Raw genomic sequence first — 110,866 nt, 5'->3', positions numbered from 1 at the left:
CCAACTAAAATGCTGCTTTCTACAGGAAGGCTTTCCCAAGCCCTCTTACTTCTAGTGTCTTCTCTCTCTTATTGCAATTTTTCTTTTGTTTTTGTATGTTTGCTTGCTTGCTCTCTCTCCTTTTAAATGGTAAATTGCTTGAGGGCGGGAACTGTCTTTTGTCTTTATTTCTATCCTCAGGTTTTTTGTGTGTGTTTTTTTTAATGTTTTTCATGATTCCATGATTCATGTTTTCTCCCTCCTCTGATCTTTCCCCCCTCTAAGAGTTGACAAGCAATTCCACTAGGTTATTCATATATACATATATTATCCCTCAAACCCATTTCCATATTATTCATTTTTGTAAAAGAGCAATCCTTTAAAACCAAAATCCCAAATTACCTACCAATATAAACAATTTATAAATCACAGGTTTTCTTCTGCATGTCTATTCCCACAGTTCTTTCTCTGGATGTGATATCCTCACTTTTTAGCACAATGCTTGGTACAAGCTTCATAAATGCTTATTGACCAATTGACTGATTTGATATTATTTATTTATTTTAGGATATTTTTCTATGGTTACATGATTCATGTTCTTTCCCTTCTCTCCTCCCTTCCCACTCCTGGAGCCAATGAGCAATTCCACTAGGTTTTGCATGTATCATTGATAAAGACCTATTTCCATATTATTAATGTTTGCAAGAGTGATTGTTTAGAGTCTACATCCCCAATCATGTTCCCATCAAACCATGTGATCAAGGAGTTGTTTTTCTTCTGTGTTTCTACTCCCATAAATATTTCTCTGAATATGGATAGCATTCTTTCTCATAAGTCCCTCAGAATTATCCTGGATCATTGCATTGCTGCTAGTAGAGAAGTCTATTACATTCAATTATGCCATAATGTATCAGTCTTTGTGTACAATGTTCTCCTCGTTCTGCTCCTTTCACTCTGAATTCCTGGAGGTCATTCTAGTTCACATGGAATTCCTTCAGTTCATTATTCCTTTTTGCACAATGGTATTCCATCACCAACAGATACCACAATTTACAATTTGTTCAGCTATTCCCCAATTGTTGGACACCTCCTCATTTTCCAATTTTTTGCCACCATAAAGAACGCAGCTATCAATATTTTTGTGCAGGTCTTTTTCCTTATGATCTCTTTGAGGTATAAACCCAGCAGTGGTATGACTGGATCAAAGGACAGGCAGTCTTTTAAAGCCCTTTGGGCATAGTTCTAAATTATCAACCAGAACAGTTGGATCAATTCACAACTCCACCAGCAATGCAATAGTGTCCCAATTTTGCCACATGCCCACCAACATTTATTATTTTCCTTTGCTGTCATATTGGCCAATCTGCTAGGTGTGAGTTGGTACCTGAGTGTTGTTTTGATTTGCATTTCTCTAATTATAAGAGATTTAGAATACTTTTAGATGTGCTTATTGATAGTTTTTATTTCTTCATCTGAAAATTGCCTATTTATGTCACTTATCCATTTTATCATTTGGAAAACGGCTTGATTTTTTTGTACAATGGATTTAGTTCCTCATAAATTTGAGAAATTAGATATTTTTCAGAGGTTTTTGTTACGCAGATTTTTTTCCCAATTTGTTACTTCCCTTCTAATTTTGATTCCATTGGTCTTGTTTGGACAAAAACTTTTTAATTTAATGTAATCAAAATTATTTATTTTACATTTTGTAATTTTTTTCTACCTCTTGCTTGGTCTTGAAATCTTTCCTTTCCCATAGATCTGACAGATATACTAGTCTATGTTCACCTAATTGACTTATAGTTTCCTTCTTTATATTTAAGTCATTTAGCCATTCTGAATTTATCTTGGTGTAGGGTGTGAGATGTTGATCTAAACCTAATATCTCCCATACTGTTTTCCAATTTTCCCAGCAGATTTTTTCAAATAGTGTTTTTTTTTGTCCCCAAAGCTGGGATCTTTGGGTTTATTGTACACTATCTTGCTGAGGACATTTACCCCAAGTCTATTCCACTGATCCTCCTTTCTGTCTCTTAGCCAGTACTATATTATTTTGATGGCCACTGCTTTATAGGTTTACAGTTTAAGATCTGGTACTGCTAGGCCCCTATCCTTCACCTATTTTTTTTTCACTAGTCCCCTTGATATTCTTGATCTTTTGTTCTTCCAAATGAACTTTGTTATATATATTTTTCTAATTCAGTAAAAATGTTTCTTGGTAGTTTGATAAGTATGACTCTAAATAAGTAAATTAATTTGGGTAGTGTGATAATTAAAATGGCTCTAGCTTAACCCAGGACCACCCAGAGGTCTGTTTCCTTTGCACATGTCTGTTGTAGGTCATATTCTCAAATAATTAAATCTTGATCTATGCTACAGCCCTTCCTAAATCCTGTTAGACCAAGTAGGGTGGAGATTGTAAGTTCCAAGACCTGGTTCTGTCATTCCAAGTATCTCTATTGTATCAATTCTAAAATCAATCATTACTCAAAGAACTTCCTGTTCTATGCTTAAACATAGCTCAAAGCCCTTTCCATTGTTTAGCATTGTTTCTGTCCTAAAGTAGTCTTAAGTAGGGAGGAGAAGGATCCTCCCATGCCAAGGGGTTTCACATTCCAATAGAGTTCTTACTATCAGTAGGAAATTTTTTCCAAGTATGAAATTTCCCAATGGTGAAATTTCCAACATTCATAAGTCTAAGAAATTTTCAGGTTTACAATAGGATTGTCATTTTTATTATATAGCTTGTCCTACCCATGAGCAATTAATATTTTTCCAGTTATTAGATCTAGTTTTAATTATGTGGAAAGTGTTTTTTAGTTTTGTTCATATAATTCCTGTGTTTGCCTTGGCAAATAGATTACTAAATATTTTAAATTGTCTAGGGTGATTTTAAATAGAATTTCTCTTTCTAACTCTTGTTTCTGAGTCATGTTGGAAATATATAGAAATGCTCATGATTTATGTGGGTTCATTTTTGTATTCTGCAACTTTGCTAAAGTTATTGATTATTTCCACTAACTTTTTAGTTGATTCTCTAGGATTCTTTAAGTAGACCATCATAACATCTGCAAAGAGTGAGAGTTTAGTATCCTCATTGCACACTTTAATCTCTTAAATTCCTTTTTCTTCTCTAATTGCTACTGCTAGCATTTCTAGTACAATGTTAAATAATAGAGGTGATAATGGGCATCCTTGCTTCACTCCTGATCTTATTGGGAAGGCTTCTAAATTATCCCCATTGCAGATGAAGCTTGCTGATAGTTTTAAATATATACTTTTTATTATTTTTAGGAAAAGTCCATCTATTCCTGTACTTTCTAATGTTTTCAATAGGAATGAGTGTTGTATTTTGTCAAAGGCTTTATCTGCATTGATTGAGATAGCTATGTGATTTTTGTTGGTCTGCTTGTTGATATGGTCAATTATGTGAATATTTTTCCTAATAATAATAATAAATTAAACCATCCTTGCATTCCTGGTATAAATTCCACCTGATCTAAATGAATAACTCACGTGATCATTTGTTGGAGTCTTTTTGCTAGTATTCTATTTAAGACTTTTGCATCTATGTTTATTAAGGAGATTGGTCTATAGTTTTCTTTCTCTGTTTTTAGGCTGCCTGGCTTTGGAAACAGTGATATATTTTTGTCATAAAAGGAATTTGGTAAAACTCATTTGCTTATTTTGTCAAATAGTTTGTATAGTATTGGGATTATTGGGATTAGTTGTTCATTAAATGTTTTATATAATTCACTTGTTAATCCATCTGGCCCTGGGTATTTTTTCTTAGGAAGTTTACTAATGGCTTATTCAATATCTTTTTCTGAGATGGGATTATTTAAGTATTCTATTTCCTATTTTGTTAATCTATGCAATTTATATATTTGTAGATATTCACCCATTTCACCTAGATTGTCATATTTATTGCCATGTAGTTGGGCAAAATAGTTCTTAATTATCTTAATTTCCTCTTCATTAGAGATAAACCCTTTTCATCTTTGATACTGTTAATTTTATTTTCTTCTTTCCTTGTTTAGACTAGATTGACAAGTACTTTATCTATTTTATTTGTTTTTTCAAATACCAGTTCCTAGTCTTATTTATTAGTTCAATAGTTCTTTTACTTTCAATTTTATTAATTTCTCCTTTGATTTTTATGATTTCAAATTTTGTTTTTATTGGGGGATTTTTAATTTGTTCTCTTTATAGTTTTTTAAGTCATATGCCCAATTCATTGACCTCTCCCCTCTCTAACTTGTTGATATATGCACTCAGGGATATAAATTTTCCCCTGAGTTCTGCTTTGGATGTATCCCATAGATTTTGATAAGTTGTTTCCTCATTGTCATTCTCTTCAATGAAATCAGTAATTGTTTCTTTGATTTGTTCTTTAACCAACCAGTTTTGAAGAATTAGATTATTTAGTTTCTAATTAATTTTAAATCTGCCTTTCTACAAGCCCTTATTGATTATGATTTTTATTGCAGTGTGGTCTAAAAAATTGCATTTATTATTTCTGCTTTCCTACATTTGCTTGCAATACTTTTATGACCTAGTACATGGTTAATCTTTGAATATGTGCTATATGCTCCTGAAAAGAAGGTCTATTTGTTTTTATCCGTATTTACTTTTCTCCAGATATCTATTAGCTCCAATTTTCCCAACATTTCATTTACTTCTCTTACTTCTTTCTTATTTATTTTTTTGGTTCAATTTATCTAGTTCTAATAGAGGAAGGATAAGGTCCCCTACTAGTATGCTTTTACTATCTATTTCCTCTTTAAGCTTCTTTAGTTTCTCCTTTAGAAACCTGAATGCTGTACCATTTGGTGCATATATGTTGAGTATTGATATTTCTTAGTTATTTATACTATCTTTCATGAAGATGTAATTACCTTCCTTATCTCTTTTAATGAGATCTATTTTTGCTTTAGCTTTGTCTGAGATCACAATTGCTACTCCTGCCTTCTTTGTCTCAGTTGCAGCCCATTAAATTCTGTTGCACTCTCTTAACTTTACCCTATGTATATCTTCTTGCCCCAAGTTTGTTTCTTGTAGACAACATAGGGTAGGATTCTGGTTTTTCATCCATTCTTCTATCTGCTTCCTTTTTATTGGTGTTCATCCCATTAACATTCACAGTTATGATTACTGTCTGTGTATTTCCCTCCATTTTGACTTCCTCCTCAGATTCTGCCTTTTCTCTTATCCCTCTTACCCTCTCCTCCAACTTTTCTTGTTTAGTCACTTTCCCCCCATTTCTCCTCCCTAATATTACTCCCCTTCCCAGTACCTCCACTCTTATTGATTCCCCCTTACTACAGTGCTTTTTAAACTATTCCCCACCTTCTCCCTCCCTTGTATTGCTCCTCTCCCCACCAGTCTGTTTATTACCCTTCTCTATAGGGCACAATACAATTCTCTGCCCCAATGGATCTGATTGTTCTTCCCTCTCTGAGTCAATTTCAATGCCAGTCTCCAACCTCTTTCATCCTTCCATTGTATTGGTCTTCCACTCCTCCCCCATGTGCTTCTTTATGAAATCTAAATTTACCCCATTTTGTCTCTTTTCCCATTTCTCTTAGTATTATTCTCTTTTTTACCCCTAGTTTTATATATATTTTGACATTTTATCCTATAATTTGTCACTGTTGCTTCTTACTGATTTGATAAATATTGAAAGATTTAGGAAATATATACTGTGAAGAGTGCTAATTTAGAGTCAAAGACCTAGAAATGGGAGGTTTTGGTTTCAAATTTGGCCTCAGACACTTCCTAGCTGTGTGACCCTGGGCAAGTCATTTAACCCCCATTGCCTATCCCTTACCACTCTTCTGACTTAGAACCAATACACAGTATTGATTCTAAGGTGAAAGGTAAGGTTAAAAATAATTAGAGGTAGAAGACATTGGCTCAAATCTAGGCTCTGCTCCATGATTCCCATATTACCTCCCAAAGGTCACCTGAATTCTTAAGGCCTCCATTTCCTCATCAAGGAAATTAGGCCATTAAACTAGATGATCTCTACATTCTTTTCAAGATCTAGACACCACGATGATGGAATCAGCCTCATTAGGTTATATATAGACAATGACAAAGGAGTGCCACCTTCTGTCTGTTTGCTGTGGCCACTTGACCCTCAGGGCTTCAGTTTCCTCATCTAGAATGAAAGGACCAGATGGCCTCAAAGGACCTTTCCAAATTCTCTCTGTGATTGGGACCATGGGCAAGATCACAGGACACTCACCTGGGTCTTTCTTTTTCACTTATAAAATGATGATGTTGGACTGGATTTCTCTAGAGTTCCTTTTATCTCTGACATTCTATGAAAAGAAGGAGAAGGAAGGAGGAGGAGGTGGAGGAGAAGCAGAGGAAGAAGAAGAAGAAGAGGAGGACAAAGAAAGAGAACAAGAGGAGGAAGAGGAGAAGAGGAAGAAGTGGAGGAGGAGAGGAGAAGGAGATGGAGGAGGGGGGAAGGAGGAGGGGGAGAAAGAGGAAAGAGAAGAAATAGAAGAAGGAAGAGGAGGAAGAGGAAGAAGAAGAAAAACATTTACCCAGCCCTTTCAGGTTTACCAAGTACTTCAATATATTTTCTTACATGATCCTTACAACAATATTGGGAGGTATGAGATATCTCTTTTTTACAGATGATGAAACTGAGTCACAGAGAGATTGCAGAGGGTTGCATGATTAGTAAGTATCTGAGGCAGGATTTGAACTCAAGCCTCTCCCTTACTCCAAATTTCACACTCTCACCTCCTGGCCACATTCCCTTTCAGCTCTAGCATTTTTATGTTGTAAAGGTCTCTCCTATTTCTCCAGACTAACATTCTGTCTTCTAAGGTCTCTTTCATCCCTACTATTCTATACTGTAAGGTCTTTTTCAGCTCTGCAAACTCTATTCTATAAAGATCCTTCTAGTCCTAACACTGCCTGTTCGGAGGTCCCTCCCTTCCAAGTCAAACATTCTATTAATAATTAAATAGGTTACTAAGGGAGGAGGGGTGGAGAGGGAGAGCGTGAATCCAGTGTCCCATACTTCCCCTCAGCCCTTGCTGTGTCCTCGGCTTAAACCTTGGTTTAATCAGAGGGCTCAAACATAAATCCTGTATTTGGCTCATAGAAAGCATTTGTAAAACCAGGCCCAGCCTCGAATGACAGCTGTTACAAGGCTTTAAGCCATCCAGATCAGAGCGTGTCTTCTGATGAAGAGAGAAACACAAGCAGCCAGAGACAAATAAATGGAGGGGAAAGGGGCACAAGCAGGCAAAAACAGAGGAGCTCAAGAGCTCCAAACACAACTGATTTCCATACGGCAGCCCTTGGCTGACCTGCCACAGGCAAATACCAGCCTAACACCGCTGTTAGTTCTTGCTTTCCCCTTTCCCTCGACAATCTAACCCATCTGAAACCAAAGAGGGGCCATTAAACCATCTAGCGATGAAAGGAACAAATGTTCTCTGATTTAGGAGAAACACAGAGACCCCACTGATCTGACCCGCTGCCCCTCCAGCTTGAAAAAGAGGTCCATGTTGATTACTAAGAAGGACTGACATTTCCATCCTTCCCCCAAGTCGTCCAAGCCTTTTCTTCACCTGATAGGTGCTGTCAGACCTAGGCCCACTTGCCTTCTGGTGTCAATAAGCTAATTTTTATAAATCCTCACCTTCCATCTTGTAACCAATACTATGTATTGGTTCTAAGTTAGAAGAGTGGTAAAGGGCAAGCAATGAGGCTTAAGTGACTTGCCCAGGGACACATAGCTGGGAAGTGTCTGAGGCCAGATTTGAACCCAAGACCTCCCATCTCTAGGCCTGACTCTCAATCCACTGAGCCACCCAGCTACTTCCCGCCCAATAAGCTAATTAATTAATCAGATAGGTGGTATAATAGATAGAATGATGGAGGTATATCAGATACTTACTCTCTGTGTAAGCCCAGGAAAATCCCTTCATCTCCCTGAGAGTTTCCTCATCTGCAAAATGAGAATAACCTATGCAATAATGATTTAATAGCATTTTATAGAATTATATATTACATTGACATATAATATATAATAACAGCATTATTAGGGTCAAGCAAGATAACCTCTATAATAATGCCTTTATAAATGATAGATTTCTGGACACAAGGTGGCTATTGCCTGTGGCCACCAGCCAGTGGCTTCCACATAGAGTGGTCAGTGTGCCTGTTTAACCTTCCCTAAATGTTTTTTTAACCCTTATCTTCTGTCTTGTATTGGTTCCAAGGCAGAAGAGCAGTAAGGCGAGGCAATTGCGGTCACCTAGCTAGGAAATAAGTGTCTGAGGCCAGATCTGAACCTAGGACCTGGCTCACTATCCATTGAAACCCCTAGCTGCCCTCTTCCCTCAATGTTAATCTGACTAAATAGGCATAATCTGCTCTCCCTTCCTCTGTTTTTCATTTCACTGAGAAGAATCTTCCCAGATGAGACACTCACTCCAGCGAGTCAGGTGTGCACCTTCTCGGTAAATTATCCTCTTAGAGAGTTTCACAGAACCCTGAGAGATTAAGCGATTTGCCCACAACACCCAGTGAGTATGTGTCAGATCCAGGTCAGCCTTTTAATAAGCAAACTCTCTATCCACCATCTCTCAGCTGCCTCCCCATTTTAGAGGTCAGAAAGAGAGGGAAGTGGAAATAGGACACGTATTGTGTTAGCTGGTTTTGGGGTGAGTTTTTTTGACCACATATATTATAATTAAGTTAGCAGCAAATTTATGTGATCAACAAGTTAAAATAAAGACGTGTCTGACTGAATTTACTAAGAAAAATATAAACAACTTTATCTTAAAAAATAGTAAAAATTAAGGGTAGCTGGGTGGTTCAGTGAATAGATAGCCAGGTCTTGAGACAGTAAATCCTGGGTTCAAATTTGACCTCAGACACTTCCTGGCTGTGTGACCCTGGGCAAATCACTTAACCCCCATTGCCTAGCCCTTACCTTTCTTTTGCCTTGGAATCAATACTTGGAATTGATCCTAAGACAGAAAGTGAGGGTTTAAGTCTCTCATCCCCACTCTCAAGGGCTCTTCTCTGCTTTGGAAGTCTCCCCTTCTCATTCACAGGCAACCAATCTTATTTTTAGTTTGATATGATTTTTTTTGGAAGGGTTACTCTAATGCAGTGGTTCTCAACCTTTCTAATGCCCTGACCCCGCAATACAGTTCCTCATGTTGCAGTGACCCCAAACCAAAAAATTGTTTTGGTGGCTACTTCAAAACTGTAATTTTGCTACAGTTATGATTCGGAATGTAAATACCTGATATGCATTATGTATTCTCATTGCTACAAATTGAGAGGTTGAAAACCGATGCTCTGATGCCAATATAACAAGACAAAACAATACTGTAAAGATACTTTCAGATACAAAGCAGCAATGAAACTGATACAAAGGGTTGAGTCGGCTTCTTGCCTTCCTCACTTCTAGCCTCCCACCCCTCATACACATACCTCCTCCAGTAATAGATGAGAGAAAAAGGAAAGGGTAGACATTGTGGATTTGGGAACTCTCTGAGGTTAACTTGGCAAACATTGTGCACAAACGTGGCTGGGATAGGTGGGATGCTGGAGGCTGGCAAAGACACTGGAATGATTTGTCATTTCCTTCTCTGGCTCATTATAGAGATACGAAAAATGAGGCAAATAGGGTTAAATGACTTGACCAGGGACACACAGCTAGTAAGTCTGAGGACAGATTTGAACTCTTGAAAAGGAGTCTTCCCGAATCCACGCCTGGTATTGTATCCACTATGCCACTTAGCTGCCCTATGAAGGCTTGAGCCAATGGCAATGAAGAAGAGAAACCCAAACTTCTCAGGGAATCACTAAAATCCAGAGGGGCAGATCTAACTGATCTGGCTCTAGGAGAGTAAGCCAGAGTATACTTACAAACATGTAACATGAGCAAAGTTGTTGTTTGGTCATTTCAGTCATGCCCAATTCTTCATGACTCCATTTGGGTATTCTTAGCGAAGATACTGGAGCAGTTTGCTATTTCCTTCTCCGGTAGATTAAAGCAAACAGAATTAAGTGTCTTGGCCAGGGTCACACAGCTAGTAAGTGTTTGGGATCAGATTTGAACTCACAAAGAGTAGGTTTTCTGAGCCCTGGCCAGGCACTCACTCTATCCATTGTGCCACCTACCTGCTCTAAGCAAAGTGATCCTGAGTGCATTTAAGGATGAAACTGAAAGGAGAACAGCAAATAAGACCTGTGTGTGTGTGTGTGTGTGTGTGTGTTCAATGGAAAAAAATATGTGAGGATCTTTTCACAACAATCTCTTTTCTCAATCAGTTCTACCAGAATCCCCATTTGGAATCTAAAATTATAGGCCCAATGTTATACATAAACAAGTAGAAACTGAACTCAGGACACAGTCACAGAATTAATACTGGAAGAATAAAATGAACAGAAAGGTGAAATGTGAAAGTGGCCGGGACACTAGTGGATGGGATTATATAGATATGAAGAAAAATAAGCTAAACATATACTAGATTTGTGATTTAATTTGTGTACTGTCTTCTTTTTATTTGTATATTACATGGGAATGCTTGTTTAATTTTGTAAAATTTGGAAGAAAAAAAAATCACATATGAACATTAAAAAAGGAAGTAGGAAAAACTGATTTGAGGGAAGTGACATGAAAGTAAAGTAAAATTTCTCCTTTTAAGAAAAAATATCTCAGCTAAAATTAATTCACCTTTATTAGGGTAAACATTCCAGAGATAGAGAGAATAGAAAGTTTCTCATAATCCACATTCTTCCACAAAATCAACATCTTAATTTTGTACCAAAAAGAACAAGGAATACAATTGGGCCACAGAGTCCTTATTTCTGGGGGTGGGAAGGCGGGAAGGACAATAAAAATAATGATGGGGAGGATAACTAATATTCATATCGTACTTTAAAACTTGGCGGTTGCTTTATATATCCACACACACATTCCAAAGAAGAAAAAGAAATTGAACTCTAGAAAAAGAAAATGAGGTCAGCTCCATATACACAGAAGAGAGTTTATATCTGGAGGTGACACAATTTGGATAGCACTTAAGGTATTGATTCTCAAGGTGGCTGAAGAAAGGTCCTTTGGGGAAGTACTTTGGGGAAGACTTACAAAAATGACAGATTCCACCGCCACCAACAAAGAAGCACCCAAGACAACATTAGTAACTACCAACAAAGGGTACGCTGGTCAATGTTATCTGACTCTCTGAAAACTTGTGACATTTGTTAGGTTGAATTCGAATTACTAATATTCCCTCATCACCTTCTTAAGTTAGGTAATCAGCAAAATAATAAATCACGTCTTGCCAAAGCCTTGAGAGTGTTTGCCAAACTGTGGCTCACACTGAAAAATGAACAATTAGCTCTTGTGAGCTGGCATGAGTTGGCCCCATAGTTCACACGCCCTTGCCACTGACCCTTATTCCTGCTTCCCCATCTCAACAAAATCCTTATGAGAATAACCAATACACAAACTGAGGACATCTTTGATACCCTTGGTAAAGCATGGAAGCAGAGCAGGCTTTCATAAATAGTATTCCACAGTAGATCACATCTTGGAGTTTTCTCACTGAGAATACTTTCAGTTTATCCTGTTTACATCTTAATTGTACAGTTGTCTGAATGTCATCTCCACTATTAGACTGAGATTTCCTTGAGAGAAAGGCCTACTCTTGCCTTTGTTTGTTTTTCCCAGGACTTATCATAATGCCTAACACATAGTAGGCCCTTACTAAATGCTAAGTTGACTGTTTGCATCAAGCCTTTGAATAATGGAACTCCTTTAATGAGATGAATTTTTTTCTTTTGTCCATCTATTTTATTTTTTTTAATTTATCTATTGAGAATTTTTTTCTAATTTTCTAATAATAGAAAATAGAATTTTCTAATTCTAATTTAGAATATTTTTCCATGGTTACATATTTCATGTTCTTTCCCTCCCCTCCTCCTACTCCCCCCCCCCCCCCAGCCAAGGAGCAATTCCACTGGGTTTTACATGTGTCATTGATCAAGATCTATTTCCATATTATTATTTGCAATTCAGTGATAATTCAGAGCCTATATCTCCAATCATATCCCATTGAATCATATGATCAAGCAAATGTTTTTCTTCTGTGTTTCTGTTCCCACGGTTCTTTCTCTGGATGTGGATAGCATTCTTTCTCATAACTAACTTTTATGTAGTACTTAAAGGTTTGAAGAATGCTTGGCATATTATATAATTTGACCCTATAACAACTCTATGAGGAAGGTGTCATTATTACCCCCATTTTACAGATGAGAATATTGAGTATAACAGTGCTTCCGTGACTTGCCCAGTATCACATAGCTATTAAGTGCTTGAAGCAGGCTTTGGTCTGGGGACTTCCTGTTTCTGTGTCAGTTAGTAAATAAACATTTATTGAGTGCCTACTATGTGCCAGGCACTGGACTAACAGTGGAGGGTAACCAAAAAGGCAAGATAATTCTTTTTCTCAAAGAATTCTCAGTCTAATAAGATAATATGCAAACAACTATATTCCAATAAGCTATGTATCAGATACATTGGAAATAAAGAACAGAGGGAAGGTACTAGAATTATAATTGACTGGGAAAGGCTTACCTTTGGAAGTGGGACTTTACCTCAGATTTAAAGGAAGCCAGGAGGTGGGGATGAGGAGGGAGAGCATTCCTGGCATGGAAGACAGCCAGAGAAAATGTAGGGAGCCAAGAGAAAGTATCACAATCAAGGAACAGTAAGGTCACTTTCACCGGATAGGGGTGTATGTGTGTGAGAGAGAGGAGAGGGAAGGAGATAGGAAGAGAAAGAGAGTGTATGAGTGTGAGAGAGGGGAGGAGTGTCTCTGTGTATGTGTGTGAGAGAGGAGTATGAATGTGGATGTGTGTGAGTGAAAGAGAGAGGGAGAGACAGATGGAGAGAGACATACAGAGACAGAGAATGAATAGTGGAATCTTAACAGTAAGAAGGAAATTAGGGAGAGTAGGGTTTTGATTTTTGCTTTTTAGACAGTGAGGAAAGCAAGTTGGATTTCTTAGGATAAATTGTCCAGTTTCTATAATGACCTCAGTTTTCCCTGAACTACTCTAGGTGGACCTGACCTGAATGTCGAAGGATGGAGGATCCTGAGACAGGGATTAGGGAAAAGTTCTTTTTAGGCATTATGATGTGTAGGAATTCATTAAAGCAGAAGACAGTATGTTGGCCTAGGATACTATTTAGTACTTGTGCAGCAAACAGGAGCTCCTAAAATAAGCCTGAATGGTATGTTGGGAATTGGTCTAAAGAGCATCTTCATTATCAGGCTAGTTTGTATTTCTATGCTAGTCAATAAGGAAAACCAGTAACTACTCACTCAATGGAGTCCTCACTAAGCTCTTGACCTACAAGGAATACATGTGATTATACCTTTTAAGAAGGCAGTGTGGGAACAGTGGCAAGACTTCTGGATCTGAAGAAAACCCAGCCTCAACAATAGAGCCTTCTGACATCTCTTTCCTAAAGTACAGATCTGATGGTGTCACTCCCATACTCAATGAACCCCAATGGCTTCCTATTACCACTAGGATCAATGCTAGTCTTGTCTTGGAAGTTGACAAGCTTCAAGTATTTAGCACTAGGCAAAAATTCCAAATATAAGTTCTTCCTTTTGGCATCTAAAGTTTTTTATTCCCAACCCCAAGATACCTTCATAGCTTTAATATTCCTCTTCAAGAGTACTCTGGGATACCCAAGCAGACCTTCTCATTATTCCTTACACAGAGCCCCTTATCTCCCACCTTTACATCTTCACACTGCCTCTCCTTTGCCATGTCTCTTAGAATTCCTAGATTCTTTCAAGTCTCAGCTGAATTGCCACCTTTCCTTGATCTCCCCAGCTGCTCATACCTCTATCCCAGACATCCAAAATGTTTTCTGTGGCAAACTAAACTGTAAGCATGTCATGGGCAAGAACTAATTATCGTCTATTTCCAGTGCATGTGACACAATAGGTGTTTAATAAATGCTTCTTGCATGGTGGATTCTATGGCCTTCCAGGTCACTCTTTCTGTATTTCTTTCCTCCAAGTTGAGAGTTGGATTCCTACATCTCCCTGCTTAAATTCCATCTTCCCATCAATGTTATTTCCATCTCTCCCACATAGCCCTTATCTATGTCCATTGACTTATATTTGCTCTATATTCTATTCCTGTCCAGCACACTCTCTGGCACCTTCTAACCCAGATTCCTAATTTTCATTGTGTCTTAAAGTCCTTCAAGACCCCATATCATAAGATGAAATTTAGACTTCTGCTGGTGCTCGGGAAGCAGAACTTGTGGAAAGATAGAGGCAAGCTTTGGCTTGGTATGAGGTACACCTCTAGAGATGTCACAAAGAAGTAAAGTCTTCCATCACTAAAGGCTGAATTATCATCAGCAGCATAGACAATTTCTGACACCGTATCCAATTCAGGTTCTATTCACATTTAGATTTCGTATCTAAAAAAAAAACCAGAATATCAGATGGACAAACTTTTAGAAAAGTTTGGATTTTTAGATCTCAAATTTTTCTCATTCCCCAAACTCACTTTTCTTCATGGTTATCCTTTCCTACTGATTATAACAAATAACTGCACACCATTTTGTCTTACCATAGGTCATTCATCTCACCAACCTGATTTATATAAATCTGGGAAATGCCTCCACTTGCAATTTTTTCAATCTGTACAATGTTTAACACCACATATATTTTATATGCATGTGGTTGTTATAAGTACATGTGAATACATACATATTTGCATGTACATATGGCTACAAATTTTATTTTCACAAAGGGGCATTGTCTTGCCTCAGAAGAAAGTCATTGTGTATACCTCAGTATGAGTTGGGAATTTTGGGTTCTGTTCTCAGGGGGTATTTATATTTCTAGTCTTCTATCTAACTAAGAAGCATGTTTCTGTTAGAAAAGTTGAATTGGGGGAAAAGCTCAGTGGATTGAATCACACCTAGAGACAGGAAGTCCTAGGTTCAAATCTGACCTCAGACACACTTCCTAGGCAAGTCACTTAACCCCCATTGCCTAAAAAAAAAAAAAAAGTTGAATTGGTTATTGGAGATGGGGGAAAAGTAGGCAAATTTTTTTGCGTAAGAACACTGGGCAAATGACCTTGGGCTTACTGCAGAGCCACTCATTTAGGACATTCGAGCAACAAGCCCACTCTTTTCTGTCCCTTCAAGGGTACTTTGTGGATTAGGAAAGAAAAAACACTTGGGGAACCGGTGAACTGCCAATTACTATAACCTAAGTGACCAATAGACCAATACCCATGGTCCATCCACCATCACCCCACAGAGACCAATATAGAAAGCAAAAATAAAGACACAAGGAACTGCAAAGTTACAAATTTATTGGTTTGGAAATAAATACAAATATCTCATTAAGAAACCTTTCTGGATAGACTTGACACCCTACTGTCCACCACTGGTTCTCAGTCACTCCTGCTTCCTCAACAACTCTTCTGCCCAATGACCATGTGAAGCCTCCAAAGGATGGAGGCTCTGGCAAGTGACGTCTCCCCAGGCGGGTCATCCTCTAAAAATATACTTTCTACCAACTCTGAAGTGCCTGGGTATCAAATGGCCAGGTCCCACAGGCTGAATTGCAATTAACATCATTCCAAAAGGAAAATTCATAGTTAGCTAAAAGCATAGGTCCAAAAGCCAGCAGTCCACAAAAAGACCATCATAATTGGTTGTTCTGTTTGGCAATGCTTTCTCCAAAAAGGTGGAGGGAGAGTCAACTGAAAAAAATGCAGGATATTTCAGAATCTTGCATCTTACAGGTCCCATCACTCCCCCATCCCACCCCCACCCATAAGGATTCTCTCCGCCCATCTTTTGACCAAAAGCCCTCTTTACAGGAAATGATTTCTAAACAAGTTAACAAGATTAAGCCAAAGTCAAAATGCACAACTATCTTCTTATAGGTAAGATCACCAATCTAACACTTATTCTTTACAATAGAATTGAGAGGTAAATTCATTTGAGGATATAAGATTCCAGAGTGTTATTTTTTCCCCCCAGCAAGGAATGGGGATAGGGGGAGTTTAACCAAATTGATGCTAGAATACTCCTTTAAGGAACTGCAGAGGACTGCATTCTGATCGATGTGAAGAGCCCAACAACTCTTCATCCTTCTCCCCCACATTTTTTAGGCATGGTTAGAGTACTACAACCATTAGGCACCTAGGCCACAGAAAGATTATGCACAACAACTCTTACCCATTATTCATATAAATGAAATTAAAATCATAGATTCAGCTGGAAGGGGCTTGGAAGCATGAAATTGAAAAATAATGAGCATCAGTGTTAGAAGGATCTTTAGAAGATCATTATTTCACAGATGAGGAAACTGAGGGCCAGAGAGGAGAAACACGTCAGTCTGTATCATGAAACTCTTCCCTATGAAATTGCCAAGGAATGAAGATTCCTTTTAAGTAAGGTGGGAATCAAAGAAAAAAGGAAGGTTCCCTCACCATATTTTAAGGAAAGGTATGGTAAGGCCAAAAATCCCACAAAAGTGAAATGTCAAAAGCCCGTCAATAGTTTTCATCATGTTTAAAGCCTTGTGTTTACATTGACTATTTTGATCAAATGTTAATGGCCTCAGGAAGAAAATGGGTTTTATGCTTCAAAATTAAAAGGCTTATAAATGCACAATGTAATTTTAAAGTATCTACAGTTATGATAGTTTAAGTTTGAAAAAAAAAAACCCAAAAACCTGCCAGCGTAAATGTGAGCTTTATCATTTACCCTCATCAAAGAAAAAAAAACCACTCACAATGCACTGGACTCTCCCTCCCTACATCCAAATAGTGTTGCTTATTATTACAAACGGGGTCAGTTTTTCCTTTTTCTGCAAAGTTAGTAGACAGGCCTGTACCTTTGACCAAAGGCCAATATGACTATTGCTAATCAGGCCAGCCTAAGGGTTTGTTTTTTACAAAGAGGTTTTTCTCTTCTATCTTTTTTTTTTTTTGGGGGGGGGGTTGCCTCTCTTCAAGACTGATGTGAGAGAACACAGCAGCAATCAGAACTTTGTGAACAATTTAATCAAGAGACCTTGCTTTAAATTGGTCCCCATTTTTCCACACCCCCAACCCCTCCAACATTGAAATGACTCTTCCCTCAATCCACCTCCCTCTGTTCTCACCAGAGCTCACCCTCAAAAATAAGCTTTGGATTAATACCAAGTTATGTGCAGTGTGATATAGGAGGGGTGGGATGTGGGGCTGGGGGAGGAGGGAAAGGAGGCAGCTACTTAAACCCAAGTTCAGATCAGAGCCAGGAGGGAGAAGCTGGGCTCCAAGGGGCTCCCTTGTCTAACAGGAGACTTCCATGGACTTGAGCCCGCTATTGTCCCCAGAGCTCCCGGAGTTGGGAGTGATCTCGAGGCGGGTGTCCGTGTGGGAGCGGCTGCGGGTCCCCTCACTGGTATGTGAGCGGCTGCGGGTCCCCTCACTGGTGTGCGAGCGGCTGCGGTTCCCTTCCAAGGAGGTGACACTGGAGCCAGAGGCTGTGCGGGACCTCATAAGGCGTGTCATGCTGGCAGAGGGCACTGAGAAGAGAGAAGAGATTTAAGGGGGGGGGCAATCATGGTGGAATCTTGCTAAAAAGAACTCAATCCCTCTGGTCCAACTCTCCATCTTGCCAAAAAAGGATCAGAGAGTCGAGAAAGGAATTCTATGCTGTCATCAAGCTCTTTAAAAATTCTAGTGTTTCCTTACTGCCTCCAGGATCAAATATATCCAGGATATAAAACCCAGTTTGGTGCTCAAAGCCCTCTGGAACCTACCATCCACTTTCCAGGCTTTTTACATCTTGTTCACCACCATATATTCTTTGATTTGGCAACACAGGTCTCCTTTGTCATTCTATGAACAAGACATTTCATTTTTTGGCTCTGCACACTTTCTCTGGGTGTCCCAAGCCTAGAATGCTTCAATTCCCACTAAAACCTCAACTTCTACAAGCCATCCCTAATCACTCTTAATCTAAAATTTTGATCATTATTTCCCATTTGCTCTATCCATCGCTTGTCTGTAGATATTGGTCCACAAGTTGACTTTTCCTTTTGGTTGTGAGTGCCTAGAGTCTTTTTGTCTTCATAGCTCCAAGACAAGCCTCCTCATCCTACCAGTAACAGTCAAATAGCCTACTAGGTGCATGATAGGTATGCAATGTTTGTGAAAGGAACAAACAGATTAAATCAATTTGATGTGCAGATAGATTGGGTGTCACCATCCATTGCACAGTAGGGGAATATGCCACCATACTTGTATGCACATTATTGGGATAAACCATTATTGGGGTTTGTGCCCTGTCTCCATGACTTCTTCCCGCCCCTCTTTGGGATCATGCAAAAAAAGTGGGAATAAGTAGATTTCAAGACTTCTGCTTTTCCTTCTCTCCATTCATAACAGTTAGCCAAGACTCCCGAGAAAAATCCTGGATATTCTGTGAAGTGCCTGACTCAGCTTTCTCTATTCCTCCCCAACTAAGGGCATACATTTATTTGGGGGAGAAAAATAGAAGAAAGCCTAGACTTGGCACCAGTTCCAAGACAAGGTAAAGAAACATGAGAGGCTTGGTGGGTTCTGGTTATCTCACTGGCCAGTAAGTGATGTTGGAGGTTCCAATATTTAACTCAAAAGGCACAATACACATGCAATCTTTTGAGAGTGATGGGAGAAGGGCTAAATACACGAGGAATAATGGCATCCTCTGTATAGAGTTGTTGGGAGAACCCATGAGATAGAATATGTGTAGCATGCTTTGTAGACCTTAACTTACACTAGGAATGGACATTTTGTAACTGATAGCCATTTAATACAAGGCATTCCACAAGGTTCAGGATAGCTTTAAAGCACTAAGGCTTAAACTAGCTCTAAAACCATACTAAGACTTTTGGGACACCTGTATCCATAGATATGCATGTGCCACCACAAGCATATATATAGGCATGGATCGTCTATACCCTTATGTGCACATGTGAGTATATATGCATACACACACATATGTAGATATTTATGTATGTCTATATATCTGCATGTAAAAATTTATGAATAGATCTCTATAGAAAATATAAATATATTTATAAAATTATTTAAATTTTACACATAATGTATAAATATATTTATAAATCTGTTTAAATTTTATATAATATATGAATATATTCATGAATCTATATAAAGATTTGTACATTGGAGTTGGAGAAGGAAATGGCAACTGTTCCAGCATCTCTGCCAAAGTACAACTGAAAAATGACTGAACAACAAAAAGATATGAAAGCATTAGTGAATATACATGAATTCAAATTCATTCATTCGGTAGATATTTAGCACACAAATTGTGCAGTGGATCAAGAAGCCCCGAGTTCAAATCCAGCCTCAGACATTTAATCGCTGTGCAAGTAACTTCACTAAAATTGGGGATAATAACAGCACCTACGTCACAGATAATATTTATAAAGTGCTTAGCACAGTGCCTGACTCACAATAATAGCCTTAAACAAATGCTTTTCCCCTTCCCTCCTCTGCCTACATATAAAAGGCAGAACCAGGCAACAGCAAGAATTCTGGACTTGGATATCAGATGGCATGAACTCTACTCCCAGCTTTGCCACTCACAATATATCTAACTTTGGAGTTAAGTCACTTGGTTTCTCTGTCCCTCTCAAAATTTTCCTAAAGCTTTGCAAAATCCTCTAAAGATACAAAGAGGACTATAATGCCATCTTTTCCCTCAGAGCTTTCAGTGGAACGTGAATATAATATCAGGGAGTTTATAATATAAAAGAGTCTTGTTATTAAGTGCTCAAATATCCTCTTTCCATCAAAAAAATTAAAAAAAAAAATCACACCTTCCCTTGAATTTCTCACTCCCCCACAAGCTCTTTTATCTCTCCTCTACTCCCTCACAAAAATTCAACCAGAAAAGTGCTATCTCTGGGGTACCTAAGGAGGCAGAAGATTGGACTGGTTGACCTCTGACATCTCTTTCATCACAAGATTTTTCAGAATGTGGCCCATGACTAGCCACCACTGACACAGCCCTAAATAGAGAATCCAGGAAATCATCGCATCATCTTGGGCATGAGCCTACATTTCAGAACTGGCCCATGGGTATGTTTGTCCTGGCCGAAGAACAAACTTTAGCCTCAGCAAGAGAGACTGGCAAATTCATACGTTTTGCTTCTGTTTACGTTCTTTTTTTCAAATCAAATAGTTACACAAAGGCCTTCTGCCTCATGATGGGTCAAAAGCAAATAATCATAGATTCTATTTTTATGGCACTTTGTGGTTTTCAAAGTGATTTTATATATTCTTTCTGGCATTTTATACCAGAAAACTAAACATTTTCATTAACTTGGGGCTTGTCTGAAACACCCCTGAGAAGAGAAACCTTAGCCAATACATAATTCATGAGTTGATTCTTACCTCCTAGAGGTTAGCCAGTATTAAGGCTTTGGTTATTTTTCAGTCATTTCAGACTCTTCATGACCCCATCTGCGGTTTTCTTGGCAGAGATACTGGGGTGGTTTGCCATTTCTTTCTCCAGCTAGTTTTACAGATAAGGAAACTGAGGCAAATTAGGGGTTACACAACTATTAAGTATCTGAGGCCAGATCTGAACTCAGGAGGATGAGCCTCCTGATTCCAGTTCCAGTGTCCTAGCTGCCCTGTCTTTAGTTTTAAGATAAGTAGACCATAGGAGAGGATGAATTAAATAGGCATCACATGGCTTAGATGTGTTGGAAACACATAGCATGTGGAAAAAGGAGAACCGTCTCTCAGGGCATAGGCAAGTTCATCTGACCTTCCTATCCTGCTCCCCGAGAATGGAGATAAATTTGTACTATCTGACTCACAGGGGTGTTGGGAGGATCATCTTTTTTTCACAGACAGTAAAAAAGTGCTATAGAAATAGGAGTCACCTGTGCATAATCTTATCAATGACTCCCCTTCTCAAGGAGGGAAGGAAGAGAGAGAGAATTTTGAATTTTAAAAAACTGAATGTTAAAAACTGTTTTTTACCTAGAATTGGAAAATGTCTGCTTTAAAAGCAAGGTACCCTCCATTATCCAACAGGTAAGACTGGGGACTTTACTGTGGCATAACTGGCCCAATTCTACTGGAATGTATTATTTAAGAAAGTAGGCACTGGCTTTAGAAGGTTCTGTGCCAATGACCAACTGGAAAGTATGTTTTGCATGACGATCAAGTATAATCCAGATCAAATTGTTTACCATCCCTGAGGGGGGAAGGAAGAGAGGGAAGGAGACAAATTTGGATTTTGAAGATTTTTATGACATATAATTGGGAAAATAAAATATCTTTGACAATAGCTGATAAATGCTGTGTTAATGGGAGAGCAAAGGCCAAGGAGGTTGGAATCCCCACAAACCACAGCATTGCCCATCTTATTGACCACTTTGGGATAGCTACAAGCAAGCAGAGATGAGCAAATAACTCCATCTGCTTTAGGGTATTTCCAAATTCTACCCTAAGGGCCACTGACCTTCCCCTCTGCTCCCCAAACCTAGATGAGGGACACTCAGACCCTTTTTCTGCTTTGGGAAACAAGCATAGCATATACTTACTGTATCCCATTCCCTGCACAAAGTACTTGAAAGCCTCTGCAAGCTTGGCAGGCTGCAAGAGAGAGGGGGGAGAAGAAAGCTTTGGTCAGGTGGTTCACTTCTCCAACCTGGAAACTGAAGCTCTGAGCCTCTACTGGGCCTAATGGTTCCCGGGAATTGGTGGTATAAAATGTAAAAGTGGAGAAAAATGAGGGAAGAGGGTCTTATGGTGCCTTTTCTCAAACCCAAGGGAGTAAGATCTACATTGGAAGCCCAGGATTGTAGACAAAGTGATGGATCTGAATTCAGAAAGATCAATTCAAGTCCTGCCTCAGTCACAGGCTAGCTGGACAAATCATGTATACGTAGTACACTGTATGGGCCTTAGTTTCCTTTTCTGTAAAAAGAAGGGTTTGGATGACCTCCAAAGTCCCTTCTAGATCTAAAATGTACAATAATACATGATCCATGATGGCGACTCCTGCTACGCCATTTGCTGGCTTTGTGACTTTGGGTTAAGCCATTTCCCCTTTCTGAGGCTCAGTTTCTCCAAATGTAAAATGAGCAGAATAGAAGAACCCTAAGGGGCAGTCCAGCTCTGCTTGACCTTCTTTAGAAATTTTAAGGAGTGTGGCAAATTTCTGAAGCAAATTGATTCCTTTTCCTCCTTGCCACCCTAATGTTTTCATGGTCTCCAAAATGCCAATACAGTTATTTAGGGAAATTACATAGCTAATTGTGCCTTACACAATAAAATGTTATGGAGAAGTATTTGTTTTAGGAATTAAGGGCATGAAATAAAATATTTGATTAGATCTCTTTCTCCTTTCAAACAATGGGGCTGGTTATCCCTTGCCACACAGGACTGTGAGGGCTTAAGGGCAACTCTTCACAGGGACAGCTGTGGGCAGGCTGCATCAGGAACTTGCCAACATGGGTAACTGGTGGGTATTTAACATGTCTGGCAGCTTAAGCCTAAGCAGGTTTCTGTTTACAAAGCCATCTGTTCCTTTTGGGGTTTGGCAAGCCAAACTGTCTTCTAGGTACTCCCATCTCTCAAAATGAAACTTCAAAGAAGATGAATCACGTAAAGGACACGACGGTTGTTTTTTGGGAGTGAGTTTTTTTTTTAAGTGAAAAATAAGTAAAAATGGGGTGTAGGAAAGTTAATAGTGTAGAAATGTAGAACTTGGGCTGGAAGGGACCTCCATTTTTAGGGAGTTGTTTTCTTATCGTTAGAATGAAAGCATTAGACTAGATTTTGGATGGAAAGGAAGGGAGGGAGGTCAAATCAACAAGCACTTATTGAATGTCTTCCATATTTGGAGCACTATAAAGTAGAAAGAAAATAAAGAAAAAATGGAACAAAGGGTGGAGAAAGGAGATGGAGTAGAAGAATGAAAGGGGGAGATGAGAAAATGAAAGAGAAGAATGTGGGACTGGGGAGGAGAGTGGGAAGGTGAGGAAAGGGGGAAAAAAAAGAAAGTTGAAATTAGGGATGAGATTAATGAAAAACAATTTCACTAAATGAGTTAAATATTTTGTGCTGGTGGAGAGCTCTCCCTGGCAATCTTTGTGTGTTGTGAAAATGCTGTGGGCATTTACCACAGCTAAGGGCTTGAATGCTGAAATCCAACAAACTATGGGGGATGATGGGGTGGTGGAAGGAGAAGGGGAAAATGTGGGCAGACTTGTTGCAAAACTGTTCTCTGGAACATGCCCTGATGATTTTCTAAAGCTACAGCAAGGCTTGAATACTGTAAGCAGCAAGATCCCACTTCCCAGTATTGCAATGTAAAATAAATAAATATTACTGTTTAGAGCATCAATTATAATCAAATATTACCTGAGAAATTTGTGGCAGGCCTCCACAGTCCGCCATCTAGAAAGAGGGAAAAAAAATTCAGGTTAGGAGGAGAAATAAGCACTTTACAGAATTCCATAGGAAATCCCAGAAGTCCCAGAAGCCAGCAATGTCAGAAAATGGATCCCTGTGGTTCACTCTCCTATCTGCACCCCAACTGGTCATCTTGACCATCTACTTACTGCATCCTGACCCACTACTTACTATCTTCAAAGCTGTCCTCTTTAGATAGCACTAATCAAAGGAAGCTTTTCCTTAGTTTGATGTCCCTCAAAACTTTCATCCATTGTAATTCAGAGTCTGTCTCCCTTCTTCACTTCATTGTCTTCAAATCTAGTTTTCAGGGCAGCTAGATGGCTCCGTGGATAGAACCAGACCTGGGTTAAAATACAGCCTCAGATATTTCCTAAGCTGTGTGTTCCTGGTTAAGTCACTTAACCCTGATTGCCTAGCTCCTGCCACCCTTGCATTTTAGAAAGGATACTAAGATAGATGATAAGGTTTGTCTTTTAAATCTAGTTTTTGTTCAAAATATCCTTCATAAGACTTTTCTGTGAACCACTGGTTTCTTCTCTATTCCCTGGAAATCACCTTGTATTGACATTTTGCATATAATGTTAAGCATGAATGTTATTTTTTAATGAATAAATAGCTTTCTGATGATAGGTGCTGTCGCCTTTTTTTCTGTTTCCCTCATGCCTAGCAAAGTCCCACCAAAGGCACTTAATAAATGCTATGTGGTATGGTGGAGAGGATAGGAGGGCTGGAATCAGGAAAACTCGAACTTTGTGAGTTTAAATCTGGCCTCAGACACTTATTAGCTATGTGACCCTAGGTAAGTCACTTAAACTAGCTTGCCTCGGTTTCCTTATCTGTAAAATAGGCTGGAGAAGGCAATGGCAAACTATTCTTATTAGTTTTGGCCAAGAAAATCCCAAATAGGGTTCCAAAGCATCAAATATGACTGAAAACAATTAAAACAACAGAATCAATAAACCCAGCATTAGAAAATGCAACTGTGACAACCTAAAATTCTACATTGTAGAATAAGGTTGTCCTGATGCCCCTCAGTGCTAGTGCCCTCCTTCTGCTGATTATTTCCTGTTGTTTAGTTTTATTTGTATGTGGCTGTCTGCAAGCTATTTCCCCTAGAAGACTGTGAGCTCATAAGAGCCAGGGATATCTTTTCTTTTCATCTACATCACTTAGCACAGTGCCTGGCACTTAAGAAAAACTTGTGACTGACCTGGGCAAATATATCTAACTATAAAATGCTAGTTATTATTGCTCTTCCTGACTTTATAGGGTTGTTGAATGGGTAAAATGTGATAAAAGACACAAAAACACTTGGTAAAGGGGAAGAACATCACACTAGGCAAAGAAGACTTCTGGAATAACAGAGAGAACACTTAACTAGATGGAAGTCATGAGACAGAGGAGTTTGAGTCTCAGCTCCTCCACCTGCTTTAAATAAATAAGAATAATCCTTACTTTTTTCCCTTAGAGTTCCTTGGTTCCAAGGCAGAAGAGCAGTGAGAGCTAGGAAATTGGGGTTGAGGGAACTGTTCAGTCACACAGCTAGGAATTAAGATAAGCTAGATTTGAACCCAGGATGTTTCATCTCCAGGTCTTGCACTATATCCACTAAGCCACCTAGCTGACCCTATTTTTTAAAGTGAATCTTTAAAAAGAAACTTGTGTTTGTGGGTTGTTCCATCCTTGCTCAAGAGAGCTGTCTAGATCAATTCACTTCATCACACTTATATGCCAGGCCTGTGACAAGCACTAATCACTGATAGATGGCTACAGAGAGTGAATGAATGAACCTCTTAAAACTAGCTTAAAAAGTCAGGCATCTTGGATTCCAGTCTCAGTTATCTCCAACAGACAGTGGGACTGTCATCTTGCCCTCTCTGGGGTTTGAAAACAATGATAAAAAAAAAAGATGACCTCTTGGAATTCCAGCTTTGGAAGCTTTGGAAGACTCCTACTTAGGGTACCCTGATCCTTCCCTCATTGAGCAAACTCAAAGACTTCTTGAGAGAGGAAAGGAGGCAGGGACCTGTGGGACCTCCTCTCTCTTCTTCTCATGGAACTAGCTCTTTCCCAAGCCCAGGTCTGCCTCCTAATAGTGACCCACCAGAAACAGATTATTTATCACCAATTCATTGTGTTACATCTATTATGAAGCAATAGCAAATTAAATCCAATAGCCTTTGGTCAGCTCTTAATCTGGCCTCAGGCTAGCTTTTAAAATCCATTATGGAATACATTCCCAAACAGACAGTCTGCAGAGCCTTGGCTGGACTCCAGGAGCTGAGCTTGCCCTTCAATGAATGGCCTTGAGAGTCAAAGGCTCTCTGGCCTCTTGGCTCCTGGGCCAGCAGGTGTCCCTCTCTGTGGAAGATACCCTGAACAAATAACCCCCCTCCTTAAATGGGCTATGCTGGTTTAGACAGCTCATGTACCATATCTGTGTGTCCATCTCTACGGAGATAAATCATATAGGGCATATAGGCAGGAAGAGCTGACCTATGGACAAGTCAGGAAACCAGTTTTGCCTCAGTTTCCCCATCTATAAAATGGGAATAAAAATGACCTCTTGTTGTGATGATCAAATGAAACAATAATCAATAGCACAGTGCCTGGCACATAGTAGATGCTATATAAATGTTAGCTATTATTAGTTGTCATTCTGGAGGATATCTAATAAAGAGGAGCTCAAAGAAAGAAGAAATATGTCTTCCCGTGAAGTGGCCTTTTTCTGTGAAAAAGATATGGAAGAGCATGGGACAAAAATGAGAAGGCGTGGTGGCCATGAGTACTAGTACATGACTAGATTCACTGAACAAGGTCATTCTTATTAGAATGCATACTACTTACAGGCAAGGATCACTTTGTCTTTCTATCCTCAGGACCCTATACAGTACTTGACACAATGTGTGTGGACTGAATGAGTGATTGGCAACAACACTCTCCCATTATTCTTTGATCTAGACTGGGGCTCAATCTCCCTTGGATTCCCTAGAGAACTTGCATTTACCTAATAAATTAATCTCTTTCTTCTACCCGCTCCATATCTGCCTCTGGACTTCACTAACAGCTTGATTAGGAATTCTCTAAAGTCCTGAAACTATCTCACTCTGGAGTATCCATCCACCATGTTGGTACCATTCACCCACTAGTGATTTCCTTCCTGCAGTTACATTTTGGGGACAGACCCAGTTCCTTCTCTTCCTGGCTCTGTTTCTGGTTCTGCGGCCATGATTCTCCAACTCTCCACAGAGACTTTATCAGCTCCCTTTTATATATGGTTTTCCCTCACTAGAATGAAGCTCGTTGAGGGCGAGAAATATCTTTTTCCACATGCAGGAATATACTATGTATGTAAAAAGAAATAAAAACTTCCTACCTGTCTTTCTTTCCCTCCTTTTCCCCCTCCCCCCCAAAATGCCCATTCTTTTACCAAATTACCTTTAGGAGGGTGGTCTTGGTTGGATCCAGTTTAGAGTTGCACTCCACCTGTGAAACACAGAAGGAAAGAGTTATCTCTGCTTTCCTAGAAATGCCACTCCTACAGTCACAGCTTTAAAAAGGAAAATCTAAATTCATGTTCTCAGTTTCTTTCTAAACATATTGGGTGGGAAAACAGGGTGGCTAAGTAGATAGAGCCAGGGCTGGAATCCAGAGGATGTGGTTCAAATTTGTCCTTGGATGTTTCCTGGCTATGTGACCCCAGGCAAGTCACTAACCCCAATTGCCTAGCCTTTACTACTCTTCTGTCTTAAAAATCAATACTTAGTATTGATTCTTAGATAGGAAGTAGGGGTTAAAAAATTATATGTGTATTAGGCAAATTATTTCCCATCTCTGGGCTTGATACATAAAATGAAGTGAATTAAGTAGAATCCCCCTCATCTCTAAAATTCTATAGAATAATCAACTTATGAATTAGAAAAGATAATTTTTCACTTTCTTACTTGGGTATGTGTTTTGGTTTTAGAAGACTATTCACTTACAAAAGTGAATATGGAAATGTTTTGCATGATAATATGTGTATAATAATGCAGACTGAATTCCTTGCCAGCTCCAGGAAGGGGCGGGCAAGAGGAAGGGAGACAATTTGTATCATAAAACTTATGTGGAAATGTATTACATGGAAAAAATTGGAAATTTGGAAAAAATTAATTGGAATCAATTGGAAAAAAATTAAAAACTGAAAAAGGATTGGAAAGAATGTTAGAAACACCTAGGTCAAATCCTACCCCCACCCAATGTTGGGGACTCTTCTATAAGAACCCCTACAAATTATCATACAGTCTCTCTATAAACAGCTTAAGTGACTGGGAGATCACTTTCCAGCAGACCATAATGCTTCCAGTCCTACTTATGATGAAATTGATCCATTTGTACGGACAAAATCTACCCTCCCAATAATGTCCATCCACCAATTTTGGTTCTGCACTGTGGAACTACATTCTTTTTCCTTTTTCTCAATGATACCCATTTCACAGACTTTCTGAATTGTAAAAGAGACCCAAGAGACACCTGAAGGGGTTATTTCTCCCCTTCAACATCCCCTAACAAATGGTTGGCCAGACTCATATCCCATTGAGTTTTTGCTGTTAGTCCTCTAGGCTAAACATTCCTTCCAACATTTCCAGTTCTTCAGCTGTTCCAAATGGTACCTATCCTGAGTATTTGTCTCTGAAAATAATCCAATTTGTCTGTGTTGTTACTAAAATGGGGGCTCCTGAGCTCCACATGATACATTTCACCATCATATAAGCAGCTCAGAGGCTTTCCACCTCTCATTCTAGCCCCATCTTTTTGTTTATAAAATCTGAGATCACAATTGGCTTTTGTAGTAGCTGTAAGCTGTCAAAAATCATTTATTAAATCCCTTATTATATGCCAAGCACTAGGGATACAAAGATGGAAGAATCAATTCCTACTCTCAGGGAGATTGGAGCAAAAACAGAACTTTGCCCCCAACTTCAGTCTTTCCTTCATGTTATGGCATAATTATTGCTCCTTTTGACCCTAAATGTTCAGTGTATTTCATTATCCATGTATGTGCATATTTGAATTTTAGGTGATGTTGAAAACAAAATAATTTATCTCAAATTGACAAATAAAACAGTGCAAATCATATAAGATATGGCAAAGTATTATTCTTCATGTTATAAAATTTAAATTTGAAGGAGACAATGAAAGTCAAAGTACCATAAACTGACTTTTCTTTGAAACAAAGTTCTGATGTGTAGCATGTCCAAAAAGCTTTAATGACTTAAAATTGTACTAACACTTTTGGAGCACCATATATAAAGGTCAAGAGATTAATACTTTTTAGTAGAAGGATCCAGGACTAGCTCAACAATCTTCAATTCTATTCCTGGCCATGGAGTGTGAGTCTCTTACAGGGCCACATTCTATATACACACTTTTTTCCCCAACCTACCTAGTCCCCTCATCAGAATCCTAGTAGAGTCAGAGAGACTGAACCCCACCTACTGGGCATCCTTCATAATCACCATTTCCTCAATTGACCTGGCAAGAGAGTCAAGTCTCCCTGGCTCTGGCTGTGTCACCCAAAAGTTCAATAAGCCATTCTGAGGCCCAAGATGCAAAATGGCAATCGTACTCATTAAAAACTAATTGATGAAAAGCAGCCAGGAAGATGCAGAGGAAAGAGACAGAGGGCCCTGTTGCCAAGCAACAGAAGCCTTGAGAGGAAGGGCCATCCCTGTCAAACAGGGCAGTAAACAAAGATGCCAGCTGGTTTTCTGAGTTAAGGCTGAGATGACATTTAGGTGAAGTCACTCGGGAGCCTGGTGGGGGTGGCATGAGGGAGGGGGTATCAGGGGCAGACTGGATGAGCAGCTCCAGATGGATAGCTAAAAGGAAGGAGTCTACTTTAATAGCCAAACTCAAGATTTTGGCTCTTTCTCCACCCACCCTGGATAGGGGGTAGCTGGCAGAGTTCTGTGGCTTTGATGACTGCCAAAAGATGACACATACTGTGGGACCCGCCTTGGAGCAATTAAAAAACAACCCAAACTCCAAAACAACTTTGGAAAGGAGCAGAGGATCCTGGGCAGAGCTACCTAGAAGAAGGGCAGAATCTGCTCTCTCCTAGAGACTGGCCAAACCCCAACTATCAATGAACATTTTATTTATCAAATGCTGGAAAAGAATAAGAGAACCTGGCAAGAGCCCAAGATTCAGAGTCAGAGGACCTAAGTTCAAACCTCAGCTCTGCCACTTCATGTAACATAGAAACTCAGACCTGGAATTATGACAAGAAAGTGGGCATGCTAGGTTTTGACCTCCAAAAAGGGAAGAACCTATGACCTAAATAATTTAACACCAGTATGTGTTTTCCCTGGCTGTCCCCCAATGTTTTGAATGCTCACTCCCTCCTCATCTTTGCCTGCTGGCTTCAAGTCCCAGCTAAAATCCCGCCTTCTACAGGAAGCCTTTTCTAATCCCCCTTAAAACTAGTGCATTCCCTTGCCTGATTCTCTCCATTTAGCTAGTATAGTATCTTGATACATAGTTGTTTGCATGTTGTCTCCTCCATTAGAATGTTAGCTCGAAACTGTTATTACATGTAATAAAAATCTTAAATTAAATTAAAAAATAAAAATAAAATCTTAGAAAAGAGAATGCCTTGAGGTCTCCTGACCTTGGTCAGGAGAGACTGTCTTTTGCCTTTCTTTGAATCCCTAAGGTTTAGCCCAGTGCCTAACCTAGAGGATACACTAAATAAATGCTTATTGGCTTAACTTATTGGTACATAGTAGATCCTTTATAAATACTTACTGACCAACTCTCTGGGTTCCTTTAACCATTCTTCATATGGGGCCCATTCCCCCTTCACCAGGGCATGAACACATTGTATTCTCATTTTTCATATTCTGATTCTGGGCCTCCATTTTTTATCTCTCAAAATAAGGAAGATGAATTCAGTGAACTCTTGAATCTATGATCTTGCAGGGGAAGCCCTGGGTTCCCCAAAGCTGATCATTAGAATTCTAGCCCTTTATCAGAGAGGGAAAAGGAGAGGCTTCTTTTTGCTTAACTATATATATATATATATCCACTATAGAGGGCCACAGAGACCAGTCCCTTCTGGTCCCCTTCTCAGAGAGACAGCTTCCTCGACAGCAGGCTCCCCAGCTGGCCCCTACATAAAACACCTTCAGTGACACCCACCACAACTCTCCAGAGTTGGCCAATTCTGCATGGGGCTGTTCCAATCACTAGAGAGTATTTCCTCATGCTGGGTCCAAATCTGCCTCCCTAAAACTCCCACCCACAATGCAAAAGCAAATAGAACTGGGAGAATAATTTACATTATAACCATAATTATGTAATGGAAAACAAGATGAAAAAACCCTCAATGCAATGATCTATGTGATTTCGGAGGATGGCTGGCAAAGCACATTTGCTGCCTCTTGGCAGAGGGTGGACTACACGAGTGGACCAAGGCATACTCCGGCACTTATGGATAATGTGTCGATTTGTTAACTTATTCCTTTGTTACAAGGGAAAGAGGAGATTGCCACTGGGATGTGACAAGAGTGACTTTTTTTTAAAAAAACCTTACTTTTTGTCTGTGAGGTAGAAAAGCAATAAGGGATAGGCATTGAAGATTAAATGACTTGCCCAGGGGTCACATAGCTAGGAATGTCTGAGGTCACATTTCAACCCAAGTCCTCTTGGCTCTAAGTCTGGAGCTCTATCCACCGACATGGGTAATTTTTTTTTTTAAGAGCATCAATAAAACAGTCCATCAAATAATCCTATTTTGCCCTCAGGAATCAAACAGATTAAATCTATTCTTCAAAAACAAATTCAAATATACCCTCTAAGTAGCATTTTTCCCCTTTAGATTAAGCAACTTTTGTTTCTTGTATTCCCTCCTCCCTGGGCATGATTTTTAGTTCCTCCATTCCCCTCTAAACCTCTCCAGGCTTATCTCTGCCCAGGCTGTACCCGGAACTCATCACAATACTCCAGATGTGGTCTGATAAAGGCTGAGAACAACAGGATTCTCACCTCCCTCTTTACAGACCCTGTTCCTCCTCTTTATGGTCTAGAGCTTTTAAAGGAAAGAGAAAAAATACTTATAGGAAAATACAAATTGGCTTAATGTTTTTTTTTTTAAATAGTGGCACATTACACCTACTCTTTCTTCATCTTCCAGATCTTTCCAACACTCTAGATGATAACACTCTTACTCTATAGCAGTGCTATAATTACAGAAAACTGAGCATTACGTACGTACCACAGCATCCACCGCAGGTGAATTGTCTCCAACCACTAACAATGCAGGGCACCTAGGTATGATCAGAGAGAAGGAAATAATATCAGTCAAAAAGGACCAGCAGTAAGAAACACCAGACTCCTCTCTTTGTATATTCTATCTCTCCTTACAAGCCAACCTCATTTCCTTTTTATCATTCCTTCAAATACTTATTGTTCTCTTTTTTTTCTCTTCACCCTCTTCTGCCCATCAAAATCTACCCCTAGGAAAAGTAAATTTAGAAATCTTTTACACTTTAGCATGAATATAATTTCAGAGGACTTTACCAGGGACATCTTCATTTTGAGTTTTCTAGTAATGGAATATGAGGTTTTGTCTTATCGAAACAAAACGAATTTACCCAAAGAGATCAAAGAAAGATAAAGACGAAACTCAAGAGATTTTTAAAAATGTATGAAAATATATGCATATCTATTTTTATTTCTACAAAAATATTTATAGCAGCTCTTTCTGTTTGTGGTAGTAAAGAACTAGAAAATGAGGGGATGGCTTTCATTTGGAAAACGGTGGAACAAGTTGTAGTCTACGATTGTGATGGAAAGATTGTGCTATAAGAAACGATGAGCAAGATGGGAAGATTTATATGAATTGATGCAGAGAAACAGTGAGCAGAACCAGGAGAACACTGTACACAATAATAGCAATATTGTAACAGTGATCAACTCTGACAGGCTCAGCTACTCTAATCAATACAATCCAAGTCCGTTTCTGAAGAACTCATGATGAAAAATGCTTTCGATCTCAGAGAATAGATGCAGTCTGAATGCAGATCAAAGCATACTTATACTTCATTTTTGTCTTTCTTTCTTCCCTGTCTGTTCTTTTTTACAATATAACTAGAGTGGTAATATGTTTTACATGACTGCACATGTATAATATATTTCAAAGTGTTTACCTTCTCAAGGAAAGGGAAGGAGAGGGAGAGGGAATTATAGAACTCAAAAATTATGAAAAATAAATGTAAAAAAAAAAGATGAAGTAGATTTAATATATTCAAATCTGGAAGCTAGGTCGTCTAGGCAACCCTGTAAAAATTTACCAAGTAGACAACTAAGTGTAAGTCCAGCCCAGTACCTATGTGTGTACAGAAGGAATTAATACCTCCCTGGTGGGCACTGTTCTGTTAGGATTAGCTCCAGAAAAAGCCAGTTTTATCCTACACCATCTTGGCAGGTTGGAACTTTTCTGTCATTTGCTGTTTTGACCCTAAGGGGATGATTTCCCTCTTCTGGGCTACTTTTTTCAATAATAACATGAACAGAACGGATAATTTATGTATAAAGAGGTTTACAAATGTCATTTTGGAAGGGAGATCAAGAATTCTAGGCAAGGTTCAGTTTGCAAACAGACATAGGAAAAGACAGCCACTTACTGTAGAGTGACAGCATTGGTTCCTGGGAGAGGACGCTCTATTTCTAGATCCCGGCGACTGTGGAAATAAGCCAAAGTAATTAACAGATGCTGCCTCCCTGGGGCAGGAGAAAGATCAATGGCATGAAGGACCTGGGAGCCAACCTCCTCCTCCCTTACCCTTTAGGATGACCTGTCCCACTCAATATGCCACAAACCAATCAACCTGGGGGTAGGGTACCAGACCCCAGAGCCTTCTTGGCTCCACTAAGCTATGTGGAAACATGTCTGGGGAAAACCAGGGGCTGCCAAGAGACCAAGGTATGGAAGCTTCCTAGGAAACTAAGAGAATTATTTCTTAGCTGCTTCACCCAACGTTTTATAAGGAGAGAATACTTTCTCTCCTTATGTGATAGCCTTGGATGGAAGGTAGGAGGAAAAATTAAAGATGATATTGGTTTTGAAGTTCTGTCTAAACAGAATGAGGAGAAGGAGGTTGATGCTCATGATGCTCTTCCCTTTCCTACTACAAAGTCACCCTAGACCAAAAGGGTGGGGACAGGGAAGAAATGACCATTTTTAACATCTGATAAGCAAACTTCAGGTCATGGGCTTCAATGTCCCCAAAGGGCTAGATGATCTCTAAGGTTCTATTCCCACTCTAAAATTTTCTGTTCTAAGATGCCTTCTGAATCTGACATTTTGTACATAACATTCTAAGATCTTTACTATCTCTAATTTTCTAAGTTCAAAGGTACTTTCCAACACTGAAAGTCTTGAGATGGCTCTTAGTGCTAATTAATATTCCATGCCCAAAGGGTCCTTCTAATTCTAACATTGAGCCTAACATTTTATATTCATAGGCATTTCCCTTCTCCAACATTCCAGAGTCTAACATTCTGTGTCCTATTTATTAGGTCTCTTCTATCTCTAACAGTCTATATTCTCAGGTCTTTCAGCTCCAATAGTTTAGGATCTAACATTTTATATTTAATCTCTTCTAGCTCCCACATTTTAGGTTCTAACATTTTCTGTTCACATTTTTCTTAAAGCTCTAAAATTTTAGGTTCTCACATTCTCTTCCAGCTCCAGCATTCAAGGTTCAACATTCTAGGTCCATTGATCTTTTCTTTTCTGGCTCTAACATTCTAGGTTCTAATATTTTGTATTTATATCTCTCTTCCAGTTCTAATACTCCAGGTTCTAATCTTCTCTGTCTAATGTAGGACACACTTAATAAGGTATCTTCCAGCTTCAACCCTGTAGGTTCTACCATGTTATATTCACAGGTCTCTTCTAGTTCTAACATTCTATGTTCCACAGTCTGTTCTAGCTCTTGATATTCCATGGCTCAGAGATTTAACATTAAAACTATTCACTCCAGGTGGGCAAATATTTTCTAAGGTCTTTTATATTCTCCTCTGCCTTGGGCACACTGCAGATATTGAATGAATCTATCTCATGAGCAAGAGATCAATCCTAACAACAAAGACAAGTAGGCATTATCCTATATATTTAGAGCTGTTGGGAACCTCAAGGCACATCAGGGCGTACTGCCTTATTTTCTAATGAGAAAACTGAAGGTCAATGAGAGGAAACAACTTAATCAAGATCACAAAGCCAGTTTACCTGTTGTAGGAATTAATGAAGAGATGGAGATTGCTTGGGTTCATGTCATTGATGATGTGATGGCGGTAAGTATGTACCACCTCTATGTTGTTCTGCATTTCTTCCTGTAATTAAGAGAAGGGAATGAGTGGAAAAATAATGATGAATTCTTTTTCTAACAGACTATACCAACAGGAAAAATGGGAATAGACAGCCATAGTCAAGTTTGGCCCAGATAGGAAAAGGTGCCAAGGCATGGTTTGCCTGGGATACTAAAATGGTGGTCCAAGTGGAATGGGTGCTAGATTTGGAGTCAAAATCCCATTCAAAGCCTCACAGTGAAATTGCCTAGCCACTGGGAAAAGTCACTATGTCTCTAAGCCTTGGCTTCCTCATCTGTAAAATGGGTATGATAATATCCTTAACACTGACTTTCCTAGTGGAATTTGGGGAGGAAAGCATTTTGTAAACATTAAGGGACTATTTTGGAGCTAGAAGAGACTTTGGGAATCATCCAGTCCAAATTCCAGGCCCAGAAAAGGAAAGTGATACAAATAATTATAGACAGAATCAGGGATAACCTTCAGAACTTTTGATTCCTGGCTCAGTCCTCTTTCCACTGTACTCAACTCTGCCTTCTCTGCTTAAAAGCCAACAGCACTACTGGAGCACAACACTTTTAAGTAACTGAGCAGAGGGCAGGGGAGGAGCATTCCAATCCACACTAAGATTAACCCCAAACTGGCATAAACCCAGTTTCTTCCTTGTTTCTTCTTGTTGATGTTGGGGTTGGGCCATTCACTGGCCAAACAAGGGCTCAGAACTGCATCCCTTTGGATTGGGGGGGCCCTAGGGATATCGGGCATGGGGTTGGAAGTATACTTAATCAGGAACATCCAGGGTTAGAGAAGGGGAAGGCAGAGACACTCATCATACTGAGCTAGTGCTGTTGTCAAAATAGAGTCTGGGATTACTTAAGGAGGGGGAAAAAGGTCAAACAACTACAAAAACCACTAGAAGAATTAGCCTGCGAGTAATCCTCTGGTTATTTTAGATCAAAACCAAGTGGCAGAAATTGGTGGCCAAGGAGTAGGCTGTATGTGGGGACCCCTCAGCTCATAGTTTGGATAAATGGTCTCATATTATGATTGACAGCCAACAACAAGGCTTCATAATCTGAGATACATCTGCAAGGCTTTCCCAACAATCAAAGCTTCCCCACAACAGAATGGGCTGCCTCAGAAAAGGAATGAGGTCCCTGTCAACAGAGATTCTGAAGGAGAATCTGAGCGATCACTAAAATCATGTGGGACATGCAGCCTGGTGAGAAACAAGATCACTTATCAAGCACATGGTCCAAGGGATGACTGTTGGGCAGAGAAGACTCCTGAGGTCTCTTCCAAATAAAATTTTATAGAAAAAGCATGCAAAAGCATGCAAAGAAATGCATGCTTTTGAGTAGGTTTTCTAGGTCTCTGAAAATCCAAATTCTATTAACCCTAAAAAAAGAGGCTTCTGTTCTCTTCTGTTCTCAGTAAAAAATTAAAAAATTAAGAGATGAGTTACTTTCAATGAGACAGAAATACAGATACCAAGGTTGGCACTCAAGATGGGGAAAAGGGGGATTCTCCCTCTCTTCCCCTTCAGAATATAAAACCTGAGTGATGTGAGAATTTATTTTTAACATACTGTATTAATTCTATATTAGGGAGAATTTCTGAGTCAGATTTTGGGTCTGGCTCCATCCAGTCTATAGATTTTTGCATTCTCTTGGGAATGCAGTCCATTCACAGAATCTGGGTAATAGGAAGGTTTTGCAATGGTTCTTTTCTGGTATACATGACCTATCCACCTGTGGAGGTGAGGAACCGTGGATAGCTTGATGGATCACCTCTTAATTCACTATCCACCAATTAGAAATATCTTGGGATGTTCAAGAGCAGGGCTGAATAACAAGTTCCTCAAAACCTACTTATTAAGCTGCCTGACCCAGCTTCAGGTCCCTGGTCATTCAAAAGGGCCATGTCTCTTTATCAGTTACGGTGCTGGCCTAACTAATATAAACAAGATATAATCAATAAACTTAAAATCTTACCCAAAAATTCAATCTAGAGATAATTTTTATCCTAATAACAGCAAGGTCTCAATAGCCAGTTAAAATTCTAAACTCACTTACTGGCAAAATAATTTGCACATCAGTATTAAAACTCTTACCTTCTGTCTTAGAATAGATACTAAGTATTGGTTCTAAGTTAAAGAGTGTAAGTGCTAAGCAACTGAGATTAAGTAAATTGCTTGGAGTCAGAGAGCTAAGAAGTGTCTGAGGCCATATTTGAATCTTGGAACTCTCCTCTACAGATTTGGCTCTCCATCAGTATGGACATGGGGATCCACAGGAATGGAATAGTGCATATAATGTCAGGTTTTTTTTCAGGCTATTGCCAGGGAATTTTTTTTTGTTCTCTCTTTTAATAAATCATTATCTAAGAAATAGCTCTATGAGAGGGCTGAAGAGAGATTTGGAGGGAAATCTAGGTGTCTAAAAAGATATCAATAAAGATCTACATAAAAAAACAAACAAAAATAGGTGTGAGAAGGCTGATACTCACACTTGAAAGTCACACCTATGAGCCAGCATCTGTAGAAATATAGCTTACTTCTGTAGTGGTTACCCTCCTGAAGTCTACTTGTGGCAAAATCATACTATGTGGATGCAAGGGAGAGATGAATATTCTCCTTGGACCCCAAAGGGCCTGAGCTGGAGTCACACTTTCTCTGCATGTGGCTGCTGGGCTCTGAGAGGTGTAATTTGTCCTTTGGTAGATTTGAACCTGGAGATCAGGGTTGGGGCTGGGTCCTAAGAATGTAAGAGTTGACTAAATGACTCACCTTACCAAACAGATGAGACACCACCATATCAGGAAGAGCCTGGGTCCACCCAGAGATCTAAATGGGATAAATCAAATCAAAAACAACAAAATGACAAGAGAGCCAAGTCACTGAACTGTTTGAACCTTCTGACCCAGTGATCATGGAGGTCATGAAAGAAAGGTTGTTTTACTAGTAAAACAATCATAACACTCTATGGCAGAAAAAAACAAAAAAACAAACTAGAAATAAAGGGGAAGATCTATTGATGGGGAAATAACCTCAACAGATTGTAGAATGTGAATGTGATAGAATGCTATCATTTTGTTTTGTTTTGTTTTTTTAAACAATGACTAAAAGGAATTCTGGGCAGCGTATATGAATGGGTAGAGAACAACAAAAGAAACCAAGAGAATTAATTGTACATCACCGAAAGCAGCTAAACTCAAATTAATGATAATGAACAATCTTGGTTCCCTCCCCTTGGTAGTGGTGGGCAACTATAAGTATAATAGATATTATTTAACCTATTGCATGTGACTATTAGTTAGGTTTTACCTAACTTTTTCCTTATTACAAAAGAAAACTGACTTTTTATTATTGAAACACTTACCTTCTGTCTTAGTATTGATCTAAGACAGAAGATGGGCAAGGGATAGGCAATCAAAGTTATGGGACTTGGCCAGGATCACACAGCTATCTGAATTAGAGAAAGTCTCTGAGGTGCTATGAAGCACCCCCAAACTAATTAAGTTGCAGGGTTCTTTCCACTACACAATACTGGACTGGACATGGCCACAGTGATGTAATTCTGGAGGCCATCCTATCCAATCCCTTCCTGAACACCAACCAATTCTTCTTCAACATTCCCAAGTCATTCTTCTTCTAGTCCCTGCACCCCTGCCTGGGTGCGTGAGGGACAACACAGATGAATTCAGGGTCGCAATTGCATTAAGCCTTGCCTGTGAGATGACTTCACTGGCTTCATGTCACTTGATAGCCACCCCAAGTTTGGCAAAAACACATTTTCAAAATGAAAAATCAGAACTACTCCCAGACTGAAAGGCTGTGCTGTATATCCCATTTCATCTGGAACAATTTATTCTCTCCTTGGCAAAGATGAGAGATCCTTCCAAAAAAATATATTTTTTTAAAAACCAATAAATATCTAGCTAAGAGTTGCACGGGTCAGTGCCGGCCCAGAGGGCCCCTTGTTGCCTCGGGAAGGGGCCAGTCTCATAGATCGGTGCTGTCTGAGGCTATTCCCACCCACATTTGCAGAGAGTTCCCAGCTCTGGGGCTGCACAGGCCAAGGAAAATGCTTTTTTGCAGGAATAAAACAGAGCTCAAGGCGCTGCTTCCTATCAGGGTAGAATGCAGCTCCCCGCCTACAGATCTCCTTACAGAAAATACACTCCACATTTCCAAAGCCATGTTTCTTTACCTTGGTCGCTGCCCAGTCCATCCACCCTTCAGCGCAAGGGTTCACATTGATGAGGACGAGTCCTTCCACCATCTCTGGGTGGTTTAGCTACAATGGAAGGCAATCGAGTCAGCCAAGCAGAATCACTGATTTATAGCTGGAAGAGTCCCACATTTAAAGGCTAGAAGATACAAATTTCAAATCCTTGCTCTGCTAACTATGGCTACTACCTGGGTAATATCGAAGTCGCCTCTCTAGATCTATTTTCTCATCTGAAAAAAATCAGTTCATCTGATGTCCCCTTTTATTTATAAAGCCTACGATCTCATTTATCATACAGCCACCAAGGGTCAGAGATGGCATTTGGACCCAAGGCTAGGTATTACTTTCTCATTTTATTACAATATATTTATTGCCTACCCAAACAATGGCAGAATGTTAGAGCTAGAAGGCAATCTCAGTGGCCATCCGAATCATGTCATACCCCAAATGAACCCTCACTCTATCAAAGCTAGCCAGTGTTAGTTTGAAGATGTCCAAATGAGGGAGCATTCATAGTCCCAGCAGATTTGGAGGCTTCCACCTGCTCCTGAGAAGGATTGCTAAGCAGAGATCCTAGATAGAGACTGCTCATCTTTTTTCTTTTCTACTTTAGCCTGTAAATCCAACCCCTACACACACACACACACACACACACACACACACACACACACACACACACACACACACACACACAAAAAGCCATTTAGTTCAATATGGAGCCCATGGCCCTGCTCCTATTGGACTCAAATTGGAAACTGAGCAGAGAACTCAGAAATCTTGCTGGCTAAAGCCAAGGGGGATGCATTTCATCTTTAAACAAGATTCAGTTGTTACAGAAAGAGTCACCCCGCCCACTGGAAGTAGGGCATGACAGGATAACGGTCTATCTGTGGTCTAATGTCACTGAATGAGCTCAAACTCTTCAGAGGCTGGGAGACTTACAGCAAATCGAGTTAAGATGTACGCCCCGGCTCCAGTTCCCATTCCAATCACGCTTTTCAGTCTGGGGAAAGGAAAAAGTGCCCCCAATGAGAGTGAGAACACCAGCTGTTAAATGGGACCCAGAAACCCACCCATAATCAAAGCCCCGTTTCTGCTCCAGTTACCTGCCCCCTTCTGATGAGGTCAGATTTATTTCGAGTTGACAGCTAGCTCAACAGCCACAATGATGTACTATCAAAATAGCAAAACCCTCTCCTCGCCCCCAAACAAATTACTGCTTTGTAACCAGACAGGGGAGCATGACCTCTCCATCATGAGGGCTTCCTTCATGCCCTTCTTTCCCTGCCTCCCAAGTCTGATATTTACTGGAATGACTATCACAACATAGCATCTTCCCATTCGGGAAACTTGGACTTTGCCCTTGCCAGCTTTCCTATTTTCCTGCCACCCCTCTCCCCCCCTCCCTTTCTGAGGAAAGGACTGTGACAGAAACGATGCAAAGATAGCTCTTCCTGAACAGCATTTCTTTAGGATGGAAAATAAGAAAAGAGAAGAAAAGTAAAATAGGAGGGCAGATACATCAAGGGATTTACACTCAAAGGACAAATATGCAGAAGGTATGGGGTGTGAAGGCTAGATGTCAGGAAGGTTCCTTTAAGTCCTTTCTGTTCTTCCAGTTTATCTGCCTTGTAATGGCTTCATTTTCATTCCTACTGAGTCTTGAATCAATATGGTCAGGTCTTTCAATCATTTTTTTGCTTTTGCCTTCCTTTCAACCCCTCTTGCCCTCCTGGCATGTTGCAATGCCTAGTGCAAAGCAGGCACTTTGCTTTGGTTAATTGACTGGACACCTCTTGCTTTTCTATAATCTCCACTCCTATGCTCTGAGGTGTCTGGATCCAAAGGAACTTACCCAAACTGTTGGAGAATTCCAGGAATCATTTCAGCCAGTTGATCCATAGAGGGATACATGTACCTATGGAAAGAATTAGGTCCTCTAATTACAAAGCCCAGGCACCCAGATTCACCCCAACTGGACTGTTTTTTTATCTATAAAATGAGCAACTTGAACATGTTTCCTAAGGTCTCTTGTACCTCTAAGACTTTGATCCTGATCTTAACTATCCGTATGCAGAACCAGAAAAATCAAGAAATCAAAGTCTTTCTTCAAAAGTTAGCATCGGTCAGTGTGGACCTTGGCCATATGGGGTCGTAAATAGAAGTCTTACCTCCAATAATGAAGGTTTTCCCTTATATTCTACAAAATTCCTTGGTCTATCAGTTTTGTTCTTGCCTTTGGGGATTAAGTAGTTCTTTGGATGGGGTAGGACTTTTATTATATGTTAATTTTATTAAAATCAAGAGGTTGATGTAAGAGCTAAAAAAAAATCTTAGGCTGTGGCATGTCAAGGCTAGCAGATCTCAGTTTTTTTGGGGGCTTAGAACACATTTATATTCTTAAAATTGAAGACCTCTCTGAAGAGTTTTTGTTTTAAGGGTATTACTTCTATACATACTTATCATATTAGAAATTAAAACAGCTTATTATCATGAAAATAGTTACTAGTGGGGCTGCTAGATGGCCTGCATACTTACTCAGGCCATTCTCCCAATCCCCTCACATTACCAGAAGAAATTACAAATCTGGAATCAAAGAATGTTGTCCATCCTTCAACCACTTACCCCACTGGAAAGGATGCTGCCCCATCCTGCTGCCCAGGGGCATCCACATGGCAGACAGCAAAATGCTGAGTGATCTCCTGCATGTCCTCTGAATTGAAGAGAGGGTTGTAGCAGGTTTTGTCTGCAGAATGGAAAGAGAAAAGAAGAGGAGAGACAAAATGAATTCATGTCATCTGAGGGGTGCTTTTCTTCTTGTTCAGACTATGTAAAATGAGTCTGAGACATATTCATATTTCCTTTTTATTCTTTCCCCCACTCATTTAATTTATAACAACTGAATCACAGAAATCAAAGCCATGGGGAAAGAAGGCCTTAGAAAGAATCCAATCTAGCCCCTACTTGAGTAATTTTGCATAATCTCTAGAATTGGGAACATGCATGCCCTCTTAGCACATAGTCAGTACTTTTAAAATGTCCATTTTATGCATTTCCTCAAAGGCTTTATTTGAAGGGAATTCACCATTTGAAAGCAGTTTATTCAAATGCTGGACAACTCCAATTATTAGGAAATTCTTCCTTGAATTCAGCCAAATCTGCCTTAAAAATTCTAAATTTCCACTAACCAGACCCAGATCTGCTCTCTCAAATCAATATTTGATCCCTCTTCCAAATGGCACCACTAAGATATTAAGAGCCAATAATGAGAGCTAACAATTACACACAAAGTTTTCAAGTAGGATTTTACTATTGATATTCTCTCATTTAGTCCTCACAACTATCTCAGGAAATAAATATTCCATTTACAGATGGGGAAACTGTGGCTGAGAGAAATTATAATGGACTTGCTGGGGTCAAAAGAGTATCTGATATGGGACTCAAAGTCAAGTCCCCAAAGCCCAGTATCCTATTGATTGCCCCCAGTAGTTAGTGGAAGATCAAGATCCTCCATGTTTCTTCATCTTCCAATTCAACAGGCAATAGATTTGGAAACTAGGCTCATCCAAGGGGCAAATCCAGTCTGTCACAGTTTAGTTCAAATCTGGCCTCAGATACTTCCTAGCTGGGTGACCCCCACTGAGCAAGTCACTCAAACCCCCATTGCCTAGCCCTACCACTCTTCTGCCTTGGAACCAATAAACAGTATTGAGTTTAAGAATCAAGAAGGAAAGGGTTTAAAATATAAAAAGAAGTCATGTTAGGCAAAAAGAAGCTCCAGCAGATGGAAAGGCTTTGAAGATGGCCCCAATGACAGACTGTGCTTCTATGTTTGGAAAACCAGCCTAGGTGAGAAGTCCACTCATCAGAAGGGCAGCCATCTGAGGGTGATGTGTTGTTTTTTGTTGGGTTTTTTTTTTATTTTCTCCCCAACCACACTAAAGAGGGTCGTTGTCTAAAATGATGTAAAGAGAATCCACACCAAAGAAATCACGGATCCCAGAAGTATGATAATTCAATTAATGAGAATATTCCATTTCTCACTACCAATGAGGTTCTGGCATACAAGGCCTTCACAAAGTGATTCCAAATTACTTTTCTAACATATACATATCTTACTACCTTTCTCACATACTGGTTGTTTCCCCAACTCCTTCCTGCCCCCTTGACCTCTCCTTCCCATCATCCCATAAATCTATGCCTTTTGAAAGCTTAACAATCCTATAAAAGAAGTGCCACCCCTTCCTTGAAGTCTTTCCTGATTCTCTAACCCAAGGACCACCCAACTCTAGCTTCTAGGGGACCCATGAAAAGATTTTTTGAGATCTGTGAGCTTGGAGAGGGAAACAATCACATCTTTATTTTACAAATATCTAACTGAGGTTTAACACTTCCTTTAAATATTTTTCTTCATTCTGAGCAGAGGGTCTAGCTTTACCAGACTGGGCTCCATGGCATGAAATGGATAGTAAGAACCCCCACCATAACCAGAAATGCCTATTGCACTCCCCCTTATATCAGCAACTTGTAGACTAGGGCTGGGGGCCTGTGCCTGTAGTCTAGTGTAAAATAGGGGCAACTAGGCAGCTCAGTGCACATATTCTTGATTTCAAATCTGGCCTCAGACACTAACTTAACCTTCTGCCTCATTTTCCACATGTGTAAAATGAGCTGAAGAAGGAAATGGCAAACCACTTAAGTGCCTGTCAAGAAATCAGGGTAACAAAGAGTCATAAATGACTGAAATGGGTAAACAAAATTGATTAATCTAACGTTAGAAAATAACAAACTACTTCAGAATCTTTGTCAAGAAAACTCTAAAAGGGGACAATCATGTCTGAATAATTGAATAACAAATGGTATAATGGAAAAAAGACTAGATTTGGTTTATCATCCCAGCTAGCCTTCATGTTTGCTAGATGATCCTTAAGCTCAAATTTCTTTGGACTTCATTTTCCTCATTTCTGAGATGGGGATAGTTGTATTGCCCCAATAAGATTATTGTGTGGCAACAAGGGAGGTTAGTTAAAGCAACATTACAAATGGTGATTATATTTTATTATTAATAAGTTATCTATTGAGTTGCATTTGAACCCCAGCAGAAGACAGAGGGTTTATTGTACTCCCAATATGGCGACCATGCAGTATGAAACAGACAATTCAATACAGAATACCAGGAACTCTAAGCCACACCATCTGTGACACTGCTATTCTAAGAAGATCAGATTTAGAAAGAAGGCTCGGCAGCAGAGTAAACACCGAGACTTCCTCTTATTCCACTCTCCTTAGTGAGGAGGTACACATAAATAAGAAAGAGTCCTCAGATTCTCAGAATCACAGAATCTCTTAAGAGTTGAGTTGAAAGGGTCCTCAGTGGTCATCTAATCTAACCCCCACAAGAACATGAAGAAGCCCGCCCCCCCAACCTTCACAACATCTCTGACCATCTTGTGGACAGCTCTTGTTAAAAAAAAAATGGTGTTCTTGAAATCAAGCCCAATCTGCCTCCTTGCAATTCTGAACCCACTATTCCAAGTTCAAGAAAAGCAACAAAATTAATCTTTCTTCCCCAAAACAGCCCTTTAAAAATTTTGAAAGCAGGCTTATAATGCTTTCATTTTACTTCTTTTTCTCTAGACTAAATATCCTCAGTTTCTTTTACTTATTCTCATGACAGGATCGAGTCCCCTCATCATTCTGATTGCCCTTTCTAGCTCATCAGTATCCTTCCTAAAGATCAGTGTCCAGAGAGAAATAAAGACATTCAACAGGGTCATAGGATTTACAGCCAGAATGAATCCTAAGGATGATTAGTTGTTAATTTTATAGATAAGAAATTTGAGACTCATGGTACAACAAGAAACATAAACTAAAACTCTTAAAAACTATCTCCAGAGATTGATTTTGGGATAAGAATATAAATGTATTGATTAGATCAGGTTTATTGGTTAGGTCAGCTTCACAACTGATATTTAAGTGATAGATCTGTCTCCACAATCAGATGCAACCTGAGCTAGGTCAGGAAACCTAATTAATAAGATTTTTATGAGCTCATCATCCAGCTCCAACCTTGACCTTCCCCAAGACATCTTTTATTGGTGATAAAAGAGCTGGTCCATCGATCTATCCACCTCTCCCCATCCCCACAGGTGGTCAGGTCAGATAACACTGGAAAAAAATCTTTATCTCCTCTTCATTAACCAAATTCTGCTAAAAAGGGATTCCTTGGGAATCCCAAAGACAAAGAAAATACAAAAAAAGCAGCAGACTCAGTGGTATCTCTGACCCAGATCTCAGACAAAAGAATACACAGTAATTATCCCTAATATAGAGGAATTAATATAGTATATGAAAAATAAATTCTCACAACTCAAACCTCTTAATGGATACCAAATCAATGGCTTCCCCCACCCTCCCATATCCCATTGCCTCTCCTATAGCTTGCTCTCACCAGAGTAGTCGATCATCTCTCAACACAGGCTAACATCTTTCCTGTTCTCTAAGAGACTAGCTGGGCAACTTACGATTCATGCCAATGTCATGATACGTGAGGATGACAGGACGGTTTCCTTTCGGCGTTCCACATACGGTGACATGGACAGAACCATGTAAAGTCTCAATGTCCTGTTCCTGTGGGAAGAGCACAGAAAATACTTTTCACTAAGAGTTCATATATCTCCACTTACTCTTGGACCAGGTAGTTTGGGCTGCTGTTAGCTGAGTCCTAAGAAAAATTTCCTACATTCTTTGCCCACACAAAGAACAAATAGAAATCTATTCTTTGCCCAAGGGACTCAGTTTTTCTCACTGTGCAAAACGGTAACAATTGTGATCAATGCCATGTATCCCACCCAATTGAGTCACCCACAATCTTCCAGTGTCATCACCCTCTGCCTTTCCAGGCCAGAGCTTCATCTCAGAACCAGCCTTGGGTCTTACCTCCAGCACAGGATCATAGATCTAGAGCTGGGAAAGACCTTAGGGTCATGTAGTCAAGTCCCCTCATTTTATGGATAAGGACACTAAGGCTCCAAGAGATGAACTTATTCCCTCTTCATCTTCACCTCTCTCTGGGATCTTTGGTTTCTCTCAAAGCTCAATGCAAGAACCATTTCTCCCATGCAGGTCTTCATTGCCTTCTCTTAGCACTTATTGGCACCCTTCCCCCCATTATTTTATATTTATTTGGTATAATGAGAGTGTGTGTGTGTGTGTGTGTGTGTGTGTGTGTGTGTGTGTGTGTGTGTGTGTGTGTGTGTGTGTGTGTTCCTCGATGGCAAGCACTGTTTCCTTTTTATCTTTGAATGCCAGAGATTTAATACACGTTTCCTGAATGATTCATTCATTGCTCAGTCACACAGGTGATTGCATAGTTGGGCTGTAAGTCTAAGTCTTTTCATTCTAGATTCAACACCACGCCATGTTGGGGACTAGATTTCATGTCTTCTGACAGTTAAGTCTACCACTCATTCTACCATACCATACTGCCTTGAACCATCATCATCATCATCAGTAACAATTTTGTGTTTCTAATCTTAGATTGCTCAGTCAAGACAGTGGTTTCTACCATACCAATTGTACCAATATTACATCTTTCTGATCCTTAGGTTTATTAGGATCAGGTTGACTATCCTTCCTCCCTAAACAATTTATTAGTAAATCAGAATTACTACTTGCTAGGCACTGCTAAGCACTGAGGATACAAAGACAGGCAAATACATTATCCCTTCAAATCCAGCCTCAGAACCTTCCTAGCTGGGTGATCCTGAGACAGTCACTTAATCCCACTACCTAGCCCTTACAGCTCTTTGACCTCAGAACCAATACACAGTGTTGATTCTAAGAGAGAAGGAATGGTCCTTGCCCTCCTGGAGCTTACATTCAAATAGGGGAGACAGCATGCCAAGAGTTATGGGCAATACAAGGTAAGTAGAGTGCATTGGAGATCACTGAGAGAGAAGGCACTGGCTTGACTGATGGATCAGGCAGCCACTTATGGGGGACCCACCACCCAAGCCACACTGTCAATTTCTAGGCTGGACCCAGCACACCCTGTCATGGTTCTGAGCCAGATGCTGGCACAATGGGCTCAGTGTTGGATCATGATACTCTTCATTGTTTCCTGACTTCCAAGAACCCTCCCTCCTGCAGATGTGTAGGCTATCTCCATCCAAAAATAGAACACAAAGCCACACCAAAGAGGATTTTTTTTTAACTCTAGAGGGTATGGCTCCAACCTTAGTAAAAAGAACCAATGTGGTTTGGTTTCTTAACTTTACAATGGAGATCTCAAATGACATGATCACTATGGTCCTCTTTTGATTCTAACCCAATTTAATTCCAACATTTATTAAGTATATACTGAGTAGTAAATGCCCTGGGCCAGATGCTAAGGCTACAGAAACCAAAAAAATTTTCCTTATTCTAAAACTTAACTTATTGTGGGGAAGGGAGTTAACAATATGTACACAGGTGAGTTACTATGTAGAAGGGCCAACAAGGTGGCTCAATAGATTGATTCAAGCCTAGAGACAGGAGGTTCCGGGTTCAACTCTAGTCACAGACACCTCCTAGCAGTGTGACCCTGGACAAGTCACTGAACCTCCATTGCCTAACCCTTACTAGTCTTCTACCTTGGAACCAATACACAATATTGAATCTAAGACAGAAAGTAAGGGTTTAAAAATTTTCAAAAGAGGAAGGCAATACCAGAAAAGATTTCCCTCAGGAGATTGAACTTAACCTAAGAAGGCTGAAAAGGGGACTGTATTCTGAGAGGGGGAGCAGGATCCAGCAGTGCCTTCAAGATCAAACTCAGGGGGAACAGCCCTATAGCACTAAAAACAATTCCTCCTTACACATGCCTTAACCACATGTTCCCTACTCATATTCATGACCCCTTGAGTGTCTACTCTCTCCATCAAAACTGGACAAACTTGTGGGAAGGCATGTCCCAAGTTTATGTGGGACATAGTCTACTGCTAATTTCTTGTGCCATTTTTAGTAAATGCCTTTGCTTTGAGTTAATCGTGTTCTTTGGCTGAATACTAAAAGGTAAGCATCACCAGTGGGGTGATAATTAGGAATTGAGATTTTAAGTGTATATTATCTTGAGACCCAAGTTCAAATCTGGCCTCAAATACTTCCCAGCTGTGTGACCCTGGGCAAGTCACTTTACCCCAACTGCCTGGCCCTTATTGCTTTTTTTTTTCCCCTCAGAACCATTACTCAGTATCGATTCTAAGACAGAAGGTAAGATTTTTTTTCCCCCAAGTTATTACCTTGAACCATAAGTCATCTGATGACCATAAGTCATCTGAACTCTGGGGAGCCTCAAGGAAACATTCTACCTATATATGTACATAGTATCACTCTTATGACTAGATGGTAAGCTCTTCAAGGGTAAGGTAGAGACTCATTTTTGTCTCTTTATCCTCTAGCACCCACCACACATTAGGAATGTGCTGACTGTTGAATGACCAATCATCCTCCTGAAAATCAGGGCTAAGAACCATTTGCAAAGACATGGGCATATAGCTGCATCCAAAACTCAACCCTGAGAGCTGACCATAGACTCAATCATGAAGAATTCATTCACATTTGGGAGGAAGAGAAAGAAATCAGAGTCAAAACACACTCCTTTGTCCAAGTCTACAAAGGAAAAGTAGGTTTGACAGAATCCTTCTCCCAACCTCCACAACCAAAGAGTAGACCCAAAGGAACAGAGGATGATAAGTCCAGTAGGATCCTTGTTTTTGAGACCTTAGATTTTAGGCATGTTGGCAAAGCTGATAACACTCCATTCAATTTTTCTTTTGTTTCATCCTGGTGTCAAGGTGACAAGTGGAATCCAATTAATTTCAAAAATTGAAACTACAGCACTTAGTTTATAATGCATTTTCTTTGAGTTGGGAGAGGTGGATATCATTCCACTTTAAGGGCATAAAACTTTCCATAATGCAATCAAAATTATAATCAGTAAGGATTCATGGAAAGGCAAATTAAAAACCAATCAGAAACTACATAGTCTAACTCTTCAAAACGGGTGAGTCAAAGAACAAATCATAGAAACCGGCACTGATTTCATTAAAGAGAATGATAATGAGGAGACAACACAGCAAAATTTACAGGACACAGCCAAATCATTCCCACTTAATAAGTAAGGAAGATTGAGAGGCATTACAAGGGTCCCAAAGATAATCTTGACTCTGACTTTTATATAGATCTTCTGACATCCTGTACTCATGATCATCTCTCCTGCTGGGGCACCTTTTGTCCTCCAGTGATCATCAACTACTATTATTCAAGAAGCAAACCCCTCACCCCATAAGGGAGGAGAGAACAGCACAAAAGATTTAGAGAAACTCAGAACTAGGGAGGGAGTCTGGCACTGGGAAAATGAGATGGGACCACAGATCTTCATTCTAGTTTTGGGAGAACTTGAACAAGTCACTTTACTTCTTAGAGTCTGTTTCTTCTGACAATTAAGGGGACTCAGTACTAGATCCCTAAGATATTCCAATTAGACGTATGACAGGATAATTCCAAAGGTAGAAATTTAATTGTCTTATTTAACTCCTTTGTAAAATCCTGGAAATGAAGTTTAGAGAAAAGAGAAAAACATATATATCCTTTTCTATCCTTTCCCCACCTCCAGGAAAGAAAAAGAAACTTGTATAAATAAGGGGTCATAAAAAATAAAAAAGTCATGGGGCCAGAGGAAAGTGTCTCTTCCTTCAATAAGGAATCACAGATTCAGTCAGACCTGGGATCTGAAAGACAAATTCCCACATGACCAGTCGATTGTTAAGAACTAACAAGGGTCAGGATCCAGCTCCCCCTGAGCCCATGATGCCACACTGCCTTTCTACAGTCCTATGTACTTGACCAGTATCCTACTTAGGGAAATAATTAGAATGTAAGCTCTTTGGGGGCTCTGCCTTTGTATCCCCAATGCCTAGGCTCAGTGTCTTGCTCTGTTGGTTTTCAATAAAGATTTGTTAAACTGAGTCAAATCACTTATTCCCCACCACCTGCCCCAAAGTCTCTTATTCATACTATGGCTATATTAATGGTCCCCATAAAAAGTTCCAAAAAAAGCCCCATAAAAAGATGAGTATCACTAAAGTAGCAATGTGGCAAGGTAGATAAAGAGAGCTAGACCCAGAAATAAGAATTGGTTCAGTTGTTTCTTTCATGCCCAACTCTTCATGACCCCATTTGGGAGACAAGAAAATTCCTGGGTCCAAATTTTGATTCAGACACTTAAGTCATATAGCCCAGAGCAAGTCATTTAAATGTCAGTCTGCCTCAGTCTGTTCAAATGTAAAATGGGGATTACAGTACTTACCCCTCCTAGGGATTCAAGGATCAAATGAAATAATATTTGTAAAGCACTTTGCAAACTTTTAAAGCACCATCTAAATTCTTGGGTTCCTAGAATTGTCAAAGCCTTATAAAAGGTTTCTGGTATGGTAAGAGGATCTTTTATGGAAGCTATGGAAACACAGGAACAAAAGTGGCATAGGATGAGAAGGGACAATGAATTGAACATTGTAGGAAAACTAGGGCAATAAGGAGGCAAAGTCAATAGAGCACCAGGCCTGGCATCAAGAAGTCTTCGGGGGTTCAAATCAAGCCTCAGACACTTATTAGCTGTGTGACCCTAAACAAGTCACTTAACCCCTGTTTACCTCAGTTTCCTCATCTATAAAATGAACAGAAGGAAATGGCATACCACTCCAGTATCTTTGGCAAGAAAACCCCAGATGGGGTCACAAAGAATCAGCCACATTTAAAATGACAACAAATCTAAATTTCAGCTCCTAAAATACCATCTATTATGTGAGTAACATTAGATTATCTTGAATATTTCCTCTTTCTGCTCTAGGATTTTGTGATTCTATACAACAAAAAGGAACAACTCTCTCAAACCAAAAGCAAGCAAATAGAGCAATTTTCAAAGAAAAACCCTATAACTTCCAGACTCAGTTTTCTCATTTGAAAAATGGAGATCATATATTACACTACCCACCTCCCAGGGTTGGCATTAGAGCAACACAATATTGACAAAGCACATTTAAAATCTTGAAGGGCTATAAACATGCTGTTTATTCTTTGAGAAATTCTAGCTATTCTTTAAAGTCCTCAACAGTTTGATTTCACATCATTTTGCCTTCTTAATTACACTGCCTTCTCCATATAAAGTAAAACTAATTTTGGTCTATCCTTAGAAGATATTCTATGGCATCCTACCTTCTCATTTTTACTTATTCTGCCTTTCCCTATGAATTAAAAAAACAAGAACATTTATTAAATGTTAACCCTGTTTGGAGCACTATCCTAGGTCCTGGGGAATACAACTATAAACTATAGAACAGCCCCTGCCCTTGATGGATTTTTGTTCAATTACAAAAAGTCTTGGACTCTCCCAGTTAAATGCTATTTTTGCTATTCAAGAGCCATCTCCAAATTCAATTCCTAGGGCAGGGATAACTTAACTTCTTCCCCCTTCTCTCCCCAATGTAGCCTGGTGAAAAGTATGGTCCTCTTCTCCAAAAGATGTTTTTAAATGCATATAATAAAATGCATGGGATTACAAAGGAAACCACAGAGGTAGCAGAATTTTCTTGAAGATCACAGACCAAAAGTTAAGAGTCTGCATTCCAAAGAAAATCTTCCTTTATCTTGAATTAAAAATAATCTTTTCCTTTCCCCAATTGGTACTCACTCATGTCCTTGTGTTTATTTTGTGTCGGAATTATGTGTATATTGACTTGGCTCTTTAACTAAACATTCGGCTCTTTGCAGCCAGGGAAGGACCCCATCTAAGACATCGATTTCTGAAGTGCTTGGGACAATGGCCTCATATATACGAGAGACTTCATAAATGTCCACAGAATGCTGCTTGACAAGCTCCTCTGTATGAAGTAGCGAGTTCCTCATGACTAGGTCTTTGAGTGAACCAGCCCCTGACAGCTAGGAATTTCGTAGAAGGGTTCTTTTTTTAGGTACTAGAAATAATCTCAAGGCTTCTTCCCCGTTCTCATATACTGTGGCTCTCAGCAGTGTGCAGTAAACTTTTCACTGTGTTCTCATACTCATTATCCCAAGTGAAGCCTCATAATAGATAATAATAGGAGGCATACACTTTGTAGTTCCTAAGCTGTACAAGTATAAAAGCTAAAAACATCCCTATTCAAATAAAGGGAGTCTCAACAATGACAACCCGCCCCCCCCCCTCCCATTTACCAAAGAAAAACAACCCACATAAGCCCAGCAGCCTGGAGTATCAATGCTGGCTCCCATGAAGGGCCCCTGCCTCCTGCTCCAAAACTATCTGCACCAGACCCCTCTAATAGGGAGGCTTCCCAAACTTCCTATGACCTCTAGCCTCATGCATCCGTCCAGTCAATTCCCAAGAGCCGCCTTTCGCTGGCCAGAAGGCATGTCTGCATCCAGGCTACTATGAGGGTGGCTGGGAAATAAAGACAGAATTTCCTTTTCTGTCATTTCACCCCATGGCCGGCTCAGCCCTCATGGCCCCTAAGGAAAACTGGCCACAAAAACCCCACAAAGTCTGTGGTCAACTGGAGCACTTGAAAACATTGGCTGTTCTGTTAAATTTGTAGGGGGTGGAGCATGGGACTGAGAAGGGAGGATGTGGAATGAGGAGTGAGGGCCAGAGTAAAATTTCCCTTTTGCAAAACAAATCCCCAAAATAAAACTTAAAAAATAAAAAAAAAAAAGTCCACACTCATCTGAAGAGATTCTAAATCACTCTTTCCTCCATCAGGTTTACTTAAAAACTCCTCCAACAAAAGCAAAGGGTCTCTTTCTGCCACCACCATGGTGGCTACTCCTGGGGGATCTTAGAGTAAAAGTCTGCTTACTGGGAAGGAATTGTTGGACCAATCTTGATGCCAGGCTGCTCTCTTGCCTGGCTCTAGCCACCATGCCAAAATGAATGCCCATCAGACCTTTCACACCGGAAGTACCCTCTGCTCTTGCAGCTGCCTCCTCTTTCTCCTCTCACTGTCTGGTTCTTCCCAGAACCGCTATTTTAAAGTGGATTTCCAGGTCAGCCATGTCCACATTGATCTCCAGATGCTCTCTACCATGTCCCCCTCTTAGAATTTTTTAGCTTTCTTTGATGAGCTAGCTGTCTTCTGTTATTAGAATGTAAGCTCCTTCAGGGCAGGGGAATTATTTTTTCTATTTGTATTCTCAACACTTAGTGTAATACTTGGTACAAAGTAAGTGCTTAATACATGCTCAATGACTTGATTCTTTTCTAGGATAGCACATATACACACACACAAAGAAGGTGACAACAATTAAACAGGATCTCAGTCTATTGGATAGAAAGTAATCTCTCCCCTTCACCCCTCCCCATCTCAGTCTCTGCAAATGCCAAACAAATCAGGTTTGGAAGACATAGGTATTGCCAATAGTGGAGGACAAGTATAGTGGGAAAATCAAACCAGGCCTCTAAATCAGTGTTATTTCATAATAATAATGTTAATATTTAATAATATTAAACATGTTATTGTTTAATGTTTTCCTTGCCTCATATTTTTTAGAAGCCAACAAGCCATAGGAAAGTAGCCTTTCCTAAGGACTTGATAAACAGAAGATTTCATGAATTATGTACATTAAATCCGCTTCTGACATACATTGTCCTAGATAATGCTCATCCTTTATTAATGTATCACTAAGGTCTCTTCTAGTTCTGTGACCTGATATTTCTGTGACTGTGATTTCACATGTTGTCAATATCCCCATCAACACAGAACACATCCCTTTGACCCCATAAACACAGATCACAACACAGAACACATCCTTTTTCTGTTGCCATCAATACGACAGACAGCCCCCATTCTCCCATTCTGGAGTAGACAGGACTTCTAAGTCATTCTCATAAAAATGTTGTCACTGTTGGCCAACTTCTTGTTCTAAGACTCGCCAAATGTAACTAGGCTGTGTCCCCAGATGACACACAAATATGCAATTCCTTGGATATAATCTTGAGAACCCAAGCTCACTTTAATGCCACCATGAGGCACTGGGATTCAGAGTGTTCTAATAGGGAATAAACATCCTAATAGGTAAATAAATTATTTTAATGAAGCAATGAACAGGGCTGTTGCCCAAAAATGAGGAGAATGGGAAGCAAATCACAAAGAGATCCCTAACTAAGCAAGGTCAGATGGGAATCTCTACTAAATTTCAACATATTTAAATTGTAATAGATGATATTTGAGGGTGTATATTTGATGCTATACTAGATAACTAATGGATCAGTAGTTTTCTTTTTACCTAACCTCCTCCCTTTTGTACCTCCCTCTCTTCAGAAGCCTTTCAGCCTCATCTCCCCCCTTCTTCAGTCTCCTTCAAGTCATTCAGTGTGAGCTGTGAGGTTTCAATGAAATAGTTCTTTATCTTCTTTGTCAACGAAGGGGTTTATTTGGGGAAGACAGGACAAGAGTGGAGGATAAGTTAAGAGGGTTAGAGGTTTCCCTATTATCTACAGTGGATCTTAGGTTGGAGGATATTGAGAGAAATGGCAATTCAGTCACTAGCATGAAACAGCCAGTCAAAGAGAGATATAAGGACTATTGTCCTTCTGCCTTCAAATCAGCCAGGTCACCTCCAACTTGATTATCCCAAGTCCCAGAGATAAACTCAGCTTCTTCCTTCAGGTCAGCCAGAAAGTCCAAAAGCCTTCAAATCCAGTCAAGCAGTTGGCTCTTTCCTCCAAATGTTTCCCAGTCACATTCCAAATGGAATCTTCCTTTGATTGACAGATGACCCATCTCCAGCTTCTGTCCTTTGCATGCATGACTCTTCCAGAAAATTCAACCAATTGTCTTTGTCTGCCAGTGTCTTTTTGGACCATTATCATCTAAGAATGTATTGGGTTCTATGTTACCTGCTGTATCTTCAACCAAATCATGGATATGCATGTTGAACATCAAGGATAAGGACAGATCTTTGGGGTTCACTTGGATTTTCCCTCCAGGTAAACATTGATCCATTAACAATTATTCTTTGGGTTCAGTCAATCAATTCATTTTTAATCAAGTCACGACTTGTTCACCAAGTATTTTAGGGTCTTTTCTAGGTCTAACATTCAACATTCTTCAGCAGGTCCTATATAAATATTGTTCCATTGGTCATTTTCCAGTCATGTCTGTGATTCTGTGGTCTCTAAGCTTGTTACTGCCTCTGAGATTCTCTGAAGTGGGATAAATCACACAGACAGAAATCTGGAATTCCCAAACACAAAGACTATAATATAGCAAATGATGACTTAATGCTAATTGGTTATATCCCTTTGTAGTTCTGAGAAAGCTGGAGTTCTCAAAAATACTGGAAGAAGTGACTCATTGTTACCTGGCCAAATGTTTCACATCCTTCCTTGGGCCTTTTCTAGTTTGGGGTTCTGAACAAGAGTCAAGGGGTAGGGCTTGGGGAGTGGAGAGGCCCTTGGCTTCCAGGTACTACTTGAAACATGTCTTCTTGAACCTCTGTAGGCTGACCTTTCTCCTCATTCAGCTACCTTTCCTCTGGAGAGCACAAAAGTATGATTCTCCCCAGGCAACTCCTTCTAGCTTTTTCTCTCTGTATCTATTTTTCACTTATTATATCCCCAAACAGAGAAACAGTACAGTCCTGTCAAGGTCCCTTCCTATCCTACTATTTTTTATTGTTTTTCAGCTTTCAGCCATTTCAGTTGTGTCTGAATCTTCATGACTCCATTTGGGTTTTCTTGATACAGACAGTACAGATACTGGAGTCCTTTGCCATTTCCTTCTCCAGCTCATTTTACAGATAAAGAAACTAAAGCAAGCAGGGTTAAGTAACTCCCCGAAAGTCACATAGCCAGTAAGTGCCTGAGGCCAGATATGAACTCAGGAAAATGATCCTTCCTGACTTCAAACCCTAAAGTCTACTAACTGCCCCTGTATAAATGTTAGTTATTGGGGGCAGCTTGATGACTCAACAAATTGAAAGCCAGGCCCAAAGACAAGAAGTTCGGGGTTCAAATATGGCCTCAAACACTTCATAGCTGCATGATCCTGAGCAAGTCACTTAACCCCCATTGCTTACCCTTACCACTCTTCTGCCTTAGAACCAATATTTTGTACTGATACTAAGACAGAAAGTAAAGATTTAAAATTATATCTATATATCTGTATCTATAGCTATATCTATATAAGTAAAAATCTTGCATGTTTCTTTTGTGTTTTCCATGAAGAAAAGAGGCCTAAAGACATCTGGGGCCATCGTGGGCTTAAGAATTCATAATTTTAAAATATCAAAGAAAAAGGAAATGAGATGTCCTTTCTAGATTCTTCTGGGGAAGAAAAGCATATGATTAATCCCATGGTTCGATGGGGATATGATTGGGATTTTGACTTTAAAGGATCATTCTAGTGCAAAGAATAATATGAAAATAGATTTTGAACAATGATACATGTATAACCCACAGTGGAATTCCTCTTCAGCTGGGGAGGAATGGGGGGGAGGGAAGATGAAAGAGAAAGAACATGAATCTAACCATGAAAAAATATTCTAAATAACGAAATTAATTGTTAAAAATTCATTTGAGGAAGACTTTAAAAAGGCTTCTTGCCTTGACCTGCCTTGCCTGGGTAGACAGTTGGAAGCATCTTGTTTCACTTCTTAGGAGAAGGGCCTCAGCAGAGGGGGAAGAGAAAGTTGATAAATAAGCCTCGGCGTCCAGCCTGGCTCCTTGGAGCTGCAGAGCTGCTGGCCTGGGAGTGCAGGGAGCTATGAGGAACTAATGAATGTCACAGGAGAAATCTTCAACAGAGTAAAGGATGACTCAAGGAGATGATATCCAAGAGGACTACAGGCTGTGCTAACTCCTTAACAGCCCGAGGCTGTGCCAAGCCCCACTGCTGCTGAGCAATCACAGGGTCCCAGGTCCCAGGGGTCTCGGGGACCCAGCCAACTGGCAGTTTTTCTCGGATGATGGATTCAATCATATAAATGTTCCAGGCAGGGCTAGAACAACTCTCACTGTACCTACCGCCCTCGCCTAATGACCACGACCAAACCCATTGACGCAGAGGCCGCCTTTAAGTTTTTGGCAAAGTTCAGTGACTTTCCTTTAAGTGGGAGAGGAAAGGGAAGATAGCAGGGCAGAAAATGGGCAAGCGATGGACAAAAGGATCCCCATCCCTTTCCCTCTCGTTGATTTGGATAGCTCAAGAGTTCATATCCCACGCATGGGTGGTACAGTAGATAGAGCTAAGACTTAAGTCTGACTCTGTGAGATTCCTGGGCAGGCCACTTCACCTCTCTGCCTCAGTTTCCTTTCAGCGTAAAATGGGAATAATAGTAGCCTCACCCTCGCAAGGCTGTTTTGAGCTTAAAAATAAGATTATTGGCTTTAATTTTAAATTTAAAATTAAAAATAAGATTATTATGGTGGTTGGCACTTAGTAGGCACTTAATAAATTTAATCTCCTTCGTTAGCATTATTCTTCCTTTTTTCACTGCTTTTTTTATAAAATGGAGTTAGAGAGATGATCCCCCAAAGGATCCTTCCCAGGTTAAATCCTAGCATCTAGGCGATATCCTGTAAAGAGACCCTGGAAACCATTCACGACTACTGATGAAGTTTCATCCCTGCCCCTCAGCTAGTTCCCATTGGGACTAACTCTGGGATCCACTTTGGGGTTTTCTGGGCAGATACTAGAGGGGTTTGTCATGTCCTTCTCCAGATCATTTTATAAACTAGGAAACTGAGGCAAACAGGATTAAATGACTTGCCCAGGGTCACACCACTAGTAAGTGTCTGAGGTTACATTTGAACTCGGGTCTTCCTAACTTCACCCAGCTGCCTCTCAGTAGTGGGGTGGTAAACTACAGGTGAGGAGACATGTTTCCAGACAGTCAATGTAATGATCTGTTTAATAAGTAAGGATTCTTTTTTTTTTTTAAACCCTTACCTTCTGTCTTGGAATCAATACTGTGTATTGGTTCAAAGACAGAAGAGAAGTAAGGGCTAAGCAATGGAGGTCAAGTGACTTGCCCAGGGTCACACAGCTGGGAAGTGTCTGAGGCCAGATTTGAACCTAGGACCTCCCATCTCTAGGCCTGGCTCTCAATCCACTGAGCTACCCAGCTGTCCCCAAGTAAGGATTCTTAATGGGGGACAAGAGGGCACCTAGATTGAGAAGTGTTTAAAAAGATTCATTAATAAAACATATTTAAGGTATAGTGTAAAGGGAATTAGCAAATCCAGGCCCTTCTCTTTCAGGCCCAAAAAAGCTGTGCAATTCATGTCAAAAGTCAATGTGGAAAAAGGTCTGCAACTGGGCTCAAATCGCACCTCCATCCCCTATTACCTCTGGATTTGGGGAAGACATTTAGCCTCAGTTTCCTCATTTGAAAAAGAGTGAAGTCACTGGACACGATGACCACTGGGTCCCTCTTAGCTCAAAATCTTATAAACTGACCAAACTTCCCACCTTACTAAGTGGCCACAAAGCCCAGGCTCTGAAATCTGGCTGCATCCAGGGTTCACTTTTACTGTCACATTTCCAGCCACCCCACACCCCCAGTGCTCTCCCTCCCCATTTCTTCATCTACAAAATGGGGGGGCATTAGAGGCTCGTTAAGGGGCTTCCTGGCAACATCCCTCAAAATGGGTTTCTGAAGATGCTAGACTGGCTGATTGATTTAATCAAGGCTGGCAAAACAGAAGAAGTATGAATGAGACTGTGCTGTCCTGGGATGATGGAATTTGGGAAGCAAGAAAGGATATACAATATGAAACTTCACTCTTCTAGGGAGGAAAAAAAACAAGTGGTTTCCTTCTTCCACACACATCTTGGGAAAAGGCTGAGGATGCCATCTATCTCTGTAGTTCCTTGAAGCCTCCCCCTGAGGCCATCTTATTTCCCAAGAGGTGGACAGAGATCACTGGGAGATTTCCAGATACTTCCTTAAAGTTCTGAAATGTTGGAGTTAGAGAGAAGAGACACGCTGAAACTGTATTGAGAAGGCAGATCTCTTCTTCACTCCTGCTGATACTAGTGATTCCCCCATAGTTGCACCTCCATTCCCCACCCCCTAAAAGTGTTCTAAATCTGAATAAAATTACAACCTTTCCCCTTGCGCTTCAGGTCTGACTGCATTCCTTTAAAGCCAACTAAGGGCCCCTGGGGAAGTGAGATTGCAGATAAGCATCCCACAAGTCTCACCGAGGAGCCTGTGTCCATCGCTAAGGTCAAGGCAGGGCCAGTCACCTGTGCTGACCTAGTTCTTCTAGAGAATATCCTTTGTGTTAAGAAAAACCACAGCTCAGAGCCTACCTCTTAACAGATAGGTGATGGACTCAAGATGCAAAGTAAGATTTTCAGATGCCGCTCATTTGTTCTTACAAAGGCTTTGTTTTTCTCCCCAATAGGAAGGAAAGAGAGGTAGGAGGAAGAGTATGTAATAGGTAGAAATCGGTAGAAAAAGAAATAAGTCACTGGGTCATCTTTTTTAAAAAGATAAAAAATTTTAAAAAGATAAAACCTAAGAATCACTGCCATTTTTTAAATGGAGATAACAGAAGGCACATCAGAAAAGAAACAGTCAATTAGGATAGCTTTGAAAACTAGATTAAATTTATTATAGACTTTAAAAGAAAAATATTGTATATAATCATGATTTTACATTTCATTTGTAATAATTTGTTTCTATTCTGTCAATATTATCTGGCAATTAATCTTAGAATAAAAATGACTAAATTTTTAAAGTATCTAGGATCAAACGAGTGCTAGGAAAAGACCCCAATGGGCATCCCTTTTTTTTTTTTTAAACCCTTACCTTCCATTTTGGAGTCAATACTGCGTATTGGTTCCAAGGCAGAAGAGTGGTAAAGGCTAGGCAATGGGGGTGAAGTGATTTGCCCAGGGTCACACAGCTGGGAAGTGTCTGAAGCCAGATTTGAACCTAGGATCTCCCATCTCTGGGCTTGGCTCTCAATCTATTGAATTACCCAGTTGCCCCTGGGCATCCTTCTAATTCACCAGGTCTGATGCCACACATGGAAAAGCATCACAAAATGTTAGTGCCAGAAGAGTCCTTAGAAATCAGCTAGTCTCAATGGGGAAAACCTGGCTGCTCTTAGCAATGCTGTGATGCAAATCCTGAGAAAATCCTGAAAGACTTAGGACCAGGGAAAGAACTGTTGGAGTCGTCTTTCACATCCGTGTATTTAGGATTTTAAGTTGGGATTTTGGTTATGAATGAGTGTGCTATTACAACAATGATCAATACGGAAAGGTGTTTTATGATAATAAAATAAAATTATAAAAAAGAAATCAGTCCAAAACATTCATTTTAGAGAAAAAGGAAGCCAAGACCAGGAAGATCCAAGTCACCCAGCCAATGAAGTAGCCAAGCCAGCTCTTTCCATTTCCCTATGATGTCTCCACCAAGTTATACCCCAGATACTTCAAAACAGGAGAAACAAATCAGCATTCAGGAACAGACCACTGCCCAGCTGATATTCATTAACAAAAGAGCCATCACTTGCCCTAAGTGACAATCATTTTCATGTTCATCCCCAAGTGGCTTCATAGTGATACAGGGATATTTATTCAAATTCCTTTTAAGGCTGCAAGTTGTACAAGGGGTGGTGGCATGTATGCCTGTGTTCGCTACTATTTAGATGAAGTAGACAGCGTGTGGGATCAGAGCCCTGAGAAGATCTAACCCCAGACACTTATTTGTCATGAGCAAGTCCTTTCATCTCAGTTTCCTCATCTGAAAAATGAGGATAATAATTGTGTTGTTTTGAAGATCAAATGAGATCACTTGTAAAGCTTTTAGCACAGTGCCTAACCCATAGTAAATGGTTTTACTATAAATGGGGTTTTTTTTGTGTGTGTTTTTTTTTTCTTACTAGGGAGGTGAGTCTAGTAGGACCCTGGCTCTCTATCCCATCAAGTCCCCTAGCTGTCATTTTCCTCATTTTTGTTTATTATTTTTTTAAACAAAGGGCTAAAAAACTGAGGCTCTGGGGTCACACTGTAACCATGGCTGAATTTAAGGCTATTTTAACATGGTAGCCTTCTTCTGATTTGTGCTTCTGGCCTGGAGAGATAACCAGTGTTTCTGAAAGCTCCTTGATGACAAGGATTATCTGTTTTTGAATTTGCAGCACGGCATAGTTTGTGGAACATAGTAAGGAATTAATAAGTGTTTATCTGTCTGTCTTTCTATCATCTACCTATCCATCTATTCTCCCTAGAGCCATATGCATAGAAAGTAAGCATATTGAAGGCAACAAGGTGGCTAAGTAGATAGAAAGCCAGGCCTAGAAAAAAAGAGGTCCTGGGTTCAAATTTGACTTCAGATACTTCCTAGCTGTGTGACCCTGGGCAAGTCACTTAACTCCATTGCCTAGCCCTTACCACTCTTCTGCCTTGGAATCAATATATAGTATTGATTCTAAGACGGAAGGGTTTTAAAAAAATAATAAGTATATGTTGAATGAATGAATTAAAAAAATCTGAAATCTGTATCTTTTCTTCAACTGGTCCTGCCCGCTCATCCCTTTCTACTGCCCTGGTCTCATAAACATGTGAAAGAAAGCCAATTCTGCACACAGCTTGTTCTTGGAGGCGAGTCCTAGGGAACCATCCCAGCACAGAGGGGGAAAGAGAGATTTCCACTCTGGGCCAAACAAATCCAGAACATGTTTCACTCTAGATCAATTTTCTGTAGGGTTGCCAAGAATAAAGACCATCCAGCCACGTTCTCCTGCTAGGAAAAAACCCTGAACTGAAGCATTTTTGTGCCTTTCCTTCAGCACTCAGCCTTTTGAGCCATCTAAAAAGTATTCTCGACTTTAGGATGTTTTCCCCATTTTGCTTCAAGACCTAGAGAAAGACTTCAATTTCTTAGGACAATATTCAAAACATTTTTCTGCCCTGGGTGGGGAAGTAAGCTTAGTTTGATTTCTCCCCTGCCTGCAGGGGTTTTGAATAGTGTTCAATTTCAAAGAAAGGGAAAGAAAAAAGGGGGGGGGGGGGGAAGGAGATGACATTTCTACTTGCCTGAACATCGAACTCTTGCAGGAGGCCACTGATAGTCTGAAAAGAGATAATCATAGTCAGTTTTCTCCAAAAACACCAGCCACAGAAGGAAATCAGTGGCTCAGGAGGTCCTGGGTTCCAAATCTGGCCTTAGATACCTGGGAGAGTCATTTAACCCTGCCACCCCCCCAATACCTAGCCTGTACCACTCTTCTGCCTTGGAACCAATATACAATATTAATTTTAAGACAGAAGGGAAGGTGTTTTTTTTTCATCAAACAAAAAATTATTAAAAACAAACACATGAACAGAAATGCACAGGAGTGAAGCTGGAACCTCTCAAAAGAGGGTCTAGTTTGGGATATCCATGCCTCCAGAAGTTCTACTAGCAATTAAATATGGATATTAAAAAATATCCATTTTTTAAAAGTTTCAATTCTAAGATAGAAGAGTAGCAAGAACGAGGCCCTTATCTTCTGGGAAAACATCTACCCATTACATTCACATGGAATTCATTCTTTTTGGGTTTCCAAAATGTCAGTCGTCCTCTTTCCCAGGTCAATGTCTAACATTGTCTGTTACAAGTACCAGAAACGGACCCTGATGCAGCTTCCCCTATCAGGGGAGACCATGAGCACCACATCCAGAATGCTAAGGGGCTGTGTGAGGACCCCTCCAGCTAAAATTACCCTAAAGTTACTGGTTTTTTATCTTCCTACCCCCTTCCACAATCTGAGGATTCCCTCAATGAAGGCCAAAGGAATGCTACACCAAAGGGTGGCTACATCTGATGCTGGTTGACACAGAGTCAGCCCTTTTCCCCCACCTCCTTCTGAATGGAGGAAGGTCCAAGTGGCACAAACATTTCACTGGATGAAGGAAAACAACTGACTTCCACTGGTGATCCAGTAGGGCTCCTGGCCATTCATGGAATTCCTGGATACCTAAATGGTATCTGTTCAAAGTGTTGTTTTCAGGCACAAAGCCAAATAACTATTTACACAGCACCTACTATGTGCCAAGCTGTATAATTTGTTTTTTAAACAAATATTATCTCCTGTGCTTGTGGATGACTAAGAGATGTCATACTCTGCTAACTGCTCATGTGCTTTAAATGCACACAACTCTGAACAGAATCCCTCATATCAGCCAGCACATCGGCACAGCTATTTCTCTGGGAATGATTTTTACAAAGCCCTGAGGGAAGTGATTATTTGGAGGAAAAAACAAAATCTACACTCTGGGAATGGGGCCTCAGTTGGGAGAACCAGGGTGAAGAAAAATGAAGTTATTTTTTTTTAATTCAACTTCTGCCAAAATTTAAAATAGCTTTCTACCAAGAGTGCCCTATGACACTATTTGGGAGATTAGGCTAGTGGCAAAAATTATTACCCTTCAAATGGCTGCATCTCGTGATGAAGGAATGAGTCAGGTCTTTGCCAAAAGGCAGACTTTAATTCTTTTTAGAATGTTGGGGAATGGGCACAATTGGGAAGAATAGAATCTACTGTGATAAATCGAAGGAAGCAGCTTCCCTTTAAAGCCATTAAATCTCTCCCATTCCAAGTGTAACCCAAACAGGACAAGATTCTGAGGTATGTTTATTTCATCCCCAATATTCACTTTTAATTGTACTAGGACCCTTGGATGGAGTTGCAATGCATCATTCTCATACTTCATGAGATTAGTGACTTTAAGGCACTAAGCTAGGGAGTCTGAGGCACCATCTTTGGCCCTGGGGCTGAGTGAATAATTGGTTCCAACAGAGATGATCTACTCTAAGGAAAAGCGCAAAGCTCATCGTCAGATTGTGTTTGGAACCTCCAAAAAGGAAGAGGATCTAGTTTGGGATAGCTGTGACCAAGAAATTCTCCTAATACACCATTTTAAAAATCCCTTATCTTCTGTCTTGGTATTCAATTCTAAGAAAGAAAAGTAGCAAGGATGCAAAATACTTCAACGAGGTGCAACAGGGACTGAAGTAGGAAAAAAAAATTTATTGGGCTGGGAGGTTGGGGTAAATGAAAATCTGCATTTGGGTTTACAAAATCAACTGTGGAAATAAGTTCTGGATGCCACAGTTCTAAGAAGGGACACTGATAAGCTGGTTTCCCAAAAGGAAAGCAACCAGGATGGTGAGGGGACTAGGCAAGAGATCATGCCTCACAAGGATGAACTAAAGAACTCAGGGTGTTCTGCTTGGTCAAAGGAAGATTTCTGTGGGGCATGAGGTTACTTCCAAATATCCAAAGGCCTGCCACCTGGAAGAGGGATTAGACTCATTCTCTTTGGTCCCAGATGATAGAAGTAGAAGGAAATCATGAGGCAGATCTCCATTCAACAGAAGGTAAAACTCCTAGAAATTGTTCAATTGGCAGCAAAAGGGAGAAAGGTAAAACTGGACAATTGATTTATTACTGGGGATGCTGCAGAGGCAATTTATGCTTTGGGTAGGAGTTGAACTAGATCTCTGAGCCTCTTTCCAGCTGAGCAGTTCTATAATACTTTTGAGGTCAGTTATACAGGACACTATTAATTATCACTGTCCTCTAACTAGTAGTGCTGGGCAACAAGGAAAAAAATGAATAAAAAATACTTCCTCAAAGACTTGGCTAGATTAAAAATGGTACTCTAGAAGTCACTTTTCTATAGAACTCAAAAAATAAAGGCTAATTAACAAATGAAAATATACTTTCTCTGAACTTCATTACCCAATTCTCTCTATTTCTCACACAGGATATCTTGAGTTTTCTGAAAGCTAAGAGTTTAGGACACTTATTCCTCTTACCTCCTCTCTCTCCACCAGAGGCTTCACCTCCGCAAGATCCACATCCTGAAGGTCTCGAGACATGGTCCCAGACTGTTACCTGAAAAGAAATGAAAACCCAAGGTGGGAGGGTTAGCAATGCTTGCCCAAGACTTTTATCCCTCACTCCCTGCCCAAAAAGGGGCAGCTAGGTGGTGTGGGAGTTAGGGAGACTCCTTCCTGAATTTAAATCTGACCGTGTGACTCTGGGCAAGTCACTGAAGCCCACTGAAGCCCATTTGTCTCAATCTGTCATGTGTAAAGTGAACTGGAGAAGGAAATGGGAAACCATTCTAGGATCTCTGCCAAGAAAATCCAAACCAGGGTTAATGAAGAATCACACACTAATGAAAGGACCAAACAATAATAACTTCCTTCTCTTACTGGGTTCTTGTGATGATTGATGGGATTTTTGCCAACAATCCCTCCATAGAAAATTAAGACTACTGAGGAAAGTGACCTAATTGAAGACTCTGTAATTCCAATCCCACCATACTCCCCCACTCAAGTGACAGGACAGGGCCAGCAAATTAGGATCCAAAAATCCATTAGACTGAGAGATAGGAAGGAAGTGTGAGCCCTGGTTCTAGCTCATTAAAGCCAGGCAATTCTCTCCCTGTGGGAAAATACCCTGAACTTAGATGGAGTCAGGATTTGGGGTCAACTCAAAGCAGCCGGGCTACTTGCTAATAAACATGTGCCCGGAAGGCAAGTCCTCAATCTCTTCAGCCACTGACTTCCTTATTTATAAAATGAGAGGGTTGGATTCGAAGATCTGTAAGGGTCGCTTCCAGCTCTCAATCTATGCTTCTGTTACCTGCAATATGAAAGGTCTGGACTAAATGATCTTGGTCCCCCCCAACTCTGACATTCTGTGAATCTACAATGCATTCAAGGTGCCCATTGTTAACTCATAATGTGGAAATTTTTGTGGGCTGGATGAGAGGGAGACAAGGGAAGACCAGTGTAGGAAGAGGTCCCCCCCCAATATTATTTCTCATACTTGTATTGCACTGTACACTTATCCCAAAGAACTTTCATTCAAGATCACTCAACTGAACTCTAGAACTAATAGAACATGGTGCATTGAGGCGGCTTAGTGGATTGAGAGCCAGCCCTGAAGATGGGAGGTCCTGGGTTCAAATCTAGATTCAGACACTTTCTAGCTGTATGACCTGGACAAGTTATATAAAACCTCCATTGCCCAGTCCTTACAGCTCTTCTGCCTTAGAACCAATATTAATTCTAAGATGGAAGGTCACAGTTTGAAAAAAAAAAACTAATTTAAGATAGCTAGATGGGGCAATGCAGAGAGGACCTGGAATCAGGAAAACTAAACTTTGGCCTTGGGTACTTAATAAGCTGTGTGATCCTGGGCAGGTCACTTAAACTGGTTTGCCTCCTTTTTCTCATTTATAAAACGAGCCAGAGAAGGAAATGGCAAACCTAAGCAGTATCTATGCCAAGATAACTGCCAGAGTTGGACACAGCTGAAAAATATAAGATAAGCAGACTTACTCATATAAATACCATCTCCCTGAAAAGCCATAACCTCCCCGTGGGCAGGCAGGTCCTGCTAAGTCTGTACCTGACACGGGGCTCTGCAAATATTCAAAGGATCACAGCTTCTGAGCTGGAAGGAACATTAGAGATAATCTAGGCCAACTCTCTTTATTTTTACAAAATGAGAAACTGAGGCCCAGAAAGGCTAAGCATCTTGCTATAGTCATATATACCTTTATGTACTTAAGACTTTCTTCCAGTAACCTGGAGATCCCAATCTATCACTCTGACCAGTATTGCATGAATGAATGAATGAAACAAACCTTAGAGAATATAGGAACATGAAGTCCAAAAGAGATGTATAAATGTCATTAAAATATTCCACCCAAATCCTGACGTTCCCTGCTTCTTTCCCACTCTCAAAGCTTTCAGTGTTTTTTCTACCAGACTTTGTTCTTAGGGAATTAACTGATCTCTATGACACAATTAGGTCTAAACCTTTGTTTTGGAGGGCCCAATTTGACACTTGAGTGGGATGTGCCGTATACGATCTGGAGTCAAAATTTGTAGTATTGGCTAAGTGCTATAGAGAGAAAAGAGAGAAAAAGAGACTAAGGTCTGAGCCCTTGAGGATGCCTAAGTTTCAGGTGTTTCTCAGCTATTTTTGTGTCATTGACCTCCTTGGGTGAGCTGGTGAACCCTATGGTCCTTTAAACAAATGAAGGAATTCCTAAGTTTTCAGCTAGAAGTTGGCGAAAATAATAACTCTGGTTAAATATAGAGAGAGAGAAGGAAGGAGAGAAAGGTAGGGAAGAAGTAAAAGAGGGAGAGGGAGGGAGAAAGAGAGGGGGAAAGGAAGGGAAGGGGAGAGAGAGGGAAGAAGAGAGAAGAGAGGAGAGGGAGAGGGAAAGGGATGGACAGCTAGATGGAAGTGGGCCCTGGATTCCCAAATTCAAATCTGGCCTCAGACACTTATCAGCTGTGTGACCATGGGCAAGTCATTTAACCCTGTTTACCTCAGTTTCCAGTAAAATGAGCTGGAAAAGGAAATGGCAAACCACTCCTGTGGCTTTGCCAAGAAAACCCCATGGGGTCATAAGGAATCAAGTACAACCAAAAACCGACTGAACATAAATTCACACAAAAACCAGACTGTACACACACACACACACACACACTTTACTGCTCAAGTTTATGTACTCCACAACATCTACACACAGTCTGAGAGGCTGTGGACTCCAGGTTATGCTTTAGCTAAAGAGCAAGAACCAAAGGAAGAAGGTATTCCATGGTCCAAGTCTAAATATGGTATTTGCTGCATAGTGAGAAGCCAGCTCTATCTGGAGCCGAGGATACAAACTGAGAAACAGGAGGAATTTTCAGTATTCATGGTCACAGGCCTTTCCACTGGGGTGTCTGACAGAGGGAACAGCCAGTCACCCAGTGGGAGATGGAGACAAACACTAAAAAACTCTTAAGACTGACTTTCCAGCAGTTCCTGCCCATCCCTCCACACCATGAGCCATCAGACTAGAACCCAGGAACCCAGGTCAGAACTGGGAGGGGCTTCAGAGATCTAATTCAATGACCTTCAGGTTAAAATTGGGGGGAAAAAATGCAAGGCACTCAAGAGAAGTGGTTTGCTCAGTCACATAGCTTAGCAAGAGGGCAGATGAGTCTCAAACTCAGGCCTCCCGTGTCCCAGGCAAGGACTCCTGCCACCAGGTCACCACAGATGCCCATAGAGGCTAGCTGCTGCTGGAAATGAACCCCAGCCAGTGAGGGAAAGGGCTGCATTAGGAAAAGGAAAACATTTTTGCTGTTGATTACTAGGAATTTTTCCTGCCTACTCTTATCATCTCCCCACCCCCAGAAAGGCAGAATTCCTTACATACTGGGACAAATGAATGTCCTGCTGTTTTTACTTTTTGTTCTGCAGGTTTTGAGAGGAAAAGAAGCAAGAAGTCAAGTGGGAAATAAACTGAATAAATGAGGTTCAGAGCTATAAGGAATCCCCTTACTTTATAGATAAGAAAAGACTCAAAGTTGGAGGTAAAGCAGCTAGATGAGCCAGGACTGGTGGGGACAGGACCTTGTTTGCCTAGCCCTTGTCCTTCTCTCTTAGGGTTGTGACTAAGACAGAAAGGGAAGGAAGGCAGTGATAGATGAAGGAGAGAGGGAGGGAAGGAGGAAATGAAAAAAGGAGGAAGGAAGGGGGAGGGAAGGAAAGAAGGGAAAGTGCCTCCTTGGAATCCCATTGCTAATAAATGACTAATTAGGTCTTTAGTTGTTGGGCCCTTTCAGAAGTCCTCTATGGACCTCTCTGATATTAAATTGAACCCCTAAGTACCCTCCCTTTCCATATATCCCCTCCAAATTCTTTTATGCATGTATGTTCCCGTTCCTCAAGTCCTTCTTCCCCTTAAAACCACACATCACTCTGCCCCAGGCTCCTCTATACTGATGTAGCAACAGCACTACTTCCCCAGGAAAACAATTCCACTGACTTCTGTTTTTTAAACCCTTCCCTCTTCCTTACAATACTGTATATTGGTTCCAAGGCAGAAGAGCAGTAAGGGTTAGGCAGTGGGGCTTAAGTGACTTGCAAAGGATCACACAGCAAGGAAGTATGAAGTCAAATTTGAACCTAAGACTTGCTGTTTCTAGGTTTGGGTCTCAATCCTCTGGAGCCACCCATCCACTCCTATTATTCATCCCTCAGATGGTCCTCCAGGGCCAAAGACAAAGTTCAAGCCAGATTGGCAAGTTTTCTTATAAAGCTGGGTGGGGTGAGGGGAGAGGGAGAAGAAACCCAAAGATTTTTTCCTTCGGGTTTTGCAAAGTCAGCATGCCGTGGTCACAAGAACCCTGCCAGCAGAATCGCTCGCCTACACAGTCACAGGGACATTCCAAAACTTGGGGGCTTGGTGGTATTCCCCTTGACCTCATGAACAAAAAGATATGTCTTTGGGATTCACACTGCTTAGCTTAGGGGTCCTCAGTTTGTCCTGTTTAAGAAACAAACAAACAAAAAACACTTAAAAGAGGTGGCTGGATGAATCATAGGCAAACTTGGGGTCTAGCTAGTCCTGCTTCTGCTGCTGCTAATTAGCACTTTCTGGAGACAAATCCTTAAGTTTCTTTAGCTCTACTTTTGTCCATTCTTTGTTAAAATTAAATCCCTACCTTCTATCTTACAATCAAGACTGAGTATTGATTCCAAGGTAGAGCAGCAGAGAGGGCTAGGCAATGAGGGGTAAGGGATTTGCTCAGGGTCACAGCCAGGAAATGTCTGAGACCAGAACCTCTTGCCTCTAGGCTTGACTCTCAATCCACGGAGCCACCTAGTTGCCCCTGGAACAAAGATGAAGTCTTTTTTTTTTCCCTTTTCAATCCTTACTTTCTGTCTTAGTAGCAAGTCTAAGACAGAAGGGCAAGGGCTAAGCAATTAGGATTGAATGATTTACTTGACGTGTCTGAGATCAAATTTGAACTCAGGACCTCCCATCTGTAGGTCTGGCTCTCTATCCACTGAGCCACCTAGCCAGTCTTTTTTTTTTTTTTTGTCCATTCTTAAAGATGCCAGAGGAGTAGCAAGATTGTAAATAAACAGCTCTCTGCATCTGGTTTTCCTAATTAGAATGTGAGTTCCTTGGGGGCAGTGACCACCATGGTTTTGCCAATCTCTGAAGTCCAGGCACTTAGCAAAAGCTTCATAAATAATAAATGCCAGTCTCTAAGGAAACAAGGCTATATTTCCTATCACCCAAAGGATGTTGGGAAAGCCTCATTCCTGGGGATAGTTAAGAAGATTGCTACAAACTGCCAACAAAGAAGGTCAGAAGAAGCATAAAGCATAAATCCTACAAAAAGGGGGCAACTAAGTGGCTCGGTAGCTATTTTTAAGGCCGTATGTCAGCATTCCATAGTATGGCAATGGGAAGAGCACATTTCATGCTTGGCATGGAAATGTGCAAATTTGAACCCATGTCTTCCAGGCTCCACTCAGCTGCTTGTACTCTACTATTTTCTCAGCACCACTGACACATCAGAATCCTAGAGGCAGAAGAATTTCTATCTTTAGGATGGAAGCCAGTCTAGCTGGGTTGTAGCTTAGGGAAGGATTGGTTTCAGCTTTTACTTAAGGCTGAAAAGACAGGCCAAGAAGTTGTGAAGGGCTTTAAAAGTCAAAAAGATGGGGTTTTTATCCTAGTCTGTTTATACTTATCCTATTTAGAATCAATAGGGAGCCAGTTTATTGAGCAGGGCACTCACAGAAAATTCCATCTCTAGTTAGTAGAGACCAATATGGCAGCAAGACCAATATGGAGGCCATGGCAATGGCCAAGGCAGAAAGTGATAGGGGACCAAAGTCAAGGTGACAGTTGTGTGGCATGAGCAGAAGAGGTCAGCAACTGTGGAAATAGAATAGAACTTGGTAACAGGATGGCTGTACAGGGTGAAGGAAAATCAATGAGACTTAGTGTATTAAGACTTCTTACAAGGTGGGTCTGGAAGACACATCAACCAAAGGGCTTAAAGTCCCAGGAGAAAAATCATCACTACTCAAGTCTGGAGACAGGTCCTGGATTCAAATGCAGCCTCAGACACTTCCTAGCTATGGTGACCCTAGGCAAGACACTTAACACTCCCACCATTGCCAAGCCCTTATAGCTCTTCTACCTTAGAATTATTACTTAGTACTGATTATAAGATGTTAAGTAAGGGCTTAAAAATTAGATAAATTAAAGATCATCACTACCACCAATGGGAGAGAGAGAGAGGGACCGGGGTGGAAAGCCAATAGGCAAAGAGGAAGATAGGGGCCATCATAAGCAGCAGAAGAAACAGACATAGTGCTAAGAAAGCACTTGCTGAAACACAGAACAAACAAGAATTGGGAAGATGCTAAGGTGGAAAGGTGAAATAGTGGGATGCCAACTCTTTAAGGACTTTGAAAGACAACTATTTTTTGGACAACTGGGGAACCACTGGATTTCTGAATGGAGGAATAACACATAGCTCAATGGCTAAGAAAGATTTAGGGACAGCTAGAGGTCCCAGTGGATAGGTGCTGGACCTGGAATCAGGAAGACTAGAGTTTAAATCCAGCCTCATACAGTTATGTGACCCTCAGCAAATCAGCTATTTGTCCCAGTTTCCTCATCTGGAAAATGGGCCAAGAAAACCTCAAATGAGGTCTGAACATCAACAAATTAGGAAGATTTTACCCTACCCAGTCTTGGTCCCAACCTAACAGTTTTATTACCCATTACTGTCCTACACATTAAGGTCCACCTCCCAACATTCTAAATAAAACACTTCTTGGCCAATCACACTACTGTTATCTCCTTCAGCAAATTATCTTGCTATTTACTTTGTATATATTATATAGTTTAAATCTGGGCTAGAGTAAAAGCCTTTCTTAATCAGCCACAGTACTGGTATCTCCCTCAGGAAATTATTTTGTTATTTACTTTGTAAGCACAATATATATTTTAAATCTGGATTAAAGCCTTTCTTGACCAACCATACTACTGTTATCTCCTTTAGCAGTTTATCTTGTTACTTTGTATACACTATATATTTTAAATCTGGATTAAAGTAAAGCCTTTCTTAAGCAGCCACATTACTAGCATGTCCCTCAGCAAATTATTTTATTTACTTTGTATATACTATGTTTAAATCTGGTTTAGCATGAGGCAATTTGCTGTCCTGGATGAGACTTGGATTCAAATCCTACCTCTGATGATTTACTGGCCTTGAAATAAGTCTCCACCACTTAATAACATAAATTCAAGTCTCTTAATCTCTCTGAGCCTGTTTTGTCTGTGGATAATAACTACTTTTCATGGAGTTTGTCTTTTTTGGAAGAAGCACACACATCATTTTTGCCTTTGTACCCCCAGGGCTTGGCACATAAGAACTCATTTAAATGAAGATTGGCAGCAGATTGGAAAAAGGCCACCATTTAGGAGGCCAGACCTCAACAGCCCAAGCAGGGATTTGGGACTAAAGGAGCCAAAAAAATTCAAGTGATGCTAAGGGACCCAGGAGAGGAAGAATTCAAAACATGGCTTTGCAGGCACCAGCACAGGAAACTGGGCAAATGAGGGTTTGACCAACATTTATAGAGAAATGAGAAGAGTAGAAATGTCAGTAGCAATTATTATAGAGCCAGTATCGAGCCAGCTAGTGGACAAAGAATTAGGTTTGGAATTGTCAAGAACATATGACCCTGGACAAGTCACTTCATCTGTCTTAGTTTCTGTCTTAGTAATAATTTAGTAACCAAGACAGAAAAGCAAGGACCAGGCAAACAAGGTTAAATGCCCAGGGTCACACAGTTTCAATATGTCTGAGGCCACATTTGAACCCTGGTCTTCCTGATTTCAGCCCTGCCACTTTACCCACCATGCCCCTCTTGGTGCCTTTAGGAGACGGTATTTGTAAAGCACTTTGCAAACCTCAAAGCACTTTATAAAGGCTGGCTGTTATCATTACAGTTATATAAACTCATTGAACCCAGCTCTCCCACTGCCTGCCCCGATAGCCTTTTAGGAAAACCACACTGGTGACTTTTATTTATTAAGTCATCTTCTCTCTAAATCAGGCAACAGGAGTGCATCACAGTAGTCCCCAGGGTTGCCTGGAAGATCACTCAGCCACCTGGAAGCTTCTGAGCTTGCCACTCCCAGAAGTCAAGCTGGGCAAACTCCAAGTTAATGAGTGTTGGTTCTGAAGACCTGCTGAACCCCAGGGAGCCAATGCCCAGCTGGGGATCTTGCCCAACTAGACCTGGAACAGAAACAGAGGAGCTGACCTGCTCTGAAAACCTCAAGAGCCTGTTCATCCAACCAGAAATCCTGTTCTTCAGATGCCAAATCAAGCACCAACTCAAATGTCTGTCCAAGGAACACTAGAAAAGGTGACCTGGAGGGCGCTTCCAATTCAGAATCTAGAATTCCAGGATTCTGAGGTAAGTTAGGTAAGTAAATAAGAGCATGGAGTTCAAATCCAGCCTCAGTGTATGACCTTGAGCAAGTTGGTTAATTGCTGCCTCAGTTTCCTCATCTGTAAAATAGAGCCATAATAGTTCCTCTCAGGATTGTTATGAGGATGGAATGAGCTAATAATGATAAAGTGACATCTCGTGGGTGCTTAATCCTTTTGTTTCCTTCCTTCCTGTGACCTGCAGCTTGAAGGGGCCTTGGTCCAATGTTTTCTTTTTCAAGATTTTTAGACACACACTCTCTCTCTCTCTCTCTCTCTCTCTCTCTCTTTCTCTTTCTCACACACACACACACATACACACACACACACACACACACACACACACACACACACACACACACACACACACTTGAGTCCAAAAGAACTAGGCTCCAAAGAAATGAAATGTTCATGGTCATAAACCTTCTGTCTTAAAAATCAATATTGTGTATTGGCTTCAGTGAAGATTGATAAGGACTCAGCAATAAATAACCTGACCAGATTTGAAACCAGGACCTCCTTATCTCTGGGCCTGGCTCATTTATATCTTCATCACTGCTTTTCTCCCCTCTTGGGGTCCTTTTCTTCCACTACTTCCTACATCTTTAACTTTTTTTTTTTAACCATCACATTAAAAAGAAAAGGTCATGTAATCTGGGGTAGAGTAGAGGAAGGTGCCCATTGAATGAGGAAAACTTCCTGAAAAATTTAGCATGGATTGTCTTCGAGTTCTGCCACTCACTGTGACCATGGTCCAGATGTTTATCATCTCTATTAATATGACCCAGAACATGGTACCACCTCATCTCTCATCAGACTGGCCAACATGGCAGTAAAGTGATCAATGCTGGAGGGGATGTGGCAAAACTGGGTCATGAATGCATTGTTGGTGAAGTTGTGAACTGATCCAACCATTTTGGAGGGTAATTGGGAACTATGTGCAAAGAGTTATAAAACTGTGTATACCCTTTGATCTGTCAATACCACTACTAGATCTATATACCAAAAAGAAAGTGGAAATAATCTTTTTGGAAAAAAATATTTTATCTCTCTTTTTGTGGTGCCAAAGAATTGGAAATTGAGATATCCACCGAGAAGGAAATGACTAACAAAACTGATGTGATGATGATGGAATTCTATTGTTCTATAAGAATGACAAGCAGGATAACTTCAGAAAAGACTGGAAACATCTACATGAAGTGATGCAGAGCAAAATGAGCAACATTGTACACAGTAACAGCAGTATTATAGAATGATCAGATGTGAGGAGGATTTATGATAAAGAATGCTAGCCAACCCCAAAGAAAGAACTGTTGGAATCAGATGCAAATCTTTCTATTAGTTTATTTACGATTTTATTTTGGGGTTTGGTTTTATGAGTATCTCTTAATCAAGTAAGATATGTTCTATATAATATATGTATAAACCAGATCAAAATGCTTAAAATATGGGGGGGGTGGGGAGGAGTGGGGAGAGAAGGGAAGGGAGGGAGAGAGACAATTTGGATCTTTTAATTTGGGGAATATATGTTAAAAATTATTATCACATGTAATTGGGAAAATAAAATATCTTTGAGTAAAAAAAAAAGACTCAGAACAGCTAGATATCCATTTCCTAATGACCAGCTTTAAAGAAGTCAATGAGGGCTGAGTGCTCCTCAGAGAATGGATCTTTAAAATTCTGTTGATTTATTAACTCTACCTTGAATTTAATTAACATCCCCTTTTTCTTCCTCTTCTTCCTCCCCAAGCAGGAAGGGCTTCTTGGAGAGTCAAGACTAGTGTCAGTAACATCAACTAGAAGAAGAGAGGGCACTCAGGCCTCCTGTTTCACTTTGGGGCTAGAAGTCCATACTTTGGTCCATGGCTAGGTGATAAAGAGTATATCAAACTGCAAATTCTTGAGACACTTTCTTGGCCCTTTTTCAGCCTCAAGCCTGGAAGAATTTTGGCCCAACGTGAATTTGAAATGCTTTCTTCTTACATAATCAAACCATAAACAGAGGGTGTGGGTCTGTCATCTGTTAAGTGAAAAATTTTAAAATTTGGGGGTAGAGGAGGTGGGAGTTAGGGAGTGGATATATTTTAAAGTAGCAAAATTAAGTAGATGAGGCAGCTAAGTATCACAGTGAAGAGAACTCTAGGCTTGGAGGGAAGCCCAAGTTCAAATCTTACTTCAGATACCTCCTAATTCCATTATATTGAATTGGAGGCAAATTTCACTTTGGGGTATGTGTGTGGGAATCCCTGAAGGATGGGTGTGTGCCTTAGCAAATTTCACTCATCTACTGATTACTTTTTGTTTTAACCTTTACCTTCTGTCTTAGTATTAGTTCTAAGATAGAAGAACAGCAAGGGCTAGACAATTGGGGTTAAGTGACTTTGCCTGTATTTGAACCCAGAACCTCCCATCTCATCCCCTACCAACTCTCATCATTCTTTTCAGAAGCTTGCTGGGCATCCAGGCTAATAAATAGCTAACTGTAGTTTAAGATGCGCCCCTTTCAAGTGCATTTAAATCTGGATTTTTGCCTCCAAGCATACCAAAATTAAAGTGACCAAGTCTGCATCTTCAAGAAGCTTACCAAGGAACACCTAGGTGGCATAGTAAAACTGATAGAATTCTGTGAGCCAAGGATGATAAGGAGAGGGTAGAGATGCCTTCGTGGACACCTGGATTAGACAGCATGGGTCTGGAGCCACAGTTTACAATCTGATAAAGCCTGATTATGCTTTTTAGTAGGTGGGACTAAAGTTAATCTGGTAAATACAAGAGCACTGGAGGAGGGAGGGAACCCTCAATAACAAGGGGCACTGGGAAAGATTCTATAGATCAGTTTTACCTTTGAAAGAGGTTATGGGCAAGAATGTCAGGATGTTGGGAAATACGGAAGGCAGAAGGGGATGACAGAGGATGGGATGGATACTGTCACAGAAACATGAATTTTGGCAGAGTGGAGGGTACCAGGGCCTGAGGCGCTATGACCTAGGAGGGTCATGAAGAGTTGGACACAGCTGAATGACCGCACAACAAGAGGCAAGGAATGCTAATGTCTGAAGGGGGAGAGTGAGGCAGTGAGATTATGTAGCTTGCTAACTCCTTAATACTAGAAGGGTGCTTGTTAATAACATTTATGATGGCAGCTAAATGGCACAGTAGATGGAGGGCCAGACCTGGATTTGGAAGGACAAGGGTTTCAATCTGGCCTCAGACCCTTCCTAGCTGTGTGACCCTGGGCAAGTCTTTTAATCCCTATTGCCTAGTCCTTACCACTCTTCTGACTTGGAACTGATACTTGATACTGATTATTGCCTAGCCATTGCCCTTCTATTTTATAGTTGTTACTAAAACAGAAAGGGTTTAAAAATAATTAAGATATTTAGAAGGTGCTTACTATGTACCAGGCACTGAACACTTTACAAATATTCTCTCATTTGACTATCACAACTGGCAAGTAGGTGCTATTATTATCATCCCCATTTTCTTTTTTTTTTTAACCCTTACCTTCCATCTTAGAATCAATACTGTGTATGGCTTCCAAGAAAGAGTGGTAAGGGCTAAGCAATGGGAGTTAAGTGACCTACCCAGGGTCACATAGGTAGGAAGTGTTTGAAGTAAGATTTGAACCCAAAACTTCCCATTGATAGACCCAACTCTCAGTTCAATGAGTCATCTAGCTACCCCATTCCCATTTTCCTGATGGTAAACAGAAGTTAAGTGACTTGCCCAGGTACAAAATGTCTAAGGCTAGATTTTAACTAAGGACTCAGGGACTCTAGGCCCAAAGCACTATCTAACTGTCCCAGTTCAGGTCCTCTTGTCCAATCCCATTTTATAGATGGAAAAAAAAACAAGGTCCAGAGAAGGGCATCCATTCTCCCCAACTAGTTAGTGGTAGAGAAATTTAGGATTCCAAGCTGAGTTTAGAAGAATTAATTCAGTATTTTCTCTGAATGTGTATGTATCAGCAAATTTTAACTAGCTAAGATCTTGATTTCTTAAAGGTTTATAACTACTAAAAAAACAAAAAAACAATTTTTTTCTGGTCCTTTTTCAGAGGTCCCAGCTTCTTGCACCACTAGGAGGTTACAAAGGATGGAACACCTCAGAATCATTCGTCCGGGAATGCTACTAGCTGCATATTCTCAGTCTATGGGGCCCAGGGAGACAGAACCCCTTGTGCTCAATGTGGCAGTCACCCAAGCAAGGGTTAGATAATTTGCTCTGCACACAGCAGGGGGCAGAGGGAAGGGCCCCTGCACCCCACCCACCTTTTCCCCTCTGCTGAGTTCCTGGATCTCAGAGCAGGTCTTTTTGTCTAGATGGTACTTTGGCAGGCTTAAGGTTTTTCCTGGCATGGAAACATCTGAGTAGAAAGGACCTGAAGAATAACCACCAGGGGGAATGAAGAGCTTTTTAGTTTAAAAGAGGGCCATTCCCCGAATTTCAGACCCGGGCAATCATGTACCCAGTGGCTGTTAAAGAGAATTCATCCTTAATCCTATGAACAATGCCAGTGTTACCACTGTAGGGCATGAAAAAAAATTGGAACCTGTATCTGCCCTTGGGCTATAATATAATGGCATTCACTGTAACAGAAATATTTCCTTTAAAGATATAATTAGTATGTATTAAAAGGAAGAGATTATTTGGGGAAAGATCCCAATATGCATCCTCCCTTTTATAGATTATAGGGCTTAAAGAGCATTTATCCCATAGCTGAGGAGATGAAGGCTAGATTTGGTCACAATTGTATAAATATCAGGCAGAAGAACTTGAACTTGGGTCCTTGGCTCCAGGACCAGAATATGCCTTTATGGCTCTGATCGGATTCTGACTTACATTATAGCTCTTTATATGAATGTCTTTGTAATGCCTGTGTGTATATATGTACACACATACACTCTTCTGATAAGACAAATCCTATTGATTATCTATTTAAAGCTAAGTTTAGCTTAACCTAAGTCAACCACTTTCGTTTTTCTTGTGCAGATGGTTAGAACAAACTCTTTTTTAGTAATTACAGATCTCTTCCAGGAGGCTCTTCAATGTTCTAATAGGCTTGAAATAACAAGCAAGACATGATCTATCCATAAAAGCATCTGGGAGACCTCCTCATCCAGAGAATAATTTCCCTTTAACCTGACCTCGGAGCATCTCCTCTGAAATTGGAATAGCAAATATCTTTGGCAAGGAACCCAATGGGTGACCTCCAGGAAATGGCCAAGTTTCTTTGAATGATCCCAAGTTTCTCCCAGGAACAATAGTTCAGCTTTTAAAATGCTAATATTCTACTGCTGTCCTCTGGCTATGAATCTTGGAATCGGATGAGCTAAAAGGGACGATGACCCAATGGGCAAGAAGAAATGCAGAGTGAGTAGGGTCAGGCTGTGATATAAGAGGAAATTTGAAGAACTCTAGCTGAGATGTCATCCTGAGGGGGAAAAAATGGCTCAGTTCAAGAGATAATAATGAGGGAATCCTGGCTGGAGAGCACAAATATTGTATGGGTTGCTCCACATCAAGAAAAAATCATGGAAGGTCTTTGTATGCTGGTTGGACCCCCAATTTACAGAAGGATGTGGACAGAAACCACAAAAGACAGGCAGGTAGGTATAGCTTTATTGGAGGGAACATCCAAGTTGATGAAATAAAAAATCCATCGTTTATGATGTACCTTCCCTTCCAGCCTTCAAGACAATTGCTAGGTTTACATCCCTTTTGGTTTAAATTTCATTATAATTGCTTAATGATTATATAAGTGTCAACATGGAAATCTAGAGATCCCCCAGTTTATTTAGAGTGTAGAAACCCCAGGTTTTGAACTTGTCACAGGAGAGGTTTCCCCCTGAGGGCAAGGTCCATCTTCACCAGACAGTGAACTTCCTGGAAGTTTGGGTGGGAACAGCTAATCCCACCCAGTATTAAGCATCCCTTTTGTCCCAATGGTTTCTCCCCCTAGGCTAAGGTTACCAAGGTGGCCCAGCCCTGGGTTTGGTCTTTCCCTTGTGTCCATTGTAGGGCATCAGCCCCTCACTATTATTCCTGTCTGGAACTCCTCATTTTCCTTTCTTACCATTGTAAAGTCAATCAACTGTCCCTCTCACTCCAAGCCCCCAGGTCATCTAGAGTGGAATATAGGTTCCCCAAATTCTTTTGTTCCTCGGAGTTCATCCGGAGTCCCTGGCACTCCCAGCTGTTGTCCTATTAGTAGTGCTAAACCCCTTTTCCCCTTAATTAAAGAGTGATTTTTGACTATTTAATAGTTCTGTTTTTCTAGTTGACATAAGCATACCCCCCCCCAATTTTTTTAATCATCTGTTATCTCACTTTATCATCAGGACTTCCATACTAGGTAAGCAGTTCAAGTATTATAACATTAAATTATAATGATTTCATAAATGAGGAAACATTCTTGGAGGTGACTTGGCCAGTACCTCAGCTAGTAAATGGCGAGGCTGAGCTCATCTGTACTACTCTGAGGTTCTCAGTATTCCCAATTCTAAATACTACCTTTCTCTATTACATGCCTCACCCCAGATGTCAGGATAAAAGTAGAGGAAAGAGGCAGCTAGGTAGTTCCATGAATAGAGAGCCAGGCCTAGAGATGGGAGATCTTGGTTTCAAATTTAACTTCAGATGCTGTGTGATCCTGGGCAAATCGCTTAACATCACTGTTACCACTCGTGTTAGTACCAATACACAGTATTGATTCTAAGATGGAAAGTAAGGGTTTAAAAAAAAAAAAGTAGCTGAAAAACCACTGCCAAATATTTGGGCAGATCCTAGACCAGACTGAAATATCAGAGAAACAAGAAGAGTTAGAAGAATCCCTAAGACTTCCTTCTCAGATAGAAGATGGTCCCTTACTGGGAAGCCTCTCAAACAAACTCCTTCCACCAAAAATAAAACTGAAAAAGATGTAGGCGAGAGAAGCACTCTCTCTACACTTAAATATTCAAACCATTCCTTAAGCCCCAGAGGATGAGGAGGGTGATTGAGTAACTGTTCCTGTCCAAGGAAAGTGAGCATGTGCCATAGGTCTGGCTACTCTCCAGAGTTAAATTTCAAGTCAGGCTGGTATTGAAGAACATCAGATTTTAGATTTGGAAGACTTGAGGAGTCCAATCTACTTAAAATGCCACTTGGGCCTCAGTATCCCATATTTAAAATGAGAGGGTTGAGCAACTGGATGTCCTTATTCCCTTCTGAGAGCCTGACCACCAGAAATTACATCATTTGAGAGGCATGTGAAGATACCATATCTAATCTAACTCAAAAACAATCCCCTACATATAATAAGGTAACCAACAAATGGTTATCCAGTCTATTTGAAAGTCTCCTAGGAGGAGGAACTCACTCTCTGAGGAAGCCCTCTCTATTTTTGGATAGTTCTTGTTATTAGAAAGTTTATTTTTAAATTTTGACTTTTTTTTTTCCTTCTAGCTTAATCTGCCCTTTTCACCCATGGATCCAGGCTCTGCCTTGTAGGCAAACCAAACTGAAAAAGTCTAATCTCCCTTCCACACAATCACCCTTTAAAGACAAGTAATTCATCCTTCCCAAGACACCAATGAGGAAAGGAGGTGGCAAAAATCATTGGTCAGGTAACAGCAGCCTTTGGCAGGTGGTCATCCCAACTAGTGGATTCTAAGATTCTGTTCTTGCATTCTAAGAACCCTTCCAACAAACCCTCCCATTCAAAGTTCCACATTAGATGTTACAAATGATAAAATTTCATATTCCATCACACTGTTTTAAGATCCCTTTTCCAGCTTCAAGCATTCTCTGTTCTAAGCTTTCTTCCAGATCCAAATCCAGTGATTCTCTAGTTGAGTCATCTTGGGTGTCTTGAAGGTATAAAATCTTTGACTCATGTCTCTGTGGTTCTTTCCTAGCAAGTTTGGCAGGCAAGAAGGTTTATAGGTTTGGGTCATTATCAGACAATACTATCTTTCTTTCCCAGTGGGTGTGCATTTCAGGTCACAAGCCCTACTTTGTGTTTTGGTTTTTTTAAAGGGAAGGGGCAAACAGTAAGGTTCAGAATCCTTCCCATCACAAGGACTACTAAACTATGCCCACCCAGCCTCTCCCATGGTCACCCTGATTATTTTTCACTCTCATGAATATAAGATTTAAACAATTCCTCCCCAAATACCCCACCCCCATCTCTTGGGAGCCTCACAAAAACTAGATTTCCATCACTATTGACTTCTACACACCCACTCTGCAAAACAAAAGAAAGATTACTATTAAAGGAGAAAAGATGCATTAGCCTCCCATTCCAAGGGATCAGTGGGATCAAAGCTGGAACCAGGTCTGACCTAGGACAACTCAGAAAAGCTAGATTTTAGTCACCCATCTCTCCCATCCCTGCCTCCTGCTGCTTAGTGACCCTGGATCGATAACTTACCCATCTATTTCAAGGAAGTGACCTGGACCAGATCTCATCCATGAAGCTACTATGTACTTTTCCATAGGTTAGTAACTCTATAATTCAGCCAAATGGGCTTTGTTGCTCATTCTCACACTCAACCCTCCTGTCTTCTTTCTGAATGTGCTGGCTCTTTCCCTCCATGTCTAGAATGCACTCCCTCCTCACTTCTGCCCAGCAGAATCCTAAGTGGTCCTCAAAGCTCAAGGCAAACACCCTATTCTACATGAAACCCTTCCTGGTCTCCCAGCTAGAAAATAAATAACCTTGTAGATGTTCAGTTGTGTCCCAGATATGGAGTTTTCTTCACAAAGATACTGGAGAGGTTTACCATTTCCTTCTCCAGGGGATTAAGGCAGAAGGAGGTTAAATGCCATTCCCAGGATCATACAGTTACTCAGTGTCTGAGATGTCACATTTGCACTAAGGCCTTCCTGACTGTTGGTCCAAAGCTATATCCAGTGAGACACCTAGCTGCCTCTAATGCAAAAAGAAGTTAAGTGACTTATCCAGCAGGGAAGTATCTGAACAGCATTTGAACTCAGGTCTTCCTGATCCCCATCCAATTAACCTTATATTTATTTTATGTATATTATTTTCCTAAAAGAACAGAGACATTTTATTGGCTTCTCACAGTCTAGCAGTAGGGTTTAATAAATTCTTGTTTTGTTGTTTTGATTGGGGGGGAGGGGGAAGAAGAGTTTTCTTTGTGTCCCCAGCACATAGCACAGTGTCTGACACATAGCAGGTGCTTAACAAATGGTTATCAATAGAATATAGAAGAGGCAGCTAGGTGGGTAGGTAGCTCAGTGGATAGAGAGCCAGGCCTGGAGTGCGGAGGCTTTAGGTCCAAATCTAGCCTCAGATATTTCCTAGCTGTGTGACCCTGGGCAAGTCACTTAATCTCAACTGCCTAGCCCTTACCACTTTTCTGCTTTGGAATCTATACACAGTATCTGTTCTGTCAACAAGGAACCTAAAAAAAACCCCAAACTTGTGGCCTAGTAAGATCTGATGAGCCCCAAGTTTTAGGATTAGCTTGTAAATTGAAGACCCCAAAGCTAGTCCTTGCTCTCCTGAGAATCCACCCTGAAGAGAATCTCGGGCTAGCAATTTCAGACTGAATAATGGACCCTAAGGTAAATGACAATCCCACCTAACAGTCTCCCATGGTATGAGATACCCTTTCCCAAGAAGACCCAACCTGGGCAGGGACTATCCTTTTAGTATCCATTGTAAATAGCCCTTTCCCTTACACCCTAGTTTCTAGCCATGATTCCTTTCCCAAGCTTGATTGTATTCTGCAAGTATAGTTTGAGGACTCCCATTTCCTTGTAGCTATGGTAAGTCAACCGATCATCTTTCCATGTCCCTGGATCCCCCAAATGGGTCCCCCAAATTCTTTTGTTCCTTGGAGTTGTCAACCTAGTGCAGTTGGCTCTCCTAGGGATCAGTGACCAGAGCAACCAGGGTCTTGGGACTCTGTGTGGAGGCCTTAAGGAAAGCACTGGACCCCTTTCCTTAAAGTGTGGTTTTTCTAACTATTTAATAGTTGTGTTTTTTTTCTAGTTAACAGTTCTAAAAAAGAAGGTATTGATTTAAAAGGGAAAAAAATAGAATTTAAAGCTAGAAGGACCTTTAAGAGATCATCTAGACTAAAAATTCTTAAACTAGGATCCACAAACTTTTAAAAAGTTATCTTTTGAGAACTATGTTTTCAATTATATTTGGTAATAATTTTAATTTCAACATAACTGGATCAATTTTAACTCTGAACTTTATTTTATGGGTTTAAAAACATTATTCTGAGAAGAGGTCCAAAGGCTTCAGTTGCCAAAGGGGTCCATGGCATTTAAAAAGGTTAAGGTCTAATAACACAACCTCCCAGCTGAGGAGGAGGATATGGAGAATCCTGGGTCTAAAGTTAGGGAAGACCAGGCTCAAATCTAGTCCTAGATATCTATAAACTGTGTGATCCTGGGCAAGTCACTTAACCACTGCCTGACTTAGTTATTCTCATTTGTAAACAATAGCACCTACCTGCCAGGGTTGTTAAATCCTAGCTATTAATAATAATGCAATGTGCAATGTTGTAACATTCTAAATTCTAAGAATCTTTCCAACTGTCATTTTGAGTCCTATGTTTTGACATTCGATTTACCATACACCTAGAATCAAAAAGTCCTTTGAAGCTCAGAGTTAAGCAAGCCAGGTCACACTAGAGTTCATTCAGTCTAACCCCTGACCAAAAAAATAGGAAACCAAGCCAGGAAGGCTGAGGGTTATTATATTATGAAAAGACTGATGAACTTGGGAATCAGGAGACTGGATACATAAGAGACCTAGCTCTGATAGTTTCTTGCTCTATGATCCTAGTCAAGTCTTTTTTTTTCCCCCTTCATTAGGATTCAATTCTTTTTTCCTTATCTGTAAAATGTGAATAACCTTGGCCAGTGCCTTCACAGTGCCCAGTGAGAACTGAGCCAGTGGCAGATGTGACTATAATCGATAGAGAGAGAATGACAGTTTATTGCACAGTCACTAACTCCAGCTCCACCAAGCTGAAAGGTTCTTTTGGTCTTCCTACATGTTGCTGCTTTAAGGAGAGAGGGAGAATAATCAACTCAGAACCCATACAAATAATCTATTTAAACTAACAGCAACAAACAAAAAAGACTGAAAGATGTTCAAGAAAGTGAAAGCCAGAAAACTATAAGGTGCCTCGAATTTGACTGCCCAGCTTGGAAGACAGGAAAAGAGAGCCAAAGAAAAACCTCCCCCCCTCTTCCCCCCCCCCACCCCCTGCCATAGCCCCAGGAAAGTAAAGAAAAAACAATTAGCCATCTTCCCAAAACCAGAGAGCAATAGTGTCATTTTTCTATAGTTTTCCCAGAGCTTAATAGAGCACCCAGAAAATTGAGAATTTAGATTTGGAAGGAACCTGAAGCCATCATCTGAATTTCTTAATCAAATTGCCCTGGAGAAGGTTTGAACCACCTTTTCCAGGGCAATTTGGTAGTCTTGTGAGTTGAAATCCCTAGATGCTTTCTCAGAAATTTAAAAAATTTCTATAAAAAATTTGTTTAAATGCTATAATCCAGATGAGGGTTGAATATAATGGAAAGACTTATGATATATTATAAAATACAATATGTAATTACGTCATATCATAAAATGAAATCTTTAGTTATAATATACTATATTATAAAATATAACTACACATGTGTAATTACAATATACTATAATACTATAATATTATAAAATATAATGAAAATAAAGATGAAATATATTTTTCCCTTCCAAGTTCAGACTCCCTGAAATCTATCCATTTACCCTCTGATGTTTGTGGGAAAACCCCAGTCTGGTCCAAGACCCAGACTTTAATCAATCAACAATTTGTTAAACCCATACTGTGTGCCCAATACCAAATGCTAGGGGTGCCCAATACCAAATGCTAGGGATACAGAAATAAATCTCGATTTCAAAGAGCTCCAAACTAATGGGGAGGACAACATGCAAACAAATATATATTAAAAGCAAATCATATGCAGGAAACAATTATCAGAGGAAGCACTAGAATCCTCAGGGTTTGGGAAAGGCTTCCCGTAGAAGGTGGGATTTTAGTGGAAACTTAAAGGAAGCCAGGGAGGTCAGTAGGAGGAGCAGAGGAGAGAAAGCATGGGATTTCCAGGCTAGGTAAGAAGCGAAGTGAACACTGATTAAGTCGCCTCACTTCCAAGTGCGGGGCTTGGCCCTCCCATGCCAATCTCAAAAGCAAGAGGGCAGAATTGCATCTTCTCAAGCCCAGCTCGTATCCAAAACAGTTCCTGCACACAGACCAAACCTCAAAGAGACAACACTAGGAAAGAAAGTCAGACTGGAAACACAAAGAGAGGGCAGGCATCCACGGCAGCTTCAGTTCAGCACTGGAAGGGTTCTGGCACCCTTTTTTCCAGGGAGGGGTAGAGCTAGAGTAGCTAGAGCCCTACCTAGCCTGCCCTCTTCTCCGGGAGAGGCTGAATCATAGCCCAACTAAAACAAGCCAGTGGCAAGCTACTTGCATGAAAATATCTGCGCTGTTCCAGCTGTTTCCACTATGTGTAAGCAGTAGGGGTTGACTGGACCCAAAGTGAGAAAGGGAGGTCGGCCAGGGGTAGCGGATGAGGGGAAAGGGTGGTTAAGGCTCATTCGGCCAATCTCGACCCCCCCCCCCCTTCCCAAGAAGGTCATTTAAAAGTACAAAATGAATCGGATAACAGATCTGCTCTCCCAACGCACCGAAGCTTCCCTCACTCCACCCCACAGCCACAAGACACACCCACCCACCCCCACTCTCTCCTCAGGCGCTATCTCCATTCTCCCTCCTCCACCTCCTGGTCCCAAGCCACAGATCGAAACCTACGTTCGACCCTTTTAGTCCGAGGGCACTCACTTACTTGCATTCACAACTGTAAATCACACACACTACACTTGAAGACAAGAGATTACCCACACTCCCGGCTCTTCCCTCATACCAGGAGGAGCAAGAGGGTCCCTTTGCTGGACGCCCTACTCTATACTTCTCGTCTACACTTGCCAGCCTCCCTCTTCTGGCCCAAACCAGGGAAGCGCCCACGTCGCGCACGATCCCCCGGGCAGAGGCGCCAGCTGTGAAGTTGGGCACAGAAACAAGGGCGAAGGGTGCCAGGTGTTCACAGCACGCGCGCGCACACACACATTGTATACACATACAGATTCATATACTCCTGGTTCTCAAGCATTCATACGAAGCGATCCCAGCTCCCACCCTCCGCTCTTAGGGTCATACTAGAGGAGTTGGGTGGAGCTCTCCTTTCCTTTTACAAACCCCCTCCTCTCACCTCCACTTCGCGGCTGAACCAAAAGACTCAGCACTCTTCCCCCCCCCCATCAAATTCCGATCCTAGCTATCCACATCAAGCACCCCTTCTTCCTTAAATCACCCCAAGTCCAAGTTCTGCAGCGAGCTCTTCGCTCTCTGCGCGCCCCGCCCACCCCGAGGAGTCTTCAGCGCCCCGAGCGCACCGCGGGGTCCTGGAGCTCCCAGGTGCGGGTCTCAGAGCAGCCTTGGGGTCAGAAAACCAAAGATCCCAGAACCCCGCATCTGCGTCCACGTGGTCAAGCTGAGGGCGAGTGGTTTACCTTACCTGGGGCAAAAAGGACTGGGAGATGAGCGTCGGCCCAAAAGGGGCTACTGAACCGCGCCCAGGTCTGGTGTCCAGCTACCCACCTCGGAGCCCGAACGCGTGGGTGAGCGAGGAAAGCGTGCGCAGAGAAGACGAGGTTTGTTTATGTCCAGCACTGGCGGGCGAGGGACTCTTTATAGCCGCTGCGGCCCCGCCCTCCTCTCCCCGACAGTCCTCACAGCTGCTGTTTCTGCACGCAGCAGCCGCGACCGCCCTCCCTCCCTCCTTCCTCCCTCCTCCCTCTTGCTCTTCCTCCTCCGCCTCCTTCCGCGAGCCGTAGCCGCCTGTTGCGCAATGCTTTGTAAGCGAGAAGCTAGGGCGTCCTCCTCCTTTGGGGATCTAGGCACCCCACGCCACTCCCTTCCCTCCTAGAACCCGAGATCTTTGTGTTTGGTGGAAGCGGAGGGACGGCTGCGTGTTGTGTGTGTGCATGAGTGAGTGTGTGTGTATGTGTATGTGTGCACGCGCGCGGGTGCTAGGGTTAATTTCCTCCCCACCATATGGGAGTTGGGAACGTGCACGCCTCCACACCCCTTGCCGGTTGCTGGGTGTCTTATTAACACCAGCTTGGGCTAGACTCATTTCCCATCCTTTACCCCTGCCTTCTCCATTTTCCTGCCCATTCGCTCTTATTGAAAGTCCCCGGGACTCCAAAGTCTTCCTCCAACTTTCTTCACACCGATTGAGCTCTCTCTTTCCAGTCTTCTCCCTTTCTCTACGGTAACCTCTGTCTTTCTCCCCAACCCAAGTCTCCTTTTCCTCTTTGGCCATCTAGTCCAACTAGCAACTACAAGAATTCTCTCCGCCGAGAAGGAGGGAAAGAAGCATTTTCTTAAGTGTTTACTACAAACACAATTTGTTATCCAGCCTCTACTTTAAAACCATTACTAATTGGGTTGCCCTCCAAAAGAATGCATTCCACATATGGACATTTCTAATTTATCTTGGATGTATCTTGCTTCTTTGCAGTTGTTTATATATGATTGTGGACTTCTTGAGGGAAAGGACTTGATTTTTTTTTAACCCTTACCTGCTGTCTTAGACTCGATTTTGGTTTTAAAACAGGAGTGCTAAAGGCTAGGCATTGGGGGTTACGTGACTTACCTAGAGTCATACAGCTAAGAAGTTCACAGACTATCCACTGACCCACCTAGTTGCCTCATAAAAGGGTCTTTCTTTTTGATCTTCTTTGTATCCCAAGCTTAGCATAGTATCTCACACATAGTAGGCACTTAATAAATACTTTTTTGATTTGACTTCTAATTGACAGGCAATTTTGCTGTGAGGTATTTAATAAATTTTGGTTGATCTCCCTCTAAAAAGGGGGTTCAGTGGATTGGGATCCAGACCTACAGACAGGAGCTCTTGGATTCAAATCAGACACTTCTCTCTTCTACCTTGTAGTATCCCTGGCTTCTTCCAAGAGTACCTTGAGTGCCATCTTAGACCTACCTCCTGAATCCTCTCCTAAGTTTTTACCCACCCCAGGACCAGTGTTGTTTTTGTTTTGGGCTTTGGGGCATATTGATACAATTCTTAATAATCATTTTCTGACTTGTGATCAATGTACTCTCCTTCCCTTCCCCAAGACAGGAGGTAAAATTATACAAGTCCTGCATGTGCTATCATGCAATACATATTTCCACATTCATTATCTTGTGAAAGAAAATACAAATGATTTACACAAGAAAAAAATTCATGAGGAAGTTAAAGTGAAAAATGGTCTGCTTCAATCTGCATTCAGACTACATTATTATGGTGGTGGATAGCCAGAGTCCCATTTTGCTGTCATCCATCCTTGCTTTATTGATAATAGTTAAGCCATTCATAATTGTTCATCCTATATTATTGTTGATACTGTATGTTACATTCTCCTGGTTTTGCTCACTTCACTTTGCATCACTTCATGTAAGTCTTCCAGGCTTTTTTATATTCCTCATTTCTTATGGCACAGTAGTATTCTGTTACACCCACATATCACAATTTGTTCAGTCATTCCTCAATAAATGAACATCCCTTCAGTTTCCACTTCTTTGCCACCACAAAAAGAGCTTCTATAAATATCTTTGTATAAGTAAATCCTTTTCCCTTATCTGTGATCTCTTTGAGATACAAACCTAGTAGTAGTATTACTAGGTCTAAAGGTATGCACAATTTTATGCCCCTTTGGGCATGTTCCAAATTGTTCCTCTAGAATTGTTCGATCAGGTCACAGCTCCATCAGCTGTGTATTAGTGTCCCAATTTTCTCACATCCCCTCTAACAATTATCATTATCTTTTTTGGTTATATTAGCCAATCAGATAGATCTGGGGTAGTACCTCAAAGTTATTTTGATTTGTATTTCTCCAATTAATAGTGATTGGGAGTATTTTTTTCATAGATTCAAAATAATTTTAATTTCTTCAACAGAGAATTGCTTATTCATATCTATTTATCATTTATCAGTTGGGGAATAACTTATATTCTTCTAAGTTTGGCTCTGTTCTCTACGTATTTGAGAAATAAAGCTTTCATCAGAGACCCTTGCCATAAAATTTTTTTCCCAGTTTGTTTCCATTCCAATCTTAGTTGTATTAGCTTTGTTTGTGCAAAACTATTTTAATGTAGTCAAAGTTATCTATTGTATATCTCGTAATGTTCTCTATTTCTGGTATGGTCATACAGTTCCCCCTAATCCATACGTCTGACAGATACACTATTTTGTGCTCCCCTAACTTGTCTATAGTATCTCGCCTTTTCTTTATAAATCATGTATCCATTTTGATGGATATATAGTATGAGATGTTGATCTATGTCTAGTTTCTGCCATATTGTTTTCCAGTTTTCCTAGCAGTTTTTGTACAATAGTGCATTCTTCCAAAATCTTTGATCTATTTATTATTTTAAGGAATGTTCCATTTATTCCAATGTCCTCTAGCATTTTACTTATTTTACTTAAACCCTTAGCTTCTGTCTTAGAATACATACTAAGTATCAGTTACAAAGCAGAAGAATGGTAACAACTAGCCAACTGAGGTTAAGTGACTTGTCCAGGATCTCATATCTAGGACGTGTTTGAGCCCAAATTTGAACTCAGGACTTCCCATCTCCAAGTCTGGCTCTCTATCCATGAAAACACCTAGCTACCCCATTTTAGTGTTTTAAGAGGAATGGATATTATATTTTGTCAAAAGCCTTTCCTGCATTGATTGATATAATAATATGGTTTCTGTAGATTTTGTTATTGATATGATCAATTATGCCAATAGTTTTCCTAATGTTGAACCATCCCTATATTCATGGTAGAAAGTCTACCTGGTCACAGTATATGAGGTCCCTATTTGTTAACTGTTGTTTCTTCTCTCACAATTATTGCATACTTGTGCTATATTTATTGCTGTACATCCTTTATCTTTCCATAGGAATATAAACTCTCTTCAGGCAGAGAATTTCATTGTTTTATCTTTTATCTTTATATCTCCACAGCCTAGTGTAATACCTGACATACAGTAGATCTTAATAAATTCTTATTGATTGATAGACTTATGTCCTTTCACTTTGGCTCTCAAGGTATATGAAGTGTTAGAGATAATATAGTCCAGAGCCATTCCTTTGACAGGGAAACTAACACCATGAGAAGCAGAGTTAACCCAGATTCAAATCAGTTGCTCCTTCTACTACACCATTCTGGTTGCCCCTTTCTAGAGACATTCCAATTAGTCTATCTTTCCTAAAATGTTGTTTTCTTCAGTCATGCTCAACTCTTTGTGACTCCTTTTTTTTGGGGGGGGGGTTGGCAAAGATATAGGAGTGATTTGCCATTTCCTTTTCCTGCTTATTCTACAGGTGAGGAAACTGAAGAAAACATGATTAAATGACTTGTCTAAAGTCACACAGCTAGTAAATGTCCAAGGATGGATTTAAGTTCCAGTTTTACTGCCCTGCATTCTATATGCAAGTGATGGTGAACCTATGGCATATGTGCCAAAAAGGGCATGTAGAGCCCTCTCTGTGGGCACGCCTATAGTTGCCCACCAGAGCTTGTTACTAGAAAGCCAGAGGGACTCAGGGTGGAGCTGTTCTCCTTTCTCTGTGCATGCACCTGAGGACATTCCTCACTTTACTTACCCCTCTTCCCAGTAGTCCAATGGAAGCACTTCCTTTCAACCCTGTCTGGAATAAGGTGCTAGGGAGGACAGGGAGGCTTACATGCTATATAAGGGAGTAGCACAGACAGCAACCTGTTGGTCAAAAGTGAAAGTGATTCCCATGGTGAGGTTGGAGAACAGCTAGGTTTGAGGGGGGCAAAGCTCATAGCTGGCACATAGCTGGAGGGGAGCAGAGCTGGAGGGAAACAGATTGCTTGGGCCACTCTCCTCCCTGTCTCCACAGACAACTCTCATCACCTGCCCCTCTGCCCAGTAGCCCAGTGGGAATACTCTCTCACTCCCTTGTCTGGGGTAAGGGGGGCCTTCAGGGGAAGGTGGCGGGGGAAAGAAGTAACACCCAGTCTCTGAGGAGATGGAGCATGGCATTCAGTCTCTGGCAATGGGGTGGGCATGGCACTTGGTCTGGGGGTGGGGTGGGGATGGGACCTGGCCCTCCATCTCTAAAAGGTTCACCATCAATGCTATACACTATGCCATCTGCCTTCCATTCCTAAAACATAGGACTCAAAATGAATACATTTCTTCAGATGTTTCATCCCCCTTAAGTCTCTAGAATTTTTGTGTGTTTGTTTTTATAATTTTTAAATTAGATTTATTGGAATTTGGAGTAAATTCTATGATAAACACAACTAAATTAATATAATCAAGGTTATAATAAATCAATAAATATTTTTAAAAAGTTAAAAACCCAAAGGCAAAACTAGAGCTATTAATATTATCATATATAACATATATATTATTGTATATCATGTAAATCTGTCAATATTGCTATTATTTTCTAGCATTCATTTAATTGGCATGGGATAGTATTTTGAAGATCAAGAGTCAAAGAACCTGGACTTGGATCCAATTTATGTTTTTTGAGCAAGTTTGGCCCATATGATAATCTCCCTTTCTCCCCCCATTTCTTCTCTTTGAATAGCTGTTTATTTTACTTACCTGTCCTTTCTCCCATTCTCTTTTCCATCTATCTCAAAGGGTTAAATCACAGATTCCTTCTTCACCTGCAAATCTTAATATCTCCACCACAATTTTAAGCCTTTAATCATAAACTGCCTACAATTGTTATTTAACTGCTTCAGGAAAAGTTATCTTTTTTTTTTTAATTTGCTTTTTGTCTTGGTATCATTCTAGACAGGCAGAATAGTGGTAAAATGCTAGGCAATCTGGGTTAAATGACTTTCCTAGGGTCATACAATCGGACTTGAACCTAGGTCCTGACATTTTTGCTACTAGCTGCCCCAGAAAAGTTAGTCCTCTCAGATAAACTAGGCTCAGAAGTGTATACATAAGTAACAGAGAGTGCTAAAAAAGGGTTCTTTGAGATTATCATCTAGTTCAGCACTCTAATTATACCAATGAAGAAAGCGCTCCAAGTTGGCCGAGTTCCAATGATCCAGCCTTGGTGTTTCCTTTCTCAGGGTTCAATATTTTGTCTCCTCTATACTTCCCAAGTGCAATTTTGTATTCCAGTAACTTATATTTGTTAAAGTCAAATTAAAAACTCTGGTTCTTAGTTTCCAGAGTATTAAAATTGCTTGAATAAAGATGGCATATAGAGATTAAAGCCTATTTCTAATCTAATCATATCTCTCCACATGGCTATCTCTCTCAGCCAAGGTCCTCCACCTCTGCTGTCCAAGGTAATAGAGAGAGCCCTTACTCCTACCCCCTCTTTTATCTTTCCCTTTACCCCAGACCGGTAACCTTCAGTTCTCAGTCTTGTCCCTAGTACACTTCACCTGTGACCTGTGTTTAGAGCATTCTCACGTGACATCCTGTCGCATGACATAAAGCTAGCAGTCCAGGGACACAAGTAAGACAACCTCAGTATATGGTCCTGGAGGAGGAAGGTTCCCCTTTACACATATCTCCTGTTCTTTTTTTCTTCTTTTGAATCCAATTTATGATTACTTTGGTCTACTCATGAGGAAACTCCCTGTACCAATGTGGTCCCTTCCAGCTCAGATCCTATGATTACCATTGGTCCACAGAAACTTAGAGATGGAGTAACCCATGGTTATGGGAGATACCAGGGACAGAGCCAGAACTAGAATCCAGGTCTTGTGAGGAAGACATTTTAAACCAATCCACTCTCATTTCTCTATCAACTAGAGCATTTGATTAATCAGAATACTTCATTCATTCACCCTGCTAGATATAACATGTAAATCTTTCTAGCATTCACTTAATTGGTTCAGGATAGCATATTGAAGAGCATACCAAATTGAGAGTCAAAGGATGTGGATTTGAATCCAAGTTATGCCATTTGGGCATGGTTAATGCCTGAGTCTCTACAAAGGTAAGGAGTGCAGTGATGGTGAACTTAGAGACTGAGTGCCCAAACCGCAACCCTCCTGGGGCATGTGAGCTGCCCCCTTACCTCAGACAGGAGAGCCAGAAAGCACTTCCATTGGCCTGTTGGGCAGGGGGACAAGTGATGTGAAAAATGTTATCAGAAGCAGTGGAGTGGGGGAGGAGAGTAGCTTCCTCTGGTATGATTTCTATAGGTTTGTCAACATGGGGTTATAGCAAAGGGTCTGCAGAAAACTCATATGTACCAACTATTGCCATTTTTATTTAACCCCAATAAATGTGCAACCTGACAGTCCAATAAGTTAAGCAGACATACCCTCCATGTTCTGAATAATGTCTTGAACATGTATAGATAATAGTTTTCACTGTAAATGCTTTTGCATTATTATTATTGCTTATACCCTTAATTGGATCCCTTCTCCTCCCCTCTGACAAATTGTCTCCACTCTCATTCTCTTCTCTAATCTTTAGTCTCTCACTTTTTCTTTCTATTAGCTCCTATTCTCCTTTCTACAATCATATCTATCCTTAAGAAACCTTCACTTGAACCTGTCAGCCCCTCAAGCTGCCCTCTTCTGTCTCTTTTTAAACATACAAACGCCAAAGAAAAACTGCTTATATTTGTTGTCTACACCTCCTTTCCTGTCACTCCTTAACCTTTTACAGTCTGGCTTCTAATCTCATTCCTCAAATGAAACTACTCTCTCCAAAATTACCAGTGTTCTCTTAATTGCCAAATCTAGTGTCCTTTTCTCAATCCTTAACCTTCTTGATCTCTCTGTATATTTGACACTATTAATCACCCTCTCCTACTGGGTTGTCTCTACCCTCTCTGGGTTTTCACGATTTGACTTTTCATTGGTTCTTTCTCTACCCCACTGTCTATTTCTTCTCAGTTTCCTTTGCTGGATCATCACTGATGTCCCATCCCCTAACTTTGGGTATCACTGAATGTATGTAGGGATACTGGAGCCAGTTTCAATCATCTCTTGAGAGCAAATTGTTAAATTCTGAACATGAGTATTTAGTCCTAAGAAATTGGCAAATGCTACACATCAGGGCTTAATTCATTTTTGTTGTTCTTGATTATCTAAAGACAAGGAGTCATAACTATGGCACAAGGGCCAATTTCAACTCCCTCCCCCATATTTTTGGTATATCTAATTAGCAAATAATGGTTTTAAATTTTTTCATTTCTCCATCTAAAAACCAGTTCCTGATCCAGACATAAGAAAGTGGTGGAGACAATGTTAATAATGTAGATTAAATTTAAAAATGTATCAAGAATCCATTCCTTCCCCCATCCAATTCCCACCAGTTCTTAAATATTTACTCACCAAGGGACATCTGGGTGGCTCAATGGATTGAGAGCCTAGAGATGGGAGGTCCTGGGTTCAAATTTGACCTCAGACACTTCCTAGCTGTGTGACCCTGGGCAAGTCACTTACCCCTCATTGTCTAGCCCTTACTGCTCTCCTGCCTTGGAACCAATATTTAGTATTGATTCTAAAATGGAAGGTAAGGGTTTAAAAATAGGCATATATATATATATATATATATATATGGATGTATATAGTTTATGTGTGTGGAAGAAAGAACCTTAGGTATACTCGATGTGGTGCTCATAAATATATATAATATAAATATATTAATTATAATATAAATTATATATTTTTAAAATTTTAAATATTTTTAAAATAGATTTTGTTTAACCCTTACCTTCTATCTTAAAATCAATACATGCATTCTAAGAAGATAGTGAGGGTTAAGTAATGAGAATTAAGTGACTTGCCCACAAACAGAATAACATTTCCCACCTCCATGCCTTTGTATAGTGTAACTCACTTAACTGTGTAAGGATGCTGTTTCTAACTAACTCTATTACTATAATCACAGAAATAATAATAATAATAATAATAATAATAATAATAATAATAATAATAATACTGCTAGCTAACACATAGCATGTACTCTGTACCAGACTGTACTAAACCCTTGACAAATATTATTCATTTGATCCTTACAACAACTCTAGGAGGTAGGTGCTATTATGATTCCCATTTTATAGCAGTGGAAACTGAGACAAACAAGCTAAATGACTTGCCCAAGGTCACATGGCTAGTAAATGTCTAAGACCAGATTTGAACTTTTCTTTAAAAAAAAAAAAACTCTTATCTTCTGTCTTAAAATCAATACTATGTATTAGGCCCAAAGCAGAAGAGTGGTAAGGGCTAAACAATGGGGGTTAAGTGACTTGCTCAGGGTTACACAGATAGGAAATGTCTGAGTTCAGATTTGAACCCAGGACCTCCCACCTTTAGAGGTGGCTCTCAATCTCCTGAGCCACCTAGCTGCCCTCCATGTCTTGTACATCTTACAAATTGTATTTGTGAATTTTTTTTATTATAATTAGAGCCAGACATAAGTGAACAACACATAATACTTTTGCAGTGTCTAGTCCCTATAACCCAGAATGCCTTCTTTCCTCACCTCAGCTACTTAGTTTCTCTGGCTTCCTTCAAGAAGCTCACAGGCTACTTTTCTCTGGAAGGATTTTCCCAGTCCCTTCATCTATAAATGATTTCTTCCATATTCCTCTCTGCTTACTTTATAACTCCTATGTATCTAGTTATCTAATGTAGCCTTCACTGGAATGTGAACGCCTTGAGGGCAGGGATTTTTTTTTTAACTTTCTTTGTATCCTCAGCACTTGGCACAGTGCCTTAAGCCTAGCAAGCCTTTAATGAGCTCCTGATGACTGACAGACTGACAGACTGACTGAAAGATATCTCCCACTTCTAGCATTCTATGATTTGAAAACATCAACTTCTAATGTAAATGCAGGGAGAAAAACCCAAGAGTTAGTCTATCCCAGAATTTTGGGATGCTGAGCAAGAAAACCAATAGTTTTAGAAGAATGATTTGGAGAATTTGCTTCTAAGTGTCATCTATTGTTTAACCCCTAAGGGCAGGGGCCACATTTTATGCTTCTTAGAACTGTGTATGGAACCTAGTACAGTACCAAAGAAACCCTTGATTAGCCCTTAACATACAAGAATTAGTCAAAGCAAGTGGTGGCATTTAGCACCTAAGAGAGAAAACTTGGGAAAATTTTTATCCTTTCCTTCTAATATCTGAAGGATATTTGTGGAAGAGCTATGTGATATTCTGTGGCTTCTGGAAGGGAGAACAAGGAACAGTGGCCCATAAGCTTCAGAATGGTAAATTTCAGGCCAAAGTAAAGAAAAATTTCCTAACAATTAAAGTTCATAGGTTCATAAAATTAGACCTGAAAGGAACCTCAGTCTTAAAAAACAAACAAACAAACAAACAAAAAACCCTTATCTTGTGTCTAAGAATAAGGCAGAAGGGTGTTAAGTGGTAGGCAATGGGGGTCAAGTGGCATACCCAGGGTAAGTGTCTGAATCTAGATTTAAACCCAAGACCTCCCATATCCAGACCTTTTTATCCACTGAATCACCTAGCTGCCCCAAACTCAGAGCTCTTTTTTTTTTTTTAATTATCATGCAAATTCCATTTTGGTCATTGTTGTAAGAGAAAACTCATTCATAACCAAAACCCCAAAATAAAAACACAAATACACTGATGTGGAAGACAACTGACTCCAACAGTTATTTCTCTGGAGGTAGATAGCATTCCCTGTCATAAGCCTTTCAGGATAGTCCTGGATCATTGCATTGCTAAGAGGAGCCAAGCTAAATTCAAAGATTCTTAAAGCTAGAAGCAATTGGATAGTGGAATGCTTAGAACACTAGAGACAGGAGACCAGAGTTCAAATCTTATCTTGGCTACTTTCTAGCTATGTAACCCTGAGAAAAATCACTTAACTGCTATCTGCCTCAGTTTCTTCATCTGTAAAATGGAGATCATAATCAAAAACCTTCTAGGATTGTTGTAAGAATCCAGTGGTATACTATATGTAAAGCATTTTGCAAACCTTAAAGCACTATCTAAATGCTAATTATTATTAATCCCTTATTTATTATAAATTATACTTTTTATATTTTTACTATGTATTTTACTATATATTTATCTCTAAAATTTTAAAAATAAACTCATGAATATAAAGTTATATATATTTTTATTCTGAATTATTGTTTTTAATGTTATACTTACAAATATAAAATAATATATAACTTGTTCTAATTTATAATTTCATATAATTTTATGTTTATAAGCATAAACCATAAACATAAATGTAAAACATAAACTAATATGATTTAATCATAAACTATAATTTTATATCTATAAATATATGTGATTTTTATAATAAATTATGATTATTATAAATTACTAAGTATTAATCAGATCAGAAAACTGAAGTCCATTGGGGGGTTAGTAACTTTCCCAAGGTCATATAGGTCATTAGCATCAAAGGCTGAATTGGAACTCAGGTCTTCCAAGCTGGATTGTCTCCAATGATTAACCCATAGTTATTCAATAATAGAGTATGCTGCTATAAGGTAATGAGTTCCCTGTTATTGAAAGTTGCTAAACAAAGCCTTGGAACACTCCCAGTCAGAGACATTATAGAAAGGCTTCCTGCTGAGGTCAAATTTGGGTCAGGTTCTTTCCAATTCTGGGATTCCATGATCTTAAAAAAAAGGCAAAAAGCCTAGAGGTTCTCTCTGCTTCCATCCAACATCTCCAAAAATAAACCCACTCCCAAAATTCTGGGTAACAGTCTTTGCTGCTATTGTTGCTTCTGTGATACCTTCCTGGCATCTTAAGCAGCAGAGGATTGTTACCTCCTCTCCCTGTAAGTAGGTCAGGGCCAATGTTCTTTCTCCCAGTGAGATAACTCTGAGGAAGGTGCTGGCCTTGGGCCCTGCACTGACACCCCTACCCACCCCCACCCAACAGAAACAGCCAAATGCTATAATCACAGTCACGTGGTGGACACTCCTTAGGCTAGCTCCTCAAGGAAAAGGGACACCTGCTTGCCTTCCCTTGGGGAAATCTAAACCTCCAGGTCTCTCTTTGAAATCCACGTGGTTCTTCTTGACTTTGTGGGCTTTGAATTTGGAAGCTAGAAGAAGCCATAGAGGTCATAAGATCCATCATGAGCTGAAAGGAACCATGGAGACCATCAGGTCCAACTGCCTCACTTTACAGATGAGAAAACTGAGGCACATAAAGACTATATGACTTGCACAGGAACACATACCTACATTCTCCCCCAACTCCCAGCATTAAAAAAACAAACAAACCCTTACTTTCTGTCTTAGAATCAATACTGTGTATTGGTTCCAAGGCATAAAGATCTAGGCAATGGAGTCAAGTGACTTGCTCAAGGTCACACAGCTAGGAAGTATCTGAGGTCAATTTCAACCCAGAATCTCCAGTCCCTAGAGTTGACTCACTATCCATTGAGCCATCTATCTGCCCCTCTTCCCTATTACTGTTGAGGGCACCATCATCCTTCAAGCCATCCAGACTCACAACCTAGGTGATATCTAGATCCAATAATTTACTGAAAGGCCAGAACAATGGGTCAAAATGGCATAGCATGCAATTAAATGGAGCTTTACACCTAGTCTTTTTTAGTATTATAAAAATAGCTTTTATTTGTGCTTTTAATTTAAATGTTTTTATTTTAATAATATATTTCCACATAAGTCTTCCAGAGTCATATGATCCATATTGCCTTCCTCTACTCTTCCCTCCCCTTCCTGGAGCTGACAAGCAATTCGATCTGGGTTAACTAGATATAGAGGGTTCTCACCAGGTAGGATATTATAGCTCCAAGGTGAGAACACTAAAAAATGGGGGTAACCTGCTCTATTAAAACTTAAGATAATCTCCATTTTCTTGTCTTATTAAACTGTATCTGGTGATCTTATCAGCACATATAGATTCAATTATCATCTCTTTGCAGATGATTCTCAGAGCTATTTATCCAACCCTAACCTCTTTCCTGAATCTCTAACTTCCTTATTGGACACCTAAAACTGAATGTCCCAAAGGCAGCTTAAACTCATGTGAAGATGGGATTAACTCTCCCCTATTTATTCTTTATTTTATTTAATTGTTATTCTTTAGATTTTAGCTATCAGATGTGTATATACCCCCACTTAATCCTTAAGTGTGGTGGGGGAAGGTGGGGGAAGGTCTATGATCCATGTGTGCTAGTGAGTGACAAATTAAAAACACCTGACTGCCCCTTGGACAGTCTGAAGCAAAGTTAAAGCCACCATTGGTCCATGTAAAAGTAGACCAAAGGTACAGGAAGTGATGCAAAGAACTGTCTTTAAATATGGTGGTAGCTTCCTGTGAAGGTCTTCCTCTTTGAACTTGGTCTTGGAGAAGTTCAGGCTTGAGACCTCAGACTGCTTCCCTTTGGAGTGACATGTGGGTGAGTGAAAAAGGCTGACTGCCTTGTTTAATTTCTGTGCCTCCCTTTTCTAGGACCTCTGAAGCCCTGCCTGGTTCAGACTAAGAGTAGTTCTCTCTCTCTCTCTCTCTCTCTCTCTCTCTCTCTCTCTCTCTCTCTCTCTCTCTCTCTCTCTCTCTCTCTCTCTCTCTCTCTCTCTCTCTCTCTCTCTCTCCCACTTTCCTTAATTTCACTCTCTTTATTTGTAAGTAAATTACCATAAAAAGTCATTCTGACTCGATTAATTCATTTGGAATTAAGTAATTCATTCCTGGCAACCATAATCTTAAATATTCAGTCCAACCATAATTTTATCCCTTACACTCAACATGTCCAAAACTGAATTCATTACCTTTTAACCAAAATTCTTTCTAGCATCCCTATTTCTTTAGAGGGTATCACCAGACACCAGGCCACCATCTTTGACTCTTCACTCTCTCATCCCACCCCAACTCCCACTCCCACATCTAATCTATTGCCAAGTCCTATGAGTTTTACTTTTGAACTCTCTTGTATAAGCCTTCTTTTCTCTTCGAGCATGCTGGTGTGGGCCCTTAATTCACTCTTGAACTAATGCAGTAGCCTATTCCTTGTATCTCTGCCTCAAGTCTCTCCCCTTGTCCATCTATCATCCACTCAGATATCCATGTGATTTTAATAAGGCACAGGTCTGACTGTACACATTCTTCCCCCATTTAATAATCTGTAATGACTCCTTATATCCTCCAGGACCAAATATAAAACTCTCTGTTTGGCCTCCTCCCACCTTCCCAGTCTTCTTATACCTTACTTTTCTCTATTTACTCTATAATATAGTGCCAATGGTCTTGCTGTTCCTCCCACATGACATTCCATCTCCCAAATTTCTGCCTTTTCACTGCTTGTCCCCCATTTTTGGAATTCTCTCCTACCTGTATTTCCTTACTGGCCTTCTACAAGTTTCAGCTAAAATCTAACTTTCTGCAAGAAGTTTTTTCTGATCTCTCTGAACTTATCTCCAATATATGGGGTCTGTAGCTAATTTGTACATAAATGTTTGCATTTCATTCCCCTCCCAGCTCCCATTAGAATGTAAACTTGAGGGCAAGGACTGTTTCTCTCTTTCTCTCTATCTCCAGTGCTTAGCACAATGCCTGACACATGGTAGATGCTTAATAAATGCTTGATTTGACAAGATAGGGAAGGTGACTTCCTACAAAAATGTAAGCTCCTTGAGGGCAGAGACCTTTTTCCCCTTTGTGTTTCCAGAGACCAGTATTATGTCTTACACATAGTAAGTTCTTAAATAAATGTTCCTGTAGTTAGATTGGATTGGATCTGAATTATGCTTGCACATACTGAGATCTTAAATAAATGTCATTCAATTAGATTGGATTGGATCAGAATGGAATTCATAGAAGGAAACTGGCCTTTTTGTTGATAGTAATGGGGGAATTTATGGACTAAACAATATGTATGAATTTCAGGTATTTTAGAAAGGTTCATCATCAGAGCCACCCATTTCATCCCCTGATAATTTCCTTAAAGCAATAACTAGCTGAAAGGAGTTTTCAACACACCCTTCCTGCCCACTTTGTGTGCAGGGAAGACAGTCCCAACCCAAGAAAATCCCCAGAAGCCAATGTCTTTGGATCAAAGAAGTCTGTAAAGGTGAGTGAATGGAGCTGGGTTATGAAAGGCTCTGAATGTTAAATAGAGGATTTGGGGGGGTAACGTGTTGGGACCTGAATTTCAAGAAATCACGTTAGTAGCTGAATGGAGAATGACTTGGTTTGGAAAGACTTAAGGCAGGCAGACCCACCTGCAGGCTATTGTAGTGATCAAGGTGTGAGGCATGGGGACCTACACTGCAGTGATGGCAAAAAAGGGTGCTCTAGGAGAGATGTAGTTGTGAATCTGACAGGCCTTGGCAAAAGCTTGGAAAAGGCAAGGAGTCCAGGATGAGCCCGAGGTCCTGAGAAGATGATAAGATACCTACTGGACATCAAGGTCAAGATGTCTGAAAAGCAGTCAGGGATGTGAGATCAGAGGCAAGTAGAGAGGTTGGGGAAGGATAGGTAAATTTAATATTCATCAGCAGAGAGATGGTTACCAAATCATATAGAGGGAGAAGAGAAAAGGGCCCAAGAAAGAGTACTGAGGGATACCTATGGTTAGTGGGTATGATCTGGAGGAGGATGTAGCAGAAGAGACAGGGAAGAACAGTCAGATACATAGGAGGAGAACCAGAGGGGTTGATGTCCTGAAAACCTGTGAGGAGAGAGTGATCAGCAGTGTTAAAGGCTACAGAGAAGTCAAGAATGAGGATTGAGAAAAGACCACTGGATTTGACAACTAAGAGATCATCAGTAACTTGGAAGGGAGTCCTCTTGGTGAAATAAGGTCAGATACCAGGTTGTAAGAGGTTAAAAAGAGAGTGAGGGGAGAGATAGTAGAAGCACCTGTAATAGATGGCCTTTTCAAAGAATAGCTACAAAAGACAGAAGAAAGGTAGGATTATCAGAAGAGGGGATGGAAGGAGCAAATGAGGGTTTTTTTCTCATGGTGGGAGGGACATGGGTATGTTTGTAGGCAGTAGGAAATGAGCCAGTAGATAGGGAGAAATTGAAAATAGGTGAGAGTGGGAATAATAGAGTGAGCAATCTGTTAGAGAAAGGGGGATAGGATGGGATCTTGATTGCCAGATTGGATAAAGAACATGATATATCATACTTACAGTGTATCTTCAGCATCATCCTCTATTTAAATGGGCAACCCCTCAAAATACTGAGAAACTAGAACTATCTGTGACATTCAAGAGAGACATGGGAATGTTCACCATTTTCCCTAAGAAAGAGAAGTGAAATGATGTGGTAAAGACTCTCAATTAGTCATTTTCTGAATGCAAAATTAGATGCAAAAGAGGAAGAGTGGATAGAGAGGTTCCTTTTATTTATAATAGTTGACATCTCCAAAATACTTTTAACTTTTCAAAACGCTTTCATATGTGTTAGCTCAATTAATCCCCAAAATGGCTCCTGTGAAGGAGATTGTCTGGCTAATATTATGCCTATTTGCAGGTAAGGAAACTGAGGACCAGAAGGAAGTGAGGTGCCCAAGGTAACACAGAGAATTAGTGACACAGCCAGGTTTCTTCCATTCAAGGATCTTTCAGGCACTACATTGTTTTCTTTCAATTCAGTTCTTCAAGTCAAAATCAAATATTTGATATAATCAATAGTACCCAGAGTAGTAGGAAATGCAGCTACCATATTTCCTCTCTCTCTGTGTCTCTATCTCTATCTCTATATCCACAGCACCTAGCATAGTGCCTGGAACATGGTGGGTACTTAATAAAATCTTGCTTGCCATTTTGATTCCCATTTTATGATTGAGGAAACTGAGGTTTAATGAGATTGAGGGAATTCCCCAGGGAAATTTCAGTCATTTAGTATATCTCCTAAACCAAAACTTGAATCCATAGCTTCTGACTCCAAGTCTAGCATTTTTTTCTAGTTTATGATATTTGCTAAGGAGAGCACTAAACACAAATCCTTCCTCACCCTAACTTCTCCCTAAAGAGAGGAAGAGTGTTATTCATTCGCTCAGCCCACACCACTCCAAGCCCAGCCACAAAAGGTATTGCATCCGTTGGGAGAGTAGTAGTGTGATTCATCAATAAATGAGTAACCAGGAGTGTCATTGTGGGGGGAATGGGGAAAGGGAGGGAGATGTTTTCCTGTGACCTGTTATTAATAGAAACCTGGGAAGGTGTGGATGCTGAGCAACCTACACAATGTTTTAGCATGACAAGCTGGCTCTATTTTATCTTCCTCTCTGGAGACATCAGAATGATGTCATTTCTGGGTTGCCCCATCTCTCAATGTCTGGGAGCACTGAGTGTCTCCAATTACCTGGAGCTCAAAGCTTTCAACAGGCTTCCTTGCCACCCACCTTGCTTCTCTTTTGCATCATCCATTACAGTGTTGTTTGATAAATGATAATGCCTTCCACACCATTGATGTCTTCAACACAATAAAAGAGGGAATCTCTCTTGATCTTTTCTACATAAGACTTTTCCTCATAACAATGTTTTAGTAAGTGTGATTTGAGAAGGGGCAAACTGGAATCATAGAATTTTAAAACTGGAAGACCACAGAAAAGAAGATATTCTACCTGAAAGGGACCTTAGATTATAGAATATTAGAATAAGAAAAATGAAGTGATAGGGTCAGAAAGGATCTTAGAATGAATGGTAGAGCAAAGAGCAACATGAGAACATAGATTGTTAGAACACAGAATGGTAGATTTGGAAGAAATTTTAGAATATTTATTGTAAAGGGCTAGGTGTTGAAACATTGAATGTCAAAGCTGAACATTATAACCAGAGATGTTAGAGCTTCAAAGAGGCTTAGGGGGTCACCTAGCCCAACTCCTCCTTTAATGGATGAAGAAAATGGAGCCCAGAAAAGTGAAGTGTCTTAATGAAAGAGCCAGATTAAGATTTTTTTTTTGCAGCAAAGATACTGCCATTAACTTGGATCAGGAAAGTGAATCGTCAAGAGGAAATGCTATAATGACCATCATGATTCCAGATGGACTAAAAGGATGACTGTAATAGAAGATGTCCCCAGAAATCAGATACTACAGCATGAGACTCTGAATGAGCCTTTGAATATTACAAACTGAATTATGGAGATTGGGTCTTCCATCTGCTTTGGTCTTCCTCATACACACATATTTTGAGGCAAAAAAAGGGTAATGTCCCCTAAAGGCTCCTTGTCAATGTATCTATTGATCCTTTTTAATATATGAAGAAACACCCAAACATAGTTAGACCCTCCATGAAATGTATAATTCTTTGGGCTTTTATGTACCATGGTGAGATAGTCCTGAAATGTATAGATAAGTACTTCCTGGGGTGGAGCCAAGATGAAGGAGTAACTAGAGCAGCAACTCCATGTCACCATGAGAATTCTCTCCAACCAAGATTAAGATATCACCACAAAACTAATACAGGAATGAAAGAACCAACAAGAAGACAGAGTTAAACAACTTTCAAGAAAAGAAAACCCCAAAAGGTAGGCAGACATTTGGTACACTGGGATGAGAAGAGAGCAGAGCCAGCAAGAGGCTGTAGCAAGGAGTGAAGGTCACATTTTAACTCAGGATCTCCCATCTGTAGGTCTGGCTCTCTATGCAATGATTAAGGAATTTAATCCAGGTGTGATTTTTTTCTGGGCCTCAATTCCCTCACCAGTAAAATGAGGGCAACTTACCAAGTGCCCTGGATTGTCACTTCAAAACTTCAAATCCTACCCCAAGGAGATAATAAGGAAAAAGACGTGTACAAAAATATTTATAGCCACACTCTTTGTGGTGGCAAAAAAATTGGAAAATGAGGGGATTCCCCTTTGATTGTGGAATGGCTTAACAAATTGTAGTATCTAATTGGTGATGAAATATTATTGTGCTAAAAGGAATAATGAACTGAAGGAATTCAATGTGAACTGGAATGAACTCCAGGAATTGATGCAGAGGAAAAGGAGGAGAACCAGGAGAACATTACACACAGAAACTGATAAACTGTGGCCCTCACCCAAGAGGGTTCTTCCCTGAACTCCAGGGGAACCAGGAGAATGGTGGTGTCCTCAATAGCAATAGAGAAATTTAGAAGAGGAAAAAATAATGAGCTCACTTTCAAGCATCTTGAGTTTGAGAAGTCTACATGGTATCCAATTTGATATGTCCAAAAGGTAGTTCATAATGAGAGACTGAAGTTCCAGAGATTTTCAGGCTATATATGGAAATCAAGGAATTATCTGTGTAAAGAGGATAATTGAACCTAGAGAAGCTAATGAGATCACCAAGTGTGATCACATAAAAAGAAAATAGAAGATCCAGGATCTGAGAAGTTGGATTCAAACCCCATCCCTGATTCTTACAATCTGTGTGATATTGAACTAGTCCCTTCAGCTCAGTTTCCTCATCTCTAAAAAGAGAGGGCAGCTGGGTGACACAGTGGCTAGAGTGCTAGATCTGGAGTCAAGGAGTTTCATCTTTGTGAATTCAAATCTGGCCTCAGAGTACTTCCTAGTCGTGTGGCCCTGGGCAAATTACTTAACCCTTTGCCTCAGTTTCTTCATCTGTAAAATGAGAGAGTTGTGGAAAATGGCCTCTGAAGTTCTAAATGTCATCTAAATGTCAATCTATCATCCTATGACTTCTAAGAATAATAATTACTCTTAGTAATCATAATAATTAATTTGGTAATAACAAACTTTAAAAGAGTAAAAATAAATACTACTTGTATCTGGGTCTTTAAGGAAGAAAGAGAGGTCTTTAGCAGGTAAAGATGTGGGAGGAGTCTAATCCAGGCATAGGAATCCACCTGAATGAAGACTGGACAAGAATAGGGCAAGAGTGAATAGAAATGATGATGATGATGAATTTTTTTTTTCCTTCTGTTGAAAGTCACCATGAGTCACCTGGGATTATGATAAGGTGAATGAGCAAGAGCCCTCCTGATCACATATTATAGTCAGAAGAAAAGGTAAAGAGTCAGGAAGCAGACTTTTTGGGAAACTTCTTTGGGCTTTCTGGAAATGTCGGTCCTAGTAAAGCATCAAGTGGGATGGAAGGGCCCTAGTGAAATCATTTGTATTTGGTAAATGGAGAGAGAAATATGATGCAATGAATAAACATTAACAGGGAAGCCACTAAAATACATAATATCAATCCCTCATATTTATAAAGAACTTTTCAAAGCATTTTCCTCTCAATCATCCTCTGAGGTGGAAAGTACAAGTGTTATGATGCCCATTTTACAGATGAGAAGACTGAGGTTCAGAGAGATTAGTAACAAATCATAGTTTGCACTTTTAAAAGTATTAATAACTTTCTTCTCAACAATCCTAAAAAATAAATAGTTCAAATACTATTATCTCAGTTTTACTGTGTATAAAATGAGGTTTAAGGTGTTATTTTGTTTGTTTGTTTATGAGCATCATAATCACAGAGTTTCAGGATAGGAAGGGACTTCAGGAGTCATCTCCTCCAATCTATATCCTTTTTCCTTTTCATCCCACTACAACATACCAACAAATGGCCATCCAGATTTTGCTGGAATTCTTCCAAAGATGGGGAATTCAATACCTGTTGGAAAAGTTCATCTTCTTTTGGATGATTCTAATTGTTAGGAAGTTTTTCCTTGGCTTTTCTTGTGAAGTGAGAGTATTGAACCAAATGTCTTCACAGGCCATTCCTTTTAGCTCCAGCATTCAATGGACCTCCAACATCTCATCCATAGTGCCTTGCTATGGATAGTGAGCTGATTTTCAAGCCTTAAAGATTCATGTCTCTAACATACACTGGCTTTGGGCAAGTCACTTAACCCTCAGGTGCTATCAGGCAGCTTTCTGAGACTCAGAAGGTATTGATCTGCACTAAAAGAGGGAGAGGTTCCTTATCCAGGAGTTCTCTATGCCAGAAATCCCTGCTTTGGTTCCTTTTTTATCCAGTGGGTCAGGGATTTGAGACCAGTCTTGGCTCCTTACTAGTTGTGTAACTGTGGGAAAATGATTAACTTTCTCAGTTTCCTCATGTGTGACATAGATACAATAGAATGCCACCTGGCCAAGATTACTTCACAGGGTTGTGAGGATCAGAGGGATGATGGATAGGAAGGTAATCTATAAGTTGTTTAGCATTAAACACATTCACTGTTGTTGTTCAGTTATTTTTGGTGGCCCCAATTAGGGTTTCCTTAGCAAAGATACTGGAGTGGTTCTCCATTTCTTCTACAGCTGAGGAAATGGAGACAAATAGGGTCAAGTGATTTGCCCAGGGTCATTTAGATAGTAAGTATCTGAGACCAGATTTGAGCTCATCTTCTTGATTCCAAGTCTGGTACTCTACTCACTTTGCTACCTAAACATATGCATTACTAGATTATAAATTTCTTGTAGCAGGAACTGTTACTTATTCATTGTTCTAGCTCCTTGATGAGCTAACCTAAACTCTTTCTTTTTTTAATCCCTTACCTTCTGTCTTAGATTCAATATTGTGTATTGGTTCCAAGGCAGGAGTGCAATGGGGGTTAAGTGACTTGTCCAGGGTCACACAGGTAGGAAATGTTCAAAGCCTCGTTTGAACCCATGACCTCTGTCTTCAGGTCTGTTACTCTATCTACTGAGCCATCCCTGTCCCCAATAAAATCTTTTTTTTAAACCCTTACATTCTTTTATAGAATCAGTACTAAGTATTGGTTCCAAGGTAGAAGAGCTATAAGGGGTAGGCAATTGGAATTAAATGCCTAGGATCACAAAGTCTGAGATGAATCTCAATCCACTGAGACACTCAGCTGCCCCTCTTCCCATCAATTCTTTTGATACTTTCAGTCAACAAACATTCACTGAGAACCTACTCACAAATGATAGAACAATAGGACTAAAAAGGACTTTAGGAAATAGGATTATCAGAACACAGAATGACAGAGCTGGACAGATCCTTATCATCTGAAATATTAGAGCTAGATGGTCCAATAGAACTATTCAATGGAGAATCACGTTCCCCACGTCCTCTTATGATTACAGGTGATGATCATCATCGAATGCTCTGTGGCCAACTCCCTGGGTTTTGTCCAGACAACACAGTTCAGTCCTAAAGCACGTTGGCCACGTTCTACCTTCAGAAAGGCAGCTCTCTGCATGTAGAGACAGACTGTGCTGACTCAGAATTCTGCAAGGAGCTTTGAGAGGGAGCTTGTCTGTGAGGCTGGGAGTTAGGAGATTTGCAATCTGTCCCTACAGCCAGACAATCCCTGATCCCTCTGTGTCAGAGATCTGACCCAGAAGCCACTTCTGCCTCCCAGGTTTTTGTAGCATTGAACCAAGGGACTGTCCTGGAAAATCTGGGCTATGTGGTTGCTCTGCCTCTGGGCGTCTTTAATACTTTCTCTGTTAAATGAGAAAAATATTTGTATGCTAAAGATCTCTTATGGGCATGAAGGGTAGTGGAAGGTGAAACCTGATTGGTTCCTTATTTTCGTTGTTCTTTTCTTGCTTGCATTTCTAACTGCTATTTTCTTCTCTTCCTTGCTTATCTGAATGAATTTCCCTGACTGGTTTTTTCTTTCAGGGTCATTCTAAGATTCTTCTTCTCCTGTCCCATGGCATATTTGTTGACTGTCCTTTCTTTTTGCAGCCCCGGTCAGTGAACTTAGGGAGACTAGTAGGCACAGTGGATCTCTAGAGCACTAGAACTAGAGTCAGGAAGTTCTGAATTCAAATGCAGTTTCAGACATTTACTGTCTGTGAGACCCTGGGCAAATAACTTAACCTTGTTTGGCTCAGTTTCCTTATCTATAAAATGAGATGGAGAAGGAAATGAGAAACCACTCCAGGATCTTTTTTTTTTCTAATTCTTACCTACTGTCATTACTGTATATTGATTCCAAGACAGAAGAGCAATAAAAGCTAGGCAATGGGATTAGGTGACTTGCCTAGGGTCACCCAGCTAGGACATTTCTGAGGCCAGATTTGAATCCAGGACCTCCTGTCTCTGGGCCTGCGCCACCTGGCTGCCCCCTTTCCAGTATCATTGCCAAGAAAATCTCAAATGAGGTCAATGAAGAGTCAGACATGACTGAACAAACTCAATGAACTTAGCTTTCCCCTTTCTCTCTTCTAGTCTCCTTCACCTTCTCCAATCTCTCCGGAATTACCAACTCCACCCTTTTCCTATTTCTAGGACCAGGCATCTTGAGCTGAAAAGGAAGCTTAGAGATCCTCTATTCCAGAGCTGCTTAACCTTTTTTGTGACTTTGGCAATCAGTCTGATGAAGCCTTTGGACCTGACTTCAGGAGAGTATTTTTAAATGTATAAAATATAATATACAGGATTACAAAGAAAAAGAACAGTTTCCTTAATATTTGAAAGGACAAGTTCCTGGACCTCAGCTTCTAGGCTCACCTTTTGGAGACGAAGGGGCAAGAGACCCAGACAAGGTAAAGACATTCTCCAGAATCACACAGAGGCTGGAAAAGAATTTAGAAACAAATCCTATGACTCTTTCTCCTAGACCAGCAGAACTCCTCTGGGCATTATGCAAAGGGCGAGGTCATTCTGGCCCCAGCCCAGGCATAATAGGTGGAGGCTCAATCTTACCTGGTGGAGGCTGGAAGAAGTAGGAAAGAGGGGTGGGGATCTACAGGGACCTTTAAAATGAGGTTGAAGAGAGAGTGAACAATATATAGCCAACACTCAGTTACTCACTCAGACTGAAAAGAAGTGTTTTCCGCTCCCAAGAAAAGCAAAAGAGCCAGGAATAAGGAGTTTTCTTAGGTACTGTGGAATGGAAGAGTGGAGAGAGGGTTTGTGGGTGTGGAGTGTCTGTGTATGACAAACAGACAGAATGTATGCATGTGAGAGAGACAAAGATTGCAAGAGAAGCAAAAAAAGACACAAACAGAAACAGACAGCTAATGGGTGAGTGTATGTATGAGACAAAGAATTGAAGTTCATGTATGAGAGAGTCAGAGAGAGAGAGACATGGAGGGAGAGACAAAGGCAGAAAGACAAAGGCAGAGAAGCAGAAAAAGACAAACAGAAACAGGTAGATAGTGTGTGTTTGTATGTGTGTGTGAGAGAGAGAGAGAAACTTAAATGTGTGTGTGAGAGAGATAGAGACATGGAGAGAGAGACAAAGGAAAGACAAAGTTAGATAGGAAGAAAAAAACAAAGACATATGTGAGTGTATATATGTGCACATGTGAGAGAGAATTTATATGTGACAGAGAGAGAGAGAGACAAAGGCAGAAAGACAAAATCAGAGAAGCAGAAAAAGACAAACAGAAATAGAGACAGATAGTGTGTGTTTGTGTGTGTGTATGAGAGAGAGAAACT

General features: G+C 40.4%; 1 protein-coding gene across 2 annotated transcripts; it reads right to left on the bottom strand.

Moving 5' to 3' along the window:
* Positions 1 to 15,372: 15,372 nt before the first annotated feature.
* NDRG1 (N-myc downstream regulated 1) lies at positions 15,373 to 87,577 on the bottom strand. Of its 2 annotated transcripts, none has more exons than XM_007488363.3 (16): positions 87,084 to 87,577; positions 64,971 to 65,049; positions 62,204 to 62,239; positions 45,638 to 45,743; positions 41,739 to 41,859; positions 40,969 to 41,031; positions 40,056 to 40,116; positions 39,093 to 39,179; positions 37,670 to 37,726; positions 34,802 to 34,905; positions 33,195 to 33,251; positions 31,784 to 31,835; positions 26,965 to 27,012; positions 23,473 to 23,508; positions 21,648 to 21,699; positions 15,373 to 17,603 (listed from the first exon to the last, which is right to left on the bottom strand). In XM_007488363.3, the coding sequence occupies exons 2-16, from the start codon at positions 65,031 to 65,033 to the stop codon at positions 17,368 to 17,370; spliced, it is 1,179 nt and encodes a 392-aa protein (XP_007488425.1). In that variant the 5' UTR covers positions 65,034 to 65,049; positions 87,084 to 87,577; the 3' UTR covers positions 15,373 to 17,367. The 2 variants fall into 2 exon arrangements, with proteins under 2 accessions (XP_007488425.1, XP_056679013.1); XM_056823035.1 differs by having other exon boundaries at positions 87,167 to 87,563.
* Between the last annotated feature and the right edge of the window lie 23,289 nt (positions 87,578 to 110,866).

The sequence above is a fragment of the Monodelphis domestica genome, chromosome 3 (genome assembly GCF_027887165.1).
Source record: "Monodelphis domestica isolate mMonDom1 chromosome 3, mMonDom1.pri, whole genome shotgun sequence".
Lineage (NCBI taxonomy): Eukaryota > Metazoa > Chordata > Mammalia > Didelphimorphia > Didelphidae > Monodelphis > Monodelphis domestica.
Note: the sequence above shows the minus strand (reverse complement) of the source record. Positions and strands in the feature narration are given on the sequence as shown.

What these genes read in the sequence shown, in the direction of transcription:
- NDRG1 (XM_007488363.3), bottom strand. Translation starts at nt 65,033, where the DNA reads ATGTCTCGAGACCTTCAGGATGTGGATCTTGCGGAGGTGAAGCCTCTG. An exon ending in TTCATTAATTCCTACAACAG is followed by an intron (nt 33,252 to 34,801) that starts GTAAACTGGCTT and finishes TTATTTCCACAG; the next exon opens with TCGCCGGGATCTAGAAATAG. An exon ending in ACCAATGCTGTCACTCTACA is followed by an intron (nt 31,836 to 33,194) that starts GTAAGTGGCTGT and finishes GATCATACCTAG; the next exon opens with GTGCCCTGCATTGTTAGTGG.